Source organism: Alosa sapidissima, chromosome 2, assembly GCF_018492685.1.
Source record: "Alosa sapidissima isolate fAloSap1 chromosome 2, fAloSap1.pri, whole genome shotgun sequence".
Taxonomy (NCBI): domain Eukaryota; kingdom Metazoa; phylum Chordata; class Actinopteri; order Clupeiformes; family Clupeidae; genus Alosa; species Alosa sapidissima.
The window spans coordinates 5710291-5832186 of NC_055958.1; the positions used below are offsets into that span (position 1 = coordinate 5710291).

The following is a 121896-nucleotide window of genomic DNA, read 5'->3' on the forward strand; positions in this document are numbered from 1 at the left end:
AAGACTGCTGAAAGAAGGCTCATATAACATAACAAAAGAATGTAAGTTCTGCTGGAAGTCACATACAGAGGAGGTAATATGCAACAAGAATGTAAGAATGTTTTGTGCTAAACACAGAGTACAATTTCTGAAGAGATATTGTAGAGTGATTTTAATTTCCCACCACAAATCAGTGTCATACCTTAAACATACATGTCATGTTTTCATAAGATCATCATTCTGTGACTTACTAGAAATTACCCTTTGAAACAATACATGTACAATTACCTTTCTATCTTTGAAGATTCCTCAACACTGTAGGTTTGTGAGTGATAACGCAGATGTGTGGTCATTTTTTTCCAATAACATACACAACATCTAGTCTGTCATAGTAAATGGAAGTATGTAGTATGAAATATATTAATGTACACTGCTGTTTTGGAACACGCCAACTTTTTGGGAACTTAGCTTATGTCGTCTACCCCAGAGTTATATAAGGGGGTACATACTGTACCCTTCTCTTCTCTGTGTGGCAATAACCCAGTTTGACACTGTTAGCCTAACAACATACAGTAATTCACTGGATGTGGATAACATTAGCTATAGGTTAGCTATAAGGTAATTTTGTGTAACCCACACTCTCATACAGGTACACATCTGTATGTGCACATAGTCAGACACACACAAGCAGACAAATGTATATGAAGAAAGCAGATGTAGACATGTCCACACTCTAAGGTAGCACACTCATTGACCTGCATGCTCTATTCGGATCCATGAAAAGTAATATCCCAAATTTAGCTGATCTACTGGTCAGTATGCATGCTGGGATGACTTGAGAAACTTGCCAGTGTTATTAAAATGTGCAATAACAATTTCTAAGATTACAATTTGGCATTAGCGGCATAATGGAGGGAAATTGACTTGCCATTATTAATCCTTCTCCTCCTTTTAAATGATGTCTTGATTGTGAAGCAAAGCAACCTGCCTGCTGTTGAATTATTGTGATTCAGTGATGGATTCTTAACCAGCAGGTGGAAAATATACAGTAGTCTAATAAGGCTTTGTTGATTGAGATGGTTGAATAGACTGCGCTGATTGTGTTTGAATTTGAAAGCAAACTACACCTTTGCTGTGTTGATGTGAGAACCCATATCATCTCCTTGTTTTCTGGCAGAGAAGGAAGAGGCCACATTTAATATCTGGCTTAGGCTTATCTAAACAATCAACTCCCCTTGGCACTCAGTGCAGTTCTGATTCATATCCCACTGCAATATACCTCCACACACCCTCAGAGGACTGGCACTCATTTTTAAAACCATTGATACATTTTCCGGTGTCTCTCCTCGGCAAAATCAATGGCAGAGCAAAGTAATGAAGTGAGATCCCCTGGATAGTGGACTAAGGGCTTAATGTGGCATATAGGCTCTAGAGAAGCTTTGCATTAATGGGACAATATGCAATCATCTGTGAAGAAACATATGCCCTGTACTACTCTGCAGACCTGGACACTAGAGTTTGTTCTCTGCAAGGTCTGGGCAGACTGTAGTTAAGTCTATGCAATTTAGATTGTGACCAGGCTATTAGAGCTGGATATACATTGTGTAAACAAGGACAGACAAGTTGCATTTTCCATTATATTTCCTTGCATGAAACCATTAGGAAACATAGGCCTACATGAAGATGTAACTCTAGTTGTCTGAGGTAGGTGAAGGCCTTAGCAGCAAAGAGTATAGAAGTACCAAGAGGCGAAACTCAACTGAACGTTCCATAGCAACAAATGGGCTCATGGGTTTCCACCATTTTGAACAGAAGACGACGCGACCTAATGATGCCAGCCTCAGTTAAAAAGTGCAGTTCCACTTTACTTGACAGTATCAACATAAGAGTGACATGACACTGTCATGAACGTGTGATAAACTAGTCATAAACGTTTATGACATAACGCTTCTGTTATTAATCTGCATGAAGGTTATCACTGGCCTGAAGAAGAACAGCAGCTCTGTGGAGGGGGACCTGGACAGGGCGAACCAGTTGAACCACTTCTACAACAGGTTTGACTGCCCTGCTCCAGCTCCAATGGCGGTGGTCTGTCCACCATCCCCCAGCCCCCACCCCCACACCCCCTCAATACCCCTCCCCCTCCCCTCCCCTTACACCCCTCACCATTACAACAGATCAAGTGACAGTCCAACTAAAGAAATTGCACAGCAATAAAGCAGCGGGGCCTGACAGACTAGGCTACTAGGCTACCAAGGCTACTCAAGGCCTGTGCTGCTGAACTGGGGGAGCCACTGAAGCACATCTTCAATTTGAGCCTACGCCTTGGACAAGTTCCAACACTGTGGAAGACATCATGTCTTACCCCTGTCCCTAAGAAGCCACACCCTAGTGAGCTTAATGACTACAGACCTGTCGCTCTTACATCACATGTGATGAAGACAATGGAACGATTGGTCAAGTATGCTCAGACCCCAGGTACGCCATGCACTAGACCCGTTACAGTTTGCATACTAGGATAAAGTGGGCGTGGATGATGCCATCACTTATCTTCTACACAGGACACATTCCCACCTAGACAAGGGGAAAAGTGCTGTGAGAATCATGTTCTTTGATTTCTCAAATGCTTTTAACACCATCCAACCCCTCAGATTGGGAGACAAGCTCTTGCCGATGGGTGTGGACGCTCACCTGGTAACCTGGATTACAGATGACCTGACCGAGCGACCACAGTTCGTCAGACTGAAGAACTGTCTCTCTGACACTGTGATCAGCAGCGTCGGAGCCACATTGATGGGGTCAATGTGGAGGTGGTTAGCACCTACAAGTATCTGGGTCTCCACCTGGACAATAAACTGGACTGGTCAGCCAACACTGATGCACTCTACAAGAAAGGGCAGAGCAGGCTGTACTTCCTGAGGAGGCTGCGGTCCTTCAATGTGTGCAGCAACTCCTCAGGATGTTCTACCAGTCTGTTGTTGCCAGCGTCCTCTTCTATGCAGTAGTATGTTGGGGAGAAAGCACAAGGAAGAAGGATGCGGGGCAACTTGACAGGCTGGTAAGGAAAGCTGGCTCTGTAGTGGGAGCTGAACTGCATCACTTCACTGTCTGACAAAAGGACCCTGAACAAACTGATCAACATCTTGGATACCCACTCCACAGCACTATTGTTAAGCAGAAGAGCCTGATCAGCTGGAGACTTCGCTCACTGCCTTGCACAACAGACAGACTGAGAAAGTCATTTGTCCCCAGGGCCATTGAACTGTTCAATGCTTCACTTAAGGGAAGAGGAGAGATAGACTTCTCTGCATAGTCTGTCTGCCTCTTCACCCCCTCCATGTTTGGATACTGTCTGTCCACTAGACACTTTTACCACTGTCTTTCTGCCTCACTGTTTGTGTGCTATATTAGCACATTAGCACATATGCATAACCCCTCCCTCCATGCCACAGCCGAACTGTGGCCACACTTATACCTTTTCTTAAAATAGTTAAATATATAGATATATAGACTTTACTTTACTTTATTTCTGCATTGTTGCACTGTTGGACTTACTCATTTGCACTATCACCATGACCATTATCACCATTGCCCTATCATCATGACACTCATTCACACAGAGCACCTTACCTTACCTTACTATGCACAGAGAATCACAGGCTTAGTCCCTGCCTCAGTCATTGCAAGCGCCTCTGATTGATTAATCACCACTATGTGGATACTGTTTTTAGAATTGATTTAGATTAAGTGTTAGTTAGTATAATTTGTATTTTAGTATATTTAGTATATTCTTTATCTTCTACTGTCCTTATTGCTTAGTTGTGTTTTTATATTATATACTTTAATTACTCTTTCTGTTGTTAAAGAATGTGTTTGTGTTGTCTGTATGCTGCTGAGACCTTGAATTTCCCCTGGGGATCAATAAAGTATCTATCTATGTATTTATCTATCTATCTATCTATCTATCTATCTTAAAGGATAATTCCGGTATTTAGCACTTTGAGTCCCTTTTCTGGTTTGTTTTGGATGAACTAGAGTGGTGGACACCGATGTATGTTTGTGCATGCCAATAGGCAGCCAAGCTGAAGCAGTAAAGGCGATTCAAAACGAGTCAGAAAAGTCGAGACAGGACCAATCGTCAAAATTTCGGTGTCCACCACTCTAGTTCATCCAAAACAAACCAGAAAAGGGACTCAAAGTACCGGAATTATCATTTAAGAGTACCGGAATTATAATTTAAGAGTCATTCGGTTTTTGTCATAACAAGTTAGGGTTAGGGTTCAAGTTTAGATTTAGGGTTAGGGTTCAAGTAGTTTTCAAGTCATGTACTCATAAAATTAATTATAAGTAATGAAATTCTTAAGCTCAAGAGCCAGCTCAACTTAAAAGAATAAATAAAAAGCAGTAATTTAGAAGGTGTATTTTGTGTGCACTGCACTGACCTGACCACCCTTTGCAGAGCTTTGCGGTCATGGGCGGTGATGTTGGGCCATGCTGTGATGTTGCCAGTCAGGATGCTCTCAATGGTACAGCGGTAGAAATTGGTCAGTATTTCACTGTCCATACCAAACTTAGGTTAGGTTAGGGTTAGCGTTAGGATAAGGTTAGGATTAGGATTGAGGTTAGGGTTAGAGGTTAGGATTAGGGTTAGGGTTCAGGTGTCATGACAGTGCCATGTGTTCACGACAGTGTCATGTCATTCTTATGTCTATACTGTCAAGTGAAGTGTTACCAAAAGTGCCTTTCTACTCTTTTCTCCTGTCCTTTATGCCTCAGCTATGTACTGTGTTGAATGATGCAACATATGATAAGTATGCATTTGCTTAGAATTATTTCGGCTGCTTCCACAAGATTTGACAGATGGTTGATTTACCAAGCTTTAAGAACAAAGTGTCACTTTAACTCAGTTGTTAATTTTTTGTTTGTAAATATAACCCATTGTGTTTAAATGAGTGTGAAAAACAGTCATCAGAGGTGATCAGATCTGAGAACTGGCAACGGAAAAGAGCAGTATGGTATGTCCTGCCAAGTTCCAGTGTGTTCCACATTTTTATCAATCGCTGCAAAGGTTCAGGGGTCATACACTCCCCATTTTTAGGAAGGACTTGTGCTCAGTGTCTGCCGCATTCCTGGTATCCTTTCAAAATTTCTATCCCATATGTGTTCTCTCTGCTCTATCTTGAGAAATAGCAGGGTGTGAAATCCCGAAGCAGTCAGAGCAAAAATATGATCACCTTATCAGCAGTGACTTCGCTTTTGTTAATGGGATTTCCAGCACTGCCCAGCAGGGCTTTTTCGTACTGTCTCCCCTAGTTTGTATCCAGCCTCCTGTGAACATGCAAAGTCCTTTTGCACCAAGAGCAGATTAAAAGACCATCACAAGCGGTTTGCACTTGGGGGGTCTGACCGCATCTGCCCTCCGTGTCCTCGTGGGTGGCCAGACCTGTCTTTGGAATGAAGCGCTGAAGATGTTCAGAACTCTGACACTGGACCTTTTTTTTTTGTCTTGTGTTGATTCGCAAGCATTTTTATTTAATGAAAAATGCATTACCTAAGCCTATGTACTGTTTTTGTTGCTAAGCAATCATTTTCTAAAAAAAAGGTATACAGAGGTGAGTATGCTATTTTGTTTAGTAGAGTAATTTTTATATCAAGGCTGTACTGTTATGTTCCTTGCTGTTCAACAATGGCAAGCAATATTGAATAATTGATATAATGAATTTGCTTGTTAATAGTGGTTGGTGCACTGAATAAGTAAGCTCACAATCCTCTCTGAATGGGTGCAATATGACTTCTGATCCATTTAAATGTGTGCTTTACTATCACAAACTGACCGGCATTACTATGGGGAATAGAGTCCTACATTTTTTTTATGTCATTTCACTTTATATAACTCAAACAGAGTTCTTGAACTACTCATGCGTAATATACAGCCTTCTATAGTGAGCATATGTTCTTCCACAAAAATCCATTAATGCACCCATTCCCTTTGAGTCCTGGGCCTGCCACTGTCTTGATGGCAACTAATGTAATTAGTAAGGCATTCATTCGAGAGGCAAAAACAACATTGTATTACATTTTTGAACTAAAATCATTAATCTTGTGTTACAGGTGATTTACTGAACAAAAAAGAATGTTGATCAATCTTCACAGGAGATTAAGTGCAATTTGGAAGGAAAAACAGCATTCAAACATGTTTGATTCATGACAATCATGGCTTATATCTGCTCTAGAAGTTGTTGAATCTGATCTGAAGTCTCTGAGGAGTTCAAATCCCGAAACCACATTAATGAACCATGTAGAATTGTTTTGCAGGTCCCATCACAATGGTACACCATTATGTGGTTTAAGATTTTACATCCCCAATTATCTACTGCAGCTACAGTTTAATCAGTCAGAGAGTCAGAGAATGTATTTTTGTGAAGAGTTTATCTACTTAATAACTACCACTGATGCCACTGATCCCCATTATAATTTACTATCATTTATGCCTAAATTTGCATAAATCTGGTCCTCTGTTTTTGTCAACATTCTTGTTTTTCATGTTTCTTGTTTGTTTGTTTGTTTGCCCCATATCAAAAGGTTTTCAGCTATTAGGTCAACAAACCAACATAATAATTTAGATAACAGCAGTAAATTAATTTGTATAATATGTGTACATCAGACCTCACAGCTGTGTGCCTCCTGCATGCAAATCCAATCTATTTAGCTTATGACTGAATGCACACAATTAGCTCACACATATACAATTTTTTTTGCTCTGTATATCCATGCGTCCTCCCACCTTCTCACTCTTGCATGCAAAGAACACAGAGAGTGTAAAGACCCGTTCTATTTTCTCAAAATGTTTCCCACCCTTGGATGTTCACTTCATTTGGGGGAAAAGCCAGGTTTATAGTGATTGCTGGAGAGGCAGGCAGGGAGGATTTCATTGCCTGTGGGCCTGTGATAACAGGAGAATTGGCATCTTCATTACGGAGTCAATTAAATTAAAAAGGTTTTGTGTAAAATGACTAAGATGGAGAGGCTGCTCCGTGGCTGATAGCTTTATGAACCTCAGATGTTTATCATTACTTAAAAGCCATGTTTCATTCCCATGCAAAGAAACAGACTGCAGTTTTCAAACTGGTCTACCAAGCTTTTGGTATAGGGTCATTGTCAGCAACAGTAAAGCCAGTTGCAATTTAAAAGGAATAGTATCAGGGATGTGCACTGAATCCTATAGGGAACGCCATTCATTGGTGAAGTCAGCAAAATTCCCCCGGGGAAAACATACCAAAACGTCAGTCCTGCACTCTGAAATTCTCTGCATTGTCCTGATACTGTAGAGTAATGAATTCACCAGCTTGACCATTTAGTCTTATACAACCATATTTTGTAAGCATATGTATAGGAGCTATTTTTGGTAAGTGCATTTCATAAGACAAGATGTGACGCATGTCATGAAATTTTGATGACATTTTGAATACGATGTAATTCATGCACCATGTTATCAAGGCAGGGTGCCACCATCCTCTGAAGCCACCCACTACCTCCTGTACATCTTTGCCAGGCACCCAGCTTGAAGATCTCTTTTTGCAATGTAAATACAGGCAATGTTTTCATTTGATAGCTATTTCATCCTGATCTCAAAAGACTGCACCTGGGCACGTCTAGCATCAATTTTTCAGTGGAAAGTGATGGCAGCTCTTGACTCTTGCTCTGGTAGTCTGTATTGATGATAGATCTGTGGACGGAGAGCGAGCTGTCATAGCCTATGGGTGGAAATCCACATCTATTTTGAGAACATTGCTTGACTTGCTGGGGCATGATTCCCTGCTTAAAGGACTTAAAATGATAATTGGGATCAAACTTTAGGTCACAAAATTTGACTTCGAAATCCTTAAAAAAAAAAAAAAAGACAAAAAAACACTTTCCATATTCACATGGGAACAATTCAGTTTAATGATGACATTCTGCCCTCTGGGTTTGAAACCCATTGAATAGCTGAGATCAAAGCCTTAGAAGATAGAAGTGGCATGACTGTCTCAGAAACTATCTGAAGCATTAACTCTGTGAGCTGTTAATACCAACACAAAGACACCAAACTTCAGGCAAAACGATTGCGTAATAGATTATCACTTCTAGCATCATATAAGTCAGGCCTATATACGATATATCCGGAGCAGATATATCACCCATCCGCTGTCTCTTTAAGTCGCTGCCTGCCTGGCGATTCCTGCAGCAACTACCAGCGGCGTTAAACGGAGTGCGCTGACGTCATCAAACTTTTCTCGCAGCTGGGTTGAGGGATGTGGCAGACTGAATGAGGGTCGGGAGTGTGGAGGAGAAAGCGGGCGGTACCATTTCGCCGGACCGTGAGACGACGACTCTTGTTGGTAAGAATTGTTTGTTAAATGTTCTTTGACTAGTAATTGTATTGCTCCAGACTGTTACAAGTGTCTAAAGTTGCGAATGATGTTCTTATCTTTGACCATCATTCCGATTGTTCCGTGATAGACAACTTCAAACCCTCAAAAGTGGTTAAATCTGTCATGTTTTGAATGCATTTACTGTCTTTCATCGTTTGACACTCGCAGAAGTGCTCAGTAAGTTTGTAAGGATAGTTGTGTTCAATATAAATTCAAAATATAAAGTTTGCCCTCTTTTAGTGGTGCAAATTCGTATGTTTCTCAATACTTCTGTCTTGTGAAATGTGCATAGCGGTGCGAGGCACAGCAGGTTCATTTTTAAACATGGGGTGCGAATGTCAAGTGGAATTTGAAGTTTGAAACGAGTGGGCAAGTGGAATTGACCACTGGTATTCAGCCGACTCGCCTTTGATGTTTTAAAGTAGTTGGATGGATTTAAAATAGCCTACTAGCTGTTCTCCTCGTTTTCTCCGTGTGTACCCGTTGAGATTTTACTGTGAGAGAGGACATCTTCGTTTTACGAAGTTACAAAGAGGTTTATCTAATCTCAGCGGTAGAATCTCTGATGTGTCTGCTTTTCTGTCCTGTTTGAGGGAACCTGATAAATGTGAAAACAGTTTCTCACCCACAACACCGGATCTGTTTCAATGCCGTCCTCGCCCGGGGGCGATTGTGTCCCAGCGGGTGGGTTTGGATTGAGAGTGGGCTGACAGCGGCAGAGATGCATGCATCATTATATTCATGGGGCACCCCCGGCAACAGAGAGGGACCGTCAGGCTGCCCGGTAGTTATAATAGAAAAGTCATTCTGAAGCGCCGCGGTGCTTTCTAATGGAGGGTTTTTTGCTTTGTTTTTGTTGCGTTTATAGTTTTTTTATCCTTGCAGTGTTTTCGGTTTATATTAAATTGTTCAGTGGTGTACGTGTTGCTGCATAGAAGGAGAGTGTTGATTGTCTGAATATAGGCCTAGCCTATAGTAAAAGTGAAACTTCTCGAAATTATTATTATCTCTTGTAGTCAGGAGATTCTTTTGAGGACCACTGCTGTAGCTTAGACATCTAATGAAATGTTGTTTTGATTGTAGCTGTGGTTTTTACTCATCAGGGCATATTAGATCTGCTACTGAAAACATTGTTGTAGTTGTTATTCCGCCAAGGATTTATGCCTGCTTGAATACAGCATTCTTTATTGCAAATTAAATTATTCCAGACCATTTATATAATGAAGAATTTATATTTTGATGGGTGATTCAGATGCATAAAGTATATTTGAGGTGTTTACTGACTGACTGAGTGAAAATAATTAGCACAAATGCATTCAAATATATATATATATATAGATAGATAGAGCAGATGTTTCTTTTAAAAAAATATTCTTTAATGGCTGGCCAACATATTCTAATTTAATCTCACCCTTAATGGCATTTGGTTTTTGCCTGTGGTCTGCTCCATACCTGAGGCCGTCACTCTGGAGATGCTGATGCAATTAGTTGATCAGGAGTGCTCCAGATGGTAATTTGTCAACTCCATCACACCATAACACCATTATACCTTCCATTCACATCATGAGGACCTTGAAAACCTGATTGATGTCATCGTTTTGCTATGCTAAACCTCTTATGCCTCAGATAGTAGAGACTCCCTCTGTTTGACTGTATTCGTTCTGCACAGTGAGTGAATTGTAATGCATTCTGTAGCTTTCTTTGCCACTTCAGTACAATACATCAACATTCAAATGCTACAGTTTCACAAGTTAGTTATATGTAGAGGAATGTACATAGTCACTGACCGACTATAATTGCGTATTGAACAGCCCTTTTTTAAGAGACTATAGTAAACTAGATATTCTGACCACAATGGTACCCCTGCTCTTCTTTCCCCCCCCAAACCCTTACACACCCTAACATCAGCACCAACCAAAACATTAACCTTGCCCAAACCATTTGCAATACATCTGTGTTTGTTTCCCATGGCTACAGTCCCGCACCTCCAGTTTGAAATTCAAATATCCGCCTTGTGTGTTAAAATCCTGGGACTCATCCACACAAAAAAGAAAGAAAAAGAAAACTTAATCCAGCCTTTGAGTAACTACCCCCGGGAGATTCCCCCAGTTTCATTTGATTCACAATTTCAGAACGTTTTCTGCTGCCATTCTTTTTGCTGAAGCAGATTTTTTTCTTTACCTCAGAAACTTATCATAACATAACATACCATTTATTGTGATATTATAATTTCAAATGGCTGTTGTCTTGCCAGATTATGCCAGTGCTGACTGGACATGTAAAGAAACCATTTGACATGGTTTATGACATCATTTCACCAGGCTTTACCTCCATTAGGTCACTAACCACTGTGAAGGCAACGCTGCAATCTCCAACCTCCCACTACCCAATTCCCGGTTTCCATGGAGAAACGATTCAAGGCTCCCATCCAGATACTCACCTGAGCAAACTGTGCCCATTACAGCCCCATCCCGGTGACATCCAGTCAGTTACCGTGGCAGCCAGGTGGCTGATAGACATGTAGATTAACGGGAGTCGGGCCCTGTCCATACTGGGCCCGCAGGCGCACATGCAGCCAGGTGGCTGATAGACATGTAGATTAACGGGAGTCGGGCCCTGTCCATACTGGGCCCGCAGGCGCACATGCAGCCAGGTGGCTGATAGACATGTAGATTAACGGGAGGCGGGCCCTGTCCATACATGTAGATTAACGGGAGGCGGGCCCTGTCCATACATGTAGATTAACGGGAGGCGGGCCCTGTCCATACATGTAGATTAACGGGAGGCGGGCCCTGTCCATACTGGGCCAGCAGGCGCACATGCAGGCTCTCTCTGCACCCCTGCACATAATTGACTAATTAAAAGAATTGATTTGCGGGACTCCGCTGGCATCCATTCCTTCGGGCCTTTAATTACTCGCTGCCTGAAAGGTCGTCTGAAAACACACACACACACACACTTGTGGAAGCTGTTCGGGAAGGGCAGTAGCCGCACTCTCAGCTAGATGTGCTCCAAAATATTGGCTCTGGAGTGTGACAGACTTTGCTGTGAGCTCAGGAGCTGCAGTCACTGTAGTATTAACAAGCTCTGTCTATGTGTGTGTGTTTGTGTGTTTGTGTTGGTGTGTGTGTGTATGTGTGTATGTTTGTATTGGTGTGTATATGTGCGTGTGTGTGTGTGTGTTGGTGTGTGTGTGTTTGTGTTTGTGTCTATGTGCGTCTGTGTGTTTGTTAATGTCCCTGGAAGGGTATACCTCTCTGATCGGGTCTGTGGGGAAATCTGTGGTAAGTGCATTAAGAGAGGTCGACAAGTGGGGAGACACACCTAATCACAGTGCTGTTTACTCTCACGGTTGTCTGGTGTCTTAACCCGATAAACGGTGATGAACTTTAGTGGCTGTGGACAAATTAATCCTCCTGGATATGCTTTATGGTGCACAGTGTGATGCCAGATAACATTTGCATAGCATTCGGTTATCTGAAAGACAAACACTTGGTTTGACCTTATGTGCTCATGCTGTGTTCATTTTTCCTCAGACCATTCATGTTTTCAACGTACTGTGTTCTTTCAGGTGTAGATAAGGGCAAAAGGTGTGCCTTGAAACCAGTTGACATGTATGCACCAAAAGAGGGACGGTCTTTGAAGGAGAGGCTGTGTTGGGAGAATCTGTAGAGAGAGTGTGAAACTCGGTCCTGAGAAAATATTGTAATGTATGCAGTCCTTGCATGTAGCATAGGAGTTCAGACAATATCTTACTGGCTTCTGTGTGCAAGATCACCGAGGGCTGTTGTGAGTTGGAGGGGGATGGATGATTTTATTTTCTGTAAGAAATTGAAAAATGTGTGTGTTTGATGGTCAAATACTCTTGTCTTAATGAGGGCAGAGAGATAAGGGGACAGACACGGTGAGCGGCTGGCTCGCCATGTTACCTGACTTGAAAGTGCTGTCAGTCGACTCCGTGGCAGATTGAGGCAAATGTGGCGTGCTGCAGCAGCAGTGGCGCTGGTGAAACAGGGTGAAATCACTACTCTTTAGTGTCGTTTTCCTGATGAAGGGATTTTTTGAGGTCACACTCAGTGTAGAGCCTTTCATCTTCTAGTCAAATATTCTGACATATTTATATATATATATATATATATATATATATATATATTTAAAAAGACATGACTATTTTGTGGTCTAGACTTAATTCTCTCAGACACACTGGACAAAGTTGCTCCTTTTTAAAACAAATACAGGCTCTGTGCTCGTATTTTGCGCTTGTGACAGCCGCTACAAGCAGTTTGGCCCGTCCACTGCGAAGTTCTAGCCAGGTATCTCTGAAAGCAGTCATAACCAAAGCCATAAAGCCTCCACAGAATGGGACTCTCCAGATTTATGTTGAATTCTTCACCTAAGCAACCCAAGACGAGTTTGGAATTTATCATCCAAGAGTAGTAGTCGGTCTAAGCACAAGTTGAAGGGCACGAGACACACCTTGTGGAGAATAAATCTCATTATATTATTGGCCCCTCTGGTGCAGGTAGTGTTTAAGTTGAACATCTTGTTATGGTCTGAAATTAACGCCGCAGGAAAACCTTCAGCTGGTCCCCTGCCACAGTGGTACAGCTTGAGCTTTTCTTTCTTTCTTCAGGATCCATTACTGCAAGTATGCAATGTTTTAAAACTTCCTGTGAAGGGAAGTAGGGAAACAAGTGTATTTTGTGGTTTTGTTTGTTTATACTAGTGGAAAACTGTTGCGCAAAACAGTCAGACGAGCAGATACTGTGTGTCACATATTAGACATCACATCAGCACAGTGGTGTGATTTGCACAGAATGTTGACATATGTATTGACAGCACACTGGTCAATTGAACAGAAATGTAGGCTGTATGATATGGAACTGAAATGAGGTGACATCATGCATGATCTACTGTGAACAGAATATTCGCTGAGCCCTTTTTATGGTTCAGCCCAAAGTTATTTCTCAAAGGTTTCCTGCATATTATGATGTAATTTGAGAAAGTAAAATTGAAAACAATGCCCGAATCCAAATAACATTCAGTCTTTTTTAATTGGGTTAAACCAAGTATTCCATTTCAACTGATTGCATTATCTCGATGCAGACATAATTAGGCAGATATACCCTAAATCACAGGTGCAGACACAATACGCAATGGGCCTCATCCAGCAACATTCAAATGTCTTGTGTTCTCTTGATTATCTGTTCTGAGAAAAAAAAATACAAAGAAAAATCAACCCCACATGCACCAAACTTTCTTTACCATCTAAATCTGTTTGTACCGTGGTGTGCTGAATGGTGAATCCAACCTGATCATAGATGAGAGATACATTGCTGATTGTTTATTATGACCGCCGCGCAGCGAAGCGGCGGTCATATAGGTTTAGTCAGATTTTTTTTTTTTCGCATGTCCAAATTTCCGTCAAGGATTCCCGGGACACTGAAAGACCGGGGTAGACGAAACTTGGTGGGCATGTAACCCCATATGGATAGCATGGAACCATCGTTTTTCGTTTTGATCTGTAGCCCCCCCGCTGGACTGCACCCCCCGAAAGGAGGGTAGGGCAGACACAGTTTTCTGTGAATATCTCAAGAACTGTAAGGTTTAGGAGGACCATTTTTTTTGTATGTTGATCTCAAGGGGCCATGTCAACCCATTCCAGTTGCTGCTACTGGAAGAAACTGGAATCCATGCATTTCCACTGAATTATTTTTGGAATCTGATCCCTTATCATACCTGTTCATTCTTATTTGTTGCTCGACTTATCGTGACTAAATTCAAGATGGCTGCAAACGCTAAACTTCGTGAAGATACTGTCTGTATAAATCGTCTTGTAAGTAAACTACCAGTGCTTTTTCAAAGTTCTCAATGTCTCGTTTTAAATGTCAGGGCCCTCGGAAGTCTACCAATGAAGTGTGGAGATACATTGAGCCTCGTAAATGGGTGTAAAACAGTGATTTATTTGCATGGCTAGCCCGATGCCGAAGCACCACTATTGAAAAAGCTGTTGGTAGCATCGGCTAACTAGCGCCAGATTTTGGAGTGCAGGGGACAAGCCGAGATGGGCTATGAGACATACGTTCACACTCGGTATCATGTTTCAATACACTTTAGGTCAATATCACACCGGAATTCTCCTTTAATGGGGGGCCACACAATAAATTAATTTATGTTACTATACACCAACTGGCCTGTAGGTGGCAGTTTTCTGTGAATATCTCGGAGACAGTTTTCTGTGAATATCTCGAGAACCGTAGGGCCTAGGAGGTCCACCTTTTTTTGTATGTTGGTCTTAAGGGGGCATGTCAACCCATCCCATTACCACTTATTTCATGTATAGCGCCACCTAGTTAAAAATTAAAAAGCAAAAAATTAGGTGTTTTCATCACAATATCTCTGGCTGACATGGTCAAAACTGCACGAATTTGAAAGTGTAGGATCATTATGACACCCTCCGAATGCATGCCAAGTTTTGTGGACTTTCGTTCATGGGGGGCCTTACAATAAAATAATTTATGTATACATTTAGTGACCGTACACCAACAAGGATTCCCGGGACACTGAAAGACCGGGGTACACGAAACTTGGTGGGCATGTAACCCCACATGGATAGCATGGAACCATCGTTTTTTGTTTTGATCTGTAGCCCCCCCGCTGTACTGGACCCCCCGAAAGGAGGGTAGGGCAGACACAGTTTTCTGTGAATATCTTGAGAACCGTAGGGCCTAGGATGACCAATTTTTTCCGTATGTTTGCCTCCAGGGGTCATGTTAACCCATTCCATGTGCACACATGTGCATAAACTGATACACACGCACACACATACATTCACAGTAATCATACGTATGACACATACTCACACAGTAGACATATGTACAGTACGCATGCATGCACATGCACAAACACACATACGCAGGCAAACACACAAGCACGCACACACACACACACACCCACACACATAAACGTGTACACGCACACATGCACACAATTCAAGAATTTCTCAGAATTATGAACAGTCAAGATGGGGGTGGGGTTGTATAAAATGAATTTTACATGTGAAATCTATGAACTAATCATGTTTTGGTACTTGTTGTCTAGCAGATACCAGTGAGAATTGAGTGTGGATAATGCATAAGACAGAATCCTATAGGCCTTTCAGCGTGATTTATTTTTGTGGAAAAAATGTGCTGGACTGGGCGGCGGTCATATTTTGTACCGCTCTGTGGGACATCTAGTTACTGACACATTCTAGTGTTAGGGGAAGGTTTTAGGGTTAGGGTTAGGCTATGTGCAGGTGTTGTGTCAAGTGCATCTGAGCAGTAAGTAAGCCATTCAAAAGCTGGCTGATGCATTATCACCCAAGGAGTTTAATCAATAGTAGTTTTGGTAATATTTTCCATGAACCTCCATGAAGAATTATAAACACTTTGAAAAATTGTAATAAAGTATCCACTAAGGCCTCATAGCCTGTATAATATTTTATACACTCATAAAGCATTATGTCATTAAGCATTATGATGTTACTATTAACCTTCACAGCTTGCATTAATAAAGTTTCATTTACCTCTTTAATGCCATCATTAATGCTATCATTGCCCCTTTAAAGAGTTAGTATAGTATAAGTATATACTATATGAGTGTATAAAATCTTTTGATTCTGTGAGGGAAATTTGGTCTCTGCATTTATCCCAATCCGTGAATTAGTGAAACACACTCAGCACACAGTGAGGTGAAGCACACACTAATCCCGGCGCAGTGAGCTGCCTGCAACAACAGTGGCGCTAGGGGAGCAGTTAGGGGTTAGGTGCCTTGCTCAAGGGCACTTCAGCCGTGCCTACTGGTCAGGGTTTGAACTGGCAACTCTCCGGTTACAAGTCCGAAGTGCTAACCAGTAGGCCACGGCTGCCCCAAGTTAAAGGAGGCTTTAAAATGCATTGTGATACTACAAGCTGTAAGGGCTTATGTTACAGCATCATAATGATGTATGAGTGTGCAGTAAAAGATATTGTTTTAAATGCTCAAAAATGTTGTCTGTTGCAACATCGGATGGGGCTCCAAAAGCTCATGTATTTTATCAGAGAGTGCTAGTTTCCTTACCAGGACTGTATATTTCTATGGTGGATAAGAAATAAGCCATAGTTTTCCCAAACAGGAGGTTCCCAGTCCCTTCACATTACTTCAGATTGTCAGAGTCTCATTTTTAGCCTTCTCCTTACAGCTCATTGTCATTTATTACTCTCTCCTTTAGTTTTAATTTCCCAATCATCTTCCTCCAGTCTCACTTCACAAGATGAATTATCATACAGCAGGAGGCCTTTTTATCTAGCCTGAGCTAGTCTAGTTTTAATGCCACCTAATTAATCCTGAATTATAAGTGTTTCGTTTGATTTGTTTAGTGCCTTTGGTGGAATGAGCCATGTAGCGCTATCATGGGTGAGCACGTATCTCATCATAGCAGTCCTGGGGTGTCTGTGTGTAATAAACATTCTCATAGCTCTTGGCCATGGTGCAAATGTAATCCCAGAGAAAAGTTATTCTTGGGACGCCTCCATTCATCTTGTGCCAAGTTCCCTCTCAACCTTGCTCATAAAAAATAATTTCAAATAATGCATTTGTTTACGGTCACTTTTAAATTGTCAGCACTCCAGTTAGGTGGTTTTAACACAATGTAAACCAAGCAAAATGTCTAACTTAGCAGGTTTCATTTTTCACGGTGAAGTGGCAGGTAACATCTCGAAACAACATTTTTCTCCAATTAAGGCAGGATAGTGGAGTCTGCTAAAATATTATAGCTTGCTGACAGGTGCGTTATCCAGACAGTTGATTGTATTGTAGTGCTTAAGATCAGTAACATCCCATAATATTTTAAAATCTAAGATAAATTGCATAGCATGGGATTACACCAGCAGAGGCAACTTCACTGGTTTGAATTCCAAGATGCTTCCATGTATTATACTGGAATTGGATGTTGTTTTGAATAAAAGCAAGACACACATTCTGAATCTAATGTAAGGAAAGACAAAATACATTTGGACAAGGAAGGGTAGAAAAGTGTAGAAGATTCTTGCACTCAAAGTCCAAGAAATAGCTCAGGCCAAGCAGTGGATTGATAGCAGACGGGCTCTCTGCCTGGTGCTAGACGATTCGATCTGTGGCACATCTGGTGGAACACCTTGAAGAGTGAGCGCGGTGCAGCACCCTCTCTGGAATGCGCCATCAACATTTACTGCTTCACTGAGCAATGAGATCACAGAATCCAAACCTCTACAGGGCTCTACAGTGCGCCCATTTCACTCGCACATGCGAGTAAAAATGATGCCGTGCGAGTGCAAAAAAATATTTAGGCGCACTGATGCGAATGACTTCTAACCATGTCAATGTTTGTCTACAAAATACACCGCAACATCGAGAAACATTACTGGTGCAAACCATAGAATCACGTCGCGAATGCAGCATAAAAACTACACCTCCCATCAACGTTAGCAGTTTCGCGTTGTGACTCGCTAGTAGTCGCTTCTATCAAATCCAAGAGCGCGCAGAAAAAGCGGAAAGTTAGACTAGCCAGCCAAGATGCAAAGATTGAAGAAACTAGATGTACCGCAGAGCGGTACAAAATATGACCGCCGCCCAGTCCAGCACATTTTTTCCACAAAAATAAATCACGCTGAAAGGCCTATATGATTCTAACTGTCTCACTAAATTGCATTATCCACACTCAATTCTCACTGGTATCTGCTAGACAACAAGTACCAAAACATGATTAGTTCATAGATTTCACATGTAAAATTAATTTTATACAACCCCACCTCCATCTTGCCTGTTTATAATTCTGAGAAATTCTTGATTGTTTGTGTTATGTTTATGTTATGTGTGTGTGTGTGTGAGCGTGTGTGTGTGTGTGTGTGTGTGTGTGTGTGTGTGCGTGCGTGCGTGCTTGTGTTTGTGCCTGCGTATGTGCCTGTGCATGCAAGCGTACATATGTCTACTGTGTGAGTATGTGTCATACGTATGATTACTGTGAATGTATGTGTGTGTGTGTGTGTGTGTGTGTGTGTGTGTATCTGTTTGTGCACATGTGTGCACATGAAATGGTTTAACATGACCCCTGGAGGCAAACATACGGAAAAAAATGGTCATCCTAGGCCCTACAGTTCTCAAGATATTCACAGAGAACTGTGTCTGCCCTACCCTCCTTTGACCTCGTCAGCCAGAGATATTGTGATGAAAACACCAAATTTTTTGCTTTTTAATTTTTAACTAGGTGGCGCTATACATGAAATAAGTGGTAATGGGATGGGTGGACATGCCCCCTTAAGACCAACATACATAAAAAAGATGGACCTCCTAGGCCCTACGGTTCTCGAGATATTCACAGAAAACTGTCTCCGGCCACCTACAGGCCAGTAGGTGTATAGTGACATAAATTAATTTATTGTGTGGCCCCCCATGAACGGAATTCCACATAACTTGGCGTGCATACAGAGGGTGTCATAATGATCATACACTTCCAATTTCGTGCAGTTTTGACTATGTTAGGTCACAGATCACAGGTCACAGGTCACCTTCAATTACAACACCTCATTTTTACTTTTTTGTGTTTAACTAGGTGGCGCTATACATGAAATGAGTGGTTATGGAATGGGTTGACATGGCCCCTTGAGATCAACATACAAAAAAAAATGGTCCTCCTAAACCCCACGGTTTTCGAGATATTCAAAGAAAACTGTGTCTGCCCTACCCTCCTTTCGGGGGGTCCAGTCAAGCAGGGGGTTACAGATCAAAACGAAAAACGATGGTTCCATGCTATCCATGTGGGGTTACATGCCCACCAAGTTTCGTGCACCCCGGTCTTTCAGTGTCCCGGGACTCATTGACGGAAATTTGGGCATGCGAAAAAGAAAGAAAAAGAAAAAAATCTGACTAAACCTATAGTTCGCTGCGCGGCGGTCATAATTAGTTCTTCTATCCACCGAATTCATTGGAACAGGATGAGATTCTGAGAATGCAGTGAGAGAAGGAAAGGTAACCTAACATGCCTTTCAGCCCAGTTAACGTATTGGCTGCAATATGCAAAATATAGCTGTAGCGAACCGGCACAAAAGTAGCCTCCTGTAATACTCCCATTTTATTCAAAGGTAGAACGCTACTGACAACTCCAGGCTTCCACGCATGCTTGTTTGTTTACATCGAATACAAGCTGAAGTGCAAAACGAAAGTAGACCTAATGTTTGCCTACTGCCCCTATCAATGCAGATATTTCAAATAAAAACTAAAAGTACAAAACATATATCCTTGATTAGCCTATGTTGGTAGCCCTGGCAGCAAATGTAATTTGCTTCCGCTAGGGGCGCGTCTAGATTTCTAGGCTACTATGTTGGGTTTTGTGGAAGAGAAAATGGACTGTTTTAGTTGTAATATTAGGCAGTATGCAGTCAGATAGGTCACCATGGGCATATTTGCTTTAGCTATAGATGGATTCACAAATAAATAAATTAGCCTACATTTGGCAGGATACTTGATATACAGGCTAAATGCAAATATGGCAATGTATTATATTATTTTACATTAACAAAATGTAGGAAAATAGAACAGACTGAAAATAAAATAGGCACTGATCTTTAAAATCCTGTTTCCTGTAGCCTAAATGTTGTCAGTCATTCTTAATGTGACTTAACTGACTGTGCGCCCAACTTTTTGTCTGTGCTCCTAAATTTTTTAACTTGGGCGCACAAGTGCTCCTGAAAAAAAATGTCCCTGCTCTACTGTACATGAAAAAATCAGTCAAAATGACTGTGGAGGATAAGCTACAGCAAGGTTTTAGAGGATGCTATATTTGTGACAGTTTTATTGATCAGCAGAGTCCTCAAAACACCATTTATTAATGTGCATGTCCAAAACTTCAGTAGCCTACCTCAGAGTTCACTGTGAACATAGTTTTTTTTAAAAAAAAAATGTTTAAGAGATTATGCAAACAAGGTACCTGTCTGGTTCTGATTCAGGTAGATTCCACACATGAGAGGATGCCAACCAGGCAACTCACATCTCAGATTTCCTCTCCAACTTTTTTTCAATCCAAGGCCTTTGCCTCCGTGCATCATGTCATCCATCAACTCAAGTTTTATCTCCAGTGTTTCTCTGGAGTTTAGAAAGCATATCGCCGCTTGTTTCAGGGAGAGCTGAGCAAAGCCTCTGGAAATCATTTGCAAGCGTTGAATCAAATCTCTATCTCCAGTACATACATCCACAGAGAGTCGTCTTTATCATGTCTTTGTGCCTTTATCATGTCTTTTTTTTTAAAGGAAATGGTAGATTGGTTTGAAACATTTGATAAACCCATGATTAATTCGGACCTCTGTCAAAAGATTCACTTAATCTTGTCACATCTGATGCCATGTTAACACGCAATGATGTAGTCAGATTGTATAGTTTTGCGGGTCTTTCTGTACTGTGGTTATACATTTCACATATCCCTATGCTCTTTCAACACCTTGTGGATCACAAAAAGTAGTTCATTTGGCGGATGCGGCAGATTCATTACTCCTGTTAAATGAGTCAGCTCTTTATATCCATCTGGGCACCACATCTCTTCCTAGGGATTTGGTCATATGGACAATTTGACCACGCGAACACATTCGCTATCACCATGATCCCGTGCAGTGGTCTTGTGTTTAGATTCAAGAAATATATATATGAAAGCAATTTTGGAAAAGCAACAGGTCCCACAAGGACATACTAGGTCACAAATGCTCCACAATAATTAAGTGAGATTCATGCCCAACAGCACCTCTTAGCTATTCTAAAATCAATGCAACCCTTTTTACGTAAATGCCGAAGACACATCTTCGGCCACATTTAGCATTTTCTCGAAAGTGCACTCAAGTATTATTCAGTGCCTCAGTTTTAGACTGTAGCTGAAACTGTAGCTGGAAAACTTATGCAACTATATACAGTATGATCATATCACACACTGGCTGTTTTCACTCTTTGCTGTGAGCCTCAGTTTTGTCTTCACTTACACTGCTGTTACAATCATATAGCCTACTAGTATCATGACGAGATATCATATCATGAAAACGTCCAATACGTTTTATGTACCGGTACCTACTTTATTTCAGCAATAACAAATTAAGAAAGACCCTCACCGCCTGCTGAGAGTAACAGTTCCCAAGCGACCAGAGTAAAGCCACCCTGTAGAAATGTTGCCCGCATTGGTGCTCCTTGGACTGTTGTGTGTGTCTTCTTAAACTGCACTGGAGCACCCGACGGAAGGTTATCACTAATGAAATTCCCATCCCGAGAGTGTCACACACAGCAATCTGTTAGTATCTACTTTGGCTGTTCTTGCTCCTTCTAATCTTTTCCACCCATTCAATTTGTTCTTTGCCCTCCTGCTTGCTTCTTCAACTGTGTCTGTCTATCAGTAGTATCCATGCTTTGGGTTTGTAAAACAGGGAACTCACTTAGGCATCTGCCTGCTGCACCTGGTAGTTCTAGCCTCGAGGGTGCTGACCTTGTTTCGGACATTTACATACATTGTTGCCGATTTTCACCTGTATATGCCTGTCAGAATATACAGTGTGTGACACTCTTGCTGTTTTGTGTTGAATATGATTATGTCTAAGGACATGTCCCTATTTGCCTTCTCACTTCTATCTCTCTTAACAGAGGAAAATAACATGTTACCAAGTACCAACAACATCAATTCAGCAATACAACAACTTCACAAAATCATTGTTTTGGAAACAGTGCTTTCATGACCTGGAGTAAAGTTGATTACGATTCACTCTGCTAACTGTTCAGAAGCGAACGCACACAGCATGTTTTGATGGATTCAGATGGCCTCCCGTCACCCCAGACACCAAAAATGTTTCACTCTCTCTTGCCATGCGAATCTAAAACGTCATGTTTTGACGTGACATAGTCTGGAGCTTTTAGTACCCTCACTTTTTTTTATTTCAGCTATCTGTTCTTTTCCCTGACACATTTCAGCTTTTCCCTTTTGTTCTTGGTGAGCATGCTTCTTTCGTTTATCCTCTCTCGCTTTTTTGCCCTCTCTCTTTTCCCGGAGTGCCATCGGTGGCTCTGTGACTCCCATTGTGGCCCTTTCTTCTGTCAAGGCTTTCTCTCAGTCGGGAGAAACACACTGTGATGGATCGTATAATCACTCTGCGTGGTCTAGAGCAAGGCTCCCTCTGGGCCTTTTGGTGTGGAGTAAAAGTTCAGCCATTAAGTTAATTGGTATTTTGGAAAAAAGTATCTTTTTTATATTTTAGTATGGCGAAGAGACATTTCCAAACTTGTGTCATAACGTTTGTGACTCCCCAGATGACAGAGCCGGTGAGTCACTGCAGGAGTTTTGTGGATGGAGTCACAAAGTTTCATTATGTTTGCATAATTTAATTTCATCAAATAAGTTATTGATTTGAGGTGAATCATGTCACAATGTTCTTTGGCACCCTAGTGTTACGTCTGATGTCACTGTATTCTCAATTATCTCAGCAAAAAGAATACTCTGAGTCGAGTTCATCCAGAACACAAAACCACTTTGGGAAGTATTTTTTTCCTGTCTAAAAGTGAATATTTGCTGGATCACATTTCGTGAGAACGTTTTACCTCATCTTGTAGATTGCAGACAGCCTGTTGAGCAGAATGTGCTTGTTTCAGTGAATATTTATGTGGATTTAGCCCTGTGGAAGGGATTTCCAGGACCTCAATTTGTTTACGCCTTAAGTTTAATTTGATTTGAAAACTGAGGTCTGAGCTTGTGTGAGTGGGAAAAGCTAAAAGATAAATAAATCTCTCTGGGCTTGAACCTGAGGTAACCCTGGCTAGATTCTTCATCAAACTCTGGCAGTGATGAAACCGCTTGTCCCAATGCAACCAGAGTAGTGTGTGAGGTTTTGGAGGCAAGGAGACACATAAACAACATTTTTGTTGGCTCGGACAGGCTCATCAGTTCTTGTAGAGTACTGTACTGCTCATCAGTACAGTACTGCGGCTAGGATGAGGAAAGCAAAGAAAAATATTTAGATGTCGGGTAAGGTGAAGCTTAGACTGACCACATGTGAAATGTTCTTGTGTTAAATATTCAGTGTTTTGGAAAGGATGTACTGGGCTTCTTGCTATTTGTTTTTCATGTTAAACTCCATGGCCACAGACACCATCCATGGTCTGTGAGTGTGTGTGTTTGTGTGTGCGTGTGTCTGTGTGTATGTGTGTGTACGTGAGTGTGTGTGTGTGTCTGTGTGTGCATGTCTCTGTGTGTGTGTGTGTGTGTGTGTATGTGTGTCTGTGTGTGCATGTGTGTGTCTGTGTGTGCATGTGTTTGTGTGTGTACGTGTGTGTGTGTGTGTGTGTGTGTGTGTGTGTGTGTGTGTTTGTGTGTCTGTGTGTGTGTCTGTGTGTGTGTGTGCATGTCTGTGTGTGTGTGTGCAGGTGTGTGTGTCTGTGTGTGCATGTTTGTGTGTGTGTGTGTGTGTGTGTGTGTGTGTGTGTGTGTGTGTGTGCATGTCTGTGTGTGTGTCTGTGTGTGCATGTGTGTGTCTGTGTGTGTCTGTGTGTGTCTGTGTGTGCATGTGTGTGTGTGTGTGTGTGTGTGTTCATTCATCACTGAACCTAGGACAGGCGAGGGTGCTCCAGTGGTTCTTGGTTGTTGTTTTGTTTCTTTCTACCAACCCAAATGTCAGACTCATCCTGTTCCTTAAGGTGATGTGGCCTTTTCTCCTGATAAGGCTATGTGGTCATTAACCCTCATCTCTGGAAGCTATAGATACAGAACGTCCCTAATTGCTTGATGGATTTGATTTGACCCACACATTTACCAAAAGGGCGATGCTCATTCTTCACACGTAACCTGATAAACCTTAAATAAGAGATTTGGCCTTTGATTGCTGTAAGCTCTTTTTTGACAGCACCTCTCTGTTATGTGTCAGGCAACTCATATTGCACTGAGAAGTTTTCTGTCAGCATGGCAGCATTGTGCGGCTACTCACACGGTTTGATTGATTGATGTTCACGCGGGGTGCCTTACAATATGAATACTGAGTGTCACTGAAGTGATTTTATGATCCTCTGATTTATGAATGCCCCACCAGCTATATCAGAGCTATACAGAGAGACTCTCTTTGTCATGATGTCTTCAGTAGGGTTAAAAGGAGACTTTTGTTTCTGAAGAGGATTGACGGCATACTTTTAACAGTGCATTTCTTATCATAAGTGATATAGCTGTTTTCCATACAGACAGGCATGTGCAGAAGCACCCACTGATGCTGATTACAGACATTCCTTCCAGACAGAGACGCGCATATGACACAACCACAGCTCATTCTCTCTTGCGTCAAACACTGCTTATGCATTTAGATGACCACATCGTTTCTCTGCGTGGTCTCTCAGAGAGATTCCATTTGTCTGAAAACACTGCGGCGTCACACAGTGCTGGCATAAAATAACTCTTGATGAACCTCCTGCAGTCAGCATAAAACTCATTAGAAAATCCAGTTCAACAATGGCGACTCTGAATGAGACAGAGCAGTATATATAAGATGTCCAGACATAGGTCGACAGATGTATGCAGATGACACAGTGGTGTATGCATCTGGTAATAACTCTACATCTGTGGCTGACAAACTAAATGCCAACTTAGACAAAAAATTATCTTGGCTGGCCTCATCTTGTTTAACTTTAAACACGAAAAAAATTTCCATTAAAAAACTACCTCTAACACAACTCTTGAATGTACAAATTAATGGTGAGCTTATTGAAAAAGTACTTGAAGTGAGGTATCTGGGATTATAGACTACCAGTTGCATTTTAAAAGTCATATCAAGAAAATCTGTAAAACCATTAAGGCCAACTTGGGCTGTTTTATGATGATAAGAAACTGCTTGACTTTTGACTGTGCTTTTATTTTTATGAATTCTATGATTCTCTCACACATATCTTATGGCTTAACCACATGGTCCCAAGCTCACCAGTCATCAGTTAAGGCCATAGAGTGTCTTTATAACCGAGCCTTGAAAGTCCTGGACAAGAAGAGAATAAGGTACCATCACTACCAAATTCTAAGCAAACATAATATTTAAAGTTTTGCTAATTTTATTTCCCTGCACTATGTTAAACTGGTCTTCAAATGCCTAAATAACGCTGCTCCCAAAAGCCCTACTAGGGACAAGTGTCGCGAATTAGCTTCAGCTAAAAACACTATGATGCATACATCAGATGACTCTTTAAGCTTATCTATGTTTTTTGTAGCTGTCCCTACCTAAATAAACTTTAAAAATAATATAATTTGGTTGATAAATCACTGACACTGGACCATGCTGAAGATGGGCAAATGGCTCTATTATTTCTTGAAATGTTTCTCTAAGGGTTTATCTTCTCAGTTGAAACATCGTCCAGTATTTTAGATGTCTGCAAATGCTATAAACAATTATTTTTATTTTAGACAACCTGAATATGTGTGTTTTCCTCTGATACACAAGCTCAGAATAGGAGCCTTTATGCATGTACACACACTGTGTTGGCATTGTGCTTTATCAAGCATGTATGCATTGGAGAGGATGTCCTTGCACGTCCTCTATCCCCAAATGTCCCTCTGCAGTCTTGCACAAACAAGTGGACTCCAGTTTCTGAGCGAGAGAGAGAGAGAGAGCACGGTTTCAGCTCCCACTTCTCATGTCATACGCTCAATTGATTCATACTGAGCTGCACATTTGTCATGTCATTGGCAAGAGCAGTATGGCTACTTTATTATGATCAAATATACTGACATTGAGGTTTTGTGTGTGTGTTTGTGTCTCTCTGTGTGTGTGCGCACGTGTTTGTGTGTGTACTTGGGTGTGTGTGTGTGTGTGGGCGCACATGCGTTTTGTGTTGGGGAGTTCATATTAGTATACCCAGTTTCCAGTGAGGAGATCAATCGAATGAGCATCAATGGGATTTAGCTAAATGACATCAGTCTATTTCTGTGACCATTTTAAGCGGTGATAACAGGTTGTCACATGGAGACATTGTGGGTCGGTCAGAGCCATCTCCATGGCTTCGGGGCGAGAGTTTCCTTTTAAAATCATGTCAGTGCTCTGTACAGTTCTCGGCTGTGATCTGCTCTCTGATCTGGCCCCTGTAACGTATGATAATAGTATTTTCAAGGCTGACATGACCTAATCACTGTGTGGAATCATAGACAATGGCAGTTTAATGTGGATTATTCATGGTTCATCAATGTGAATAATGGTTGGTATCTCATTATGGTGCTGTTTAATTGAGCATCAACACCCCCCCCACACACACACACACACACACACACACACACACATTTTGTAAATGATTCACATTGGTTTTACATTGGAGTTTGGCAAGTGCTTCTCTTTTTCTGTTCATAAGATGTAAGTGTAACTTTTTTGGGCTCTATCTTGCACTCCAGCGCAATTGACTTTGTATACACGCTTTTGTCTTTCCTATTTTGCAGTCAGCCATATTGGAATTTTCCCTCCACAGGTACATGTGCGCCCACGGGGGCGTTTCAGCGAAAAGAGGGGGCGTGTTCCGGCGCAAACGGTCCCTGTTGATATTTTGCAGTTTCAGAAAACAATTCCGCCACAGACCAGGAACCTCCTGGTATAAAGTCAGTGGCGCAAATTCAGATGCTATTTTAAGGGCGCATGCATGGCCACAGGCCTGCAGGAATTAATGCTATGCACACCGATCTACAGACACCCTGTGCACAGATGGAAACATTCAAAGCCTTGATAATATTTGTCCGTTTCCCGGTTTTGTTCGTGCATTGGTCAACTAAAAATTTAGTAGCCTATATAGTACATCTACATGCAATATCTTTACAACAACAACGCCTAATTACGACCTATTAATTTGGACAACTTTATACAGCCCTATAAAGGCTAAAGTTACCTTTAGTTTTGTTCCAATTTACCGTTGTGTATGGCTTTAAACATCGTGTGCGCTTTAACATCAGCCTATAAGCATTATTCCAGCTGCGCTAAGGTTTTGACAAGCACCACAATTTTGCCTACCTTGTTGTAGCCCATCTGAAATAACTCTAAGCTTTGCTATGTTCCCTCCATCCTTTCATTGTTTTCAAAATACGTTTTATATCCATGATGGCATTGAAGTCTTGAGTTTGTGAATTAGCTTAAATCATCCTATTATGTGCTGTTAACCAGCAACCATAGATAGTAAAAGAAAGCAGCAAGTAGGCTTGGCTACAATTTCTGTAGTTGCTGCGTCCATTCATTGTTATTCTCTCTCCTGCTCAAACAAAAGTTGTGCGTGCATTAAGTTGATGATAACGTGTTTACAAACTCTACTTTACATAAAATATTGTAAATAGCCTACTGTCATGCAGTTAATGGGATACTGTGCAGAGTTGGAAAGTTAGGTCATCTTGGAAACTGTTTCTCGTTGTTGAGTGCCGTAGCTTACACCTGCAGGAGCACTTGCTTGGGCGCCTGTGTTGCGCAATGCACTTTGCTCCTCTCATCTATACGACGCAGTTCCCATTTCTCCAAACCATACATAATTACAAGGACAAATATTACTACACGAGGGAAATCAGTGTGGTGTCCGATGTGAAAAAATAGGTATTAATCTAGCGTACACATTTCCACGAATCACGGATGTGTTGATGACATAAATTAGGAAATATTAGAGGACTTAATGAGACGTGATGTTGATCTGCATGCCGATGCCATTTAACCCAAATGCCCCAGCAGCAGCACGGGAGAGGAGAGATTATCTGACAGAAGATCTGCATTGTCTATAGTGAGGTAATGTTAGATTACATTACAAATATATCACCATGCATTCATAACCTCATGATTCAGTGAGAGTGATCCCAAAACATCGGAAAGTGACATTTCTGTATTACATTTTGTCAAGAGGAAAAATCAATAGCAAACTGTTCCCAACTGACTATAGCGCTGTAAACCGTTCCTGGCTGCGCCTGGCAAATCCGCCATCATAATAGCAATCCGCTATGGAACAAGCGTGCCTGTTGTTAAAGGGAATGTGAGATGACGCTCTAATTGGTTTATTGCACGTTACGCCCAAACCACACCCATGAGTAATGTAGCTACTTCAGACCACCCCATTTTAGATTTTCTTCAGGCGCAACAGTTATTATCCCGCAGGTAAAATAGCAACAGCGCCCAAGATCCGCCCACAAAGCGACTTGCGCAAAGTCAATTGTGCTGGAGTGCAAGATAGACAGGGGGTCAAGAGCGTGCAGATTAGCTTCGGCATGTTAGCATACGCCATTTTCAAGTATGGCGCTGCATGGAGCATTTGGAACCAGCTCCATGCACGAAAATCCGTGTTGGGCACGAGCTCTCATGCGCGTACATGTTGGTGGGCGGGTACCTATCCGGCGGCTACAGCCAAACATTATTCAGTGCGTATTTCTTGAGGAGCCTATGAGAAGACGTGTATATTATGGTTATTTATACATCATATGACAAATAAAGAAAGTGTATTGATCTTGTTTCGTTGTTGTTTGTCCCGAACAAAAATAGCCTAAACACGATTAAATACAATAAATTACACAACAGCGGCATAAAGCCCTTGTCTCGTTACACCATGGTCACACGTTGCTGTCAACCCATAGCCGCCCGCTTTTGAGCTTGCCAGAGGCTGAATCAGTAGGCTACTACATTGAAACACAATTATTGCCGCGAGGCATTCCAGCCTACAAATTTAATAAAAGTAAACCATGCATAATTAAAAAAAAATAGCTCAATTTAGGCTACTTCGCTACGCAATAAGGTTTCCATTAGAGCACAGCGCACGTTCAATGAATGAGTGAAGGGGACTGCCTTGTCTCACAATAAACAGCTGGAAATTCCAACACTTTTTCAACTACACGAAACTTTACAGTGATCATCAAATACCCCGTAGATTTAAGTGCCCATCAGTCTCAACATTTAACTATATATTAAAAGTCCAAAAGTAAATTAAATCCCATACTAAAACCGAAAATCGTCTGCTTTTGATAGCCTAGTATGACGCTCCAAACAAAACGCATGTCTCACAATAAAACGCACAATGTAAGAAATAAAGTTCTGCCTCGAATAAGCCTACCCCAAATAAATACCTGTGCTTTGCGAAGCCTAGGTAAATAGCAGACCCCGGACATAATGTAGGATTTACGGAAAGTATGCAATCATACGATGTTGGACGCCTGGCGATGCTGGCCTTCTACTGTGCCTCTGACTCCGCTGCCTCATTTGGATGGTAGCCTAACTCGACAGGTGAGCGCGAAGATTGGATATCGTATATGCAGACTACATTCTCTTTAACGTTACTTTACCATCTGCGGTGTACAACCCAAAGTATTTCCAGACACCACATTTTAGATTTAGTTATTGTTTTATTGTTTGCCAGCATGAGCGGACAATTACGTTCATTACAGAAAACACTTAATTGATGTGATGTGATATAAGGATAACTTGTATGCCTACAATGGTATATTAAACATCATAGTCATTTATTTAGTCAGTCATCATGTTCATGCTAATGAATAGGAAGGACACCTAAACGTTAGCCATAAACCAAAATTTCGCTATGCGTGAGTCACGAGCTCCTTCCAGTTGACTCTGGCAGATCTCGTGGACAGTCAGTCGCGATCGATTATTTAATAAATAAATGTGAATTACGATTAATAATAAAAAGCTTCTACCTAATGTGACTTTTTTCCATGAACTGTAAAAGAAAACACGTTTTTTCCAGCTGTATTCTCCATAAAGAGTAAAGTAAATGATGTACTTGTTTTCGGAATTGACGTCACTTCCTGGACTCGTCTGAGGCTGGTCTAATGGGTCTGAGGTCTCTCAATGACTTAACCCCTACTGAAAAATCGACGTTGGTTCATGCGTCATTTCCAGCTTTAGAACTTGGTCAGAGCCGACTGGCGCTGGATCCGAGCCCCAGTGTTCAATATGGCGTTGACTATAGGCGTGTTCGACTTGAGGCAGATCTGACTTGGTCTGGCTTTCTACGTAAACGTGATCTTCAGAGGCTAGCCGGGAGGAGCTACAACAGAGGGCAGCTCATCCCGGACAGACAGGCTACAGTCTGCCTGACATGACTCGCGGGAGATATCGCGGAATTTTGTTTGCAATAAACACAGCAGAACTTTCATTCTTACTCATTAAAATGAGCATGATGACTGACAAAATAAATTATTATGATGTAGTTTAAATTAACCACTGTTGGCATACAGTTAACAGGCCTGCTTTGTAGCACATAAATTCAATATCAAGTGTTTTCCCTATATGTGTGTCTATCTATTTAACCAACAGCAGAAAATAACAGAATATCCAAACGTTTTCAATAGGCTAGCCTACCATTGTTGCAGAAATCACGTATAAGAAGATATCCCTTTGATTTCTGTTTATTTTCGCATATTCCAACATAAGGAAGCAGCATGAGACTCCCGTCAAAATCGTCACGAGGACATTCCTCCCAAATGGCCCTATCACGTCTTTGAACTGACGTCATGAGGGCGTGTTTCAGCTCGTGCAGCTCGTGGAAGGCAACTGCAAGATCTAGACTTAAACCCTAGGTTGGAATTTTGAAATGTCACGTGACGTGATGTCGTGCAATGACGTGATGCAATCGACTCCTACGGACTTTCCCCTAAAGATGCCAGCTGCAGCAGCAACATTTCCGGAAAGGTACTGGCTTGATGAAATTCATTCTGGACTCTCTATCCGACCACATAAAGACCTCGGGATACTTCGGTTTGGCTTTAGGGACCCTCTACTCACTACCACGTAAGTGTAATGTTGTTTGGAACTGTAGAAGAGGTATAAAAATAGCATTTTGTAGCGGCGAAATGACATGCCCTGGTCACTTCCAGGCTAACGAGTTTTGACTAAAAACGGTAAAATCGAACTTTCTCAAAACACATCCGAATGACATGATTTTGATGTCAACTCAACGTATGTACTCCCAATCATCCGTAAATTGATCTAAAGTGCATTTTACTCCGGATAATTCCTTTAATAGGGCAATGTATCCCAGGAGATACAACTCAGAAACGAGATTTTCTGACTCGTTTTGAATTGCCTTTCACTGGCTGGCTATGGGCATGCACAAACATGTCCCTAAAACGCTGGTTACGTATGTAACCGTGGTTCTACGACTGGTGGAAGACCGCCAGATGGCGTTGTTTAGACTGTGTGAAACCCCTTGCACGTAGCCGCATCTCTTACCGAGAGCTTATACCAAAGTTGTCACCTCGTGACGTATGGCGTGACGTTAACTATATATATTGCAGTGTACACGCCATTCATTGCCTGGAGTTTTTCTCGCCAGAATCAGAGGCCCAAGTGACCTATACATCTGGCGGTCTTCCACCAGTCGTAGAACCACGGTTACATACGTAACCAGCGTTCTACTTCCTTGTCTCCAGACCGCCAGATGGCGTCGTTTAGACTGTGTGGAAGCCTTATGTCCAAGCTGTCACGTGGGCCCAAACACATGTACGGTGTCACTATTCACATGGCATAGGGCAAAGAACAATAATTTTATTTACTTTTTTTTTGTAATTTTACATTTTATGCATTTTTTTTTATTATTTTTTATTGTTATTATTGTCAACAGGTGGAGACAAGGCTCACGCACACTCACAAACCTGACCCACTGTTATCCACAGCAGAGGTCAATTGAACAGGCGAAACAGTGCTCAATACTGTCTGTACACAAGACTGGGAACCTGAAGCAACATTTAACCTGTAGAACCTGGAAAATGTGCACGACGACGTCCATGTCGCGGCAGAACAAATATCTAGTAGGCTGACACCCCGTAGGGCAGCCCAAGAAGTAGACACAGAACGAGTGGAATGACATTTCACAGGACCCGGCGTATCATGACCGGTAGAAGAGCATGCATAAGTAATAGACTCTGTAATCCAGTGAGCTAATCTGTCCTTTGACAAAACTGCCCCTTTACATCGGTCACTGAAACACACAAACAATTGGTCAGTGGCCCGCCAAGCTCCCGTGGCTGCCACATATCGCCTAAGTGCTCTGACAGGGCAAAGGTCTGTGTTTTGCGCATTGTCAAAAGAGCACAAAACAGGAATCGTAACAGGTCGGTTGACATAATCTGGACCTAAGACTTTTGGCAGGAATGCAGGATTCGGCCACAATGTTACTCGCGAGTACTCTGGCCCCCACTGCAGACACTGTGGGCTGACAGAGAGAGCATGCAACTCACTAACTCTTTTTGCGGAAGCAACTGCAAGCAGGAAAGCTGTTTTCATTGAGAGCCATTTAACGCCTGCCTCTTCCAAAGGTTCATAGGAGAAGACAAGTAAGCTGTTCAACACAGTATTGAGGTCCCACTGAGGAACAAAACATTTACAAGGTGGGTTCAAACGCCTTGCACCTTTCAGGAAGGCCACTATCATCTTATGCGTTCCTACTGTAGACCCTTCAATTGAGCCCCTGTAGGCCGACATTGTTGCCACATAACCTCTCAAGGTGGACGCAGAGCCTCCAATAGACCCTGCAGAAAATTTAAGATGTCTGCCAATGAGCATGTTTGCGGTACAATGTTACGCTCAGCGCACCAAATTGAAAAGTACCTCCACCTATTACTATACAGTAAGCGCGTAGACTGGGCACGGGCATTTAGAATAGTGTCCCTGACCCCTTGTGAATAGTACGTCGCATGACCTCCCAAGGGCCAGACCCAAAGCTTCAGTTTGCGCAGTTGATGATCCCACAGACGGCCATTCAACTGGGTCAACAAGTCTGCCCTGACTGGTAGTGGGCTGGGCGGCCCCGTCAGGAGCACTTTGAGAACGTAAAACCAAGGGCTGTGGACACGATATGGTGCAACCAGAAGTACTGGCTGGTTGGTCATCCGTATTCGCTGGAGCGTCTGCCAAAGCAACGGAAACGGTGGAAATGCATACAGCCTCAGATTTGGCCAATGTTGGGCTAATGCATCTTGTCCCAGGGACCCTGGTTCGTCCCGCAGTGAGAACCACTTCAGACAGTGAGTCGTGTTGCTGGTGGCTAACAGATCTACCTCTGCTTGCCTATAGGTGTTCCAGACCATCTGAACAACCTCCTCATTCAGACGCCACTCCCCCATGAGGGGCCTGCCCCGGGACAAGACATCGGCCACACAGTTCTTTTTTCCGGGCACATAAATCGCCCTCAGCGACAACAGGTGTGCATCCGCCCACAGCCAGATCTGTCTGGTCAGGCGGTTCAGCATTGACCGCATGTAGCTCCAGATAATCGATGTGGTAGGCCTGAAGCCTGCCCCGCCATACGCCGCGTATTCCCTGATGGTTCCAAACCCCGCCCCAGCCGTGCTGGCTGGCGTCCATGGTGATGACCTCCCTCCTTGCTGGAGGTGGCCCCAGTGGAACCCCCCTGAGGAGAAAAAACCTCAGCGCCCACTGGTCTAGAGAGGCAGCCCCCTTGGGGGTGATGCTCACTAGCACCCGTTTTTGTGTTTGAGCTGAGAGCCTCCTGGTCTTTAGCCAGTATTGGAAGTGGCGGAGATGTAGCCTCCCCAGTGTTACAAAAGGCGTTGCGGCAGCCAACATGCCTGCAAGGTGTAGTAGCACGCAGTACCGCACAGTCCGGCTTGACCTGACACGCGTCACCAGCCCTATTATATTGCGAACTCTTTCCTGAGTAAGGCAAGCACGTTCGGTGGTCGAATCCAACCGGATACCTATGAAGTCTATAGACTGGGAGGGATCTAGTTTGCTCTTTTCGAAGTTCACCGTCAGACCAAGAGCTGAGACATGGCGGAGTAGCGTCCGAGCATTCATACTGACCTAATTTGGGGACCCGGCGCAAAGCAGCCAGTCGTCCAGGTAAGGGAGGATACGAATGCCTTGGCGGTGTAAGGGTGCCAGGGCCTCGCGTATGCATTTTGTGAATACCCGGTGGGGTTAATGATAGACCAAAAGGTAGTACCTTGAACTGGAACGAACGACCTTCGAAGTGAAAACGAAGGAAGAGATGGTGCTGAGGGGCGATGGGTATATGGAAGTAAGCATCCCTCAGATCTATCATAATGAACCAGTGTCCTGGTTCCACTGAATAAAGAACATCTGACGTGCGCAGCATACGAAAGGGCAGCTGCTTGAGGTAAGTGTTTAGACGCTGCAGGTCTAATATCAGTCGAAGACCACTGTCTTTCTTGGGCACAATAAAGTAGGTGGAGAACATTCCCCGTTGTTCTTGGGGGTCTATTTCCTCGATAGCATCCTTGTGTAGGAGGGACTGTATCTCTGAGTATAATGCGGAGCGTGTTTCCGGACTTGACGCCCGTGTGGGGCGTATGCCGGAGTTCAGAGGGGGCCGGCGGCGAAATTGAAGATGGTAGCCATTTGCAAGTGTGTCGGACCCATGGGTTCGTTGTTATGGAGCCCCAGAACTCCAGTTGTTGAGGAGTGAAACACCCTGCAGTCTCGTGTCTGTGCACGCTGTGTAGGTTTGGGGGGACGGCCATAAGCAGCCCGGTCTGTCCTATGAAAGGACTGCGTGGGTCTGCCTCGCCCTCCATGTTGAGCAAAACTGTGCTCCGCCTGTCTCCTATATGGTTTTTGGTTGGTAGTCGATGTATGTCGGCAGTAAGAGGGGGCGCCACGAAACGTAGGTGGTGGCGGCGGCGGTGGACGCTTGAAAACTACTCTCGGTTTCACATGCTGAGAGCAAGTTTCAGACGCAAGTTTGCGGTGGTTCAAAGCCTCCTGCGCAGCTGGGCCAAACACCTGGCCCGGGGCCAGAGGCAGCTGGCGCAACACATTCCTAGCTGCATCTGGAAGAGGGGACTGTGCTACCCAAATCTGCCTGCGGGCTTGAAGTAGCAGCCCCATTGATTTCCCACACTGCTTAGCCAGGGCTCCCACACCCTGAAGTGCTGTATCAACTAACTCAGAAGCTGCTGCATCTGAGGATGGCTGCAGTGTTGTCTGCAGAGCAAGCAAGACATGGGCCATAGTGTTAAGGACCCGTCCAATCGTCGCCTGTGTGTTATAGGCTCTGCACACTAAGTTGTCAGTACGCCTACATTCAGGGCTAGGGCACCGTGGGTCAGCGCGAAGAGCCTCGTCAGGTGAGACGACCAAGGAGACCACTGCCGCTTCCACTGGAGGCATAGGGCCCAGGCCTGCAGAGCCCGGTTCTGCCATTGACGCTAACAGTCTAGTGGGGCGATCCATCCTGCTAGTGTTCGCATCCTTCAAAGCCTCAGCAAACATCTTTATAAAGTCCTCACAGTGTGGAACAAACAGGTAATTGCTGCGCGCGGAGAGGCGGCAGAGGCGGTTCGTCTGTATCATAGCCTGGGGAAGAGGTTCCACATTGAGCTTCGCCAGAGCCATACGGATGGCTCCTGTTAAAGCTCCGCTTCATCCTCTGACTCCCTGCCACTCTCTGTTGCAGAAGAATCAAAACCATGATCCTCTGGAAGTGAAAACTTATCTGTGTCCAGAGGAAACAGAGAATCAGTGGCTGCAAGAGAAACTACATCCACCTCCCTGTTCAGAGGAGAGGTAGGAGGGTCCGGCTGCGATGCAGGTAGAGAGGCATCGTCACTTTTCTGAGAATTGGGCTGCAGATATGGTGGCTGCATGTTCAGAAGTAAGTCCTTAATTTGTGTAACACTCTCAGTGAGTTCGTCGACCCTACGCGTCAGAATGTCTGAGTGTTTGGGCTTTTTTGTTCTCACAAGGGTGTGTGACACTGCTGTGCATTTACCTCCACGCTCATGGACAGGTTGAGAGTAAAGGAGGCAGTCCTCATTTCCATCCAGCCCTGCTAGGCGTGCCTGTCACTGTTGCAAAGTGAGCTGGCTACAATGCACACAAGGATCAGATAGCTTCCTTGAGGTGATCAATGCCCAAGCAACTAGGGCAGCAATCATGTGGATCCTCTAGGCCCATGGGCACAGTGCACAGAGAACACCAAGCCATTTTCTGTTTAACTGTAGTGTAGATTTAGTGTGGTTCTGGGGAATGAGCACACAGCACTTTGAGGAATAGAGGAATAACCTTAGGTATAATAATCGTATGTAAATAGTGTAATCCCAATCAGCAGTAGGCCTATAGGAAATCACTGTTGAGCTCCGTCTGTAATTAAACACAGGAACGTCTGAAACTACGGAGTTATCTGGTGCCGGGGGCTGAGCACCGGTCCTGTGCGTAACGGAGTTTAAAAATACACCGAATTACTATTAATCTGCGCTGGTGACGGAGAGCGCAGTTATAGTCTAGTAACGTGATAGCTGCACATGCACCGGGGGCTGGGCGCCAGCAGCTTCACCTAGCAGCGTTCGTGCTAGACCTGTGTGGCGGGTCTCCAGCACTCGAGTACTTACCTGATGTAACCGCGTCGGGAGAGTGCTGCACCGGGGGCTGGGCGCTAGCACAAGCAGTGTTGTGTGTTCGACAGTGTGATGTTGCCGGGGTGTGGGCAACACACGTTGAGGGATGCTAGTTCACTTAGCGCCAGACCGGTGTAGTGGGTCTGCGTTCGAAGATACTCACCAAAAACTAGCAATTCCGTAAGACAAAGGAAACGATTTAGAGTCGAAGCGAGAGTAAGCTGTGGAAGCTGTTGGAGATATACTCCGAAGTTAGCTGTTCCGCAACCACAGTAGAAGAAATGATCCGTTCTCAGCAAGGGCGAGAAAGCGAAAGGCAATGAACGTTAAGGGTGTTTTAAGGACATGTTTGCCCATAGCAGCATGTTTGTGCCCAGTGCCCATAGCAGCCAGTCAAAGGCGATTCAAAACGAGTCAGAATGTCGAGACAGGACCCATCAAAATGTCCACCACTCTAGTTCATCCAAAACAAACCAGAAAAGGGACTCAAAGTGCTAAATACCGGAATTATCCTTTAAGGAGAGGAGAAATGCTTGCTTAGTTCCAATGTCTATACACCCATATTAATTTGTCAACTAATGAAAATTGGTTAACATTTAACTAAGTCAGATTTGTCAATTGTGATGTGGTGATGGAGGTCAATCTGACTCGAGACACTTTAGCATGGGCAGAAGACAGCAGACTCAGATTTGTGTTCAAGAGCTGCCACTGGGTTGAGAAAAATGTATGTCTATAGAGCTTTTTTGCCACACACACTGCCACTCATTTAAATGCAAATGTGTTTGTGACTATTCCTAACTTTATGTTCTCTTCCGAAACTTATGACTTGCAATTATTTATGCCATTTCACAATTCTAAGGCACAAAAGATAAATATATTGCATGGTCCCTTGCAGAGTCATGTTTCGAATCCCAAACAAATTTCTGCTTTTTAGTTATGTTTGCTTTTTTAACTAAGCCTACTTACTGTGCATGGAGGGAAAATCCTGGTCTATGTTGTTTAATAACTATTACTAAATTAAATCTATATCTACTATAACTACTAGTCATGGACTTGACTTGACTTGACAATTGACTTGTGTGAATACATAAATCTGTATACGGAATTTTGTCATTCCTCCTAGAAATCGTGTATCATGCTCCCCGGCTTTGGTGATAATTATGGTAGTACACAGGAAGTGCCAGGGCTAAGCTTCACCCAGCAGCCCTTTCCAGCAGCCCCTCTTGTCAGCCTGCCGTTCTGGCTCACTCAGGTCCGGTCTTAGGTCCTTATCTGCCCGCAGCAGCATCCTGGCACCGGCTCCGTGGCACACGCACCATGAAAGACAGAGGGATGTCCTCTTATCTGACATCATTTGCATAGAGACAAATTGATGTCTTTCAGGAAAAGCTGTTTTTCGGGTTTTTTTATGTATTTATTTATTTGGTCGGACACTTTTAGTGGTCCACCTACGTTGCATGATAAAACATTTCTAAGGTGTTGATTGTAACATTCGAGAGCATTAAAACTGGTTGTATTTCTGACTGAGTGCTGAACAAGTATGCTAGTGTGTGATTGGCAGAACATTGGACAACAAACCATCTTCTAAACAGGTTTGTTTCTTTCCCATTTCATTCTCAGTCACATTTCAAGAACTCTAGGGAAATTCTACCATGGACATTCTTAGTCACTGCCACCATGTTACCCAAATGAATAACTAATTAGTCGAGACTTTGTAAAGCTGTTTGTTTGAGGTTAATTTGGAAAGACGCAATACTTGTCCTTGCTTGTATTTGAACTTCCTATTTGAACATCCATTATGAATTAGAGGAGCAAGCCCACTGACCATATTATTCCTTTAAACTGGCTTAAAGGTGTAGCAGGTGTCTTTACAAGCGTTCTAGCCCATTCCCAGGGGGGTACTTGCACTACTCTTCACACAGTGGCTCTGCGGGAATGTAATCTAAAGGTGTTACTGTATGTCAACCTCAATGTTTGGGACAGCCCCATTTCTGAGCACACCTCAAATATAATGCTCTGTGCTTTTCAAGTTTTAGAAATCTCAGTCATTGTATCACAGAGCAGTCTAGGGCTGTGGCAACTTACATGGCTTATGTATTTTCCAAGGTAGATAAAAAAGTAATTTCGTCCAGCTGAAACATTATGATTTCCTCTTTTGTGGAGAGCCGATACAGTATGTCTACTGAACCCAGAGACTGTGTCAGATTATTACTGAAGCACCTTTAAATATGTTGACTCTGATTAGAATAAGCAGCTCAAGAGGCAATGCTCAGATGCGGTGGATTAAGATATATTTAATCAGAACTGTGAGTGTTAAAAATGGCAGTCACCTTGGCTTTGCCCATTCAGCCTTTATCAAACCTGTGTGTAAATAGAAATCCTAAGAGGCTTATCACAGTTGGAAATGTTTCTTATCATGTCGTTTCACAGAAATGTGGATACATTTAAATGCATGACATTATATTAATTCTCAAATTCACATTCACAATGTGGCAGAAGATTAAGTGTGGCATTAGGTTGAAACTGTTGTAAGCAACATTTGGAGTGATTGCTGACTTTGGCTAGGCATAGCGACATTGGAAGTCTGGCTTGTAGTTGTTGATTCCAGAGTATGCAATCTCAGATATACAGCATGCATATATTTTTAATGGGTATAAATGAGTGATACCAATTAGAATAGAATGTCAGCTGACTTCAGAATTCTACAAAACATCTGCCATAGAAGTAAAATCTTTGAAGATGTTTTATCCTGAAAGAATATCCAGCACAGTGGCTATTACTCTGTGACTGCATGCTCACATGTAGAATGGGTTATATGCTGTGTAAACCCAGAAGCCCAAGTGTCCTTTAGGGTAGTGTGTTAACTAGTGCAGTGCCTGGATCAAATCATGCTCATTCTTGTTGAATGTTCATAGCCTAATGGCATATCTGCAGCTACTTTGAAAATGGATGCTCTGTAGTAGGAAAAAAACACATCATTCCGGCCAAGTGTTCCATTCACTCTACTAACTACCAAACATTTTGTTGATAAAAATGGACATTTGTTGTAAGAAGCCAGTAATGTGACTGTCCCCTTAGAGCAGTGTTTCTCAAACATTTTCAGACCAAGGACCACTTTACCAATAAAAAAAACCCCTCACCGACCACCTAGCTAAAAAAAAAACAGTAGACCTACTTCAACAGTATATTACACAATAGGCCTACTCACTGAACCACCTTGCTTCTTGTCTTTGCACCTTGCTTATTGTGTCAGAGGATTCATATGATTTAAACTGGTGTAGCTTAGGCAGTGTAGCAGAACTGTTTGGATTAACATACAAGTCGGTTCAATATTGCAACCAACTCATCTATATTATATTTTACCAAGTCTGCTCGCGAACCACTTTGGATAGCTTGCGGACCACCGGTGGTCCCCGGACCACACTTTGAGAAGCACTGCCTTAGAGGGAGAAGTGTGTCTCTTATGGTCTATGACTGTCTGCGCTGCGCAGTGTTAGGATTATGATTATGTTAGTAAGGTAGATACAAATGGATTTTGTAGTAAAAGCCACTATTATCCAATACAGCTGAAGCATAGCTGATGGTTTTTTCCCCCTCCAGAGTCTTATCAGTTTTGGTCTAGTCATGTTTTTCAATATGATCTGGTATCTGCATCCTCTGACATAGTGGATAATTCTTCAAAATATATCTGCTCTATTTAGCCTGCGGATATTCATGGAAATGAATTCATTTTATGCTTGTCTGCAGCTATACATTAACTGTGTGTTTTTTTTTTTCTCTCTCCTTCCTGTCTAGGATACACATGACATACCCAGACAGTTAAATGAGCAAAATAAAAACCGTGGATTTTGGTCATTAATTAAGACATTACAGGTAAGACAATCTTTGAAATTGATCACTGCACACAAAGCTGATTCTGTGCTTTCAGGTGAATAGATTTACGTCCAGGTATGTAAATGCTAGACAATGTGAATTTAAACACCAAATTAGTTTTTTTATTGTATGAAACACTCATTGTACGAGAAAACCTTTTTTTAAATTTGCTTCACTCTCTGTGTTCACTATTACCTCTTGAAAGAATGAACGAAGAATTAATGTCCTGAATTTCTGAGATGTGGTAGATCAGAGGAGTTAAAATGTTCCTCCACTCTCTCTTACTTTATTACTTTGGGAACCAGAACATTTTCTTTTCTTCCAAGGTGAAATGGAATAGTGTCCATGAATATTGTTTAAAACAAGCGAGTGGTCAGACCTGACTTTCACCTTGAGGCCTGGACAGCTTGGTAGACACCACACACAATCGATTATTCCAAGGATTTGCTGAAGCGTTGTGAGAGAGAAATCCATCAGCGAAGCAATGATGGTTCATCAGATGGCCGGATCACAGCAGAGTTGGCATTCAAGTCATGAAGTCATTGTGTGATGATAATGCACATTGGCACTTTCACGTTGTCCAGCGTCCCTTGGGGTTGTTTCTGTTACACTGGTACATATTAAGCTGGAGGGATTGTTTGTGCTGCAATGGCTTGAGGTATTATTCACTCTTAAACGACAGATGTGATGGCTGATTACAGCAGAACTGCTACTACAGCTACTGATGACACCCCATGTGTTGTGGAGACTGATATGTGTAGTCATATTATTTCAAGAATTGAATGCATGCCACCATGGCACCTTTGAATCTGAAACACCTTTGCATGGGTGTTATTTTTCATGACACCAACACATCTGAAAACTCGTGACCCAGCTTGGCTTGCTCAGATGTTGACCACACTGCATTTTATTTTTCAGATAATCTAGGAGCAATGCAACCCAAATCCAATGAGACTTTCGATACAGTGTGTACATTTTCACACAGTAAACTCCTTATCACGGCAGGAGCCATAAAGATGTAAACAGGTTGTTGTGATGAATGAGTACTCTGCTTCTATTGATTACGGCTCTATATTTTCATGGTCATATTTGTTTATGGCCTTTAATTAAACACACTCTCCTCTCTGGATGATGAAAGGCCTTTCTGAGCAACCAGTCCTTCCTGCTTTATCATGTTCCATTACTTTAATAGCTGGTAGAATGTCGCATTTTCCCTTAAGGCTAAATTCACCAAATAGCCTTAATGAATACAGGCTGCCAGTGGTATCTAAATAGTCCACAGTTTCTGTTTGTTGATTTTGGTATTCTTATGTAACTTTTTTGTAGCCAGTATTTCAGAGCTGAGGCAGAAATGCAAAATCAAAGAGTACTGCATAAAAAATACGTCGCCCTGCACTACCAAGAGGCCTTAATGTGCTACTCCATCAAACTGGCAAATGAAAACATTAAACTTAGCCTGCAGGTTGTGCTTGAAAGATTTTGACCTTAATTGTATATAATATTTATGTTCTAGCAAATTCTTTCTGTGCTTCATATGAACTGGCTTACACAAAAAGAAAATACAGCCAACTAAATCATTGTCCTCAGCACCTACCCTGTCCTTGTTTGGTTGTCTTCTCGTCGTTACTTGGCACGCCAGAGATATTCTATATGTCTCCTCTTTCTTTGGTAAACTCAGTAAAAAGGACTTTAGTTGTCCTCAGATCACTCATTATTGCCATCTACAGAGCCCTTCTTTATTTATTGTTTTTATTTATTCTTTACATTTATTAGCACTGGTGAAGATATGTAAAAATAAGGTATAGAAAATCAGCCTTGGGCATTTTATCTTAGTTTCACAATGAAAATAATGAGGAAAAGTCCAACCTTGAAGGGAAAGAAAAAATCCTCATAAAGAAATAAATATTTTCAACAGAGACATGCATGCCACATTATTGTTTTATGCCTGTTTTTACTCATCTTTACCAGGGGTGCTGTATGTAGATGTGAGGTGATCTGAAGGAGCATCTCTGACTCTGGCAAGATTCCAAAGTATTTAAAACTACTGATCCTTGATCCAGTTATCATTTTGAAGTGAAACATCTTTGGACTCCTAAACCTGTGCCTTGTCTGACCTTTAAGAATTTTTTGTGCTACCCTCAATTGGTTTACAATGGAACATTTCCCTCCCTGGGGAAAAAGAAAAACATTTGAAGTTGCTCGGTAACATGCTAATCTTTTTAATAAGTGCCATTAAATCAGCAGTTTTATTGATGTTTGTCAGAGTTGGAGCATTGAATAAACTATTTGGCTGTTAGCCAAATCACAAGTAAATCTAATTAATTGTGCAATCTGCTGTAGAATGTTGTTGGTAACACCTAGTCTGCGCTCATCATGAACACATAATGGAGTGCTGCATGCAGTTAGGCCTTTGATAAAAAAAAGTGTAGTGTTTAAATACATCTAGTGCAGACTTTGTAGACAGGGACGGAGCAGATGTTTGGGGGAGTTGTATTTCCAGGAGGGGGCGGAGCGGATGGAGAAAGGGAGATTTACAGTTGTTTTGATGGGTTTTGCATTCTGCTGCTTCGTGCTTATATTTATGGATGTGAAATGTGTTTGCCAGGCATATCTGAGGTTCATTTTCGGTCAGAGTGCACAGTTGCACAGTACTCACTCTAGAGGTCACAGTCAGGTCATAAGTTTGTTATGGATATCAGCTGATGATACAATAATGACAACTGATATTTGTCAAAAAGATAGGACTCCTCTTGGAGACCAGAAGGTTTTTTCATCTTCCACACATACATGTTGTTGCACAGAACAAATGTGTCAGTGGATCATGGTCACAACTCACAGGGGCTAGGAGTCTTGAGGTGAGCGCGCTTCATAACCTTGTCAACTGAGGCTGCAATTAGATCTGTGCTAAATCTTGTGGTCAGCTCTCTCAGATTGCCTCAGGAGTTTTAAGGACATTGGGTTATTCTGATGCACAGCGTAGAGCACAGTGTATATGTGTGGGATCAAATTCAGCCAGACACATTGACTGATACATGTACATGCACTATGCACTATGTGTGGCTTACACATGCAGGTTTACCCCAAAGCCACTCTGGGGCTTATCATGCACAGACAATCAGTCTGCATTTGGACTTTGAAGGATACATGGTTTTACAAAGGAAGTCATGCAAGTGGGTGACCTCGTGGCTAGTCTTTTTGAAGTCTGATACTACAGTATGTGTCATGCAACACAGATGTAGTTGTGTCTGTGTTGTGTGGATTTGCAAAGTTATTGGTATTGAGCAGGGCCAATTGACTGATGTATTTTCCACATTTTGAAAACTTTGAAGAATAATTCTACAATAGATAGAAGTTGGAAAACTGTATTTCTCAAATGGATTGGCACATTGAGCCATACAATTGTGTGCATCAGACCATAATTCTCAACTGTGAAATGTTCAGCCTATGGGAAAAACTGCTTTGATGTCTTATTTATGCTTTTAAAGTTTGTTATTGTTTTTCAGTCCTTTCCCAACACTGCTTGTATTATTTCAATGTGGCCCACCCAATATGGCCCACCTCTGCTTTCCACTGAATGACAATTATTTGTTGTGGCATCACAACACATGTTTTTTGCACTACAATGATAGCCGGCTGTAGCCGGCTATAACAGCCGGCTATAAAACCAGTCATGCTTACAGATTTCAACCTCATCTCACTATCTAATGGTCATCCCTGGGAGTCTGTCCCTGTTGGAGTAGAAGGGATGAATACATTGGCATAAAGCCGGCACCTAAATGGCGTGGCTGGCTCGTCGACTCATGGGTTGTTTGCATTTTTTGTCCCTTATTTCCCATCACGCTGATGCTGTGTAAAAAACAAAGGCGACGGTGCCAGAGGCTATAGCGCATCCACTCATGACTGCCAGTTGGAGAGTTCCGATCAGATCAAACCCAATAAAATAGCATCTGCTGAAAATGTCCCTCTTCCCAACCGCAGCCCCTGTTAGGGGTTCCCCCACCAAACTGCAGCTAATTGCCAATTATGTTTCTCTCCACACAGTTTACAGTTTCTGTAGCCCTCCCTCATTACATGGCTCTCTCTCTCTCTCTCTCAGAGCTGCATGTCCACAAATGATTCTGTCTGGCGGAGAGAAAACACGTTAACCCATTTCACGTCTGCAGTGGAGAGCCTTTGACTGAATGTGTTCTCTCACTGAATGCGGTCATGCAAGTTGAATGTTGTCGTTTTGGGGCGTTCTTGGTTGTTTGGCAAGCATTTGGCACTGTCCTGATTTGTTGTGGAGAATTAGGCACACTTGTCATAATTCATTATTTACCAATGTGGAGCACTGTGTTTTTTTGGTCCTAACAGTCTCTTGACCTCTTTAAGAATAGAAGGTGGGCTGGAAGTTATGGCAGACTGTTTATCAATGCCTGTCAGCTTTCATTGTTGGCAAGATGCAGCAGATAGGTTGGCTGGACAGCTGAACTGTTCCATAAAGGGGATGTGGTGGCCAGCATGAGAAAGCAGTATCATGCTGTATGTTTGATTGTGAACTCACCATTTTGAATACTTTACATGTAATAACATGGTAGTCAGATAGACATGCCTTTGGCTAGAAGGGCCAGGTAAGGTTATAGACCGACACCTGAGATTAAATAAACCTCAATACCAAACAATATTTACAAGGAATACCTGTCATTTTGCATAACATTAACCTATTAGATTTGTGTCATTAAAGCAGTTTCAGGTATTTTTGGCGACTGTAAAGTTTCCCTTAGAGTCGCTATACTTATATTTTACTCTGCCATTGTACAGTGCCAATATAGCCGACTTCTCGTGGTTTGTTCCCCCCAGTGGCGCAAAAAGTGGGTATGCGCTATATGTGGCGCATAGGGGCGCAGCACTACGGGGGCACCAAAGCGATGGTAAATAAAATAAAATAATATATTTGGTATTTTCTATATGTAGCTACTGTTGTACGTTTCTAAATCATTTCTGCATTTCCTCAATGTTAAATAACATTTTAGAGGACTAACAGGCTAGAGTAGGCGCCCTCTCACATAAGATTCCATCATAGAATTTTGACATAGAAGAGGGAGTGGGGGCGCCGTGAGCACTGAGCGAGCAGGTAGGCCTACGAGTAGTGAGTTTTCGTCTAGAAAAAGATGGATACAGCAAAAAAGCTGTCGGGGGCTAAAAATAGAAAAAGCAAGGGAAAATGAGATGGCATGTCAAGGTGACAGTAGTTAAATAAGTGGATGGTGAAAAGCAACAGGTAGGATTTAAAGTGTGACGTCTGTGCTTGGAGGCTTGCAAATATTCATGTTAACAGACTAACTAGCGTTTGCTATGCCGATTGAAACATAGCCATTCAGATAGCTAGGTGGCTACCATGCTCATACTGCACTTTTAATGGCAAACTGCAAACAGAAATGTCACACGAGCAACAACTCATTAGGCCTACATGTTTCCATTTCCTAATAATGAAGACTCCTTGTAATAACTTAATATTGTAATAAATCTGCTGGGTAGGAAAAGGTCCCCCTCTAGCGACCCCCTTTGTCCCTTCCCCCAGGTAGACAAGTCAGAGAATGTGTAGACCCCACACCACCACGGACGGTACAAAAGTAGCTTTATTTATTTCCACAGCCAGGCAGCTCCGGACATTATAATTAATCAACTGACATGATTTGGGGGATCCTCACTCCCAATCCGTGCAAAACAGCAATCCAATAAAACACAGCAATTCATAAACACCACAAAGAGGAAAACATCTCCATTCGGGTATCACAGCACACCTTTCCAGTGTTCTCAATAAAAGGTTCCCCGCAACCCTGTCACTAATAAATTACGTTGCACAAAAGCTACCCGACTTTCAATTATAAAAACAGACACAGATACATATTAGTCAAATGAGAGTTATTAAAAGGGAGACTTCCCTGCTCCCTGAGACCCTCCCCTGGGGGCCTGATGGCAAGGGACAGCGAATCGAACTTTCAGGTGGCCAGCGAGGTTCCAGTATGTAAATTCCCGTGTGTAAGTTCCAGTATGTAGTTCCAGTGTGAAAGTTCTAGTCTGTAATTCCAGTATGAAAGTTCTGAGGAGTTCGTGCAGGGGCTCACGAGTCCAGTAGTCCAACTCGCCCGCCAGTCGCGGCGTTGGTCTAGGTTTTAACAAAGGCCTATACTAAGGTTTCCTCCCCCCCTACAGCCATCTTCACTGGCGGCGATCCTACTGACCGCGACCAGCACAATTCGTACCCGGTTTTGACCAACGCTCCCCCAGCGTTTCGCCTGGACGCTCCAGATCAACCTTGGACTCTCTCTCCCGCACGTTGCTCCTCTGCATGCTCATATTGTCTCCTACCCAGGTGAGTCCAATTAGGGCAATTAGGCATCAAACGCTCCCTCATTATCTCCAGGCATTGCCCCCTCAGTTCACCTCAATATTGTGCTGTCAATGTGGCGCAAACAAGGCTAGAGTTGGATCAGCCTTATCCTTTGTGAGCAACAGCTGGCAAAAGGACGTTATGAGAACCGTTTAGACTCTCTTAAAGTGACAATGCGACATTTAACAATACTTCAAGTTAAAATCGGCAAAATTTCTTAAAAAATAATAATGTGTAATACATTATTGGCCTTTTGTTTTACTTTAGTTGTTTTTTTTTTTTGTTTGTTTTTTTTTTTGGGGGGGGGTCAATTTGTTGTTGCATACCCTTCAAAAAATGGGTAGCTGCGCCAAAGAGCCATTTGGTTATTAAGTCATGATGCAATAAGGGATAATGAACAACATGGCGTTCAGCCCCGACACGCAGCGGTGCTCGGGGAGCAGTGAGGGGTTAGGTGCCTTGCTCAAGGGCACTACAGCCGTGGATGTGGGCATACTTACAACCGGACCCGCGTCACACAGAGCAGGTTGTTTGCGCCATGCCCCTTTTGAGGGGAAAACATTCCCTCAGAACAAGCCAGAGTGAACCGGTAGACATGTACCAACCACACAGCTAAGAACCCCTCCCTGAGTTTCTTTTGCCTACCATGTCCTCAAAAAAAAATCCTGACCTGAAAATTATGGCTACAAGCCATAAGAAGAGAATACCGTATGACACTTCTGGTCACTGAGTGAGGTTGTTGGTTGTTGCACCACTTCGTAGGCTCCTTGGGATACTGAAGAGACGTGTTTTTATATTAATTGAATTAAGCTTTTGTAGGTAACTTTCACGGTCAACGACCGGCAAAGTGGTTATGTATTGAGTGGTCATATTGATTTGTGGTATTTTTTGTTATTATTTATTCCTGCGATTTCTGTACGAATTACGTTTATTGACCCTAATTTGCGTTGGAGTTAATGAGAGGGGTTGTTTGTCACGAGTCAAGTTCCCGGATGTGCCGGTCTAACGTATAGGAGAGCACTGCTCAACCACTTTCCCCACCCACATTTTTCCCACTGGTTTGGGATCGAATCGGCACCCCTCCGGTTACAAGTCCGAAGCCCCAACCAGTAGACCACGGCTGCCCTAATGATGGTTGAACTTTTAAATGGATGGTTGCTATGGCCAAAGGCCAGTCGTTAGTTCCATCTCTCCCGTTGTCAAGCGGGCATATCCCAAGATTCTGATGAGCCTGAAAGTTCATTTAAACTTCACGAGTTCGCCGAATAGGGCCAAGATATTGGACCTAGGCCTACTTCATAGGTGTGCAAATAACATACGGTTATTACACGTTCTAAAGAACGCATGACAATGGGAAATTCAACCAAGCAGTGGAACAATGGACAGATAATTATCTTTCCGGGTCCAACAGCTTCCAGACCCGCTCGTTTTTCTCCATAGACAGTAAAATAAACTATTTTTTTTCACTATTTGGAGTAGCCTATTAGAAAATTGGCATCTTACTACTCACTTGTTGCCTCAACCTAATAAAATCCTATTTTTCGCCGAAGCCTGGACTTTACCCTTGATTATATCATGTGGATGCACAGCTACAGTAATTAGGCTAGCCTACTCTGTTAAAGTTCAGCGATTTGACTAAAAATCACTAAAACGGAGGTGATGGTGACAAAGTTTACAAGTTGCGAAAACCGTCAAAAACCCATATCCTGCCAGTGTAATTGCTGCTAAAGTGAACATTGAGCGTTTCTACACAGAGGCTAGTCAGCCAGGTAGTGTAATCCTGTGTGACAAATTCACTCTCCACCTCCTGTCATCTACACTGTGTGTGTGGAGACCTAACTCCCCATTTCCTGTCCTGTAGCCACTAATGGTCGAAAGCACATGCTCAGCTCCTAAGTGAAAACAGCTGAGGCTTTGTCAGAGTGATGCTCTTGCGATTTTTCAGGAAAGGCAAGCTTTTTTTTTTTTGCTTTAGGTGGGTGGTTAGCAAAGAACAAAATCAAAGCCTCTTGGCATCCTTACTGTGCTGTGTGTGTGCATTTGAAATTTACAACACGGAGACTCTATTTTGAGAATGGAAATGTCCGATGAAAATGTACTCAAATAGATCACTGATACCTTGGCATAATCAGTGGACTGAAAGGGTTGGCTGTTGCAAAAAATAATTTGGTTAAAGTGTGGTGTAGGATTCACATTCCTTTAATGATTATCAACACTACCCAATGTTGGTGTTGAATGTTGAATAGGTTCTTACTGAAGCCTTCATAAGGAGGAAGCCATAGACCACCAATGCTGATGCCAGTGATGTGAGCAGTAGGACAGATAATTTCCCATTAGCTGACATGATTGTGCAGAAGAGAAGCCCCTTACACTAGATCTCTCATTACCATCTGATCTTGTATAGAAAACCAATTAGGCATAGGCTACATTGCCCAGTTGAATGGTTTTGCGTTGCAGCTTTAAGCTTGTATGTATGTTCATTAAGTTAAAGCAGGTCATTAAAGCAGTTGTTAGTTCTAATGTAAGGCCATGAGTTTTTTTTATCTTTTATTTTACTTGTCCAGGTTGGAAATAGCATTTTACGAGATACATGTTCAAATTGATTGGTAACATATTTCCATTAAATATGGTTCATTAAATGCCATAGTCAGTGTGATAGATAGCATTAATCAAAAACATCCACGTTTTCCCTACTTAAATACAGTTGCACGAGTAGTTGATAAAAATGTGTAAGGTCACACAACATGAAACATGGCGATTTTCCAAGTGAATAAACAGGAGAACTACAATGTGTGGCGCAATAGAACTTGGGAGTACTTCGACCTAGCGCAGTAATATTAATTAACACCTAATTGTAGATCCCAGCCATGCTTTCATACACATTTTTCACATTTTTCACACTGATTTCCCTCGTGTAGCAATATTTGTCCTTGTAATTATGTATGGTTTGGAGAAATGGGAACTGCGTCGTATAGATGAGAGGAGCAAAGTGCATTGCGCAACACAGGCGCCCAAGCAAGTGCTCCTGCAGGTGTAAAGCTACGGCTGTACCTTACCACCAGGCAACAGAAACAGTTTCCAAGTTGACCTAACTTATCAACTCTGCACAGTATCCCATTAACTGCATGACAATAGGCTATTTACAATATTTTATGTAAAGTAGAGTTTGTAAACACGTTATCATCAACTTAATGCACGCACAACTTTTGTTTGAGCAGGAGAGAGAATAACAACGAAAGGATGGAGGGAACATAGCAAAGCTTAGAGTTATTTCAGATGGGCTACAACAAGGTAGGCAAAATTGTGGTGCTTGTCAAAACCTTAGCGCAGCTGGAATAATGCTTATAGGCTGATGTTAAAGCGCACACGATGTTTAAAGCCATACACAACGGTAAATTGGAACAAAACTAAAGGTAACTTTAGCCTTTATAGGGCTGTATAAAGTTGTCCAAATTAATAGGTCGTAATTAGGTGTTGTTGTTGTAAATATATTGCATGTAGATGTACTATATACTGTAGGCTACTAAATGTTTAGTTGACCAATGCACGAACAAACCCGGGAAACGGACAAATATTATCAAGGCTTTGAATGTTTCCATCTGTGCACAGGGTGTCTGTAGATCGGTGTGCATTGCATTCATTCCTGCATGTGGCCATGCATGTGCCCTTAAAATAGCATCTGAATTTGCGCCACTGACTTTAGACCAGGAGGTTGCTGGTCTGTGGCAGAATTGTTTTCTGAAACTGTAAAATATCAACCGGGACCGTTTGCGCCAGAACACGCCCCCTCTTTTCGCTGAAATGCCCCCGTGGGCGCACATGTACCTGTGGAGGGAAAATTCCAATATGCGCTGACTGCAAAATAGGAAAGACAAAAGCGCGAGTATACAAAGTCAATTGCGCTAGAGTGCAAAATAGAGCCCGTAATGTGAACAGAGACCAGCTGGGTCAGGGCTAGGGGGAGTAACCACACTCAGTACGGTCGTGTTAAACAGACCCAATGTGAATGCACCCTCAGACAGGTGGGCAGTTGTCTGTATGGATTGTCTCACCAACCTTATTAGAAAGATAAACAAACCCATTTTTATTTTTAGCTCAATTGCACAAATCCATTGTGCCAACATCATTGTGCCCTTTTTGGTGAACTAATGTATCAGCAGTGTGGATCCTTGGCCAAGAATGACTAAACTAGATATGTACTAGTGTGACAGGTTTTATCAACTGAACTCATTTATTGAATTTCAAATGAGTCGTACATCTAAAGTAGCCTGAATTAATTAGGTGGGAATTATTTATTCTCTTCTTTACGTGGTGACACATCGCACCACAGCACAAGCTCACGCTACACAAATGCCAGCACTAGCCTTTTAATCTGTCAAGCCTTATTTTGTACTGTTATTGAGTGAATTGTGGCTCTCAAATTATTAGAATGATTTCACCTTTTGTTTGACAACAAAATATCCTCCATTGGCTTTAATTGGAGAGTTTGGCTTGTTGAGGAAACTGGAAATGTCAGGGCTTGACCTACTGAAATGCCGTGGGCTTTAATTTTCCCCATTCTTGTTGACTGCTGTTGTGTTTCTCTAGAAACAGCCGTGAAGATTGTAGACTCACATGTAAATAATAATTTAATTAAATGTATTATCGCTGATGAATGAGTGGTGGACTTCTCTGGTTTGTTTATGTTTGCACTGAATAGATATTTTAAAGGACTCCAGTGAGATTTAATGTGGGGAATACGGAGAGAATTGCGGCTTAAGTAAGGGGGGAGGGGGGGGGGGGGGGAGTCAAATGGAAAGTATTTTGCAATGTTGTTACTTGTTACTGAGCTTTGATTTTTAGATTAAAACATCGGAAACTGTCTCCAGACACGAGGTGTTTCTCCAAAAGTCATATTTAGCACATACCAGAGGAATAATCTCCAGATGTAGGCTCTCTTGCTGATTTTATTCTTTCTCCTTGATGGTCACTGCCACATTGCAGAGCCTTACCTTTACAAATGGAAAACATCTTGGCAAGTCTTTAAACACCTTTTTTTGTCCCCACCCCACAGCTGTGTACACAAGACTGAAACACGACATGATGGAAAGCAAAACAAGTTTACAAAAAAAGCTAAGAGTAGAATCTCATGAAATCAAACTCTCTCTCCAAAGCCAAAACTAATATGGCCCCACCCATTGTAAAACTGGCCTTGCTGACTAGAAGTAGGGAGGTAGTACAGCTAGGGGAGGCTTCACTTTGTTTGTAAACAGAAGCTGTACTTTTCCCTTTTCTGATGTTTTCCCCCCCATTTCTTATTTGTATGGCCCCTGTCTTGTAAAGCCATCTGTAGCAGTTCATTGTGAAGTGCTGAAAAAACCATAGGTGTCAGATTTCACTAAGGCATAACACAGTTTGCTGCCAGAATCCACTGCCTTAAATTCAAGTAGTTTTGCAGCTGCAATGGAAACTGCTTAGCTTCTGTGAAAACGTACCCCTCTGTATTTCCTTGTTACAATTCTTAGAAATGCTCCGGTCTGAGTGACTGATATTTTTACCTCACAACCATCATTGTTGTTGTTGCTCTCAAGTCTCAAGCTCACCACATGCTGCTGTTTTTAACTGACAGGGGTTTGAAGTGGTTTAAGCCTCATTTGAATTCCATCATGAGTTAAACATTTGTTTGCAAACCTTGTGAAAAGGGCATGCATCTTTTATCATCATTATTATTATAATGTGCAACACACAGTACACACACACACACACACACACACACACACACACACACACACACACACATAAACTAACAGAAAAGCTGGCTGTGCAGTTTTAATACTTCAAACCTGTTCAGGGTAAACATCTCTGGCTTTTTGAAAATGTGAGAACTGTGTCACTGCACAAACATCCTCCCGAGTTTGCAAAGTCATCAGCCCTCTCCACCACAGCAATCCATGCCTCTCCATCTGGCCCACAGCTGAAAACCATTAGGCACTGTTGGAACTTCCTCCTCTACTATTCTTCTCTGGCTCCCATCGAGCGACGAGCAAAGCAAAGGTCCTCCGCTCCGGCTTGGGGTTAGTCTCCCCTCCGCACGTTTCTATGAAAACCACTCTCTGCTCTCCTCTCGCTGCTCTTCGTCCGGTTTTTCCCCTCATAGCTCGGTTTGGCATTGGGCATCAGCTTGTGACTCGGTGAAACTGCCCTTGCAGTTGGTAAGAGTGTTTTATGTCTCTGGGTCTGTGAGAGTAGCAGAGAGAGAGAGATAGAGAGAGAATGAGAGAGATGGGGTAGAGAGAGAGACATCAGTTAGAATATGATGACTGAGCCTAGCTTTAAGGCACAGCTGATCCTGGCTTGGAATGCTGTGCTGTAAATTAATAGATTCGTCGTTGTGAGGTTGAATGTGAACACTTAGCAAGCAACATTCCAGGGTAATGGTGAGTCTGACCATAGGAACAAAGCACTGTCATTGTTGTCTTTTTCTGTGGCTTTTTGTTAGGATTGTGGAACGTGTTTTTGGACGGTGTTTCATGCTGCCAGCATTGTTAAACATATGGCACTGATCAGTGGATCTCTAAAGGGCTTTTTAAAATCTTCAGCTTTGTCTTCCCATTTTTATGTTGTTAAAATGTTATCTATTTAAATCTGGGGATATTTTCTTGTTGTGCCTTAGTTTTCTAACTTCCACTCAGAGACACTATTTTCCTCCAAGAGGGAAAACTTCACGGGGTCAAAGTAGGTCAGCTTTTTTTCAAGCAGTTTTGCTTTTCACAGGAATTTCACATATAGTGCAAGGAATTTAAATTATAAGGTGCCTGGGAATTTTACCCTGAGTCTTGACTGCATGAATCTCATTAGGTGTTTGCCTGTAGCATTTGCTTTAGCCCTTTTCTTTCATAGTGTTATGTTAGCAGGTTAGTTTTCTATTCATCATAATGAGACACAAATTATGGCTTTGAATCTGATGGTACTTGATAACTGTACTGTAGTTAGGAGTGTATTAGGAGGTCTGTTCTGGGCATAAAAAAGTGTTGTTTTCCAAGTCTTCTCAGTGTGTGTGTGTCGGACCTTGTGGTGTTTACACTCTGTTGTAAGTACCAGGAATGGTGCATCTGATCATGTGAGAAGCACACTAGTAAACAGCATTCCCATGTTCCCAGCAGTGCAATCCATTGCCTTCTACTCTCGCAATGGAAGATGCCTGACTCACACATGAATCTGTGATTATAGCTTGTTGTGTTAGCCGTGCTCTCATGACAGAAGTATATTATGGGGCATGTTGTGCTGAGTGCTGAGCTCTGTGTAAAAAGCTGGGTTATGGCTCTTCCCGGTGAGGTTGACTCAGCTGAGAATAACCTGTAAAGACAAGGCAAACACAGCTGCTGTCAATCAGAGCGTGTCGCACCATCACCAGGAGTGGAGGTCTTTTTTTTTTTTTAGGTTTAAATGTATACTGTTTTTTCTTGGTCTGCATTGCTTCAGTTTAACTATTCGGCCATTAAGCTGTATTTTGAATTAGAGTAACATTATGCAAAAAGCCATTTTTGTAACAGACATCATGTTTTTTTGATCACAAAAACAATTGATATGCCAAATTGGTAATGTGTTACAGCTTGTATACCTCAAACCAAGCTGCCACTGACACATGGCATAGAATGTTCCATTATTTCAACATCGCAAAAAATATTTAAATTTGTCTGGTGGAGGAGCTAAAGCAAATAAACAGCAACTTGGTGATAAAGGGAACATGACATCGGTGTACTTAGTTAGTAACTTCTCCTTAACAAATATCAATATCTCTGTCACTCCATTCAACAACATGAATGACAAACCTTTCAATATCGTATGCGTCTTGTATATCTCTTTTGGATTGTGTTCACCTTGTTCTGCGAGCAAAAGGGGGGGGGGGGGTCCATCCATCCGGTTGTTAAGTCAGACGTCACTGGTCCAACAGCTTTTTTTGTCAAAAAAACGTTTACTAGCGCAACCAGCCGGTTTTCGCAACTTCTAAACCTTGTCAATATCACCTCTGTTTTAGTAAGAGTAACACAAAGTCGCTTAACTTTAACAGAGTAATTAATGTAGCTGTGCAGCCAGATGATACAATCAGCTTATGTCCAGGCTTCCGCGAAAAATTATTTTTATTATTTTGGTAGGTTGAGGCAACAAGTGAGTAGTAGGATGACAATTTTCTTAAAGGCTACTCTGAATAGCGGGAAGAGAAAGAGATTTATTATCCCATTATTGCATCAGTCATGACTGAAAATATAGCCTAGCTTGTGAAAGAGCCACTGCCTCCCAGTTCAGTTGATATCAATAAATAATCCAAGGGCCTAAACAGAGTTTGTATAAAACTAGTGAGCCAGCTCCCTAATATACAAAATCGTACACCAATAAGAGTACAGTTGGCACTGATAAAAGCTAGCATGCTAGCTGGTGTGTTTTGGCGATGTGATTGATGATGTATATGATTGTGCATAGCCTGGAACATTAGTGTGAATGACAAGTATGAATATCTGTGCTTCATGTGAGCATGTACTATGAAACTGAATTTATAGATCATGCCAAATGTAGTTTACTTTGGAAAGTGGCAGATTGTTGCTCACCTTTGCCTTAAAGGAAAAGCCAGGCATTTGTCACATACAGTAGGCTAGATATCTGTTTCTTGAGGTCACCGAGTACTGTCGGTACGAAAAATGACAGTGCTACACTCAGGTGGCATGATTTACTGTAAATGACCCCAGAGTGTAGCACTACTGCATGGCTGCTCTAGCTGTTAGCAGCAGCAACTCGAGCTAGGTAGCACTTTTTCCCCCCCGTTTTTTTCCACTTCGTACTAACAGTGCTCAGTGACCTTGAGAAAATCTATGTGAAAATTGACTGGAATTATTTTTTAAGCAACCTTCAAGAACCACTTTACATGTTCAGGATGGTTCTTGTTGGGATAATTTTTGGGAGTTCTGGTGTGAGGTGGGCATGAGAGGTCTGACACCTGTGTACTTAATATAGCCTTGCAGAATACCCATGGAGCACTAGATTATGGTAAAGTGTGTCAGAAATACATGATATAAAGGCCCTACCCATGTGGTAGAACAGTATTGCACACAAGAGCTGTCACCAACAGTGTTACCAAAATATTTTCTTCTTCTATGTAATTAAATTATACTAACCAAAGTATCTTCAATTTCACAGACACAAAAACACAGATAAAAATAACTTCATTTCTCCTAAGAAGGCATATTGTGAAACACTGTACTGAGGTTTAGATTGATGTCAGCTGCTAACCGTTGTCCAGAAAGTGTGGAACGAATAAGTCAGATGAAGTATGGTGTTTGAACACAGCACTGATGTGAGGTCAGCTCCTCGTTGGGGCCAAAACATGTTAGAGAGACAAAAGGGAAAGAAGAAAGCACAGTGAGGTGTTTGGTGTCCTTAGAAACTATATAGCCTGTGGCCTGCTGAATTTGAAATGGTAGGAGGGTGAGGTATGATTTAAATACTGTATACTGTATGTGAACGGTATGCTTATGTAGATGGTAGATGAAACATCCCATCAAAGCAATATTGAAATGTACTGACAAAAACATGATGTGCTGTTTGTAGCCAAACATCAACAAATGACTACACTATAAGAAGCCTCCCTACCAGGCATCTTTTGATCATTAGTTTTATATTTGATAAATACATTTCACTGAAAACTAACTTAATGGTGTCAATTACTTTGAGCAACTTCCAAGAATTGTGAATTAAGGTAAAACTTGCTAAATGTGAGTTATATTTAGAGCCATGCCAAAGTAACCCCATCAAGCTCACAAGATGTGTTTTGGCACTCACAGCATCAGATAAACTGATGGTAATCTTCCTGGATGTGATACTACTGAAGGCAAACCTTATCTAATTCACAGACACTCTGTGTCCTTGAAGTAACTCATGATCAATGAGGTTTGTCATTTTGTCAGTCTAAGAAGTAGCCTTGGCATTTGTATCTTCCGTCTTCCCCTGGACAGCAGCAAAGTTTTGAAGATGTTTTAATTGATGGTGTTGAGACTGTCTGCATTGTGGCATTTGGAACTGTGTGATTGTAGCTACCGTAGCCTTGTCTTTGCCTCCCTGCCGAGTGCTCGCACAAAAACATGATTCTCTCCCATGAATCACTGCTCTGCTGTGACACAGGTGTAGATGCCTTCTGCCTGTTTGCATTTGCCAGTGCATTGCTCTTTGTGACAGTCCAATTGGCTGTAAATAGGAAACACATGCACGGGTGCTTGTTTGCAATGTTTTCTACTACGTGGAACTATGGGTTATTTGGCAGACCCTGGAAATATCTTTGAAGTCTCCACAGAGTTGTTTGTTCTGTTTGACCTTCTGTCTCTGAGTGGAATGATCAGAAAGAATATTTCTATAGAAACAGATATATTATTTTGTATTTCCTCAATACAAAAGTACAGCAAAACACAGCAGTACTGGCAGGAGAACACTACCTAGAATGCCAAACACTACTTAACAATGTTTGATATGATTCCATGCACCTACTGAAGGACTGGTACAGTGGCTTAGATTAAAAGGAGACATTCTCCAATTAAGTACTGCCCATTACAGTAAAATTCTGGTGTTATTCCTGCCATCTAATATTTATTTGTGGCCTTTGTTGTGCGTGCTATAACATGTTATAACTTACTTTCCCATTTCTCCAAATGTGAAGTTTTCTCATGTGGCTCTTGTGAAATACCATTATGTGTTTGTATAGTAGCATGCTATTCTGCACCACACCCTTTTGAACCATATGTAAGAAATGTATTTCAATGAAGCATAAAATGGCCCTGATATGTCATTAGACATTAAGAAATCATGCTCATTTCAAATACTTATATCACTGACAACAGTAGTCCGGCCAGGATATTGTCATTTAAAAAGTGAAGTTGCAGCCCTCTACTGATGTTGATGTTGTCATGTTGTGTTTTGGCCTGATGCGCCACCCTCCACCTATCTACTAATCAAAAAGTCAGTAGTGTTTCGGCATCCGGGTTGCCAGCTCTGCCAGTCAGGGGGGAGGGGGAGGGGGAGGGGATACACCGCTCTACAGTATTTTGAAAGTGATTCCAGTACCAGTTTTTGGCCACGATCTTACATACGGTTCCTTTAAATCATGGATGGTGCTTCACCACATGGTAGTAAAGCTAGTGTGTCACGAGAATTTTTGGCAGACCTCTCCTACAACATAACATTAGAGCAGCTTTCGAGTTATGTTAGTCTCTGGAAAATGTAGAGTCCCATTGTGTGCGTAGAGACTTCAAAGTGGCTTAGTTGAATATCGGAGGAATGTGAAGGAATGAGACAATATATTTTCTGGGTTGCCAAAATAGTCATGACCTCATTTTCTTTATAGATGTTATTTGAATTGATAATGATTCTTGTTACAAATCCAAAGGCAACAACAGTCAGTGATTCTGGGGTTCTCGTATAACGCTAATGTTGTCATGTAATTTGTTTTCATCCAAAGTGATTCACTTTACAGAGGATAATTACATGCAATACTCATCTGTGCTCAGTGGGAAATGCAAGCATAATTTTCTGGCAGCAGTCACAAAAGCAACAAAAGAATGATTAAAAAAAAGGTATGATGAGCATCAAAGCAGTATTGCTAACATTGTCGAGCTATGCTCTTAAGTTCCTCTGAAGAGCTGAAATTAGAGGCACATTCAGCTCTGATAAAAAAAAGACTAGAATGCTCCTATCTGCTCCTCTAATTCTGTAGCACTTTACACAATGTCTTCCTCCCAATCAATGAGAGACTTGGTAGACAGGAAGCACTTCAAGCCAGCATAGCCTTAGCGATTGCAGTTTTGATTAATCAAGTTTAACGAGTTCTATCTACCGGTATGTATTAAATCAGTGCACAGGTATAACAAAGACAAAAGCGACATATTGTAGCCTCATGAAAACCCTGTCTTGACTTTTAATTAAACCTCACTTCCTGTTAAACGATCGCTTTAATTTAGGAGACATCTTTATTTTGTGGGTTACAAAAGCGTTTCACCTGAAATAATACAGTCTGTCTATTTGGGTTGTTTCAGGCAGTGCATGAATGGGTAGCTTTGTCGTCTTGGCCCCAGAGCATTATAAAAGGATTGTACTGAGGGATTGAATCAAATCATTTCTTAATTAAAGCTTCAATCAAATTGTGGCCAAATGCCCTTGAGGGTTTCCATTTTTTTCAGGGGAAGTTTTTTTTTTTTTTTTTTTAAAGCAAATTTAATCTGTCAAAACACTGTTTGTTTCTTCCCCAGTCCAGGGTTTGATGTTTACTTAGAGTGGTGGGGTCAGATGAGAGAAAACTCACTCTCCAGCCCTCTACTGTCCCTGGGTTAGATGTACTGTATTTAAGAAATGGCCATTAGAAGCGAGGATCGATATCTATTTGGACAGTGATGAAGAGTGAAGTTGTTATTGCCAAAGGCAGTGTCGATGAGCTCAGATGTTTCTGTGGCCTTTGGTTCTCCACAGCTACCTCTGTCTCTTTGGCACCAGCTGAATTTTTTATTAAAGGAAAAAAAAGTAAAATGATTGATAGACCCATTTGTACCCACTAGTACCCAAGCAGCAGCCCATCTCCCAATGGCTTGAATTATGTCAGAAAATGAGCTTCTGAAATTGCATTTCCAAAAAAAAGAAGCTTTGTCATCATTTCTATAATTGACAGTGTGTCAAATACCCTGATTAGAACCCCAGTTATCCAAATTAAATTAAATGGTAAAATATTATATATGAACCATTCAGGACCTTATAGATTATAGTATTATATAATATAGGTTTTAACTGTTTGTAGGTGATATGAGCTAGGTTTTACACACCTCAGTGTCATGATAACATTACTTTCCAGCTCTGTTGGAGTAGTTCAGCTTCAAGATTTTAGAATTCCATAGAGTTACACTGATAAATGGAACAATCCACTTCAGATATAGCCTACAAAATTGCATACATGCCGATCTTTCTGTATGCTGTGTATACAGTTGAGCATCTTTTGATGAATGCGATAAAAATGCATCAGTCATTCTCTGTGAACAAACCTAGTTTTTAAAACTATGTTAAACGCTGTAGAGGTACTGTAGTAGTTGGCAAGTGACTTAGCATGCACAGTTCCCTTTTGTAAGGCTGAGCAATTTTGACAAAAACTTAAACACAGAAACTTAAAAACAGAAAAAGCAACAATACCATCCTCACATATTCAGATGCATTCTGCTTGCATTCCATTTTGCACAGACACACTTTCCAAGCCACATAATGCAGATTTTCTTTCCAGAAGGATAGGAAAGAATCTCATGTGGTCTGTAAAATTCCAGAAGTGTCCATTGCAAAGAGGTATGCACCAGCCTGTGCCTGTCCGAATGGAGGAACATAAGCCTTGTGTAATTCTCAATGGTCCCTAGTTGGTAAGGATTCATAGGCTACCTGTGGTGCCTGTGGTGGTTGAGTGTGTTTTAACTCTGGACAAACTCTCTCTCATGTTAATTTGTTTTGAAAAATAGAAAATGACTCATTTTTTTCGGTGTCTCACTGTTTTCATTGGTGATGGTGGTGAATGTAATACATTAGGGATTTAAAAAAAAAAAAAAAAATCACTGTTTTTATGATTTTTAAGAGAGTAGTCCTAGCTTGTACAGCAAATTATGTTGGTACTTGTGGTTGTGTTTTTTGCGTGCAAATAATTCTCACATTCCAAATGTAATCCACACCTAAAACCACTTTCAAATCAGACAGCATCCACTCTGAACAGACAGACACAGACATTGACATTGTGATGCACACCTACTCAGCATGCAGTGTTCAAAGCACTTCAATCCAGCTCTACCTCCAGTTTAATTTAATAAATTATAGAAAGCTTCCCACAGGTATGAAGGTATTTGAAGTTCATTATCTTTTATAAAACAAACATCTCCCCAAATAGCTGACCAGCTTTATTTGTTCATCCAGCATATTTAGTAAGATTTATTAGGAAAAGAAAGTGCATCTAAAAGCTAACTCATCTATTTCCAGCTAAAATGAAAGGTTCATGAAATGCATGTATTGTTGTCTCATCACAAGGTGAACTACAGTAGATATAGTACCTTGGCTGCATCATGTTGTGCCACTTGCTTGAATTGCAGTATACAGTATACCTTGAGGTCTCTAACAACACAGAGCAATATAGTGGGTCAGCCATGACATGCCATGTACATGATAGATGTGTCAGTTGTTGTCATGGTCCCCCATTGTGACATGATTTGAATGACGTGACGGTAGCAGCATGATGGAGATGCTCTGTGGCAAGCTGTGTCCAGGTGAAAATCCTAGAATGCCCTTAGCTCATGACCATCTGACCCTATCATGGGGAAACGTTTCTGTGGTTTTTAAGAATGCACATAGTGTCATAGTCATAGAATGCACACAGTTCAAACTATTTTCTACCTCTGTATTCTTTGTAAATCATTTGATAGATGGTTTATGATTTCTTTGGACTGAACTCGTCAGTCAACCCATCAGAGTACTTCAATGTCACTAGTGATTAGCTCACTGTCCCAGAAGATGACTTCTTTGAAGAGCACTTCTCTCCCTCAGCCCTGAGAAAGTTTGGAAATGCTAACATGTTCTGACATATTTTTTGTCTCTCTTTCTTTCTTTCTTTCTTTCTTTCTTTCTTTCTTTCTTTCTTTCTCTCTCTTTCTCTCTCTCTCTCTGTATCCAGGTGGAAGTGGTAACGTTCTGGGAGGGAAAGCGTAAACAGGTCTTGCTCCAGCATGAACCGAGCATTTAACAGGAAAAGAGGTGAGTAGCAGCGGCATGGCCATCTCTGTCTGTGACCTTGTCTCAGTTGCCACTCTTTCCTTCTCTCTCTCTCTCTCGCTCTCTCTCTCTCTCTCTCTCTCTCTCTCTCTCTCTCTCTCTCTCTCTCTCTCTCTCTCTCTCTCTCTCTCTCTCTCTCTCTCTCTCGCTCTCTCTCTCCTATAATGTGATTCCAGTCTTGGTGGAGGTGCCAGATTCCGCCTTCTAACAAGCGTTTCAGACACGGCTTCTGCCCCCCTCGCAGCGCTGACTGTCTCTCTCTCTCTCAGCCGCACGTCGATGGCCTCCAGCGGGACAGTAGGCTCCTGGGGTTCATTTGCTCTTCTTCTTACCTGACATATTTACCACCGGCTGTCTCTCCAACTCACTCCCAAGTGAATTAATGGATTCTCGATGTGATAACCCCCCCCCCCCCCCCCCCCCTTCTTCCCTCTTGGAGAATGCCGCTTCCCCAATGCCACCAAATGGGGTGTGTTTCTGCGCTAAAAAACTTGTGCCTCTATTGTAGGATCAGAGTTGCTATCCTTTTTTTAGATGAGTAATCTTATCAGTGATATCTCGGCTGTTGTCATTTTTCTCTGTTGAGATTTCCGTACTAATGAAGCCAAAGGGAATACATTTTTTGAGTCGCGCGTTGTTGCCTCCATGAATCAGTGTGCTCAGGGACATTTAGGCTAATAGACTGTTATGTCTTCTAGCAGATAAAAACCATACTGTATTCAGAGGACACTACTCGGGCCGGCTCGGCACAGCTACAACCGCCCGCCTTGCACCGATGTGGCCCGATATGCTCTTTCAAAGGAGTTAATACGTGCACACAGGCCAGTGTTGTTGGACGCCAGAGGAAACTACAAAGGGCCATCCAGCCATCTGGCATAAAGACGGCTTTAAACCCTTTCACTCCAGGGACAAAGGTCCATGCAAGCCCTTCATTTGCACAACTGACATTTCAGCAAAGGGGGGAACACGCCTCCTTTTTCTTCCCAGAGCCAGGCATTCATTAGTGGTCATTGTTTTTGTCGCTGATAATGAGCGTTGCTTGGTCAGACAAGAACAGTGTTTAGCTGAGGCAGTTGCTATGCCTAGTTATCTTGTTTTTGCAGCCCCATATTACCAGGGGCAGAATTCTCAGACACGACTTTTATTGCTAAGCAGTAGAAGAAGCCTCACAGTTCAATGGCGAGTATTCACTGGTTGAGACACAGAGATCTAAGCTTATGCGTTAAGCATGGAAAACTGTGGATGGTGTCTCAAATGGATCTGTCAGCTTTAGTTGTCCCCATTTCTATGTAAGCAGTGATTTGTGATGCGAATCAGCTTTGTAGTGTGATGATGAAATCTCACTATGCTGAGTGATACTGTCAGAATTATCAAAAACTAGACATAATAGGTGTTTGCACAGAGATCATGTTGATCTTTTTGCTGACAACAGGTTATTGAATGTGCCTGTGGCTCAACAAGTCCAATGTACACTTGTTTACAAGTGATGTAGCTGATCCTCTTATCTACAAGGGACCAGACACACAAACGCTGCCTGTGTGTATATGTGATGACAAAGAAGTAAGTGGGTCCAAAATCTTTCTCGTCAATTGCTCCCCAAATATGTGCATCCAATTACCCACCACTAAATGGGAGCATTGTTTGTGATTAGAGCATAGCGAAATCAAAGCCTGGACCACATATGGAGAATCCCATCTGACCTTTTATATCAGCTAATTACCGTAGCATTCTGCAGATAAAGTGAGGTTTAGAATTACCCTCACAAGTAGAAGATGTTTTAAAAGATGGAAAAACTCTTCATCATGGTGTGTAAATACACTGTACTTTGTTAAAGATGGAAATGAGTCCTCTTACTTGTACTGTAGCTCCCGGTAGCTGTGGAGCGTAACTGTGGAGGTTTTATGTGACCGTCATAATCCTCCGTGCCACTCAGTGATGATCTAATATGGCAAGGCAGTTTTATTTAATCATATGCTGGGCTGGCCCAACTCTGCGGACTGCCTAATCTTGTGTGGGTGAGGCAGAGTGTCGAGGAGCCCCGATCATTTTTCTTTCTAATGCTTCATCGGAGCCCTCTCATGTCTGTCTTAATCTATGCCAGCTCTCCCCTCCGAGAACCCCCTCTACTACCACCACCATTACTACTACCCCCCCCCCCCCCCCCCCCCCACCCCCCGAGTAATAGTTTGCAATCACAGTGATTTGGATGCTCTGGTATCCCCAGCGTTCCCATTTTTTCTCTCTCTCCCTCTCTCTCTCTCTCTCTTTTTTTATCTCTCCCTCTCTCTCTCTGTCTCTCTCTCTCTCTGTCTCTCTCTCTCTCTCTCTCTCTCTCTCTCTCTCTCTCTCTCTCTCTCTCTCTCTCTGGCTGTGCCACCGCGTTGAATTCATGTTTCATTGCTGCCATTGGAGGACTTGTTTAGGTGTCGGCCTGATGCATGGTCACGGCTCTTAATGAGGGGCAGTGGTGGCGGGTGGCCTGAGTGTAGTGAGGACAGTGCAGATAGGTTAAGCTAATAAGAGCTTTAATCATTTGTTATAATGGGACAGATTTGTTTGCTCCGTTGACAGCGTATTGGATGTGTATCTTTTGTATCATCGCTGCAACACTTTAATGTCTCCTGTATATCATTCAGAGCTCAACATATAAAATCAGCCAAGTGGAAAATTAGATACTCAGGCTATCAACTCTTTCATTTCTTTTGACTGTGTTAGTTTTGAGTGACACTACAAAAGACAACCAACTGCACTGCTTTCTCAAGGGAGTGATTCCATTATATGAATTAGACACCTTTTCAAGTGTCATAGCAAGCGGTATATTTTTAGTTGAATTCAGCATGCTTTATGTTATGGGTCCTCCATTGTGTTAACCTTTCTCTGCAAAGGTCAAAGTTTGAATGTCAGCCATGATACATTAACAGAAGCTGGTGTCCAGTGGCATTTCCCAAAGGGTGAATGGGATATGGTTCCAGGTCACTCAGCATAATGTTTTGACATGTACATAGTCAGATCATTTTTTTTATTTAATAAGTTTTTCCAAAGGTGCAATAAAGGTTATACAAATATTAACAAGACCCCACAAACCTTACAAAACCCAACTAAGTGTAACAGACATGAAACATATAGTATACAACGACTATTTGAGATTATTGAAATTATAGACAGAGCATGTGAACACAAACAACATGAAACAAATAAAGACAGTATTTGACAAGACAAGACAAAACACTACAGGGGACAGATTACAATGGGGGTGGAGAGTGTGTGTGTGTGTGTGTGTGTGTGTGTGTGTGCATGAATAAACATGTCCGTGCGTGTAGGTGTGTGTGTGTGATGAATGTGTGCTTCCGATGGAGGGGGGCGGGGGGTCCAGAGGGTGTACATAGTCAGATCAGATATAACGTTTTTCAGTTAAAAGAAAGTCATGAATACATTATATAATTGCTTATATTCTGGCATAATGAAACACTGTTCAACATTTTTGAAAGTATAAAAATCTGACAATATTCTATTTTTATCCTTATCACACCATTTCCTCTATTAAATTATTTTTAAACTGTCTGCTCACTCTCAGGCTGGTGAGATGGACATGGAATAGGCTCAGATGAGAGCCTATGAGAGTTGGCCTATTGGAATGCTAATTTTGTACTTATATGAAATGACTCATTCACTCTGTGAATGGAGCCGACTAGAAAGATCCATGGCAAACCAATGAGTGGGTCCGCAACCCATTTGTCAATATTGAATAGTCCTAACTTGTCAGCGCAGGAAGAAGAGCAGTTGATCGAAATTGCAAATGACGGTGGTCTTAAGAGTGTGTATAAGGAAACCTCTCTGGCGGGTTTTTGGATCAAAACCAAAGCAGAATATCCCAAGATAGCCGTAAAAGCGCTGAAAACGTTGCTACCATTTCCCACCACGTATCTATGCGAGGCCGGGTTTTCGGCAATGACTTCAACTAAGACCAAATTGTGCAATCGACTGGACATTTCAAACACACTGAGGGTGTCACTGTCTAGTTCCAAAGAACTATAGATGTAGCTTCAAGTTGTTTAATATTCATTGCTTTTTTCAAGTAATGCGCATGCACAACACATATGGAACATGGAACAACCCCCACCCCCCCCCGGTCCGTGAAAAAAACAATAGGAAACAAACTGGTCCATAAGGTTGGGGACTAGAGGGGTCTACTACTACTAGGAGGACCTTGGTCTTGGTGTGTGTGTGTGTGTTAGCCTCATCTCAGTTTTCTTAAATGCAATTTTTTTCTGTGTGGTCATGGAACCATATTCACTCAATCAGTATTATTTAGCATTTTTGTTCCAAACTCTTTAGAAATGGTTAATTTAATGTATGAAAACATCAATGCAGCAAAAAAAGTAACCAATTGAAAAGGAAATTTTCATTTTTTTTAAGTCAAGATCATATAGTTTATTGCTGACATGAGGTTGGCCTAATGGGATATATTAATGTGGGCTGGAATATTTGGTGTCCTCCAAACCTTGTCAGTGTCAAGACAGGCCAGAGATAAGAAAGTGAATCAGCTTCAGCACACTGTCTAGAGGGTGCATGTGGCCATTCATGCATTCAGTGTTTTGTTTATTTGTTTTGATTGTTATATTTGCAATAACAGCCTGGCTGTCCTTATGCAGTCAATAACCAGACAGCTGCTTTCGCCATTTGCCAGCGTTGCCAGCTGACCTGCCCGGCGCTCTCTCTCTCTCTCTCTCTCTCTCTCCCTCATTTGCCAGCGTTGCCAGCTGACCTGCCCGGCGCTCTCTCTCTCTCTCCCTCCCTCTCTCTCTCTCTCTCTCCCTCTCTCTCTCTCTCTCTCTCTCTCTCTCTCTCTCTCCTCTCTCTCCTCTCTCTCTCTCTCTCTCTCTCATCCTTTGCATTTTTTCACATCCACTCACAGTGCAGTTCTTCTGATCATCTGTGGGAGCAAATCCATCTGCAATAAAAGGACACAACCTACGAGGTTGTCTTACCTAATGAACCACTATTAATTGCTGGCAATTGAGTGTAATTAGAATCAAGCACTTAAGGTTGTGCACATTGACAGAGGTCTCTTAAATGTTAATCCGCAGGACCCTGTTGTTCGATCCACTGGGTTTTCTTGCCTGCGCCAAATTGGAGATTAATTGGCTATTGTTTTCCGGGATGTTCAAGGTTATCAGTGACTGCTTTCCAAGCGAATGTTGTGTTATAAATCTTGTTGTCTTATAAACATTACCTGTTAGTCCTTTTTTCTACACTTTTTTCCTACTGCAATCCCAGCGACTGATTTATTTCTTTAACATTTCCCTGTCTACTGTTGGACTATGGGATATATACTGTATATCAACCCAGCTTACTTCAAACCAATCAATCAACCAATCGTGTTTTATGTTTTTCAACTTGGATGGATGAGTGGGTTTGAAAACTCTGGGTAATAGACAGGACATGGGGACGTGGTGGCTATATGTAGCCTCAGTACCTAGCTTTGACATCAGTAATAGAAAAGATACTGGTATAGTTGACCATTTTAAACATCAGATCAGTATGTGGGGTATCAGATCACATCCAGTCAGCACTGTGGTGTGTGTGTGTGTGTCTGTGTGTGTGTGTGACAAAGAAGGAAACAGAGTGAAAGAGACACATTGTGATCCAACCTTCAGAGTTCGTACCCCCTCCTCGCGGTCGAGTGCTCAGTTCCTCAGGTGTCGTCTTGTTTTTGAAGGGCTTGTCTCTTTTTTCTTACTCCTCCTCCGTTTTTTTCTCTGAAGGTGGAAACGAGGTGTGGCCACCTCTATTAATCAGCCCAGTCTGCTGACACAAAGAAAAAGTGCACAAGTGCCTGCCTGACTGGGGTGACTCCTGCAGCTCATCTATCATAGTTAGAATTTACTGTTCCCTCAAGCTGTCCCTCAGGACGGGGGAAGGGGGTACATGTGTGTGCGTGCGTGCGTGCGTGCGTGCGTGCGTGAGTGTGTTGGGGTGGGGGTGGTGGTGGGGGGATGCGGTGTGAGTGCGGTGCCGTCCCTCCATCAACCTTCGCCCCAGGAGTGCCCCCAGGGGAGATTCATTTCTTTCATTCAGTCTTTCATGAGGTCCTTTGTTAGATTTACATCCCCCCACATCACTATCCATCCAGCTGTTGCTTGCCAGCGCCCAGCGTCCAGACGCAGCCCACAGTCCCAGCGCTGCCCAGCCCTAAGTGCTGCTTCATCAGTATTATTCCATCCTCTGCAGAATTGCAGATGTTTGATGAAATACTTGTAGAGACGCCTGACCTGAGAAAAAAAGCACGCACTGAGGTTTTTACGATGATAAAAACGATCCCCTTGTCTTGTATCTCATAATTACATTGCTATTTTCAATATGGTGTTTCATGGCTATTTATTCCATCTGGGCTTTGTATTGTTTTGTTTGCTCAGCTGTGTTACTTTTAAGACTTTGGTTGTCTGTGTGTATCATCGTCTCTTCAGCGCTACAGTGACGGGCACTGATGCTTTATGTTGTCACTGAAAAATGCATCGGGCTACAGCCTCCCATTCCCTCAATAGATTTCTGTCTGAAGCACAGGCACGTCCTGTCGGCTTGTTTGCTTTCTTCTTTTGTACACACAAATACAATATGATTCATGAAACCAAATGTCTTGATTGCATGCATGCCAAGCAAAACAAAGAGGAACGGCGCATTTGTGATGTGCGAGCCAGTGATATGTTTATTCTGACTAATACCAACTCTCAGTGGCACATCTGTGTTTTTCATTATCTCTTGTCTCTCAGTTTGAACGAAATCACTGTCTGTATTTTTTTTTTTTCTAAAGAAAAGAGAGGGATCTATTTAGCCTCAACAGTAAATAGTAGCATCGTATTTACTGTGTTAGGCACTGTGAATATTCTGGAGTTAGCAGCACTGAGTAGGCCACTTCAAATGACTGAACCCAAAGGAAGAGTCAGAGCACTCGATTAACTTAAAGTGTTTAATAGGTGTAATGAAGACGCTGTGTGTCGAATCGTTGGTTCTTCGCTCCTATTAAACACTCTATAAGATATTTCTGTGCTCTGGCACTTCCTCTGGGTTCAGTCATCTGAAGTGGCCCACTGAGTGTTGCTGATTCAACAATCCTGTTCTGTGAGCACCAAGGGATACTATATTCAATATTCTGTAGTTGTACAGTATACATATATACTGTATATTTTGCCTTAACAGTTAAAATGTAGCATTAGTATCTGCTGTGTCAGACACTTTTAATATTCGGGAGTTGTATGCACATACATATGCAGCATTCTGTTTGTAATTTTGTGAAAATGGCTGTTTCTCCACTCACCTGTTGAACTGTTTATGTTCCAGATAAATCATGGATGCATACTCCTGAGGCTCTGGCCAAACACTTCATTGCATACAATGCCAAGGTATGTAAAGAACAGACCCTATAAAAGTATTTGATCTCACGTGTTAATAACTCAAGTGTTTATGTGTTCTTTGGAGCCAGCAGGAGCACATCTGACTATTGCATGTCCACAACGGCATGTATGCTGTACCTGGCAGCGTGTAACAACTACTGATGAGCAGTTGTTTTGAATCAATACATAGAGTGGGCTTTTGCTGCTGTACTGCTGTAGATGTGCTCAACGAGTTTTCAGTATAGCCTCTTTCTGGTGTCTAGTACAAAAAAATAAATAAATACACTTTACACAACAAATGCTTTTCAAAGTGCCGTTTTCGAAACTACTCAATACAACATTGTAAGGGTTGGGAACACACAAACAGAGAAACAGCATGAATGGACGGATCAATGCAAATAGATTTTGACTGCAGAACATGAACCATTACAAACAGAATTTGTTTTTGTTTTACTCCTTTGGCAGTCAACAATACACACATCCAAAAGGCAATCCCTAGCCTGCTTGTTCACTCACTGCCTCACTCCCTAGCCTGCTTGTTCACTCACTGCCTCACTCCCTAGCCTGCTTGTTCACTCACTGCCTCACTCCCTAGCCTGCTTGCTCACTCACTGCCTCACTCCCTAGCCTGCTTGTTCACTCACTGCCTCACTCCCTAGCCTGCTTGCTCACTCACTGCCTCACTCCCTAGCCTGCTTGTTCACTCACTGCCTCACTCCCTAGCCTGCTTGCTCACTCACTGCCTGTAAGACTTCTTTTCTGCTCCGCTTCACAAAAGCCTGGGCTCCTGTTCGAAGGTGAAGGCTTGTCAGCTTCCGCGCCGGCTTTCTGGAATGTCTTACTGAACTATGAAGAAGAAGGAAATTGGAGGTGTGAGTTAAACCTTTCGGCTGTCGCTGAAGCATCTCCAACCCCTTACTTAAACAGAGAGAGAGAGATGGAGAGAGAGAGAGAACAAGAGAGACAAAGAGAGAGAGGGAGAGAGAGAGAGTGGAGGGCAGACAGAGCAGGTGGCTATCAGGAAGGGTGAGGAATAGGACAGCGGGCCTGGTGATGGATGGGTACAGACGGGGCTTATGTGGCAAAAACCTCCTCCTTCTCCTCCAGAGTCCAGCAGGATGCGGTGCAGTGATTGGAAAGGAGCTGCGCTTCACCTTGTGTATCTGTCATCGCCACTTCACTCCTGCTCCCTCGGCACCATGGCTCGCCCTTGAACATGGGCAGCCAGTCACCGTCATCAAACAGGGCCAAAAAAAATGATCAGGACACTCGGTTTAAGCATTTCAGTTCAAGTATAACGTGATGCATTCAAAATGTATCAAGCACTTTTAGTATTGATAATATTGATCATAGTAATAATTTCAATATGCTGAAAATGAATATAAACCAAAATGAAGATTTGGCCAACGTAAAAATTAAAGCACATAATAACTTATGTATCTGTGAAATGAAAAACAAATTGAAAGGAAAGAACTGGAGATTGGGATGTTACCCAAGGAGCACCATGAACATTTTTGATTGAGGCTAAATTTCTCTGTTTAGAAGTGAGTGTATGGAGCTTGAGCTTCAATGACATTCACAGTCATTTGGACTGTGAGGTGTATTTTGAACATGCACACAGTGGCTGTGGAGGGGTGTCTCTATATGCTATTACAACTGTAGAAAGACTTTGGTCATGTAAAATAAAGTACATCACCAGTAAAACCCGGTGTGCAGTCACAGCACACACAGAGTGCTGGTGAGAGTGTTGTGTTGCGGAGTAGCTGCAGAGGTCTTTGGGATACAGATGTCCAGAACATGAGGACCTGAAGTGAAGGCAAAAGAAGAGCCAGAGCATGTTGCCAGCCAGACGCCCGACCACATGGTGGTATGGCAAAGGTTAATAGCTCCATCTGTTGGATACAGGCAGTAGTGCTTAACTCTCCGCTCACCGTTCACACTCAAAAGATTTCAGTAGGGGAAAAGTACATTGAAATGCCTCTCAACAGAAGTCAGAAAAGTTTTCTCTACACTAGTAGCAGCGCATAGATCTTTTTGTCAATCCTGTGTATTATTGAAGAGGTTTCTTCATAATTTGCCCATTGGTAACAACCTATTGAATCTGTTCATTGCACTTGGCATGTTTGAGATGTGCTGTTGTAGAATGTTTAATTCATGTTGTGCGTAATTTTGGTTAGGCTTGGACAAAACAATGTGAACCAATTGACCCTTTACCTGTACCTTTTTGTTGCAAATATTAATGACTGAATTTTGTTTTCTGTAGTTCCTTGGCAACACAGAGGTTGACCAACCTAAAGGCACAGAGATTGTGAGAGATGCAGTCAGAAAGCTTAAGGTAAAATTTTATATAATGCACCACATATTGCACTAAAAGGGCATTTTTAAACCAAATATTGTATCATGGAGTAGAGCAAAAACACTACTGTTTAATTAAATAAACTGGATTGTAGATAGTCTTGTTAATTTTACTACATATCCTCTTCCTTAAACTAAGAACACACACATATTACGTCATGGGGTTTAACAGTGCACATGCCTGAAATCAGGGCTGTTTTTTAATCGCTTTTATATTCACTCATTTAAAGTGTAACAGCAATGAGTGCTGATTTGACGATACCAGACCAGGAAGCCATGGAATTTTCTTCCTACAGTCTTGTTATAACCTCTCTATAGACTTTCAAAGTTTACAATACTTTGGTTTGTCTGTAGAAACCCTCACGACACTACCACAGAGTGTAATTATATTTTGAGCATTATTAGGGGTATAAAATAGTGACGTGGCACCCTGCCTGGATAGCATCACCCAAGGATTAAAGTTCTCCGTCATAGGACGGATTTCCGTCAATTTGATTTTAGAAATGTCATATTTGAGATCGATGCAGATCCGATGAGAAAAAAAATAGGAGGGGGGCTATCACCTTTGCTTTTCCAAAGAACACATATGGAGGACTATAACGGTCTAAAAGTTGGATTATAGTGACACATTAGAGACAGCTGATGAGGTTGGCCAATCCGTTTAACTTTTTTGGATATGATATTGTGAGCTCTATGTGCGAATTCGGAGAAGAAGCGTAGGCTGTGTTCTTTCCGTGCATCAATGTAGACAATTTCTTACTATCGCGAACTCTTGTCAGGGGAGGTCATTCATTTTGGGTGTCACCTATGACTTGCAACTAACATTATGTGTAAAGCGACGCAATATAAACCGTAGCCTATGCAATTTATTATCCCGTCTGTTATGACATGTAGCCTACAACAATGTTTTTCACAATTTGCGACGGAAGGTTTTGACTGAGCGTGTTAGCATAAAAAAAATAATAATATCACTGTCATCATCGCGAACTGTTGAGTAAGGGGGTCAGTCTGTTTGTGACGCACAAACAGCCTTGTAGCCTATTTTGCTTAGGCCTCACTTTTAACGACAGTAGGTTGTGAGTGTATGTTGACAAAAAATAACCATACAATTAAAATAGTCAACTTAAAACTTTGCTATAAAATATTATTCATTTATAGCACAAAACCATAACCAGTAGGCCTACCAGAACCTCGCATATTAGCGTCATGATTTGTGTGCGTCTATTTGGCAAGGCCACTAGCTGTCATGGATGCATTATTGCTAAGGAAGGCTGGTGTCAAAAGTTAAAAAATAAATGGAGATGGGCAGCTGTTGGAAACGGGGGAGAACTAACAAGCCATGGTGTAAAGAAATTAAAGCGCCGGGGGTTTGCTTTTGCTTGGTTCGCTGCAAGAAAATTGTTTATGGATGCAATAGGAAAACGTTTTAGCACGCCACCAATCAGAAGACCGCCATAAGGTTAACGTTCGTGCACTTCAGGACATCTTCCCTACCTGGTGCAACTAGCCACCACGACAGAGGTAGGCTACGTGTATCTATGGCTGACCGTTTTTACGTTTAGAAAGTAGGCTACGCATGTTCTTTCATAGCGCAACACGACCTGTCCCTCACCATATCGCAACCATTTTGTCAACCTTATACAATCTGTTGCTGAAAACAAAAGCACCGTCTCCAGATTGTCGTTATCAAATGCGCAGACCTCCTGCATGAGCACACACAGTATTGCTGCTCATTGGAAAACTGAGTTGTCTGTAAAACTCAAAATTACCATGTTTTCATTAAATGCGGATGAGGCAACAAATGGAAATATGAACAATATCTAGAATGTTCTGATTCGTTACTTTGATGAGGAAATGGGAAGTCTTGCAAACCTGATTTTATAGATTTTACTTGGTGTAGAATTGCATATTAACAAGAAAAAAATCTCCCCTTTAAACACTTTTGGCCTTAAGTAATTAAATAACAGTGTGTTAAAGCCTTTCTACAATATTGCTGCAGTAGAAAAGAACAGCAATGGCTAATCAGCAATGGTCAGGGATGGTACTAAAATATATTTTTGTTCATCAGGAAAACTCAATCTCAATCAAGAACACTCTCAATTCGCCTTATTCACATGGTGGCCATTGGCGGCTAAAACAAGGCTACAGGGTACACAAACCATAGGATTGTTATGTTCTATGCATTCACCTGTAGGTGGCATTAATTATATAGTAAGTGTACCCTGTAGCCTCGTTTTGGTTTAAACAATGGCCGCCGTGTGAATAAGGCGAATACTCCCTTTACTTTGCTGTTTGCATCTTTTTGTACATTAAAAACCAATAGGTCGCGACCGCAAAAGGGGTGCTATCTCTATAGGTAGATATGAACAACGTATGACTTATGGCCTGAAAAAAGTTCAGTCAAACGATTTTTTTTCACTTTAATCCCTGCATCACCGTAAGGCTATTTAGTGATTATTTAATAATGCAAATAAACAGTCTTGATCAAAACACCACCAATGAACGTAATTTTGGTTGGGTACCGAACACTGTACCTTTACCGGTACCGATCGAATTAGGTCGGTAGGCCTATTACCGAGTATTGGTTCACGTGAAATTCAACGATGCTAAATTTCGGTAATTTCATCTGCATCAGGAGCGGAGTTCACCATCTGAGCTCATGTCTGAGTGTAACGTCATGTCTGTCTCGAAAGCTGATCTGAGGTCAATGACTGAGAGATTGGCAGCCACAGAAACTTACATGAGTGGAGAAAGACACTGCATCATAACACACAGACTCACCTGACCATGAAGACTGAAGTGATGAACCTCAAGATGGAAAATGCATCACAGCACACAGACATGATCAATATGAAGACCACAGTGATGGACCTGGTCAGGGAAAAGCCGCACATGAGACAGAGTTGGTCGTGCTGAAGAGAAAGAAGGACACTGCTGAAGCAGAAGCGAAGGACCTGAACACTGAAAAGGCAATACAACAGTCAGAGCTGACAGCATTGAAGAACAGACTGGCAGCCACTGAGAATGCAGTAATGAATCTACAGAAGGAGGTCGTGGAGAAACCTAAGGTGGCATTCTCAGCCGCTCTAACTAACACAGGAGACACAGTGGCTGAGAATACAGAGTTGAACTTGGTTTTCACTAAAATCATCACCAATGTTGGACAGGCTTACAGTACAGCAGCAAAGCTGGTTTCTTTACAGCTCCAGTCAAGGGAGTCTACTACTTCAGATTCACAGTTGTGGACCTGCCAAAATCTCGCTATTTTATTGTGCAATACTGTAGTTCTGCTGTGACTTTCCGAAGTGTCGAAGAACATTTGACATAAAAATCGATCCATCCATTGCTATCCATCCGTCCATATCAGCCTGGTTGAGAACTGTGTGTCACACAAGCTGTCCCCTCGGGGCAGTTCCAGCTCTGCTGTCCAGTGTTACAGTATTACAACATGTCCTTCTTTTCTCTCCTCTTGCAGTTTCAAAGGCACATCAAGAAATCAGAAGGCCAGAAGGTTCCAAAGGTGGAATTACAAATATCAATTTACGGAGTAAAGATATTAGATCCTAAGACAAAGGTACTAATTAAGTGTATTGACTTACATGTGTAATATGTAGCCTAAATCATATATGCAATTATAGATGTCCTCTTTGTTAAAATAAATTTCTGTTTTCTACTCACAGGATGTGCTGCACAATTGCCAGTTGCACAGGATATCCTTCTGTGCTGATGATAAAACAGACAAAAGGATATTTACATTCATCTGCAAAGACTCAGAATCAAATAAACATCTCTGTTACGTGTTTGACAGTGAAAAATGTGTAAGATATTTTCAGAACTTATTACCTAACATTTCAATCAGTTTCTGAAATTAAAGATGAATTACATGTTCATTATAAACTGCATTGATAAGCTTGAAACATTCTTTACCCAGAAATATGTACAGAGATTCAGTTAAATGCAATGTCATTGAGGTTTCCCTAAACCTGTTTTATAGGCAGAGGAGATCACTCTGACTATTGGCCAAGCCTTTGACTTGGCCTACAAGAAGTTTCTGGAGTCAGGAGGAAAAGATGTGGAGACACGTAAACAGATAGGAACCCTTCAGAAGAGAGTAAGACTTATTTGGACATGCAGGTTGTTCACTCAGATCCTAGAATACTTCAGGAGTTTTGTTACTGTGTTTTATTTGATATATTTAACACATGTCCACTAACAGTATTTTCACTTATTTGTCTTCTACAGATCCAAGAACTCGAATCGGAAAATTCTGAGTTGAAGAAGCAGTTACAGAACTTAGAGGAGCAGTTGAGAAGTTCCAAAGTGTCCCCTGTATGAGCTTCCTTGGCAGATTCCCCACCAGATATCTCTTTTTCTCTCTCTCTCTCTTGCACCTCTTGTGCTGTAGTACTAGCGCTGTCGATTTCTCTTCCTCCTGATCTCCCCATCCGTGTGATCTTTTCCACAGCTGCTGCACTTAAACTCGGCTAACGAAGCGTACATGCTGCAGAGGCCTTCCTCTCTCTTCTGGTGTCACAATCTCACCTCCTTCTCGTGTCTCGAGATCTCCTCTGTCACTCTCACGCCTATGAGCTCTCCCGAGTCCAACTTCTCTGCGGGCCTCCTCACCCCTCCTCCCGCTAAGCCTGCGCTTCCAAAGCCTCCCAACGGAAACAGTATCCCACGGCCTCGCGTAAAAAAAGCACACACCTTTCCTTCTCTTCTCTTTCCAATCTTGGCTGATATGCTTTGGGCTCAGCAGCTCCCTCAACTTGTTTTTCTTTTTTTTCTGCTTCGCTCCAGCCTGCCATCTTCTGCATTAGCAACTGCATGTGACTTTTTCTCCATTAAAAACATTTTTTTTTATGTGTGGTTCTTTCATACAGCTTAAGTGTGCATGGTTTTGCTGTGTGGTTCTTTCATACAGCTTAAGTGTGCATGGTTTTGCTGTGTGGTTCTTTCATACAGCTTAAGTGTGCATGGTTTTGGTGTGTGGTTCTTTCATACAGCTTAAGTGCGCATTATTGTGTGTTGTTGATCACTACATAGTAGTGTAAAGGCTGGGGAGCGCTGTTCTGACCTTGCTCTATGTCCTCGGTTCCCTGCAGGCAGGCAGCATCTCCACAAAACCGCCATCCACAGACATTTTTGACATGATTCCCTTCTCCCCTGTGGAGCCACTGGTTCCATTACCAGCGAGCAACGGAGCGCCGCCCCCTCCCCCAGCACGAGCAGCAGACCTACGTAAGCCGCTGACCTGCATCCCAATGCCATGCTACCAGAACAGATTTACTATAGGCACAGCATTCTCATAATGGATGATGGTCATCTCTGTTCTGTAATGATCAGCATTAATGAATTAGAATTATTTGCTTTTTTGAGATGCTAAGCACCTCTTGAGCGAATCTGTAACTCACTCACACCTGGGTATTCAGTTAGTATGTTATTCGTGGATTCTAAATAGTAAAACTGGTATCTCCCTGATCATCCTGTCAGTAAAATGTTGCTCTTTCAAATACAATATAAATGATGCAGTAAGAGGTAGGGAGGTAAAACTCTCAGGGCCAGCAGGGGAAATAAAAGACTAAATGTCTGGCACATTTTGCCAAATTTCTTGCGGTTGTGCTGTTCAAACAGCACAAACTCCATGTTATTGAGACAAACAGGAGGTTTCAGACTCCTTTGGAAACGGCCGGTTGTACTTACTGTGCCCCGCTCAGCATTCCCCCTGCCTAACATCATCGCAGTGGTACTCCATGGAGATAGATGCCACCAGATGGTGATGGCTCTGACTGATGCCTCCTCTAATGAGACTGGACGGTGCATCTCTGATTCATTGGTTTACAGCGAGATATTTGATTCACTGCTTAACTGGACGACAGCTGGACAAGTGGAATTTCACAGGGATGCTACTTTTTTGATACTAGTACTTTGGTCTAAGGTGTGTGCGTGTGCGTGCATGTGTGTGTTTACAACAAATGTGTCTCTCCAAACCGCCTGAGGGTCACATTTCCAGAGACTTTCTGCCAAGTACTCCAGAAATGGAAAAAAAAGTAATGAATTGCCCATTTAGGACAATCCATTACCCCCATGTCCCAGACACCTCCCCAAACAGGACACCTGCACTGTCACAATCCAGCACAGCGCAGTACCTCTCTACATCTCTCTCTCTCTCTCTCTCTCTCTCTCTCTCTATCTATCTCTATCTATCTATCTATCTGTCTGTCTGTCTGTCTATCTATATCTATCTATCTCACACACAGGGAAAGATCTTTTTGGCGCCGAACCCTTTGACCCGTTCATCTGTGGGGCCGCCGACTTCCCTCCGGACATCCAATCCAAGCTGGACGAGATGCAGGTGACTGCATGTCTGTGAATTATTAGCACATGGCGACGCATGCACATGAGGCAGCTGCCGGAGCAGACGGTAGGCACAGTGACTGGGAGAGGTGGACCCCCTCGCCCAGCCAGCTCTCCCCCTCCGCCCATCACTCTAATGTCTATCGATCACACCCAGAAGCCCGCAAGCTCAGCCATGCTCAGGTGTGTGTGTGCGTGTGTGTGTGCGTGCGTGAGTGTGTGTCTGTGTGTGTGCGTGCGTGCGTGTGCGTGCATGCATGTGTGTGTTTGTGCGTGCGTGCGCGTGTGTGAGTGTGTGTGTGTGTACGGCTGGAGCTCAGTCAGGTAATCTTGCTGCCATTCAGGGAGTAGCTGGCTAGCACGCGAGAGCTGTGATGATAATGATATTTTGCCTCATAGTGAGGGAGTTAGCCAGTGAAATTCCATTATCACTCTGTAATTTGGCAGTGATATTACTTGATGAAGCGGTCTGTCTTTACTGTGCATGTGTGACCCTGATTTCATCTAACCAAAAAGTCAACATTTCTCTTTCTCTCATGTTTTTAAAGTTTTTGAACTCTTTATTTTCTTCTTTTTTTACTACTCAGGTAACGTCTGCAAAATTGTGTAATGAAAATGGAAAAATGCTGGAACTAGCTGATTCCTGTTTACTGTTCAATAAAACATATTATTTAATATCATTGAATGATAAACGTTTGTATTGCTCTTTGCCACCCAGCTGTTATTTTTATTTTCATGTTTGTATATCTGTAACCTTTTTTCCTTGTTAACTCTCCTTTCTCTTTTGCCTCTGCTGGCAGCGTCAGAGATGGTTTGTATCTTTGTCTAACTTCACACTTTTCTTGTGGTTGGCTAGGGCCACTAGTTTTTCAAGTTCCCATCCTCCCACCCCAGTATTACACAAGTATAAGTCAAAAGGTCCAAAGTGCCAAATGGTACCAGTGCCTGTCATTCAAGTTTAAGCTATGTATTAGTAAATATCACTTCACACTGAAAAACCAGAAGCCCTACTAAAAAAAGTTATTTGATTTCTTGAATCAATGTATTTAACTTAAATTTAGCTCATTTTATATGTGTGTTCTTTTTCTGTCTTTTTAGGAGGGGTTCAAAATGGGACTGACCCTAGAGGGCACTGTCTTTTCTCCAGACCCACTAGACGGTCGCTGCTGATGCCAAGAGGACTCTTTTTGTGAAATACTGTTTCCTGTTTCTATTAAATAAGTGCCAAAATTGAATCTACAGTCAAGATGTCAATGTTCTCACCTTGAGATTTGTATGTCTTTGCATTAGAATTTGGTTTACAAAAACAGAAATGTTTGAAAAAGAGAGAAATATGATTGAACCTACGTTTTAAGTCTGATAAGTTAAAACACTATTTTTATAACAATTATTAAAAAAAAGAATAGAGTAGTTTTGACACCCCCTTGTACAGTCATTGAAGGATGTAAATAGTATGTCCAATGGTACATGCTGTATCAAAAAGCTTAATATCTGAATTCTCATGAAAAAAAACAAAAGGCAATTACATTGTATTATGTTTCCAACTTTTATTATATTTTAAGTCTTGGTTGTCATCTCAGAAACATCTTCTATTGCACACATACATTTCCATTGTACTTGTACCTGACAGTCTGCTTGTGATTGCCATGTAAGACCATTGTAGGGATTCATGAATGCAATATGACATCTTTGAAGTCTGAAAACAGGAAACACTAGCATGACCTCAGTTCTGGCTGCAGCTCTGTAAAGTTATGAAGGACTGCACTAAAACCTAGAGATACAGAAATGTTCCTTCATGACCCAATGAATATGTTGATCCCCATATTGAAGTAGGCCTATACATTACAGTAATATCGGGAGTTCTTTGTGTGTACTCTTTGGATTCTGAGACAAAATCAGTATTGACCTGAAATTGTGAAGTTTACAAATACATCATTAGAGGGTGATGTTGTCCCTTACATTTGTATTGGGTTGAAGTATGATGCATCATTGGGTAGCTATTGACATATTACTGGAATGCCAAACTGAGCTTCATCATGTTTAATACATTTTGTATGATTTAACATATGTTCATGACTAAAATGGATTCATTGAGATATTTTAATAGAACATTTAACCATCTGTTTGTATTCTTTATCCATTTAGCCCAATATGTACTTTTTGAAATCCTCTTGGGTAGCAGAATTTCATTCTTTACTATGTTGTAGTACCCACTTGCACAAGGAAGCACTTTTAAAAGCCTTTGTCAGTATATTTCCATGTTAACACCTATATGTTTACATGATTACATTTCATTTTGTATGCAGTATTTTAAACTTTGCCCCTGTAGTCATTAAATATAACATCACATGATACACCACTGGTGTTTTTGACATTTCATTTTCAGTGTTTTGATATTACTCCATGTCGGGTTGTTGTATGAACACCTCTCCTACTGTGTATGTGTTGTTCTGGAGGTGGAAGAGGAATTCACAAAGGATCACGCCAGGAGCCACTGGACAGCTGAGACCAGTCATGTTGGTTATATAGAGTGAGGAAGTATAAAACCATGTGTTTTTTACAATATTAGTTATTTATTGATGTTATACTCTCAGAGTGAGGAAGTATAAAACCATGTGTTTTTTACAATATCAGTTAATTATTGATGTTATACTCTCAGAGTGAGGAAGTATAAAACCATGTGTTTTTTACAATATAATATATTATTTATTGATGTCAAACTGTGGTAATACATACACATGAATGGGTAGCTATTATGCTACATGTCCACTTCTTTTCATTTCACTTTCAAAGGAGTTGCAGCTATCAACTCTTCCATGTCATATTCACATGATGAATGATACTGAACTCTTACAATTAAAGCTACAGTCTTTGGTTAACTTTGAATGTAAACACACACTGTCATATCACAACTTTTTTTTGGTGATTTACCTTGAAATAGATTCAGAAGTGTTTTTAAAAAAGGCTATTTATCTAGTACAAAGCAAATGAACTTAATATCAATGTTATGTCTCTAGTAAGTTTGGGTTTATACCCCTGAAGTCATTCTTTGTATAGCCGAGATGCCACATGCAGCGTAAGGGTTGCCTGGATGCCGCGGTCTCCTCCTGCTGTGCCATCTCAATTCACAAGTGCAGAACACTTGGCTGGGTAAGACAGCAGTCCATCACATCTTTCCCCCAAAGTGCATTTCCACAGGTTCTGCTGACTCTCTCAGCCACTTATACTTTATCGGGACTTGGCCATCCAGTTGTAACATGGGGTTAATCATAACTTCGGTCAAAGGCATACCTTTAAGTGATACTGTTTCAAATTGTTTATCTAAAGCTAAATGTCTATGCACTTCAAAAAAGTGCCCCCCATCAGCACCTAACTGAAATAAGTTATGATACAAAACATTAAACAATTAGTCAGACAAGGTCATGCCCTTGCTGTTAGAGGTATACATTGCAGTACAGTTCAACAACTGAAAAAGTCACATCTTCCTAGCACTAAAATATATTGCACAGGTTCATACAAAGAACAGCAGAGCTAACCACATACAATATATTTACCAGTATAATGAAGAATATTTCAATTCAATAGGGAATATATTATCTATCTCATAACCATGTTCTTAAAAGAAAATCATCACTCAAGTTTAAATGAACAGTGAGTCATTTAAATCATAATGTGAATTTTATGTAGACAATTTCCCAGAAATTCATAATCAAGTCAGAAAAAAATGTAAATTAAATATTCTCAATTGATTTCACAAAAAAAAGAGCTGAGATACACAAGCATATGTTTAATTTGTTGCATAGCAAAAAGATACATGAAGGTCTTGGCGTTAAAGGCCATTCTTTGCAATGGCTGAAAGGTTGTTGGGAGGGAAAAGATTTGTTAGAAGGGACTGCAAAGCCGATTAAAGAGCCTAGCTACATGCATAAGAATATAACACATCCCAATAGCAAATACCTTGCTTAACTGATAAGCATACCAATGTTAATATGTCCAATATAAAGTCACTCAAACACACCTTTCCTCAGCCACTGATTTGGTTGTTCCATCAGTGACTGTAAGATCTTTATTCCACTGTCCACAACCCTGTTCTGTGCGATTGTTGGAAGATCCTCCCTGCAACTGTGTGGAAAATGTATCAATCCTAGTACATAGAGACGAGGTAGCTTACATCTGTACCAATCCACTGTCTCATCTTTAATTCTCAGTTGGATGTCATCATCATTACAGAGTGAAGGTACTTTAATTGGTTACAGGTGGCAATTTTATCAACATTATCAAACATTCTTTCTTAGAGGAATAACTGAAACAGGTTTCCATTTTAGCACCATTTCTTTGTTGTAAAAAAGTAAACTTGAAAATGCAATGACAAAAAATAAACAAATGAGTATGGTTTTGAAAAGGAAACTAATGATGCTCAGAGACACTTGTGTCAGGTGAAGCAACTGAACTCATGATTGACTAACAGCAGGTAATGACTGAATAAAAACACTTGTCTGCAAATTATTTGTAATGAAAATTTCACGTTAGGTTTTATTTTTGGGTTCGATTTCACAGTAATCAATGCACATCATTATATGCATTGATTTCTATGAGTGGATTTTTCCCTATTAGGAAAAAATAATGATTTACAGTGGGCTTGAAACTACTGCTGTTTTTTTTGTTGTTGTTCTAAATTATTAGAAAGGGACAATAAATATCTTGCAACAGGGTCAGAGTAGTCCATTGTACGGTATGTACAAGGCTGATCGAGTCAGCAGTCAGTTCAAGAGTCTCAGGGTTCTCATCACTACATCCCATTCTCCTCTGATTTATTACAAGAAGCAAACCGGCCCAATGTCAATTCCAAACTCCTGGTCTGCACCACCAATGTCCACAGGGGCCACGTCCACTATGGGAAGTCTTGCTGTTTTCTGTGTCCTGTACTCAAAAACTGTCTTGCCCCAGTTGCCATTGGCTTGCTGCAAAAGGAAAAAGCGATTTTATGTTAATGATAATTTTGTTGGTAAATTTGTAGCAGGGATATGTTATGACCGTGAACTTCCTTCACAATTGTGTGGATTGAGGCTTGATGTTTTCAGTATAGTAGTCTGAAGCTCAAAAATGTAATGTGCTTTTATATTCAGTAAAGGCTAACAATCAGTGTAAGTGAACACATATTGCTTCATGTTGGACTATTGTGCCTTTAAGAGTTGTAGATAGGTATGTGGCTTCTCACATATGACTACAGATGTCAGCATGCTCCCTTTACAGCCAAAGTATTATGCTTTCAACTTACTGAGCAAGTATCCGCTACGACAGTGTATCTGAAGCGGTTATTTCCCTCTGCCTTTAGCTCTAGATCGTTGGCTGCCTTGAGGACAACTGCTTTCTTCAGATTTCCTGTCTTCTCATCTTTGTAAGCCACACTGTTTTTGCAGTGGTAGGTGATGGTTTGGGAAGCCTCTTTGGAGAGGAGACGGATGAAAGTCATCTGTACCGTCACAGAGTTGGCTGGTTGATCTTTGTTTCCGTAGGCGAACTAAAAAAGAATTATGACTGATTAATTTGAAATATATTTTTTAAATATGTTGGTAGTATGAGCTACATCCAAGTTGTAATGAATCTTTGAGGCCACATTGTTTTTGATGATTTTATTGCCCATCTTTATATCATTATCTATATATCATGTTTTGCATTTGGACCAGACACACAGACTTTTGCCAAAGGTCCATGCCAATGGACTATTCTGCCATTTTCCACAGGCACTTTGGTTGGTTGAGATTCATTTGAAATGCACTGCTCTTTAAGCATGTATCACAAACATGTATTGTATGTAAACACCTTTGAATCACATCATTTTTAGGGTCAGAGAGGATTAAAAATCAGCTTAACCTGACCCACAATCCTCTAATTCCTCTTTGAAGGCACAGTTTCAAAGATATATATAAATAATATAAGTTAACACTGACTTCCTAATGACTTAATGGCCTTCAGGGTTCACCAATCACATTGAAACCAATAGTGCTGACCAACACCAGTGTACTTACTTGAACTCCACCATTCATGTTGGTGCTAAACCAAATAGGCTTATTTGAAGGGGAGCTCCACCAGGACTTGCGAGGTATGCTGGATGGATTTGGGGATATGCACGTCTCACCCGTGTCCATGTTGCAGTGCACTTTGATGGCATCCTCTGCACTTCCCTGGTTTGGATCCACCCAGTATTCACCTGGAATGATGACCAAACTCTTATTATGGATAAGTAAGTCAATGACTATCACTGACACTAGATTGTGGAAGATCTAAACGTCGACACAAAGACGTGGACTTAAAACATCCTTCTCATCATGACTCGTGAACTCGGTCATTGTGGTAATGAAACTACATACATGTAAATCATGTCAAGATGACGACAACAGTTACTATGACAAGACATTTTTACTGACCACTCTTTTTCAGGGGGTAGCACTGTCTGATGTCCTCGCAAGTTCGTGCCGGGTGTTTCTTGCTGCCATCGGGGCTGCGCATGCTGTCGATCTGACTGCTGAGGGCCTTCAGAGTGGCCTGGACGCCGGGGTCGGCCTGTAGGGCCTCGGAGCCATTGCTATTGGGCAGGGCCTCGTCCTCGCTGAACTCTGGAGGTGGTGGCGGCCCGTAATCACCCCCACCGAATAAGTCGTCCATAGCTGCAGTGGGGCGGCCAGGGGGACCAGGAGGCCCAGGGGGACCCTCCTCTCCAGGAGGTCCCTGGTGAGAACAAATGAAAAGATGGCGATTTACTACATAACACTAGCCTTTAGCATGTATACAGCAGGTAATTAAGGCTATACAAATACGTTCTATTTCTACAGATGACTACTTGCCTCGGGTCCGATATCACCACTTAGACCACGAGTTCCTGGAGGTCCCATTGGTCCAGGCTGCCCCAGGTAGCCTTCTTTACCAGAAGGACCCACTGGCCCAGGAGGTCCCTAAGATGGAACATATGGTCCTTTGTACTGTATTTTTTGGAGTTTGTTCAACAAGTTATGCTATAATTTGTGGATCAGATATTGCCCCCCATTTTAACAGTAATACTCACTCTTTGGCCACTTGGTCCAAAAATTCCAGGTGCTCCCTGATCTCCAGTTGAGCCCTTGTTAAAACAACACACAGATATTCAAAATGCGCCCTAAATTTCGCTTAAGATATCAACATACCAACAAGTATTGGTGTGAAATGGCAGTATGATCATTGTCCTTACTGGTGGTCCAGGAAGTCCTTGCAGACCAGTGAATCCTCTGTGACCTTTCTGCCCCCTCTCGCCATGATCACCAAGGTCTCCTTTATCGCCTCTGGGTCCTTGTGGTCCCTGTAAGTGTGCGTTTATGAGTATCTGTGTACCAGTATATCTATTTTTTGTAATGCTATTAAACAGCAGTCCTCAAGGAAATAGTGTACCAGCAAGCAAGTAACGACAATATGTGTAAGATCTTACTGTGAGGCCTCTCTTTCCAGCTGAACCAGGAGGACCCACCGGACCTCTAGAGCCCTGTTTTAGTAAAATACAGATATGAAGACTTGTACAGCGTATATGAAAAATATATGGAAATATTGAGATATACTTTGTTTCATTAAGCAAACTATAGTTTATCTCCCTCACACACAAACACAAATGTATCCGTCACCTGCAAACCTAAATAAGGCATTTCAGATTACATATTATAGCAATTGTTGACAGTGTGCCATTTGATTTCCATAAATCAATCTCATAAAACACAATAACATCTGGAACATGATAAGAACAACAGATTATGGCTCACCTACAACGGAGTATTAGGGCCACAAATGAAGAAAATGTTTTTGTTTTTTTTGCCATGACAAGATTAAACTCAACATGTCGACATAAAACTCGAAATTTCGAGAATAAAGTTGAAATATCATGTCAACTTTAATCTCGACACTTCGTCTTTTCTCTCGACATTCAAAACTAGTTGGTATAGTTGCTAAATCCGATTCTGAAGTACAATTTCACCAAATCATCTCGGCCAACTGAGTCTGACTGTCAGGATTCAGTGGCAACTACTTTCGAGAGGTCGCTCTCTCTCCAAACTAGTTTTGATGGACATATCAAGATGAATTGTCGAGATTAAAGTCCACATGATATGTCAAACTTATTCTCGAAATTTCGAGTTAAATGTCAACATGTCAACATTAAAGTTGACATATTTCAACTTTATTCATGACATTTTGAGTTTAATGTCAACATGACTTTAAAGTCGACATGTCAAGTTTAATCTCGTCATAGCAAAATGCGTGGCCCTAATACTCCAAATGTCAAGGAATCGTGCATAAAACCAGGTAAAGCACACGTACTGGTTCTCCCCTCTTGCCAGGACCTCCAGTTGTACCAACAGGGCCAGGAGACCCAGGAGCCCCCCGAGCCCCAGTCAGTCCCTCAGGGCCAAGATCTCCTCTGTCTCCCTGTGGGTCAGCACAGGTGTGAAAAGGGAAGGAGGAGCGGATTAAGACAACCGTTGGTTGGGGGATTCCAAACGTGAGGTGTAGTGAGTTAAGATACACTGTAGAGAGTGGACAGCAGTCTTACCCTGAGACCGAGACTTCCATCCTTGCCTGGTGGGCCATCAGCGCCAGGTACACCCTGATAAGATAGATTGGATAATATTGTTCTGCTGACATTTTTATTGTCATCTGTAGACTATAATGTTGTTCTTTGTTTAAGCAGCACACATATGATGCCAGGGTAAAGATTACAATGCACATCTTAAGAAATATTCTAATCAAGAGGCTAATGCACTATTATACAGTCTACTAAACAGTTCGATCTGGTCGAACTAGTTAGTAATTTCTGATTGGACAAGAGGCATTCCATGAGTGATTTGATATCTCAGGACATCCCCACTCGCTAGTAAATTAGTAATCACTCCACATTTTGCATTGAATTGTCTAATGTGAATGTTCCATTCATTCAAAGTGAGAGAGCAGTGATTTCATAACATCACAATTGACAGTGATTGAGTGAGAAAATGGAGTAAATGGAGTAGGGTGATTGTTCAATTTAGCATGTGACGTATAGACAAGCAAGTAGGCTTTACAAATTACTGTGTGCACAAGCACATCTAGCCTCTCTCACTGAACTTTAAACTCTCGAAGTGAAGAGTTATATTGCTTGGCAACAACAGGCGCAAGACAGATTGGAACTATGCTTTAGGGCGGAAGATGAAGAAACCAAATCAAATGAAGAAATAGAGCAATCTGATGCCTTTAAGATCGATCAGATGAAGTAATAGAGCAATCTGATGCCTTTAAGATCGATCAGATGAAGTAATAGAGCAATCTGATGCCTTTAAGATCGATCAGATGGTAGTAGAACTGTTGTATGGAAGTAATATGGCACTTGTGATTGTGGCATTGGTAGCAGATATTGCCATGGCTGTGATAACCTGCGGCATTGGGTCTCTGGCCTCGTGCCTACGGCCGAAACACAGCCATGGTGATATCTGTTACGCCACTCTCACTCGTGCCATACTGCTTAAGGGTGAGAAGGAAACAATGTTATGCTGAAAAACAGTCATCTTAAATGCCCATTTCAGGATGTTATGAGCTAAATTAATAAAAGTGATGCAAGTCTCATGTGAACGTACTGGAGGTCCGTGGTCTCCACGGGGTCCATTAGCACCTGGCACACCGACTGGTCCGGAAGGGCCTTTGTCACCCTGAGCACCAGGATTTCCCTGTTTTCCTGGAGGACCCTGTAAACACATCAAGCCAAGCCAGTTAAGTTAAGTAGCACATTTTGAGTTAAATAGCATATTTGGGTAAGTAGCATATTTGGGTTAAATAGCATATTTGGGTAAGTAGCATATTTGGGTTAAATAGCATAGCTGAGATTTAGGGTCTTGAATTCAATCCATACCGCAGGCCCTGGAAGCCCATGCATTCCACGTTCTCCTCTTTGACCAGGAAGACCCACAATTCCCCTCTGTCCTGTTGTGCCAGCCGGACCTGGTGGTCCATCAGGGCCCTGAAAGTGAGGAAGATTTACTATTGGTCATATGGATGTATTTATCCAAAAAAAAAAAGCACGGACAGTAAATTGAGAGTAAATAATTCAAGGCACATAATTTTATTTCATTTCCAGTCTGTTCAGATCCCTGGATATTATATCTGTGTTTGTAGCACTAGTGGCTATTTGAAAGGCCCTCTTTTCATCCTTTATAAGGGAAGGAAACACTGGAGCACACAAACGTTTAAAATACTCATTTATCTAAAAAAGGGCATGAGTACATCTTCATCAGAGTCAGTGGAAGACAAAGGCGGTGATGTCTTATAAAGTACATCTAGAATCATCCTCAGATGAGTAAAAGGGGGCAGTACCATCAAGAAGCCAATGGCATCAATTAACCAACTCCAACTCCCTCTTCTTATTAGTCATAAGAGACGTTAATAGGATATTTACCGTGGGTCCATCCTCTCCCCCGTCTCCTTTGTCTCCTAAGCCACCAGCAGGACCAGCTTGGCCTCTCTCACCCTGACGTCCTGGAGGTCCATGGTCTCCACGTAAGCCAGGTGGTCCTTCTTTCCCAGGAAGACCAATCGGTCCAGCTGGTCCGACAGGACCCTAACAAATACAAAAAAGGTTAAGCCATTTCTTTACTTCCCTTTTCCTTTTATTGCCAGGTGAGCCACCCACCACCCCTTTCTATCACTCTACCCAGTCAACTCCAAGCAGATGGGTTCCCATCATCACCTACAGTAGGTGTAGTCCTTTAGCTTTAGGACGTTTGGGGTTCTTGCTGTAGTCCTCTGTCAATTTCAATATTCATATTGGTGCTATATGTAATAAATAATACTAAATGGAGAACTGATTACTCACAGTTGGACCTGGTGGGCCAACTCGTCCAGCAGAGCCAGGGAAACCAGTTGGGCCCTGAGATAAAAAGAGACAACAAGTCAGCTCTCAGGTTTAATTCCTCTCATCATATGCTGCCTATGTTTGGATCAAAATGAACCAACAACAAAAACCAAAAACACCTACAGGTGCTCCCTGTGTTCCTCTGCCACCTTTAGGCCCAGCAACTCCTACAGGACCCTAAAAAACAACCAATTCAATCTTGTAAGTTTGCAGCCTCATGTAAAATAGATTACTGACAAATGGTAAGTGTTTAATGTATACTCACTGGAGCCCCGTGACCTCCTGACAACCCTGGGGGCCCAGGTGACCCAGCATCTCCTTTCTGTCCTGGCTCTCCAGGCTCTCCCTTTACTCCGGGCTGACCATCAGGACCCTGCACAGATCACGGGAGCAATCAACATGATGGAGTGAGTGTTAAGACGCAATTTCAGGTGAATTTAGCCATGGTGAATATTGGTCAACTTACAGGTGGTCCGGCAAATCCAACAGGACCAATTGGCCCAGGTTCTCCTGGAGATCCCTAAGGACAGGGATAGTTGAGTTTAGTGCAACATGTAAATACTGGGTCCCTGTTTTCTGTTATCGGTTTTGTTGAAATAATTACTCACTGGCATTGCTCTTGACCCTGGTGGTCCAGGTGGCCCTTTTGGACCAGGTTCTCCCTAAGAAGGAATTCCAAAATATCATGTTATGGCAAATTGAAAAGTATTGTTGATTATGGTTATGTAATTACGACAATTTGCCAGTCCTAGACAAGCCTCACAGTCATCTTGCAGACCATGTGTTGGCTATCACAATAAAATAGTCAACAAATCAAACACAACAAAACAACAAAAAAGGCAACAAAAAAAAGTTCTTTACCTTCTCACCACTAGGGCCAGCAGGTCCTCCTGGGCCCACAGGACCGGGAAGTCCCTATCATCACAGCATAAACAAGACCATGTCAGGGAGGGCTTCAGTCGTATTTGCCAGTGAATTATATCAGAAGTATTTGCCAGCGGAGACATATGAAACACAGGGGAAACATGCCATCACATGCCCCCCTCACAGTTTGAGCACACACACGGACACAATGAGATGAGCATTTATGAGGAACTGTGCACAATCCATTTGGATGAAGACATGGAATTTAAAGCAACGCAGCTGAAGTCTTGTAAACAGGGCGGTTGCTTATCCCAGTGCAAACAGCCGCCTCTTCTATTTGTTATTGGACATGTTGTCCTATGAAAGTCTCAAGTCTGTAAAAACATGTTAACTTTTGTTTTTGCCAAAAGGTTTGCTACCAGAATACTCTGAAGTTTTGCTACTAGAATAATTTGCGAGGGTGAGCCATTTATCAGTTATTCGATGTTCAATGGATTTCCATGTACCTAATTGCAGACCAAACTGAAGTCAACAGAACTGAAGTAGATCATATTGAGATACTAGGCCCTCAAAACATGTATCTATTATCACTAACAGTATTGTGTCCTTTGCAAAGATACAACAGGATTCTTCAATACTTTGTCCACATCAAATAATGTAGTGTCATTTTAAAAGACTCACTCTGGCACCATCATTTCCTGAGGTTCCCTCTGAACCTTTATCCCCCAAGGCTCCCTGAAATGATCAAACAGAACATATTTACAACTCTGTGCTGTCTTGACAGTAATTGTGACATGACATTGTCCCCACAATTGTTCAGGTTCATACTCTGTCTCCTTTTGGTCCAGATGGCCCAGAAATGCCCCTCTCTCCTGGCATGCCCTGGAGCCCAGGTGGGCCAAGGTCACCAAGAGCACCTGTAGGTCCTGGGCTTCCCTGTGGATGGAGGGAGACATGTAAATGTTCTGCTACAAACTGATGTATTTTCATACAGAGTAATTGGACAAATCAATACACCATGACAGTAACGGTCAGGGCCAAACAGCAACGACATAGTTTCGGGACGTACCTTTGCTCCGTCGGGTCCTGCCGCTCCAGGAATACCCTTAGGTCCCTGCAATCCGGGAAGCCCCGGATCGCCTCTCTCACCAGGTGTGCCACGCTCTCCCTAATAGGTAGATAACATAGCAAGCGTAAGAACAAGCGTAGGAAAACAATGCAAAGAACCCTAGTCTAAGCATATCATGCATATATACTCTTTTGATCCCGTGAGGGAAATTTGGTCTCTGCATTTATCCCAATCCGTGAATTAGTGAAACACACTCAGCGCACAGTGAACACACAGTGAGGTGAAGCACACATTAATCCCGGCGCAGTGAGCTGCCTGCATCAACCAGTGAGGGGTTAGGTGCCTTGCTCAAGGGCACTTCAGCCGTGCCTACTGGTTGGGGTTCGAACCGGCAACCCTCCAGTTACAAGTCCGAAGCGCTAACCAGTAGGCCACGGCTGCCCCAGACAGTGGAATTGAACCCACAACTTTTCAGGCTACTGCATGCTAGCCAAGCTCCTTAACCACTACACTACTACTGCATGCTAACCAAGCTCCTTAACCACTACACTACTACTGCATGCTAGCCAAGCTCCTTAACCACTACACTACTACTGCATGCTAGCCAAGCTCCTTAACCACTACACTACTACTGCATGCTAGCCAAGCTCCTTAACCACTACACTACTACTGCATGCTAACCAGAAATTGTGCAGTCGAGATTCCCACATTTGAGGAATTTGCAGGGGTCAGCACGACCGGATGTGCAATGGCCGAGCCTCGCCCTGGGCAAACAACCTTCATGATCATTGTATCACCCCTGCCAGGTAAGTATGAGCATTGTCTAGCATAGTCTAGCATTGTTTTGAATCTTCAGAATAGTTCTTGAAATCAAACTCACTCTTGGTCCAAGGGCACCCACAGGTCCAATTTCTCCAGAAACGCCCTGAGTATGACATTTTAATGCATCATGAATATTACAACCAATGACTATATAGGACTATATTAACATAGTTGTCATGCTTATAGAGGCTATGCACATTAGAAAGTAAATTTTAATTGGTGGTGTTGAATTAACATTAGACCATTCATTACCTGGTCACCTGGCTTTCCTCCCTCTCCTGGTGCACCTGGAGGTCCAGGTAATCCCTAGACACATGACAAAAGACAGACAAAACATCAGCATTAGATCAGCATTAGTGCACATGTTGACATAGTTATTCAGCCACCTTAGGGGCCGTGCACACGACGCCGGTTTTTGTGAAACCGGTGAGGTTTTGTTAACGTTACGCCTTGCATGTACACGACGCTGGCAGTTTAAGAGACTGAAACCGCCGTTTTGAAACTTTCGCCTGTAGGTGCGAAGCCGGCAACTTTATGACGACATAGCCCCACCTCTCAACTCAGCCACGGCACTCGACCTGACATGCTGCTTTGTCAAAACAAACCAAACCATTTATTTATCATATTAAAATGTTTTTCTTTCCCCTGTCATGATTTATGTGCACAATGTAGCCTATCAGCCTTTAGTAGCTAAGTTAGAAGCACACATTAGCTTAACTTAGTTAAACATTAGCTTACTGCATGTTACTTGTTAGTGTTTTCTCCAGTGGTGCTCAGACCTAATGCAATGCGTAGGCTAAGCATTTGAAATTTTAACATAGCAGTCACATACCTTGAAAATGAACTTTATTAGTTTAACAGTTGAATTGAAAACCGAATTGTCTGTAGTCTCCTTATTTCATGCGACTGCTTAACCAGAGCACTTATTAGACATTCTCTGGCTTAACAAACTGTTTCAACAATGTTTTCTTCTACGCGATTCACGCAAAATTATCGTAAAGCTTCTGCACAGCGGCGCCATCGACTGGTCTGGCATATGCACTACAGCACATTTAGCCGGTTACACCTCTGTGTGTACACGCAAGGTTTTTTCTTGCCGGAGTCGTTAAAGGTGTGAAAGCGGTAAGAGAAAATCCACCCGGCGGTGTCGTGTAAACGGCCTCTTAGTTGAGAGGAATAGGCTGTAGTTCTCACCTGGAAGCCATGCATGCCAGGGGGTCCCTGCTCTCCTCTCTCTCCTGCTGGGCCCTGAAACAAAAGAGGGTCAATGCTGACACTGAAAACTCTGGTGAGGTTATGTGTTCTCAGTGACAACCTGTAGTGAGTTGATCAAAATAAAATTTTTGACTAAACAGCTGCTCACATTGGCTGAAAAGTCTGAAATTATCCAGTTTCTATGTTTGCCTTTTACATTTATGTACATTCAAAATTACATCTGATATGATTATAAGTCAATAGCACCAATAAGGTTCTACTAAAGGATAAAGTGTATTTTTGAATATAAACAAAAAAAATGGCAAAACTTACAGCAGGACCTGCAGGACCAGCTGGGCCTACTTCACCATCTTTACCAGGAGGCCCCTGAAACAAAGCAATAGTCAGAACTCCTTCAGAGAACACCCAGGAAAGGATATCAGCTGCTGGCGTGCATGGTTGGCCGTGACACTTACTCTTTGCCCTGGAACTCCACCAGATCCTTGTTCTCCTGTCTTGCCTGGATCTCCCTACATACATTGGCATTAACTTGTTAGAGCCTGTTAGGTGGCACAACAACTGACCAGACAAAACCTTGTATTTGTCAAACTTACACTGAAACCTTTAGGACCGGGCAGTCCCATCGATCCTGGCTGGCCTCGTGTGCCAACAGACCCAGCTGGCCCTGGACGACCGTCCTCACCTGGTGGACCCTATGAAAAAACAAAAATGTGTTGTTACTGTTATCATAATACTTTATCATTGCTTTTCAAACACAATCATTTTCCTGTATAATTAATGAGCTGCTCAGCATACCAGTGGCCCTGGTTTTCCTTCAGCACCTTGGACACCTGGTGTTCCAGTCAAACCCTTTGAAAGAGGAACAGTAATCCGCATTAGTACAGTGTATCAGCAATACTGAGTAAAAGAAGAACAAGTCTTTGCATGTATCCTTGCATGGGGAATGACTGTATTGTTATGGTTACCCTGGCTCCAGGTAGCCCAGGCTCCCCTGTCCGCCCAGGATCGCCATTGGTGCCCTTTGGTCCACCGATTCCTGATGGTCCTCGGTCACCTTGGGCTCCCTAAGAGTGAGAGAAAATGACGAATTTTACACTTTGATTTTCAGTAAAGGAGAATTTTGTTGGTCTACTGGTAAACATTTCATGAGTATCATATATACCTTAGGGCCAGGTAATCCATCAGCACCAGGGAATCCTCTGTTTCCAGGAGCACCCTATGGAAATACGAACAGAGATGTAATGATTTACAATTATAAACTAAACAATCTCGTATATCATGGGATTCCATTAACGTTCCAGGGTAATTTCTGATTTATCTCAAGCAAACATTGCCATAAAGGTACCACATGTACGCAAAACTTTGACCATTTCAAATGTGTACAACAACTGAACAATTGAACTCACTCTCTCACCAGGAGGTCCAAGAGGGCCCACCGACCCTGGGTCTCCACGAGCGCCTCTTTTCCCTTCCTCTCCCTGAGGGCCTATAGGTCCCTGGGCCCCAGAAGGTCCCTATCACATTCAGCATTCAAAGGTAGGAAAAGATATCATACACAAGGATGAATATGTGAAATAAAGCTGAAACACATTTCAGTTGTTTTCAGTCAAACAAACTACATTCATTTGTTCATATGTCTAGTCTGTATGCACAATATTGGATTACCCCCGATATTTAACACGCCGATATCTTCAAACTCATTTTGGCCTATTGCCATTAATGATGACGATAATGATGGTCATTTGTATTTCCTTTAAGAGTCTCTACTAGAATTCATCTATTGCTCTTATTGTGATAAGGCCTAGTTGTTGCAGATACAGGTGTACAAGTTCCATTGTCATTCACTCAACCCTAAATGTATACTTTCATAAATGTCGCTCACGAACAATAGGGAATTATTGCAACATGGAAAAAAATATGCAATTTCATATATGACATAGGCCTACTGTGTGCCATATTGACATATGAGAAATGTAAATATGTATGACATATTGACATTAAAGAAATGTAAATCTAATCCTTTTTTGAACAGATTAGTATCGTCTGAAATCCTAAAAGATTGTGCCAATTATTCTGCCAGGAATATATGCAGAAATACTGCCGATACTGATAATATAATTCTCAAACTGTTAACTACCAATCCGATGTCCTACTGATAATTTCGGGTATCCCTCGTCTGCGTTGATTTCACGGGAACATTCAAATGTAAATGATCTATGGCAGTTGTCATTTATCACTTACAATTTCGCCTTTAGGTCCAGCCTCTCCTTTAAATCCAGGAACACCAACATCTCCCTACAAAAGAACATCACTGTAAGTTTGTCTGAAGTTATTCAACACAACTTCACACTAATGGCACATGGCAGTCATATTCCTTTTTAAGTGGATCTGCATTGGGACTGCCTGAACACATTAACACAAATAACTAAAGAAGGAGGAACTGATGGTTACATTGCACCAACTCTAGACTTCCAACTCACTGAAAGGTGCTGTTTATACTCACTCATTTTGATGTGTACTGTATTTTTTCTCTTGTTCTATCTCAAGTTAGTGGGGTTTTCTGTGTCCAAATCTTGTGTTGTTGTGTATCTTGTGTTGATAGCATGTCATTTTTTCCCCATTGCATTAATGGTTTCTCTTCAGATATTCTAGAACTAGGTGATACAGTACCTATGTCAATTCTGTTGTTATTGTAATATCTTGCCATAGCACATAAGATATAGATAAGCACATCTCTTGGCAAAGTGTCAAATCGGTGAGCTGGTTGGGGTTCTCTGTTGAATTACAGGGGTGCAAATTCCAGAAGAAAGCAATGTCTGACCACTGGATGCACTACAGTGGTGTGTCCTTAAAGACTTTCGACTGTCTGACTCCACTCTTCTCAAAGCCTGACGGGCCAGCTCCAGATTGAGGAGATGATAGACGACTGAGTGGTGTGCCAATAATGCCTTACATATAGCACCATTTCAAACTGTTTTTTAAATGAAAGCGTGGAACATGTACCCCTGTGCCTTTGATTCCAGGCTGTCCAGTGCTTCCTTGGGGCCCAGGGGGACCGTGTGGACCCAGGAGACCACCAGGACCTTGGGGACCTGGATTTCCCTGAGGAAACAAGGATTACGGAATGTTTACGTTGAATGAATCCTGAAAGGTCTACAAAGGGTATTATGATTGTTCACTGAAATACAGTCCTTAATAATGAATGTCATTTGCTAGGGTGTCGTAAGATGCTAGATATTTGACGATTCTGCCTTTTCTACATACCACAGGACCCTTGGTACCAGGACCTCCATCAATACCTGCTGGACCCTAAAACCATCAAACAAGGAGAACACATGTTTTTCAAATACTGATATGTGTGTATATTCAGGAGGTAAATGCGCCTGAATGAGGATGATGACACAGAAAACACTGTTCAAACCTGAAGACCAGTTGATCCAACTCTTCCTTGGTGTCCGGTCTCACCTCTCTGACCTTGTGGTCCCTCAGGCCCTCGCACACCAGTGGGTCCAGGTTGACCCTAGATATTGGTGCAGAGGTTAAAACTCTTTTGGCTTTGCTTTGCTTTATAAACCTTGTATTTGCTTTATAAACATAATTTCAGCCAAATCCAGTCCAAATCCAAGACTGATTAAATGACATGCTATTACATTCTAAATCTAAAGTTGAAATATCCAGAGATGGCTAAAAGTATATGCTGTAACAGTTCAGGTGTCCCAACAATGAGTCGGAAACTATTTGTCTGTTTGTATTGCGCTACTAATTACTTAGTTTATGTGTCTAATAATATTTTTTATAAGGTTTGTGTCTAGTTGATATATCTTAGCTTAGGCTTAAGAGTAAGACATCATTGTAATATAGCCTACTTACCTTCATGCCTGGCATTCCTGGAAAGCCAGGGGCACCGGAAAGACCTAAGGGTCCCTATAACAGTCAACAAAAAAGGTATGTATAAATGTATATATAAAGGTATGTATAAATGTATATATAAAGGTATGTATAAATGTATATATAAAGGTATGTATAAATGTATATATAAAGGTATGTATAAATGTATATATAAAGGTATGTCCTAAAAGGTAATGAAATGTTTAGGTCTTTACAGTTGAATACAGGGAATTGCCCAAAGGATATCTACAGGCACCCAGCCTATTCTTAAAACCAGATTCACCAAGATTCTGGCCTTTGGCTTTATGATAAGCATTGCCTATTGTCATGGTTATATATAGCGGGTAGTTTATTTAATTGAGTGATGACATTTTGGCTTATTTGAGAAGTATTTAAGTAGTTGAAATACAATCCCTCAAATACAATCCCTCAAAGTATTTTGTTACAAACTACATTTGAGTTTTTACAATCCTGCAAAATACAAATTACAATATACACTAAAGTAATTAAATACGTATTTTAAATACATATAATTGAAATACTGTCCATGTCTGTGTGTGTGTGTGTGTGTGTGTGTGTGTGTGTGTGTGTGTGTGTGTGTGTGTGTGTGCGTGCATGTGCTTGTGTCTGTGTGTGTGCATGTGCATGCATGCGTACATATGTCTACTGTGTGAGTATGTGTCATCCGTATGATTACTGTGAATGTATGTGTGTGCGTGTGTATCTGTTTATGCACATGTGTGCATATACAATGGGTTAACATGACCCCTGGAGGCAAACATACGCGAAAAATGGTCATCCTAGGCCCTACGGTTCTCAAGATATTCACAGAAAACTCTGTTGGTGTACGGTCACTAAATGTACACATAAATTAATTTATTGTATGGCCCCCCATGAACGAAAGTCCACGAAACTTGGCATGCATTCGGAGGGTGTCATAATGATCCTACACTTTCAATTTCGTGCAGTTTTGACCATGTCAGCCAGAGATATTGTGATTAAACACCTAATTTTTTGCTTTTTAATTTTTGACTAGGTGGCACTATACATGAAATAAGGGGTAATGGGATGGGTTAACATTGCCCCTTAAGACCAACATACAAAAAAAAGGTGGTCCTCCTAGGCCCTACGGTTCTCGAGATATTCACAGAAAACTGTGTCCGGCCACCTACAGGCCAGTTGGTGTACAGTAACATAAATTAATTTATTGTGTGGCCCCCCATGAACGGAATTCCACGAAACTTGGCGTGCATTCAGAGGGTGTCATAATGATCGTACACTTCCAATTTCATGCAGTTTTGACCATGTTAGGTCACAGATACCTGCAATTACAACACCTCATTTTTACTTTTTTGTTTTTAACTAGGTGTCGCTATACATGAAATGAGTGGTTATGGAATGGGTTGACATGGCCCCTTAAGATCAACATACGAAAAAAAGGTGGTCCTCCTAAACCCTACGGTTCTCGAGATATTCACAGAAAACTGTGTCTGCCCTACCCTCCTTTCGGGGGGTCCAGTCCAGCGGGGGGGCCACAGATCAAAACGAAAAACGATGGTTCCATGCTATCCATGTGGGGCTACATGCCCACAAAGTTTTGTATACCCCGGTCTTTGGCCATGCGATAATAATAATAGATCGGCAAACCTAATATAAAAAGGAAATGAGCCTAGGCCTACAGCCTTTGCTTTTCTTCAACATTTCTCTTACCATTGGGCCGTGCTTCCCAACATTTCCAGGAGGTCCCCGGGATCCCTACAACAGCAAATGGTAAAATGAACAAGTATGTAAATATACCATGAACATGCACTAACAGGGCAAACTTTTAATGCAAGTGGATTCTTTTTATTTTCATCTGAAATTAGCTGACAAAATATTGGTTGAGAGGACACTTACAGCCAGTCCACCTGGTCCTGAGCGTCCTCTCTCTCCTGGCATTCCTCTGGGGCCCTTTGTGAAATAAAATAAAATCATCTTAGAAAGAGAACCTCCGACATCCTTTTGTTTCACTTAAACTGCCTACTTTATCTCTACATCTGTGAGAAAGATGGTTTCTTGTCATAGAGGCTGTCTAGCATAGCATGTCATAAAGGTGGTAGTTGTGACATTCTAAGGACTTTGCTTTAAGGGCATCAATACGTGGTTCACTATAAATTCCTTAAATATGTCATGTTTGAAGTATTAAGTTAGTAAATCTTACCATAGGACCAGGTCCACCCATAGGACCTGTAGGACCTGATTCTCCCTAAAGGAACAAACAGCATCAGTTGTCGTGATAGTGATAGAGTGTACATGCCGAGCATTACAGCAGAAATGGTAAAATAGTAAATATAAGTATAAGTATAAACATATAACCAAACTCCACTGTACAATAGAGACAGTAGGAGATAAAACAAAACTAAATACTAAACATACTATATCAATTAAATGTAAAAAATCCAGTGTGCTTGAGGGTGATCAAGCAGTAGTCCTGTAGTTCTGTGTGTATGGTAAGGTGCTCAAGAGAGTGAGTGTCATGGTGAAGGTGCAAAAAGTAGTCCAACAGTAGTCCTTTAGTTATGTGTGCATGGTAAGGTGCTCAAGAGAGTGAGTGTCATGGTGAAGGTGCAAAAAGTAGTCCAACATTAGTAGTCCAACATTAGTCCAACAATCATCATTCTGATGCTTCTGCTGAATTGATCTCCCAACCTTGGATATTCAAGGGTGTTTGCACTGAAAACACTTACCTTCGATCCTACGGTGCCACGCTCTCCTTTCACACCACCTGGCCCTTGGTGCCCCTGGAATATCAGACATAATATTCAGCATTTTGACTTGAAAATACGACCTGCTACCCACTCTGACAGATGGAAGAGTGGAAATCAAAACACAAAGAGATGAGATGAAGGGGGGCAGGTCAGAGTTTCACCTCTAAAACCACTTTAGATGTAAATGGGGCCTAAATAAATTACAGTAACGTATGGGTTATGCAAAAGTCTGTCAGATGAAGAATTTACAGTGCACTCACTCTGTGACCTTTAAGGCCAGGGGGTCCAGGTGTGCCAGGGAATCCTCTTGCTCCCTAATATTCAAAATATACATAATACTCAAATAAGGCTGCAATTTATGAAATGGATGAAATATAAAAGATTTATCTAAGCAACCAGAAATAATGCTTTTCAGGTTTACCGGTGACCCTGGAAATCCCATCTCCCCATTCTTTCCTCCAGTTCCTGCTTCACCCTGGGAAAAAAATGATTGACACATCAAGTTAACCATAGAAAGTAATGGCACGAAAAACACTGAGACTTTGGTGAAACAATCTGCTTACATCTTCACCAGGTTTTCCTGGAGGGCCTTCAGGACCTCTTGGACCTGAATTTCCCTATGAAAGATAAACAGACATGTTATGCACGTTGTTAGGATTGGGCTATCCAGGCTGTTACACTGAAACAGGTTTGCTGTTAAAGACCTGGCCAAACGTGGATATCTTCAGACCATGTATATAAATGTTTGAATAAATTGTTGTAATAAGATAAACATAAATTATGTGTCTCGATTGCTGGTTCACAAAGATCCTGGCCTTCCTAATTTTCACTTTGTATTTACACATTGTTTATCAAATAAGCTACAACCAGTAGTCATCTCTCACAATTTGGCTGGTATTGGGTAATGTGTCAGCATACCATTGGTCCTGGATCACCAACATCACCAGGGGGTCCTTGAGGTCCAGAGGATCCCTGAAACATATGGCCAACGGTCAACGGTCACGGTTTATGGAATAGGAAAAATACAGACTTTCACAGGTACATATGAGTGTGCAAAGAGGAGCATGCCAAGAATGAGTTGTTATGTAAGGGATAATGTATTGTCCGCTGGTAATTATCAGAAAATAAGTCCCGACAGGGAGAACAGAACCCTGACGCGCAGTGGAGGGGTTTTGCTTCGACCTGAAGGGACTTATTTTCTGATAATTTCCAGCGGACAATACATTATCCCGCTTATTACACGGCTACTTGCCAAAACGAGAAAAGAAACCTAACACAATGGGTCTTTAAAATTATTTTGCTACCGTTTCGTCTCTTCTGCTGACAAAATAAATAGTTCGCCACACAGATAGAACTTGACAGTTTCAGGTGTTGCGTGGCAACGTCTTACTAGTTTAGCCTACTTTCCCTTTCAATGAAATTCCATTGCAATAAGCGAACCGACGTCTTGCGGAGGGATATGAAAGACGTTAATCAACCCGTTGCCATTGACAGCAGTGATTATATACTTTGCCGGTGATTTATGTAGATTTAACATAGGCCCGAACGTTGGGAAGGCCCATTCATGTGAATGGAACTTTCTGCAGCACTCTAAAGAGCCGTGTAATAAGTAATTGATAATAAGCCTATATTAATTAATCAGACAGATGGAAGCAGAGTTCTCTTACTGGCATGCCGTTTGGCCCAGGGGGTCCTCTTGCTCCAGCCTCACCCTGAAAGGAAAGTAGAACAATCATCAATGGCATATTACCAAAATAATACAGTTCAAGATCTCATCTCTTATTTGTCATGGCCGTTGCTTAGAGACCAATGAGGACTCATTTGGCTGGCTGATTTATAAAAATAAAGGTGGGAAAAGGTCAGATTGACTTCAGGATTGTTGAAAATCATAATGATTTATAAAATGAATTTGAATGTACCTTTTTGCTTTTCCACTAGTTTGACATTTGACACTTTATCCCAAAAAAGTGTCTTCACATATTACGGTCATTCAGTTCATAAGACTAGGAAGGGACAAGTCTGGACATAAACTGGCGAGAGTTAAAAGAAAACTAAAAATAGTATTATCTCTGGTTTGCAACAGTCATTATTCAGAACAGAATTGTGGCCACATAGTTGATTTTTCTTTGTTCTACCTCTAGTTCTATTGGTTTCTGTTTATCAATAATTGTCTCAGACAAACTGTCATTACCTCACATTTTTTTGTCATTCAAAAATAATACTATAACACTCACGTCATGACACTCCTTGCTATAGCCAATGAGAGAAGACATGTATGTCTTAAACACATTAACACCCACTATACAGGTTCTATACTTCAGTTAAAAATAATAGCAGCAACCTCTGCTTACCTGCGACCCGTGCAACATTGCCAGGTTTCCTGATTTTTCATCGAATCCTCCAGCCATATTAGCAGACAGCTGGCCCTGGAAACAGCACATGTCTCTTCAGTCACATCCTAATACTTCTGATTATCAAATTAGAACTAAAGTCACACAATTCATTAGTGTGATCTCAAAACTGTAGGACTATGTTTGTGTTTGCCTCTATGACACACACACTGTCACAAAATATATATTCTTAAAGAGCTCAAACAAATATATTGAGTCATTAATTGTAACATCTAAAAAGACATAATAATCATTGTTGCTAAGTTATGATACCCTTGCCGAGGGATAGAAGGCAGATCATAGATGTGTACTGGACTTGGCTGATGACCAGTAATCATAGGAGTAGGAGTGCTGAGAAAATGCTAATGCTAGTCCCAGTGATGTAGGAAATGAACTAAGCATGCATGACTTCTTTTCCACTCAAATACTGGATTTATACATAATCAATATGGCCTCAAGAAAATCTGACAGAAATGGCAGAGCTTAGCACATGGTAATAAAGAAATAATCGACTTTTAAGGGGATAAACCATTGATCAGATCTCAGATGTTAAAGAGGGTTCTGGGGTACTGTATCTCCCTGCAGCCAGCCTAAGAGGAAGATATGAGCTAAGAAGAATAAGGGCTTCCGACTCTAACTTGCTTGACTAGCTTGAGGGTCTCCTGTAGCCCTAATGCCACACTTACTCCTGGATGAGTTGGATGTCCAGCCGGGCCGGGTGGTCCTGGGTTTCCTGGAATACCGGGTTCCCCGTCATATCCTGCTGGTCCTCTTGGACCCTGCAAGAAGATGGCTCCTGGTGAATAGTAGCAACTAATTCATTCAGTACTGTATGTATTTCATGTAAGCATACTGATTAGTGGAGAAAGGCGTGTAAATGGACTGTGGTCAGCATTTATTACATGAACTTCAGCTGACAGAGTGTAAATTCATAAAATCTAGAGGGTGTAATTATTGCTAATACCTCAGACTGGATAGCTGTCCTCTTAACTATCAGTATTTGTGAGGATGATTTCCTCATCTACCAGTCAGTTATCATCAAAGGTTTGTAAGTACTGTGATACAGATGCCATGTTGAAGGCTTTGGTTACTCACAGGTCTGCCTTTAGGACCACGGTCGCCTCTAAATCCAGGTGCCCCAGGAGGACCCTAAAACACAAGCAACACAACAGAGTGACCAGACGAACCAGAACCTGCATTTGTGATACTATAACTCCACACCACAAATTTAACCTGAGACCAAGCACAGTTACTTACTACCACCTAGTGTTCATTGTACGTGCATGACTTTACAAAATAACACAACTGTTTCTCTGCAAGCCAAACACTGGGATTTTTATATGTATTACCAAACTTGCGTTGACAAACAACTCACCATTTGCCCTGGGCGACCTCGAATTCCTGTCACCTGTAATAATATGATGATTAGAGATGATCAAATGAATTAAGCAACGTATCACTGCAGGGGATGAGCAGTTTTACAATATGAATGTACAGCAAGCAGTGTATACATACGAGAGGGACATCTCCTGGCTCTCCTTTTTGACCCTAAAAATAAAACATGAAAAACCTTTTTGAAAACATGAAGCAAGAAACCTTGTGATTGTGTTGCAAAACACTGTGATACATGTGTTTTGTTCCATGCAACATAAAACAATGTAGCTCACCTTATACACTGTACCACCTGTAAAAGAAAATTGAAAGAGAGAATAACAACATTAGCAATCGTATTTTTGCATTTGATTATTTTTCTATTTTTACTGGTGTGACTGCTATGTGAGTCTGTAGGAAGGCCTCTTAACCTCTCATGTGCGTCTCACCTGACGTGCCAGTCTCATAGCCGTCCGTGTCGGTCTGACACCGAGGACAGCACTCGCCTGGCGGAGTGTACACCCTCTCACAGTTGGTCATGTCGTCACACTGGACCTCATCACATAAGATGGTCCCGCTGTCACACACACAGATCCGGCATGGCTCTGGCTTCCAAACGTCTTTGTTGGAGTACGTCTGACCGTCCTCCGTACAGCTTTCGTCATCTCCTGCAGACATGACAATAGATCATTCCCATTTAGCATTGTGTGGAAAACAGAATTAAAAAAAAAAAAGGTTTTGGGCTTTATGCCTGAAAACAAACAGGAGAGAGCAGGGTGACAGGAGGAGAGTGGGGGGGGGGGGGGGGGGGGGGTCGGGAAATGACCCCGGTCGGACACGAGCCCAGGTCCCTGTGGGCACCTGTAATCCTAATGTGGTATGGATGCTGTACCCACTTGTGCCACTCACCCCCCAGGAACAGAGAAATTGTGTTTTTTTTAAGTTGTGGCTTTTTACACAAATTCATATGCATACATGACTGTGATTTCAGTGGAGTAAATGCAGCTCTTACTTCCCTGCATCTGCCATCTAGCCAAGATTAGAACAGACAAAAGAACTCAAAATATTTGACAGTCAACACCAGAAAGCCTTTGTGTGTTTGTGTGTGTGTGTGTGTGTGTGTGTGTATGCCTTTGGGCTCTTTAACCTTCAGGAAGTCACTCTTAAAACCTATAAATGTTTGGTTAAGACTACCATTTGGACAGTTTCTGGAAAAGGTGACCCCCTTTTATGGTAGTCTCTTATGGTCAGACGTTAGCTAATTCTGTCCATATGCAGTCTCCCAGGAGAGCTGTGATTCACCGCTAAAACACGAAGTGGTTTTCTCACCAGATATAAATCATTTTTCCAGAAAAAAAAATGCAACCAGAAATACACTATCACTCTCAAAACTCTGTTTTGTACTATACAACCAAATTCTCCCAAAACTGATAAGCTATGTGTTTTTTCCTGATAAAGAGGTAAGTACATGTGAAAGTGGCACATAATTTGAATGCTTTTTGTAGTACGCTTGCCTGAGCATGGCAAGGACATGGCAAAGGTCATAAGGGTCTACAAAATTCTATAGTCGTCTGGTACAGCAAAATAACATCTCTAAGTACTTTCCCATTAATGTCTGCTGATAGTAAATATTTATGCAGCATCATATCATTTCCCATCTTATAATCTTTGGTGGCCATTTTGATATGGCAGTATTAGTACATTACAAGCACTTGGGCATCAACTATCCCTCTCATACATGGTCTTCTACCTGCACGAACACCAGATGGCATTGAAGAGCTTGAGAAGGAATGTTTTTGAGACTGTATACACCAAGCATGGACAATAGGCCCCTACAGACAAAATCACAATGATTTCACTCAAATATTAGTTGAAAAGCTCTTGGCTGTTGAAAACAATGCCTTCAATTCCCTCACCATTTGCAAACAGATTTACCACAGCTAACCCATTATACACATTTCATAACACTTTTGCTACATATCTCCAGGCAAGAATTATAAAATAGATAAATGATCAAACAATCTAGTCATACAGACAATCCTTCCAGGTATTCATAGGTGGCAGTGGAGTTAATATCTACTGTACCATATTATTTATGCTGGTCTCTAGACCTTATTCTTGCACTGTTGCACTGTTGGACTACTGTTTGCACCTTCACTATGACACCAGTCCCGGCCCTGTCACTACAAGCGTCTTATGCCTGATCATCCTCAAACACATTGGACTTTTTAAATTTAATTTATATAGTGTATTTAGTATTTAGTTTTGTTAGTTTTCTTATCTTCTACTGTCTTTATTGTACATTGGAGTTTACTTATATGTTTATACTTATACTTATGTTTACCATTTCTGCTGTAAGTGCATGTTGTGTGTGATGTCTGTATGCTACTGAGACCCTTGAATTTCCCCTTAGGGATCAATAAAGTATCTATCTATCTATCTATCTATCTATCTACCTAGTTTTACAGACAGTTTGGCAGTCCTGCTTGCTGTAGCTTACTCTGCATGGACACCATAACAGAACAAGCTGATAAGAACCATATCTCCAAAGAACATTCTGGCAAAGGAAAAGATGGAAAAGATACGTTCATTGAAATGCTAATATCCTCGGGATAGATGTTGTTTGAAGTCGTGCTTTAACGTGCCTCACTGGGGAACCGAGAGAGACAGACGAGTCTGATGACTTCGGCTGACAACAGTGTGCCTTGAAAAATCCCTTTTGTAAAGTGCAGACGCTCCGCACAGTGGGTGTGCACATTGCTCAGGTATTAGTGTCTGGGAAGAGGAGGCATTTCCTTTGACCTGGGTGACTAAAGGAAAGCTCTAGAGATGTGTGTGGTATGTTTGAAGAAGAGTTTCCTGCTCCCCTGCATCACAAATGGAACATATGGTGGAGGAACCCCATGACAGCACAGATGTAGAGGCTGATGCCTCATCTGGCACGATGGAAAAATGACCCAATGGCACTCACCATGGATTTTTACGGCCTTTATAATAAACTGTTTGGTTTTGGAGGAGTTGGGGGAGAGGGGTGATTCTCCAAAAATCTTTCCAGTAAACTGTTTCGCAGCATTAGTTTGGCAGTATTTTTTATTTTTTCTATAATTTTCTGCTCTTGGACTTTCAGTGTGCTATTTCATGTATGAGGGATTAGTTTTGAGTGTGAGCTCTCCTATGAGGGAATCAACCAGTCAAAGCATAGAGCGTGCTTTTCTGACATTAAGTTATACTCATGACAGTAAATGGCAGCTATTTTCAGCCTTGACTTTATACATGACAGCAATGTAAGTACTTTGTTTCCATCACCAATAACTCATCCCGCACAACTTCTTTGAGCTGAGTAAAAGTCTAAAATGCAACAAAGGATGGGTGGATCTCCATCTAGAAGATTTATGTCAGATATAAAACAATAGCACAGCGAAACTGTTTCAGTCTTCTCAAAAAGTAGCACTAAAACAGCATTGGTTTGCTTCCCCATGATGCTTAGGGATAAAGCTTCAAGAACATTCTCTCTGTACAGGCATAGAATGTAGTCCACAAGCTATTTCGCCAACCCCTAGCACCCCCCCCCCCCCCCCGGTTCCAGCTAATTCAGTGCAGATTCTGTTCTTTCCGCAGACGTTTCTAAAAGCCCACAAATGATGACGACAGCGAAAGCGTACCCCTTTGAGGAGTCTTCCTGATGTAGATTTTCCGTTTGCCCTCCCCCTCAACCTGCACACCCCTCACCGTGAACATGAGCTCACCGGCTACATGTTAGTCTGTATCTGCTCTCCTCGTTGCCCCTCACCCACACTGACTGTAAGATTTTCCTCTGGAAAAAATGGGGGAGATAGCATTTGGTGCGTATCAAAAATAATAGCCCTCCCACGGACATCTAAAATAAGCGAGATAAATAACATCACACTAGCCAAGCAGGGGGGAGGGGAATGATAATGAAATATATCTGTCAAATGTAGGAAACAGGGACAAATGAATACTTTATGGATTTTCCCTGGCTGATGTGGAAATACTCATAACGTGCTGTGTTTAGAGGTTTGCAGCTGTTGCCAGATTGCAGGGGTTAGACAAATGACCTTATGGAAAAAGTGAGTCACTGAAGCAAATCTGTTTTCTTGTGTACAGCAGATTTTGCTTTTACTTTACAAAATGCACGGTCAATAAGGTCTATTAAGTTCCTTAAGCTCCTTGACCATCTTTTGAAAATAATGACAGAAATAAGAGAGTGGTGTGACTCTGTGCCAGAAAGACTTTCAGACGCAAGACTGCCTCCTGGGTTCTCAGCTGGGCTTCTTCCAACATTACAAGACTGAGGAAAATGGGAACCAGAGGAATTGGGTCTCTTTTGTGGGCCACACTAAGAAAACGCTGTTCTGCTACAGGAAGATTATTTTTCCTCAACTTTTCAATGTCTTCCATTTTGAAACGGCTGGGGTCAGAGTTCAAAGGTCTTTTCCAAGTCCTTTGTTCAGTGACTACCAAGACCAATTAGAGTTGTACTTCTCACACTGGCGGTGTCAAATGCGTCTGTCGTGGAGTGATGACAAAGCTCGTTCATTTACAGTGTCTACTAACAGACACATGGACTTCAAAGTCACTGCGCAACCTATGATTATCCCTTGCCTCCCATGCCCAGATGGGTTTCGTTTTTCTCTGTGGTCTCCTGCGTATTGGTCAAAGGTGTATCAATTCTCAACCAAACTGACCCATTACCCTATTTGTACATTTTAAACTGCCAAATTTGTGCATTAGTAAGTTTGTTACAAACAGAGCAGAGATGGCCGGTCTAGTTTAGGGAGGGGAAAACAGACTAGAGCATGAAACACCTCTTCCTCTGGTTTAGACATGCACCCTCTTTTCCACAATCAATTTGCTCTGCTCACGGGTAGGGCTGGCTGGGAAGCCCGGCCAGGAAAGTTAAAATGAATAAAGTAGCTGACAGCATGTCTGAACTGGTCACTGATGCTAGCGTCTTATGGGGTTCTCTGATGAACACTCCATTGTTCTGATTACTTCTGCAAGTATGTCCATCTGGGCTAGGGAGCGCTTTCTGACCACAGCTGTGGTGGCCTCATAGGATCGCAAACTTTCCACTGTTTCAGGGCTATCCTTAACCACTGCAGTGCTGGCTACTGTCGACTAATGATACACATGGTAATACCACTGCAATGCCTTCCATTGCAGTGGATGGTTGCTGGAACTGACAAATTTACATGTATGGCATGAGACTCATTTCTTGCTAAAGCTAAAATAGATGCTTATTTTCAAGGTAATCAGTTAAAATGAGTGTATTACAACTATACAGTATGTACTTTGTAGAGTGTAGAACGTAGAGTGAAATAATCAATTATTTTCACAAAACCTCCATGTCAATACTCTTCCCATCACATAATGTTGACTGGCACAGTGGTTACTCTGAAACCATACGTGGCTTGTAGTCTGCCATTTTCTCAGATAAATTACAGCCCTAAAGCCTCAAATTCAGTGAGAGTATATCATTTATGGTGTTCTAACACATTTGGCACATAAACACAGGATTGAATATCAAAGCCTCCACACAGTTTTACACAACAAAAAGATTCAGTAATTCTGCCATCATTTTTTCAAAGCACCATACACAAGTAATTTATCATTTAGCCTAAGTACTGTATATTTAATCACAAACTTTAAATGATATGTGTCCTTATAAAGACCTCCATCACAGAGGACACGTTTATCTTCCTGTAAGACTCTGCATGACCAAAAGTGTGTGAAAACAGTGGAAATAATGGGTCTTCACGTGTGGAGCTCAGACAGCAAGCACAGTTTGATTTGTAACCGCATCTTACATGGGAGTTGGACAGGGGTCAAAACATTTGTTTTTCATATCCTCTCAAGCTGCGTCCACTTGCGCGGATCAAGCCGAGGGCAGCGTACTGACGGGACTCTCCAAACTTACACAGACTCTGAGCGGGGCTCATCGTAGCATGAGGCCCTCTCTATCTGATGCATCTCTATTTTGCTACACAAACTACTCCTCCTCCACCACCCCCTTTCCTCATGATTTATGCTCCACAGGGACTAGTTTGGCAAGGGTGACTCACTCTCGCAGATCTGGCTTTGGTCCTCTATGAAATGGATTCTGTGGAAATTCTGTGGAAAAGGAACCTTTGCCACTACCAGCAGTGTAGAGATGTGAAATACACAACACTAACAACAACCATTTCACAGATAACAATAATCTCTTGCATTGGTTGAGTCCAACAATACAGCACACATCATGTCATATTTGACATACTGTATATGTTCATAGACAGACATGCAAAGATATACAGTATGCAATCTCCATTTTGAATGCTTGGACATGTAATAGCTACAAATGGGTATAACTCTGCTCCATCCCTAGGCATGTGGCAGCTGAAACCAGGCTGAACTCATATTTCTGGAATTCTTCCCAAACAAAAGTTTATATTAGCTTATTCCAGCCTACTCTAGCAATACAGCGATGGACATTCTGGAGTCTGGGTAACAACTAGTTGATCAAATTTCACGTACAATGCACTGGAGCATTTGGTTTCTGGAGGCGCCCTCTGACTATGTTTTATGCATCGGTCAACCACGTCCGTAATGGACTACTTGCTTTTTTTTTTGCTGAGATGTAAACTGCCCCCACATTCTCCTCAGTCCACAGTGGAACAACTACTTTCTGTCCTGGGGGATGAAAATATTCCTTCCTGATGTTTCCTTTAACAAAGACTTTCTCTGGGCCCTCTTTTTTGTGTGTTGTTTGAATGTTGTCAGGCCTCGTGGACCAGTCACAGCTGGTGAGCAGCGACACTGGCTTACATTGCCCTCTGCCTCCCCAATCACTCAAAGCAAAGCAACAGCGTGTCAGCTAAATATTTACATCACGAACCCCGACAGCAAGGATCCAACTGCTTTCAGCTCAGCCATCTTGTCTCTCTGCTCCATATAAAGCTTGAATTTAACAAGCTGTTTGAACAAAGCACCTTTTGTTGTTGCTGTTGTTGTTTTTGCATAGAGCTTGTATGCTATTTGTTCTGCTTCTCGTCATTGGAATTTTTATTATTTCCAACTTTTTAAACAGCTTAGGCTTGAAGAATTTGAGGGTAGGGGGACTCCAGAAAGCCATCAGAAGCAACATTTTAACTCTCAGTAGGCAAACCACAACAGTGCAATCCTGAGTTATTGATTCCAGAACTGAATTCACTTGAGGTCACTTAGATGTTTTTTTGGTTTGAGAAAATCAATTCCAATTTCAGACAAACTTGAAAAGTCAGAATCAATTAAATACTGTAAGTAAGCTTTGAAGCTGTGGAGTGTTTCACTGTTGAACCACAATGATTTCTGGCTTGCACACTGTGAAAGTGCATTAGCAGTGAATAATATACACTTTCCAATAAGATCCAGTGGCCACATCCACATATTCATTAACCTGCCTTTTTCATTGGCAGCCTGTTTTTTTCTCTTAGTCACATCCCTGCCCCTGCTGATATTGGCTTAAACCAAAAAGAATGACCGGAGCCCAATCACATTCTCCTAGCCCAGAGGTGGGCACACTACAGCCCGCCGAGCATTTAATTAGGTTATCATAGGCTGCTCGCTATTTTTTTCCTGAGATAGATGACGTGGTTAGCTTAATGCAAACTGCTATTCACTCTTCTTAGAGAACATTGACAATGTCAATGTCAATACAGCGTGTTCTATATAAGGATGATACTTTTTGTGTCCTCTCTCTATCTCCATTGCAGCAGATCTAACTTGAACGTTATGCTACTCCATTTAATAGGGAACGCGTCTGAGCGCGCACAAGAGGGAGAGAGCGAGAGAGAGCGGCTGGTTCCAGCTGGCTTGTCAGTATTGATAATTGATATCTCCTTTTTAATATCAGAAACTTTTAAAAGGAAATGGAAACTTTCATGAAGGCAACAGTAGTTCCCAATAGTTCCCAGAGGGCACTGTGAGAGGGCATAGCCATAGGCTATAGCACTAGCCATAGGCTATATTTGAATGGAGCTGGCAAAAGATCATTATGAGAACGTGCAGATAAAATGCTATTAAAGTGACAGACAGCCAGACGGCCGATTTTCAAAACCTAATGCGGCACTTGAGCTAAAAAGTGTGCCCACCCCTGTCCTAGCCTGTAATAAAAGGCTCCAGTGGCAACTGGACCATCAAGCAAAGATAATGCGGTGTCCAAGAACTATTTGGCACATCGGCATGTTCGGTCAGTGCCCTGATGATGAAAGTCAGTTCAAGTAAATCTGCCACCAAGCAGGAGTAGCCTCACAGTGTAAGCAGAAGTCCAACATGCCAATACATATTAGAACCTCAGTTCCAAGAACATTAAAACCTCTGCTAAATCTGATACTATGCAATCATGCATTGTATATGTACATCCTAAAACAGCCACAGCAATGGAAAATCTTTTGCTGTTGTTGTTTTTTCCTCAAGTACTCTCCATGATGGGATTAACCTGCTTTTAATTTCTGCTGGAGTCTGTTTGAGATTTGGGAAGAAAGCCATGATTGAGCAGCCTGGCGAGCACAAAGTGTGTTCATGGGGCCCCCGGTCAGTGAGATGGCCCAAACTGCCTTGCTCAGGGTCAGTGACATCACCCGTTCTGGGGCCTCGGGGCAACTGTGTAATGTATCACTTAGTTACCAGGTGAATCCCTTGAAGTTTATTGGTTCTTAAATTATCTTGACAAGAAAATGCTTTGGCTGTTGCATAGACATAACATTTGTGCAAAGTTGCTGACAAACCAGATTGCTGATCAGCTAAAATGACACACATGCATTTTGAAGGAAAACATTGATAACTTCAAAGTGCAAGAGTCATTGATCCCCGTTGTTCAAACCTTTTACAAATGCCTCCACACTCACTCACATTTCCCAATGCATACACAATACAAAATCTGCAGTTTGAATCAAATAACTATTTTTTTCTAAATTAATTAAAACTAAGAACCACAAAACATACAAAAAGTTTCTATCATCTACTTACTACAAGAATCGTACACTTGCTTTCTGGGCCAACAGAACTTCAAACTGACACTGTCTGCCATTCGCTTTGAATTGTCAATTTACAGTAAATACAGGTGGGTGCTCATTTAAAAACAAGCTACAAAGAGATACAAATGAAAGCAAATGCAATGCAGCAACCCCCACTGGAAGTGAACACACAGAGAGAACCTGCCTTGATCCACAGCAATCTTAATTACTAGTTCAGTTGTTCTACTGCATTCTTTTCCATGTTGAATTGAGCAAATTGATCTAACACTTCATCTAGCTTTTCCTCCACACAATTCACATCTGCTCTTCACAAAAGGACAAAGAGAGAGCGATGTTGCCTAGACATTTTTTTTTTTTAAATCTGGCCTAGTAGAGGCCATCTTCCTCTAAAGACCTATCACATTCTTATCCAAACAGTCATCAACAGCTGGCTTGGCTAGACTCTGCTCCATTAAGCCTCCCCCGGAATCACTGAATTAGTAAGTTGTGTAGTTTTCACAACTGCTGGGCATGCTTATTGTAGGTGTGGTAAGTGTGGCTTTCACATCAGTTTCAAAGTAAAACTAGATGTACCGCAGAGCGGTACAAAATATGACCACCGCCCAGTCCAGCAAAGAAATCACGCTGAAAGGCCTATATGATTCTAACTGTCTCACTAAATTGCATTATCCACACTCAATTCTCACTGGTATCTGCTAGACAACAAGTACCAAAACATGATTAGTTCATAGATTTCACATGTAAAATTCATTTCAAAATTCAACCCCACCTCCATCTTGCCTGTTCATAATTCTGAGAAATTCTTGATTGTTTGTGTTATGTTTATGTTATGTGTGTGGGTGTATGTGTGTGTGTGTGTGTGTGTGTGTGTACGTGCTTGTGTGTGTGCCTGCGTATGTGCCTGTGCATGCAAGCGTACATCGTAAAGTGTGGGGTTACATGCCCACCAAGTTTCGTGTACCCCGGTCTTTCCCGGGAATCATTGACGGAAATTTGGACATGCGAAAAAGAAAAAGAAAAAAAGGAAAAGAAAAAAAGAATAAAATCTGACTAAACCTATTATTATGACGCTTCGCTGCGCGGCGGTCATAATAATTGGCTGTCAGTAAATAAATACCAGTGATACATATACAGCCTCACTTTACAACAATTTAACACAGGAATATGGATAGATTATGGGTGGAATATGGATGGATTTAAAGGGACACCAGGCAAGCCTGATGCTTTTTCTCTAAAAAACTCCCCCACGCTCGGTCTGAAGCACTTTTCCTTTTTGTTTGCATCTTCCATCAAGGGTTTTCGCTGCTTCTTCGCCGGCTGTGCCATTATACACACGTTTGCAACAATCGCGTTTCGTTAGCCTGCCTCTGTGCTGTGGATGCAGGATGTAAACTGATCCTGCTTCGGTCGGCGGGTATGATACACTGAACTTGCAAGCGGGATATTCTTCCTACAGGCAGTAGGGGCGGGCGAGAGTCTTCATTCGCTCTGTAATGAGTCATTTAACCATATACCGACTTACGAAGATGAGTAATTAACATGAAAACGTTGCCTGGTGTCCCTTTAAGTTTCTTAAAAGTAAAACAGATGGTCAGGATGAAAAGAAATGATATAATGAACTACTTGCAAAAATACAGTTGCAAGCAGCTATGAGGGGCCAAGCATCCCAGCAGGCTACAGTTGCCATGGAAACTTAGTCATTATGTCAAGGGCATGGCTGTAAGCACTGTAAGACCAAAGGTTGGCTGAGATATAAGTGCACTTCCTGTTTGGCGACTTTGCCACAAACAGAATAGTTTTGTGGAAAAATTGAGAAAATCTGTGGCCTGTGAAGAATGGTTACATTTATACAGCTAAAGTCCAATATGATGGAAAACTATTATGGATCCATTAAGGATAAATCTATTGTAATTAACATCTTAGGAGTTCCTTTATGTAAGGAGTCCAATGGTGCCTCATTTTTTTTTTTAAATTGGGCATATAGTTGAAAGGTTACATGCTTTAAAACACACCTCATACTTTGACCTGTTGGTGGTGTTTGAGCGCTCAATGTGCATGAAACTTGGTGAATAGAATCATGGGCCTGTTCCCAGTAAGTGTGCAACATTTCATAAAGACTATGGTTGTATGAGCTTTCATAGACTTCAGTTGCAGCAGAAAGATGAATATGCAGCTTTTTCTGCTTGGCCCCCAATTACTTGGTGCATTGGAATTCCCTTGATCATTTGCTTTATGTGCTGAGGGAAATGATCAAATAAATGTCTGTCATACAGATGTGGGAATGTACCTTTGTGCTCTGCGACTGTTTGCATAGTCTTTCCTACTGGTATGAAACGAGCAGTTGACTTTGACATTCGTGAAACCTTGAAACCAAACATCATCTTGTCCAGAGGAAATTCCTCTGTGACGAGACATCCTGCAAAGCAGATAGTGCTGTCTGCAAGAACAGCATGTAGGAGTCTGTGTTATGGCTTATTTACATGGGCTCTGTCTCGCTAGCAACATAGCTGATTGCCACAGGGAAATCAAATCCGCAACCCACAAAACCAACCATTCGAGGCCTCACAATTGACTTCATATCCCACGGGTCCACATGGTCTAGGTTCTGCTTCCATTTTTATGGCTTTTATACTGTGCCAGAATGAAAAGACAAAAACAAAAAAGAAGCATATGGAAACACTCACAAACTGATAAAAAGCACAAAACATCTGAAAAACAAAAATGGTCAAAACGCGGTGTGATTTTGCCAGATCAGATTGGAAGGCTGAATCACAGGGATTCCTCCCATGCAAATATTGAATTTAGACTTTGGCTTCATTAAAGCCAGTCCCATGACTCAGAGTAACTCATGGCAACATCCATGCGCATTCATCTGCCCTTGTGCTGGGAGCGAACATCAGTGGGTGTGTGACACAACAAGGTCCTTCAGCACTTCAGGGCTGACACTTAATGACCTACTTTCTTGCCTTGCCAGTCTGGATAGTCCAGCGTTTCATTTTTAAACATTTTTCTTTCTTTTTTTTATCAGAGTCAGATGACATGTTTCCCAGCATCTCCATAAGATAGAGCATAGCCTGACTTCCACTAGGAGAGATGTACTCTGAAGGATAATCAGTGCAGTCTTCATGGGCTTGCAGGTTTGCAATGTGTAATATTTTAATATATCATACTTTAGTAGATATCCCTAAATAGAAAATATACTGTAAAGATGCGGTCACTGAAAACATTCTTAGCTGAAGAGCTATTTAGCCATAATTACATCTGTGTTGAACACTAATGAATGCAGAATTAATCCATAAAGATACATAACAAGAGGGCCCAAATCTGTGACACTAGCTAACTAGTTTTCACAAATGCTGGATATGTATGTTTTGCATACTCTACAGTTTATACAGTGTAGGCCTACATTCTGTCTCTCAGCATAGATATTTGCAACAGGTTTTGACAAATAACTAGTGCACAGATTTAGACATAACAGATTCACATGAATTTATCAACTGTATTTACACACTCTTGGTTCCAAGTCTCCCATTTTTTTTTAAACATGAATAAGTCATGTTATTTAATTGTGTATCCCAAGTAATATCAATAATATTGCAATTTGTTTTGATTGAGTAAAGATAAATAAAATAGCAATAACCCAATTACAGTTTCACTGAAATTACCTGGAAAACAAAATAAATAAATTTTAAATAAATAAATAATCATGAAAATGGAGGATAAAGCATTTTAAAACCAAACTGTTCATGTGATTTTGAGAGCAATATGAAAACTGTATAAGGTACCAAGGTAATGTGATGCAGATCTTCATAAAAGACAGTAGGGACATATTGAAAATGTTCTGTTTTAACTTTGGTATATGGCCAGCTTGCAAATGTGGCTGCCATGTTTTAACAAAATTCTGATAGAACAAGCACATGACCTTTTTGATGTATTCTGGTTATATATGGAAAGGTTGCCTGGTCAGGCTAAAGTTCCCATGCTCCATTTTGATAACAGATGTAATTGTATTGGACGCCATGTGGACTGCATTTTATTAGATATTGACAGAAATCAAAAATCTTCTGGAATGCTAATATCGGTTTTCAGCAACTTCATGACAATACTTTGATCAAGATCCTAGACCAGATCAACATCACTATGTGACCTACAGTAATACAAAAAGACATATGGTTGTCCGGGTTAAGAATACACAACTGGTGGAATGTTTTCACCACCTATCAGCAGAAATCACAGCCATGGCATTACCTGTGATTGAAGTAGAGTCCAGTGGCATTAATCTCTATCCATTGTAGTATAGATAGTGTAGATACGTTTGAATTAATATGCAAGTAACCTAGCCCACCTATTATGACCCTTATTGAGAAAATGATGGTCTGTTGAGAGCCCTGACTTAAAAAATGTAATTTCTTTACACTGCTTCAACCACAAATTGATGTTTCTTGAACTGATTAAACAGTGGGCAGATTAATGTAACCATTGTGGCTAACTGCCATTCCATTGCAATGTTTCACAGCTGAATATATTAATTGAGTCCACCATTTGTTGAATAAAATGTTACCTTTTAAACAAGCATTAAAATGTACTATGTGCCATCCTTGGGCCATTAGTAAGCCACATTAAGCCAGAGGAAGTATATTATTGAGGAGTTCCCTTCCAAAACATGAACACATACAAGTCTGCTTAGTCCTTTGCCATGGCAAAACTACGTTGATTAGCCAAATTATCTGGACTTTTCATCCATAATCAGAAGTGATGGCTCATCCTTCTCTGATTATACAACCAATCGCATGCTCATTATTGTGGTCCCGGTGAAACATGGATGCGAGTATGTTGCCGTGTGTAAACAGCCAACCACAAATAAAGCACTCCTGGGGCCTGATTCTCCGTGCGGAGGCAGGAAAACCAAAACCAGCTGTGTAAACTTGTGTGACTTAAACACCACGCTCAGTGGGATGCTGTGTGGTGCATTCGCAGCCCACCTGTGTGCTCCCCGTGTTTTCAGGTTTTTCCAACCTCTTCACCTTACAACCGCATCAGGTTGTTAGGATTACGGAGCACATTCACAGGGAAGTGGCCCACCAAGTTGCCCCTGACACACAAGAAGGCTAAATTGCCCATCTTAAAATGGGTGATTATTTTCTTAATGACTTTAAAGAAGAGAGAGAGAGAAAGTGAGAAGAGAGAGAGTGAGAGAGAAAAAGCTAATGTTTCTTCAGGCTACGTACCCACGTGTACACATTTTCCATGTCTTCCAACCCTAAGCTGTTCACTGACACGTTACGTCTGACATCAGCCTTATGACTTCCTCCAGCTCTGCGTTTCGCCCAAGATTTGTTCTAATATTTTAAAAATACTGCCAAAGCAACCATTTCCACATCTGGAAGTCATCTAGTGCTCCGCATTTGCTGACTGCCATAATTTACTTTATTGGTAGTTCCCATGGAGCCTTCTCATGACCACAAGCAGTATTAAAAGTCCATCAACTAAAATGTCTACCCCACAGAAATATCAAGGTCCATCTCTATGGCGTCTCATGTATGACTACTGATTTTGGATGCCCTGGTTTCAGTCCTGGTTCAGGTAAAGCTTGATTCCCCTGTTTTCACATGTGGAGCAAAGAGGCGTGTAATCAAGTCATGGCACAAAAATGCAGCACATGTTTTCCATCAATGCTGTCTTGCGGGCCTGGCAGGGTTTCTAAACTTGGGCATTCAGACAGCTTTGTTAGAAATGTATTTATGGATGCAGACTTGATCTGGCAAGAGAGATTGGTAAGTTGTCTCAGTTAGAATACCAGTTCCATGAAAATAATTTAAACATGAAACATGAATTGGCTGCAACAATGGATCTAAAGCAACAAATGAATCTTCATTAAAAAAAATTACATGCTTTTGAATACTCTTTCCCACTGCCGTGTCCATAAAAGCATTTAGCGGGCTAAGTGAACACAGTGTTAAGTGGTTGGCGCCTTTGAAGTTAAAAGTGCCATCTGCGGAGATGTTTTACAACTTCTCCAGGATTGTGGGGCCGTGAACCTGGTGGGCGGGCGGTGATGTTCACACGCATTCAAGCATGGATTCCATCATCTACAACTCTGAACATGAACTCCCTTACTTGAGTTACTTGCCCAGGTTACTTGCTCAGAGACCTGATTCACTACAAACATGTAACATGTCTGCTGTCTGTGCTTGACCAGTGACAATTGTTAATCAAAGTTATTCATTCACGATCAATTCATCTTCATGAATCAATTTTACGAAGTCTTATCCTGATACCACCAGTCGACATCCAATTACCAAGACATGGCGACCTCCACAAAACCACTATTTTGACAAAACAATATGTGTCCTTTCTTCGCATGTACGTATTACAGCAGCATTTCCAGCTGCTTTCCATTATTCACTGACATCAACATGCAACCATACTCAATTTTCCGGCGCCATGTTTGGAGAAAGACACTCAACATGCTGGCTCTCTCAGCCTTTGCCTTCATGGACTCAAATGTATAATGCACTGCAGGGAAAAGGGTGCTACCTAAAATCTTTACAAGATCTTTGCTGCCTGCAAAGATCACATAGAAAATGTATTCTCTTCTTAAAGAATACATTTTCACATGCATTCACATGTAGTCATAGAAAATGTATTCTCTTCTTAAAGAATACATTTTCACATGCATTCACATGTAGTCTCCTCTTAGAGAACAGTAATATGCATAATAGATCTTTAGGTAAATGTTTGGGTTCTAGATGGGGGTTTTAATGACTCCAAACAGCACATTTACAACTCTCCAAACTAGCTTTTCTTCCAGAAAAATAATTGTGTCAGTGATACATCTGCAACAGACAGGACAATAGCCCATTCCACAGAGCGGCGGTATGTTCTTGTATTCCATGATTGGGTGTGTCAGGAATTTTCTATCAACAAAGCTTTACAAAATCAGCAGCCTACACAAGTCAACACTAAAGCCCAGCTCTTCATGAATTTGACATGTTCCAACAACCACAATGGCTGTGGAAGCCTAGCACAGTGAAGGTACGCACTGTCAACCAGCCACCCTGACTCCATGTACAGCAACTATTGCAGGTCATGCTGCACTTATTCCATGGAATGCTTATGTCCACCCTGTGCAAAGAGGTCCTGCAGAACTACACAAACAAGGATGGTCATTCAATTCCGTTATGCCAAGTGTTGCTTGATCTGTGGTCACGTTTGGTTCATTTCTCCAACTCCAATATATATTCTAATAATATATATATATATAATTCTAATTTCAGCAGAGTGCAGTTAAGGCAAACTTTTAACCCCAAGGGTGTGTGATTTGATAAGTCCAACGTCCGTTTACTTCAAGGGTATTTGCTTAACTCTACACAAGTCGTTAAGTTAGGAGTCAGCACATTCTCATATTCACTTCTGTGTTAACATCTTTTAAAAAGAAAACTGCTGTAATCTTGTTTTTTTCCATGAATGTCATATATTGGATTAAACGGACAATGTAAAAGACATCACAGTTGTAGTATGCAGCTCTGCCACAAGATGTCTCTGTTTGCCCAAAAGTCAATGCATGTTTCCGACAAGTAAAACATGTGTGATTTTCACATGAACTGCTCTCCTCTGATAACACTAGTATGCATAATTAACATATGCTTTAAGTATTTTGATCTTATTGTCAATTTTAGACTGTTGAGCAAAAGCAAAGAAGAACCAACAAAACAAGCACATAAGGAAATTCCCTACATCGCCAAAGGCTCATACAATCCTGGTGACATCATTTAGGGGAAAAAAATGATGTCATCCCGTTAAAGGAGAGTCTAGGAAAACATTGCTTGGCAGAAATAATAGTGTTCAGGTGTGTCTGGACCGCTTTCTCCTCAGTTCACTTGGGCAATCTATCTCTGTGACTTCCACCCCACCACTGCCATCCTCACCCCCCACCCCACCTACATCTGTGCTGCATTAGACATGCAGGCTGTGTTCCCTCAAAGACGCCTGAGTCCCGATGAAATGGACTCAACAGATGTTTCTGAAGAAAGTGCTGGGGCACCCAAATCTGGATGTGGATAACACTTAGTGAAGCTTACAGTCTGACAACAGAGTTGCGCTATACGCATGGCCCCTATAGGAGCCCCTCTTATGGCTCACATGTTTGCGTTACCCAAGGTGACATCACCAGCAATCAGCAACAAATGAAGGTACAAAAGGACACAATTAGTCTCAATAGCACTAATTTGCACCCCGCCAGGGGCAATTCACATCCACATTGTCCCTGTGACAAGATGTCTACAAAAGCATTTACTGAAAGATGTTAAACAGCAATGTTTTAGCATTAGTCAAAATCCCTGACAAAAATCCAGTATCATGTAGACAACTACAATACAGCTATACTTCAAAGTGATGGAATATCTGGAGTTAAAAGGATTTTGCTCTGCATTAAACCTCAAAAAGATGTTTCTTCAATTTTAAAACAATTAATGTAAACAACTAAAATAAATCCAAATCATGTAAGCTTTAAAATGTCAGGCTTCCTTGCCTTATCTTAAAACATCAAACAAATGTCTGAGCCAAACATGCTGAGGTTGGTTTTATCACTGTGAATCTGTGAGTCTTAACAACAGCAATTTGCCAATATCCACAAGCCCATCAGCACAATTAACAGTAAAAACAAACAGAACTTACCACTGATGTCTTGGCATTTCACAAACAGTTCTTGTGCCAGAAAGAAAGCCAGAAGTAAGAAAGTCCTGCTTTGCACGAAGCTCATCATGTCTATAGGCAAGACATGAGCCTTCCTCGTGTGCAAAATGGGGAAAAAAGGAGGATGAAAGGTTCCAAGTTATCGCTTCACCATGTAGGCAGACTGCTCCTCTCCCACTAGCAGCAACAAGACCCAGCCCAGCCCAGCCTCTGGAAGCACTTTTTTGTAGTTACAGCTTTAAATAAGAAGAATGCTGGCAGCCCTAATTTTCCTCCCCCTTTTGTCAGTGCTCTCTCATAATCATCCAGTCACAGACAGTAGTTGAGAAACTACACCCTTGTCCACACGTCTCTTCTCTCTAATGAAACTTCCTTCATGGCTTGTTGGTGTTTTAGTAATACTTATAAATGGGAAAAAGTTTTGGTTTAAGGGGGAGAAGAGAATTTCGAGAAGATAACCCAAAGATAAGTTTTTTTTCATGGAACTGCTTTTTTCCAGTGTTGGTTGCTTAGCAAGACCGTAAACTGAGTTTTTATTAGTGGCTTAACGGCACCAATCTCACTGAAAGGCACTTTTTATGGGTGAACAAGAATAGATTTTATGCTACAGCTGTCTTCATTTGAAGAATGGCTGTGGGATCAGCCATTTTGCTCATGTAAAATTGAGACAGAATGCTCACTCTATCTCTTTATTGTTTGTCTGTGTTCATAGTCACATGAATCAATCCTTTACTGAATGTCATGCATATGGGGTGCAATTTTCCTATTGTTCACTAAGTTGGGGAAGCTTCATGGATTTCAAAGCACATCTCTCACATGCTGAACAGATGTTCTTGTTGATATGAAACCCATGATAAACATTAACATTTATGAAACGGATGGAGATCAAGCATAATGTGTGTTACTTCTTATATACAACAGGAGTGTCTCAAGTCACACTTCATTTCAAGTAAAGCTATGCCACCTGGCGATGCAACAGTAAAACTTGTTTGTTGCTTTTTTAGTGTTCAGT

The 121896-nt window shown here is 41.8% G+C and overlaps 2 protein-coding genes and 1 non-coding gene across 9 annotated transcripts; 1 reads left to right on the forward strand and 2 right to left on the reverse strand.

Moving 5' to 3' along the window:
* The first annotated feature begins 8245 nt into the window (after window positions 1–8245).
* On the forward strand, window positions 8246–80267 carry gulp1a (GULP PTB domain containing engulfment adaptor 1a). Of its 7 annotated transcripts, XM_042084491.1 has the most exons (14): window positions 8246–8357; window positions 40561–40638; window positions 61713–61792; window positions 69149–69210; window positions 71465–71536; window positions 75032–75130; window positions 75237–75374; window positions 75551–75667; window positions 75799–75885; window positions 76022–76246; window positions 76662–76797; window positions 77817–77911; window positions 78714–78724; window positions 79012–80267. In XM_042084491.1, exons 3-14 carry the CDS (start codon window positions 61765–61767, stop codon window positions 79031–79033), a joined length of 1092 nt encoding a protein of 363 aa, XP_041940425.1. In that variant the 5' UTR covers window positions 8246–8357; window positions 40561–40638; window positions 61713–61764; the 3' UTR covers window positions 79034–80267. The 7 variants fall into 7 exon arrangements, with proteins under 7 accessions (XP_041940425.1, XP_041940423.1, XP_041940418.1 ...); XM_042084489.1 differs by lacking the exon at window positions 76022–76246; XM_042084484.1 differs by lacking the exon at window positions 76022–76246 and having other exon boundaries at window positions 78714–80267.
* Window positions 80268–81680: 1413 nt separating this feature from the next.
* On the reverse strand, window positions 81681–121108 carry col5a2a (collagen, type V, alpha 2a). The gene is made up of 54 exons (XM_042084462.1): window positions 120867–121108; window positions 103626–103844; window positions 103473–103489; window positions 103321–103353; window positions 103181–103213; window positions 102901–102954; window positions 102492–102584; window positions 101767–101841; window positions 101083–101127; window positions 100334–100387; window positions 99979–100032; window positions 99837–99890; window positions 99676–99729; window positions 99395–99448; window positions 98869–98913; window positions 98565–98618; window positions 98379–98423; window positions 96651–96704; window positions 96202–96300; window positions 96045–96089; window positions 95784–95882; window positions 95022–95075; window positions 94187–94294; window positions 93943–93996; window positions 93746–93844; window positions 93576–93629; window positions 93374–93472; window positions 93236–93289; window positions 93093–93146; window positions 92760–92813; window positions 91818–91871; window positions 91624–91668; window positions 90744–90842; window positions 90503–90610; window positions 90356–90409; window positions 89672–89725; window positions 89419–89472; window positions 89277–89330; window positions 89076–89183; window positions 88934–88987; window positions 88772–88825; window positions 88355–88516; window positions 87812–87919; window positions 87540–87647; window positions 86483–86536; window positions 86251–86358; window positions 85373–85426; window positions 85139–85246; window positions 84977–85030; window positions 84759–84866; window positions 84342–84642; window positions 83943–84124; window positions 83192–83434; window positions 81681–82874 (listed from the first exon to the last, which is right to left on the reverse strand). Exons 1-54 carry the CDS (start codon window positions 120952–120954, stop codon window positions 82728–82730), a joined length of 4473 nt encoding a protein of 1490 aa, XP_041940396.1. The 5' UTR covers window positions 120955–121108; the 3' UTR covers window positions 81681–82727.
* Window positions 91395–91557, reverse strand: LOC121704242. Its single transcript, XR_006030352.1, has one exon. It is a non-coding gene; the product is annotated as a U1 spliceosomal RNA (small nuclear RNA).
* Window positions 121109–121896: the final 788 nt, after the last annotated feature.

Bases quoted from the DNA above. Each gene is read 5' to 3' on its own strand.
- gulp1a (XM_042084491.1), top strand. From the start codon at position 61,765: ATGAACCGAGCATTTAACAGGAAAAGAG. The intron at 75,668-75,798 runs GTAAGACTTATT...TGTCTTCTACAG, and splicing joins TAGGAACCCTTCAGAAGAGA to ATCCAAGAACTCGAATCGGA. The intron at 76,247-76,661 runs GTAAAAAAAGCA...GGTTCCCTGCAG, and splicing joins ACAGTATCCCACGGCCTCGC to GCAGGCAGCATCTCCACAAA.
- col5a2a (XM_042084462.1), bottom strand. From the start codon at position 120,954: ATGATGAGCTTCGTGCAAAGCAGGACTTTCTTACTTCTGGCTTTCTTT. The intron at 99,449-99,675 runs GTGAGTGCACTG...CTGATATTCCAG, and splicing joins CTGGCCTTAAAGGTCACAGA to GGGCACCAAGGGCCAGGTGG. The intron at 96,301-96,650 runs GTAAGTAGGCTA...ACCAATATCTAG, and splicing joins CAGGAATGCCAGGCATGAAG to GGTCAACCTGGACCCACTGG.